General features: G+C 47.1%; 2 protein-coding genes and 1 pseudogene across 2 annotated transcripts; 1 reads left to right on the top strand and 2 right to left on the bottom strand.

Moving 5' to 3' along the window:
• Positions 1–49,050: 49,050 nt before the first annotated feature.
• Positions 49,051–49,380, bottom strand: LOC119921230 (gastrula zinc finger protein XlCGF8.2DB-like). Its single transcript, XM_038741564.1, has one exon. The coding sequence runs from the start codon at positions 49,378–49,380 to the stop codon at positions 49,051–49,053; it is 330 nt and encodes a 109-aa protein (XP_038597492.1).
• Positions 49,381–65,795: 16,415 nt separating this feature from the next.
• Positions 65,796–86,761, top strand: LOC119921229 (olfactory receptor 14A16-like). Its single transcript, XM_038741563.1, has 8 exons — positions 65,796–66,081; positions 66,172–66,312; positions 67,131–67,166; positions 74,267–74,340; positions 74,470–74,595; positions 81,216–81,397; positions 81,505–81,595; positions 86,663–86,761. The coding sequence occupies exons 1-8, from the start codon at positions 65,796–65,798 to the stop codon at positions 86,759–86,761; spliced, it is 1,035 nt and encodes a 344-aa protein (XP_038597491.1).
• Positions 86,762–109,996: 23,235 nt separating this feature from the next.
• On the bottom strand, positions 109,997–132,844 carry LOC119921228 (annotated as a pseudogene).
• Between the last annotated feature and the right edge of the window lie 11,335 nt (positions 132,845–144,179).

Genomic DNA, 144,179 nt, shown 5'->3' with positions numbered 1-144,179 from the left:
TATCATTGGGATTCTGGGATGCGGGTGCCGCTGTTTCCATAGGAATCCCGAGGGCAGGCCCCATCGCTGACGTGGCAGGGACCAGTCCCTTGTCTTCCAGGAGCCTCAGGAACCACGTGACGAGAAGGTGCGTGGATTGTCCAGGCCACTAGGTCCCTCGGCAGGGCCCCGAGCCATTCTCCAGGGATACCCCTCGGAGCAGCTCCTGCTTTATCCACAGGGACGGGGCCCTCTCTGGAGAGATTTTCAGGGTCTGAAGGAGAGCAGGGACGGATCGAGGGCTTCTCTTTGTTCCTTCCTGGCTGACTGATCCTAGGAGTCTGAGGGGAAAGAGGGGACTAGCCCCGCCCTGCAGAACTCAGCGACGCCCAGCCCTGGTTAGAGTGACCGGGGGTAAATGAGATGGAGGGGCAGGGAGGGGACTAGAATGAGGATAGAAGAGATGGAGTCACCCTGAGGCCTAAGTTGGGGTTTGGAACAACGCCGCAGCCACTAGCAGGAGAGGTGGACTTGTAGGAGGAGAGGTGTTTTCCAGTTCAATAACCACTAACCATCACACACATTTCCTTCTTCCTCCTCAAACCTCACTACCATGCCAACAACCCACCAGGCCACGGTGCTCCAGCAGTGTCACGGACAGTCACTTCGGCCTTAAGTGGGTCCCAGAATCCCTTGCAGAGGATAAATGATTAGTAGGGCTGAGAGAGTGTGACCAGCTTTGGACTGCCACCAGCACTATCAGAAATTCCTCCTTGTAAGAGCTTTCCCCAAATGTTGGAAGGAGACAAATAGTGGGAAAGGTTGTAATCCCTTCCCTCAAGAACTTTCCAGTCTACCGGGCTAGGTTGACACAATATAATTTATTATCAGTTAATCAATCTTGAATCATATTTATTGAGTGCTTAATGCATGCACTAAGCCCTTACGAGAGTAACAATAATAATAATAGCAGGACTTCTTAAGCTCTTATTCTGTCCCAAACACTGTCATAAGCGCTGGGGTAGATACAACTTAAGCAGGTTGTATGCAGGATGCAGCTCCACATGGGGCTCATGGTCCTAACACCCATTTTACAGATGAGGCGACTGAGGCTCAGAGAAGTTAAATGACTTGCGCATGGTCGTACAGCAAACATAACGCAGAGCCGGAATTAGAACCCAGGTCCTTCTTACTCCTTCTGACTCCCAGGCCTGTACTCTATCCACTTTAGAGCACCAAAACACACATTCCCTGCCTCTTCTAGAAGGAAAGAAAGAATGGAAATATGAATGAGCAATTATTGCATCCCATTTTACAGATGAGGAAACTGAGGCCCAGAGATGTTAAGAGACTTGACCAAGGTCTTACAGCAGCAAAGGAACATAGGAAGGATTAGCACCTAACAGTACTCTGATTCCCTCTAAGCTATACTATAGAACAGAGCTGGTAGATGTGTATGCTGCCCTCAAGGAGTTCAGAGTAAAGAGGAGAACTCTGGGGCTCATGCTTTTTCCCCTAAATGAGGATGGAAATGAGATGATTTACGCTTCAGGTAGGTGACGTAGCTTTAGAGAGCTGTAAAATGAATCAGGAAAACTGATTGGAGGACGGGGAGATCTTAGCAGTGCTCAGAATTCAGAAAGAACTGTGCTCTCTGATTTTGAGTGGATAATGGAGGGAGTTCTTGGCTAGGATGGAAAGGGAGAGTCGATCATGAGTAACAACTAGAAAGTTCCTGACAGAGCTGAGAAGACGAGTTGATCGATGGAAAAGGGGGTGAAGTGCAGTCATAGGGTGGAGAGCCTTCAAGCCGATTGTGAGTTTTTGTTGCTTGTGAAAGGACAAAACTTGTCGTGAGAGAAGGTTGAGGAGAGGAGCGATGTAGGCTGAGCGATCCTTTAGGAAAGGACTAGATAAATGATGAGGTATGCTTGTACTTGTCTGACTACACATGTGAATGCGGATATATGAAGAAATGGAATCAGTTTGGTGTATACGTGGGTTTCATTTTTTGTTGTTTGTTCTATGGTATCGCTAAGGGCTTATTATATGACAGGTAGTGTACTAAACACTGGGATGGATACAAGCTAATTAGGTTGGATATAGTCGATGACCCATAGGGTGCTCAATGTTGTAATCCCCAATTTAAAGATGAGTTAACTGAGACACAGAGAAGGTAAGTGACTGGGACCAGGTCACACAGCAAACAAGAAGAGAAGATAGGATTAAAACCCAGGTCCTTCTGTCTACCAGGTTCATTCTCTCTCCAGTAAATGGATGAATTTATGTATAAAGCAACTTCTCGTTTAACTGTAAAACCACCGAAAAAAATTCACAATAGTCATGTATGTATCTTTATGTTCCCTGAACTCTCCTATCCACTATTCATTTTAATTTCAGTCTCCTTAATCAAAAATAATACTCTGGACATTTATTAAGTGCTTACTACGTTCCAAGAAAAGTATTGTGTTGGGGGAAATTCAGGACAATCTAGTAGAACACAGTCTGTGTTCTGCAGGGGATTCACAGACTAAGTAGGAGGGAAAAGAGGTATCGAATCCTTATTTTACTATTGAGAAAACTGAGGTGTAGAGAAATTACGTCAGGTTCCCATGGCTATGCAGCCGACAATTGGTAAAGTTGGGATTAGAACCCAGGTCCTCTGACTCCTAGGCCTGGTTTCTTCCCAAAAGCAGCCTGTTTCTACACAATTCAAAGCTTGGTGCTTCCAATAGAATGGAAGGTCTTTGGGGGCCATGATCATATGTACTGGTACCGTGACTCTATAGGTACTCATTAATAGAATTGATTTGCTTAGTCTTATTCCTGCACCTCCAACACCAGTGTCTCTAAATTGAAGTCTTCCCTCTTCCTGTGCAGGGAGTCCACATTATTCCCCAGAAATATTCAATATCTCCAGGGTGAACTCAAAGATTTTAAATTCAATAACTGTCTACTCTCCATAAAGAATCACCAGCAAGTGTCCTGTCAATTCCTTCACTCAAGCCATCAAATGACTCTAACTTTGGCTGTTCTTTGATCCGTTGCAGAAATTCAATGTTGCCTCCCAAGAATGTCCATTGTCTCTACGGTGAGGGAATTCCTCCTGCTGGGATTCTCGGAGGTCCGGGAGCTGCAGCTGGTCTATGGCACGCTATTCCTCCTGGACTACCTGGAGGCCCTGACGTGGAATCTTTTCATTGTTGCCGTCACCGCCCTCGACCTACGCCTCCACACCATCATGTACTCCTTCCTCAGGCACCTGTCCGTCCTCGACATCTGCTACATCTCCGTCACCGTCCCCAAGTCTGTCGACATCTCCCTGAGCGATCGTAGATCCATCTCCCTCTTGGGCTGTGCCGCCCAAGTCTTTTTGGTAATTCTGTTTGTTGTTTCAGAGGTGGTCGTCCTCATGGAGATGTCCTACGACCGCTACGCCGCCATCTGCCCACCAAATGGTGGGAAGATGGGGAAAGCTGTGCTCTGATGGACTGCAAGGGGGGAGGAAGAAATGTGCAATGACTGATTATTTCTCCATTTTCCATCACTGAGGTATTTTGAAAGGGTATAGGGCCATTCAGAGGAGAGAATGCAATGACCTCCTCATCTCCAGTTTGGTACAGTGCTTCTGCTCTGAGATAGAAGAGGACGAACCCTAGGCTATAACCTGTTCCTTCTGAAACCAGGAATTTTCCGTTCGGTTCCACCCAGCCAGTATCAGTGATTTCTTCCCATCACCCCATTTTCAGAACCCCCCAGCCCTTCCCAAACTGAAAATATTAACAATAATAATAATAGCATTTGCTAAGTACTCACTATGTTTCAAGCCCAGCGTTTAGTACTGTGGTTGACACGAAGTAAGTATTTACCGAATACCGTACCAAAAATAGAATATATCCTCATAGCCTCATTGGGTGAGTATGAGTGTTTGCTCAGAGTAACCAGTGGAGAATCAGAGCCCTCAACAGAGAGGTAGGGAGTGACAGATTGTAAAGCTCAGACAGTGTCTCGAGACTAGAAGCAGTTTGGCCTACTGGAAAGAGCGCGCTCCTGGAAGCCAGAGAACCTAAGTTCTAATCGTGACTTCACCGTTCATCTGTTCTGTGACCTTGGGCAAGTCTCTTCAGTTCCCAGTGACTTAGTTACCCGCTCTGAGGGACTGAGAGTCCTATGTAGGATAGGGACTGTATCCAACGTGATTATCTTGTAACTACCCCCAGCATTTAGTCACATGTTAGCTTGGTGACCTTGGTCAAATCACTTTACTTCTCCTATGCCTCAGCCTCCTTATCTGTAAAATGGGGATTAAATTTTATGCCCTCCTTACTTAGACTGTGAGCCCCATGTGGACAAGGACTACACCCACCCTGATTATTCCTTCATTCATTCATTATATCGTATTTATTGAACGCTTACTATGTGAAGAACACTGTACTAAGCACTTGGAAAGTAGAATTCAGCCACAAAGAGAGACAATCCCCGCCCACAGCGGGCTTACAATCTAGAAGAGGGGAGACAGGCATTAAAACAAGTTAACAGGCATCAGTAGCATCAATATACATAAATCGAATTATAGATATATTCAAATCATCAATATAAATGAATAGAATTATAATCAGGTACAAATATACACAAGTGCTTCAGCGGGGGAGATGGGGGTCGGACAAAGGGAGATGAGTCGGGGGGATGAGGAGGGGAGGGGGAGAAGAGGAAATGGGGGACTTAGTCTGGGATTAGCGTGTATCCACCACAGCACAAAGCTCAGTAGTTGGCACAAAGTAAGCTCATTACCAGTACCTTAAAAAAAGTCCTCACTGGCCTCTGGAAGGACTCAATCCTCTCTTATCTTGGTCCATAAAAAATGCAGAACAGCAGAGGTGGTGAAAAAGTGCTGGGAGAGGTAATTTAATAAATCATTCAATCTGTAGCATTTATTGAACTCCTAAGGGGTACAGAGTCCTATGCTAAGATCTTAAAGAGACTATTGTAGACTTTCAAAACATAAACCCTCGCCTAAATCTAGATGGGGGGGGGTGGGGGGGGACAGACACTGCCTTTGACTCTTTCCTATCCCGCTGCTGCCCAGCACAGGTAAATCAACTGTGTCTGTCTCTTCTGAGAGTATCTCTCAATCGCATAACTATAAGTTTCATTGGCATACGCCAACTCTCCTGCCATGGTAAGGTATTGATTCATAGGAGAACTTCCGTTCAGAAGAATTGTTGATGGTGCCGGGGTTTTTCCCAGAATCAGTTATGCTCTCTCTATCCCTGACAATCACGGTCCTGCTGAAAACGTTTTTGACATACAGGAACAACTGACAGCCAAATTGACTGTAGCATCGTACCGATGTTCAGTTGAAGCATCGGAGCTTGGCGGGCGGTTGCCATGGTTGCCAGGGTGGGGATGCTGGAGCGAGGAGAGCTGTGTCGGTGATTGGGCCACTGGTGTATCTACCACGGGTCTGGGAGTCAGAAGGTTATGAATTATAATCCCTGCTCCCTCACAAGTCTATTGTGTGATCTTGGGCAAGTCACTTCACATCTCTCTGCCTCGGTTACCTCCTCTGTAAAATGGGGATAAGAGTGTGAGCCCCATGATGGACAAGGACTGTGTCCAACCTGATTAACTTGTATCTAACCCAGTACTAGGAACAGTGCTTGGCACACAGTAAACTCTTAATATGTACCAAAATCATTTATGATTTATTGTTGCTGGCATGTCATTCCCCTCCTACAAGCCGGCCCATTTTGGGGTACCGTCTTGGTCTGAACTGCTCACTCCTACCCTTGTAGACTGTGAGCCCGTTGTGGGCAGGGATTGTCTCTGTTGCTGAACTGTACTTTCAAGTAGTTTAGTACAGTGCTCTGCACACAGTAAACGCTCAATAAATACGACTGAATGAATTAATGAACTCTAACCTGTTCCCCGAGTGAGAGAATCTCCCCACAATGACCCCATCTCTGGCTTCATCCTTCTGGTTCCATCCTTCCTCTCTCCACCTCCGCTCACTCTCACCAGGGCAGATGGGGCTGGCGGGGGGCACTGCCCTCCTCTGCACTGGGCTGGTCTCCTCTTTCTCCTCGGATTCCTGGTTTCGGTCAGCCATAAAGGGACGGCCAGGAGCACTCAGCCACTCTCCGTTCTCCCATGGATGCTGACGTACTCTCCAGGCGGGCCCCGTCCCAGTAGATAAGCAGTTGCTGTTCCGAGAGGGATACTTGGAGGACCGGCTGGGCTGCTGTGGAGGGACCTCCGTGGGCCAGGCGACGCGAGAACCCTCTGGAGATAAGAGCCTGGCACTCACAACTGCAACAACTGTCCTGGCCAGTGATGTTCCCAATGCAACATGAGCATCTTCTTCTACATAAGTATACCAGTATGCAGAGAGACAGAGAGACAAGGAGAAAGTGATAAGCTTTTGACTAGGAGAAGCAGCATGATTTAATGGAAAGAAACCTGGGCATGAGAATCGCAGCTCTCCCGAATGCTTTCTGGGTCACCTTGTGTAAGTTACTTCACTTTTCTGGGCCTCATTTTCCTCAGCTGCAAAATGAAGATGCAATATCAGGACTCCCCCCTACATTAACAGTTCATGTGGGGCAGGACTGTGTGCAGCCTGAATGATTTGTATTTATCCCAGTACTTAGAACAGTGCTTGACACGTAGTAAATGCTTAACAAATACCAGATTCAAAATAGAATAGATCATTATATCCTCACTGGTGGAGTACGATTAGTTACTCAGAGTAACCAATGGAGAATCAGAGCCCTCAACACAGAGGTAGGGAGTGACAGATTGCCAAGCTAGTTAGTGTCTGGAGACTAGAAGCAGCCTTGGCCTAATGGAAAGAACCCAGGCCTAGAAGTAAAAGAACCTGCGTTCTAAGCCTGACTTCACTGCTCATCAGCTGTGTGAAGTTGGGCAAGTCACTTCATTTCCCAGTGCCTCAGTTACCCATTCTGAGGGACTGAGAGTCCCTTGTAGGATAGTGACTGTATCCAACGTGATTATCTTGTAGCTACCCCAGCATTTAGCCACATGTTAACTAGGTGACCTTTAATAAGTCACTTTACTTCCCTTATGCATCAGTCTCCTTATCTGTAAAATGGGTATTTAATCTTTTGCCCTCCTTATTTAGACTGTGAGCCTCATGTGGACAAGGGCTATACCCAACCGGATTATTCCTTCATTCATTCATTCAAACATATTTATTGAACTCTTACTATGTGCAGAGCACTGTACTAAACACTTAGAATGTACAATTCAGCAACGGAGACAGACAATCCCTTCCCACAACTAGCTCAGAGTCTAGAAGCGGGGTGAAGGGCATCAAAAAAAGTAAACAGGCATCAATAGCATCAATATAAATAAATCGATTTATAGATATATGCACATCATCAATGTAAATACATAGAATGATAAATATGTACAAATATACAGAAGTGCTGTAGCAGGGGGGTACGTAGAGCAAACGGAGTAAGTCAGGTGATGGTGGGGAAGGAGGAGTGTTTTGCCAAGGGAAGCGGAGAAGACTTTGGGACGTGGAGACAGCCGGAGCCTTTTATTAAGATTAAAAGATTTATTATAATCAATAAGCAAAGCACTAAATAATCAATAGCACATTATAAACAATAAGCAAAGCACTAAATTATAATCCAGAATAAATTATAAAGAACAAGAACAAAAAAGTGGTTCATGCATCACCGATCCTAATTCATCTGCTACATCCAGGTCAACAACAGGTCACCCGGAGTTTCTAGAATTGGGAAAGTCAAAGGGGTTCATATATCACCGATCCTAATTCATCTGCTACATCCAGGTCAACACTTCAGCTGGGAAGCCCCGGGACAGCTCACCCGGAGTCTCTAGAATCGGGAAAATCCCTGGGCAGTGCATCCACTCCCAGGTGAGGCTTAGAGTGAGTTCCGGGACTTTGCCAGTTTTATAGTCCGAGACAAACAACTTATCTAACTTAGTTTATACAAGCTCTGGTTATTTTTGTATCTATGTTGACATAAGGGCCGTAGTTCCCAAGGGTCCGCCCCGCCCCAAGGAGCTGGCCAGGCTCCCGGTGCGGGGTGAGCCTCAAGTGCAAGGACATCCTTTTTATACACTACTTTCACCTACGTGAATAATCAACTGTCCTTTAACCCCTAAAAAGAAATAGGTGTACAAGTTATAATCATCCTATGCAGGAGTTGTAAACAACCCTACCATTACAGGGAGCAGAGGAAAAGAGGGGCTTAGTTTGGAATTAGCTTGTTTCCACCCCATCACGTAGCTCAGTAGCTGGTAAAAAGAAAGTGTGTAACCAGTACCTTCAAAAAATGTCCTCACTGGCCTCTGGAAAGATTCAACCTCCTCATAGCTGGGTTTACAGAAACATGCATAACCACAAAGGTAGTCCAAAAGTGATAAAGAAGTAATTCAATGAACCATTTAATCTGTAGCATTTATTGTGCTCCTAAGGTGTGTCCAGTCCTATAGTAAGATCTGTAAGAGAGTATGATAGACTATCAAGACATAAACCCAATCCTCACTCTAGAGGGGGGAAACAGACCCTAATGTTGTAGACAGAAGGAAGAAGGAAAAGTAAGTGCTTAAGTACAAGGGCATGTAAAAAATCAATGAGTCGTATGAATTGATTGCTTATTATTTGCAAAGCAGTGTACTAAAGGCTTGAGTAGGGAGTACAATAAAACAGAATTAGCAGACACATTCCCTGATAATGACAAGCTTAAGAAATATTTAGGAAAGCAAAGGGAATTAATGGGTGTGATCTGGAGAAAAGAGCAATGAATATGGAAACATTCTGGATGATTCATTTATTCATTCAATCGCATTTATTGAGCACTTACTGTATGCAGAGCACTTTACTAAGCGCTTGGGAAGTACAAGTTGGCAACATACAGAGACGGTCCTTACCCAACAACGGGCTCACAGTCTAGAAGGGGGAGACAGACAACAAAACAAACCATGCGGACAGGTGTCAAGTACCCAGACTAAATAAAAATAAAGCTAGACTGGGCTGGTCCCTTCTTTCCCCTCAGACTCATGGGTTCCGTCAGCCAGGAAGGAGCAGCGAGGGGCCCTCTATCCCTCTCTGCTCTGCTTCAGACCTTGACAAGCTGTAGAGACGGGCCCTCGTCGCTGTAGATAAAGCAGGAACTGCTCTGAGGGGCATCCCTGGAGGATGGCTCGGGGCCCTGCCGAGGGAAACTCGTGACGTGAACGATCCAAACACTCTTTGGTCGCATGGTTCCAGAGGCTTCTGGGAGATGGCCCGGTTCCTGTAGCATCAGCGATGGTGCCGGCCCCCAGGGTTCCTAAGGAAAAAGCGGTACCTGCATCCCAGCGTCCCAGAACTTCCTGTTTTCACCAACAGTCTTTAGCCACTGTGAATGGTTTTACCTTTGTCTAATTCCCAATCTGAAACACTCGATCTGTCAGTCAATCAGCTCAATGTAACTTTTTCTTCTGGCCTTTCGTAAGCGTTTATTATATATCAGGCACGATATTGAGTGCTGGAGTACATACAAGCTAATTCATTCATTCATTCAATCGTGTTTACTGAGCATTTATTGAGGATGTCCCCGGGGGACATCCTTATCACCTTGAAATAATAATAACGATGGCATTTAATAAGTGCTTACTATGTGCAAAGCACTGTTCTAAGCGCTGGGGAGGCTACAGAGTGATGAGGTTGTCCCACGGAGGACTCACAGTCTTAATACCCATTTTACAGATGAGGTAACTGAGGCACAGAGAAGTTAAGTGACTTGCCCAAAGTCACACAGCTGGCAATTGGCAGAGCCGGAATTTGAACCCCTGACCTCGGACTCCAAAGCCCGTGCTCTTTCCACTGAGGCACGTGCTGCTTGTAACCTGCCCAGCGCTTATAACAGTGCTCTGCACATAGTAAGCGCTTAATGAATGTCACCATTACTATTATTGTTATTAATCCCCATTTTACAGATGAGGTAACTGAGGCAGAGTGAATTTAAGTGGCTTGCCCAAGGTCACACAGTAGGTAAGTAGCAGAGGCGGGATTAGAATTTATGTCCTCTGACTGCCAGGCCCATGCTCTTTCCCATAAACCATGCCACTTCTCAGCGTGGGATGGATGAGATTTCAGAAGGATTTTGAAAATGGGGACAGCAGAGGCCAGTGGGCTTGTCAATCAATCAATCAATAAATCGTACTTATTGAGTGTTGGCTGAGTTAAGAGCACTGAAGTACACACTTGGAAGAGTAAATATAACAGAGATGGTAGGCCTGATCTCTGCCCATGATGAGCTTACAGTCTGTAGTGGAGGCAGACATGAATATAAATAAATAAATGACAGACAAAGACGTAAGTGCTGTGGGACCGATGAAGGGTGAATAAAAGGAGCAAATTCAAGCGCAAGAGTGAGACAGAAGGGAGTGGATTGAACGGGGAGGAAGTTCCTCACAGGACCAATGGCAAGAGCTGGATGGCTGATCAGTCTCTGTGATCCGGGGCTCCCCTCCATACTCAGGGATCAGAAATGGTATTTGTTAAGCGATTACGGTGCGTCAAACACTATTCTAAGTGCTGGGATAGATACAAATAAATTAGGTTTGACACAGTCCTTGTCCCTCATGGGGCTCACCGTCTACGTAGGAGGGAGAACAGAAGAACCGAGGCACAGAAAAGTGAAGTGAATTGCCCAAGGTCACACAGCACCGTGGAGGAGCTGAAATTAGAACCCAGGTCCTCTGACTCCCAGGCTCATGATACATCCATGAGACCACGCTGCTTCTCATTCCTCAACTTTACAGACTTCATCCTTCACCCCACGTTCTCACCAACTTGGATGCAAGCTTGATTTGTCAATTCTAATCACTGTACATGTTTCCTATTACTGGCTTCCATCCACACGGAATCGGGGTTGCTACATTCCTGGTAGCAGTAAGAAATTATAAGTGTAATCAATCAATTAGTCAGTCATTCAACGGTGTTTATTGAGTGCTTTTTATGTACAAAGCACTATATTAAATGTTTGGAAGAGTCAATACAACAATTCACTGAGGTGGGGGTGAGCTCTTAAAGTCACAGAAGCAACATCGCCTTGCACGTAGATCACGGGCCTGGAAGTCAGAGGACTTGGGTTCTATTCCCGTCTCTGCCACTCATCAGCTGGGTGACTTTGGGCAAGTCACTTAATTTCTCTGGGCCTCAGTTACCTCATCTGTAAAATGAGGATTAAGACTGTAAGCGCCACGTGGGACAACCTGATTACCTTGTATTTACTCTATTGCTTAAAATGGTCCTTGACACATAGTAAGCATTTAACAAATGCCATTATTATTATTGTTATTATTATTAATTTCATCATCTCCATTTATCTGCTATATGAGTGTAACCTTGGACAATTCACTTCACTTATCTGTGCCTCTGTTCTACAACTACACCCCAGCTCACACTCTTTAGTCCCTTGTAATAATAATAGTTGTAGCATTTCTTAAACATTTATTATGTACCAGGCACTGTATTAACTGCTGGGGTGGGTACAAGCAAAGTGGGTTATACACAATTCCAGTGCCACATGGGGTTTATAGTCTTAATCCCGATTGTACAGATGAGGTAACTGAGGCACAGAGAAGTGAACTGACTTGCCCAAGGTCTCGCAGAAGACAAGCAGCAGAATAAGGTTTAGAAACTAGGTCCTTCTGACATCTAAGATCGTGCTCTATCCATTAGGCAGTGCTGTCCTTCAGGCCAACCTGTTTAATCTCCTTTGCCTTCCTATTTTCCACTGCTGGTATCTCGCTCACAGTTTCTAGTCCCTTCTCTAATCCCTTCCCACCAAGACCACTCCCCCTCAGCCCCTACCAAGGATTCCTCTGTACCAGCGCAGGTCCTCCGCTTCTCCCTCCCGGCCCCCTCCCTCCCCTTCTCCCCGCCCCCACCCCATCCCAGTTCTCCTTTCCCATCGCCTCCCCCCTTCCCACTCTCCCCGCCCAGGCCCCCGCCAACTCATCCCAATCCAAACCCTCCCCACCCCTCGCACCCTTCCCCCTCCCTCCCCACCCTCGACAGCTGCTGCCAAGTGTGGCCTCTGGTACCCCCGCTCCGTTTTAAGTAAGACCCCTTTCATCCTGGACCTTTTCTTTCCAGTTCTCTAATCCTCCTCGCCCTAACTGAAACATGGCTGTCGCCGGACGACACAGGCTCTTCTGCTGCTCTCTGCAGTGCAGGCCTCTTCTTCTCCCACTCCCCCAGACTCACCGGAAAAGGAGGAGGTGTCGGTTTCCTTCTCGCCCCCCAATGTCGCTTTCACACTATCCCTCCTCCCCCTTCCCTTTCCTTCCCTTCCTTTGAAGCCCACATCATTTGCCTCTACCACCCCCTCCAGATTCTTGTAGCCGTCATCTACCGCCCTCCCGGCCCCACTTCCAACTTCTTTAACGACTTTGACCCCTTCCTCACCTTCCTTCTCTCCTTCTCCATGCCCACTCTGATCCTCGGAGACTTCAATATCCACATGGATATCCCTAACGACTCCTCTGCCGCCCGCCTTCTATCTCTCCTTGACGCTGCCAACCTCTTCCTCCACCCCACCTCGCCCACTCACCAACTTGGTCATACCCTCGACCTCATCATCTCCTATCGCTGCACTGTGTCCACCCTCACCAACTCTGTAATCCCTCTCTCTGATCATAATCTTCTCACCTGCCTCCTCACTCACACTCCTTTCCCCTGTAAATCCGTATTACTCCCTCACAGAGATCTCCGCTCTCTGGACCCCACCCATCTTTCGGAGCGCCTCACACCCCACCTCGCCGCCCTCTCCTCTCTACCCAGTCTTGATGATCAGATTACTGCTCTCAACTCTACCCTCTCTACTCAGCTAGACTCACTCGCTCCCCTTTCCCTTCGCCGCTCTCGCACCACTAACCCACAGCCCTGGATCACTGCCACTGTCCGCCTCCTTCGCTCTTATGCTCGAGCTGTCGAACGCTGCTGGCGAAAGTCTAAACACCATGTCAACCTCGTTCACTTCAAGTTTATCCTTTCCTGCCTTAACTCAGCCCTCTCTTCTGCCAGACAAAACTATTTCTCCTCCCTTATTGACACCCATGCCCATCACCCCCGCCAGCTCTTCCGTACATTCAACTCCCTTCTCAGGCCCCCGGTTCCTCCCCCTCCTCCTTCCCTCACCCCCAACGATCTGGCCTCCTACTTCATTAACAAAATTAAATCCATCAGGTCCGACCTCCCCAAAGTCACTTCCCCACCTTCTCCAACCCCCCGGCTCTCAAAACTCTCTGCTACTCTCCCATCCTTCCCAGCGGTATCCTCAGAGGAGCTCTCCTCCCTCCTCTCAAGTGCTACTCCGGCCACCTGTGCTTCTGACCCCATTCCCTCTCATCTTATGAAATCTCTCGCTCCATCCCTTCTCCCCTCCTTAACTTCCATCTTCAACCGCTCACTCTCCACTGGTTCCTTCCCCTCTGCCTTCAAACATGCCCATGTCTCTCCCATCCTAAAAAAACCCCTCTCTTGACCCCACCTCACCTTCTAGTTATCGTCCCATATCCCTCCTACCATTCCTTTCCAAACTCCTTGAACGAGTTGTCTACACGCGCTGCCTAGAATTCCTCAACAACAACTCTCTCCTCGACCCCCTCCAGTCTGGCTTCCGTCCCCTTCATTCCACGGAAACTGCCCTCTCAAAGGTCACCAATGACCTCCTGCTTGCCAAATCCAACGGCTCATATTCTGTCCTAATCCTCATCGACCTCTCAGCTGCCTTTGACACTGTGGACCACCCCCTTCTCCTCAACACGCTATCTGACCTTGGCTTCACAGACTCCGTCCTCTCCTGGTTCTCCTCTTATCTCTCCGGTCGTTCTTTCTCAGTCTCTTTTGCAGGCTCCTCCTCCCCCTCCCATCCTCTTACTGTGGGGGTTCCCCAAGGTTCAGTGCTTGGTCCCCTTCTGTTCTCAATCTACACTCACTCCCTTGGTGACCTCATTCGCTCCCACGGCTTCAACTATCATCTCTACGCTGATGACACCCAGATCTACATCTCTGCCCCTGCTCTCTCCCCCTCCCTCCAGGCTCGCATCTCCTCCTGCCTTCAGGACATCTCCATCTGGATGTCCGCCCGCCACCTAAAGCTCAACATGTCGAAGACTGAGCTCCTTGTCTTCCCTCCCAAACCTTGTCCTCTCCCTGACTTTCCCATCTCTGTTGACGGCACTACCATCCTTCCCGTTTCACAAGCCCGCAACCTTGGTGTCATCCTCGACTCCGCTCTCTCATTCACCCCTCACATCCAAGCCGTCACCAAAACCTGCCGATCTCAGCTCCGCAACATTGCCAAGATCGGCCCTTTCCTCTCCATCCAAACTGCTACCCTGCTCATTCAAGCTCTCATCCTATCCCGTCTGGACTACTGCACCAGCCTTCTCTCTGATCTCCCATCCTCGTGTCTCTCTCCACTTCAATCCATACTTCATGCTGCTGTCCGGATTATCTTTGTCCAGAAACGCTCTGGGCATATTACTCCCCTCCTCAAAAATCTCCAGTGGCTACCAATCAATCTGCGCATCAGGCAGAAACTCCTCACCCTGGGCTTCAAGGCTCTCCATCACCTCGCCCCCTCCTACCTCACCTCCCTTCTCTCCTTCTACTGCCCAGCCCGCAACCTCTGCTCCTCCACCGCTAATCTCCTCACTGTACCTCGTTCTCGCCTGTCCCGCCGTCGACCCCCGGCCCACGTCATCCCCCGGGCCTGGAATGCCCTCCCTCTGCCGCTCCGCCAAGCTAGCTCTCTTCCTCCCTTCAAGGCCCTGCTGAGAGCTCACCTCCTCCAGGAGGCCTTCCCAGACTGAGCCCCTTCCTTCCTCTCCCCCTCGTCCCCCTCTCCATCCCCCCATCTTACCTCCTTCCCTTCCCCACAGCACCTGTATATATGTATATATGGTTGTACATATTTATTACTGTATTTATTTATTTATTTATTTATTTATTTTACTTGTACATTTCTATCCTATTTATTTTATTTTGTTGGTATGTTTGGTTCTGTTCTCTGTCTCCCCCTTTTAGACTGTGAGCCCACTGTTGGGTAGGGACTGTCTCTATGTGTTGCCAATTTGTACTTCCCAAGCGCTTAGTACAGTGCTCTGCACATAGTAAGCGCTCAATAAATACGATTGATTGATTGATTGATTCTCTACCATGTGCCTGCTGTGTGACCTTGGACAAACCACTTAACTTCTCTTTGCATTTGATTCCTAATCTCGCTCCCACTATGAGATTTATGTGGGATCTGATTATCTTGTATCCATCCCAGTGCTTATTGCAATGTTTAGCACATAGTAAGGACTTATCAAATACCACAATTATTATTACAAGCCCCCATTTTCCGTCCATATTAAGCCCCCCTTTTCCTCAGCTCCCCCTCTTCTCCGCATCATCCTATCTCCCTTTGCTCTTCTACCCGGCCCCACAGTACTTATGTATATATGTACATATGATGATGATATCTATAATTTTATATGTTTATATTAATACCTATTCATTTGTTTTGTCCTGAATATATCTGTAATTCTATTTATTTCTATTAATGCCTGTTTACTTGGTTTTCTGTCTGTCTCCCCTCTTCTAGACTGTGAGCCCATTGAGGATCGGGATTGTCCTCAATGCTGAATTGTTGCTGAATTGCTGAATTGTTGCTGAATTGTACTTTCCAGGCGTGTAGTACGGTGCCCTGCACACAGTAAGCGCTCAATAAATATGATTGAATTAATTAATTAATTTCCTGTTCAGATATTGTACTACCTATGAACTTGAGTACTCACAAACCCCCTTAACATTTGTGTAGATACTGTGTATACCTATTATTTACAGAGTAAAATATCCCCTTTTTTTGTTCTCCTGTCTGCAGTTTATTCTTGTGGCTTTTCCCCCTGTTAGATTGTCAGTTTGTTGAAGGCAGGGATTGTGTCTTCTAACTCTTTGTATTCTCTCAAGTGCTTAGAAAAGTGCTCTGCACATAGTCAGAGTCAAATAAATGCAATTGATTGACTGAATGATCATGCCTACGACTTCCATTGCTCTCTTCAAAGCACCTACTACAGTGCTCAGGCACAGTTGATTCACAATAAGTGCTCCTGAGTGGTAGACAGCGAACGTGTCTATCACCTCTGTTATACTGTCCTCTCCCAAGCGCTTAGTACAATGTTCTGCACTTAGAAAGCACTCAGTGAATATGATTAATTAATGGATGAACTGATTCCTTTGGGAAAATTTGGGTACCTTCCGCTTGGGTACAAAGATCAGGTCTGTGACCAATACTGGGATCATTCAAGTCAGAAGATGAGGATTTTCTCCCCGAAATGGAAGTCATTCCCTCCAGGGATCCTCCCCAGGGCTGTCATCATGTCCCGGTTCCTCAGGATGTAGATCAATCAGTCGTATTTATTGAGCGCTTATTGTGTGCCGTGCACTGTACTAAGCGCTTGGGAAGTACAAGCTTGCAACATAGAGACAGTTCCTACCCAACAATGGGCTCACAGTCTAGAAGGGGGAGACAGAGAACAAAACCAAACATACTAACAAAATAAAATAAATAGAACAGAGAGGTACAAGTAAAATAAATAAATAGAGTAATAAATATGTACAAACATATATACATATATACAGGTGCTGTGGGGAAGGGAAGGAGGTAAGATGCGGGGGATGGAGAGGGGGACGAGGGGAAGAGGAAGGAAGGGGCTCAGTCTGGGAAGGCCTCCTGGAGGATATGAGCTCTCAGTATGGCCTTGAAGGGAGGAAGAGAGCTGGCTTGGCGGATGGGCAGAGGGAGGGCATTCCGGAACCGGGGGAGGAGGTGGGCCGGGGGTCGATGGCGGGACAGGAAGGCTGAGTAGGTGAGAATGAGGTTGTCGTTAATGTAACTTGGAGATAACGAGGGTCTTTTTCCCGGGTTGGGGGGGGGGGAGAGTCAGTTAGGACCGGACCGGGAAGGGCTATTGGGAGGCACTATAAGGAAGGTCACTTAAGTGGGTGGGGGTGGAAGCAGGGGGCGTCTATGGCGGCGCTCGGAGGAGAGGAGCCTTCCGGGAGCAGCGGGGGGCACGCGGTGTGATGGCGGGCGGGTGGGCCTCTCGGGAACGGAGTCCCGTGCGTCTATGGTGGGCCTCTCTGGCGCTCTGAGGAGAGGATCCTTCCGGGAGCAGCGGGGTCCATGCGGTGTGATGGCGGGCGGCCCTCTCGGGAACGGAGTCCCGGGCGTCTATGGGGGCACTCTGAGGAGAGGATCATTCCTGGACCAGCGGGGGCCACGCGGTGTGATGGCGGGTGGAAGGGCCTCTCAGGAACGGAGTCCCGGGCGTCTACGGCGGCGCGCTCTGAGGAGAGGATCCTTCCAGGAGCAGCAAGGCCGCGCAGTGTGATGGTGGGCAGGCCTCTCGGGAACGGAGTCCCGGGCGTCTGTGGCGGCGCTCTGAGGAGAGGATCCTTCCGGGAGCGGCGGGGGTGAGGGGGTTGAGGACGGGGGGGGGGCGCACCACGGTTTAGAACACGGACACCAGAAGGTCAAGTGTCGGGGTCGTGTCTGATGGTGGCTGGAGGTGATCGAAGGTAGACGTCATGAGAAATATGGTGCCCACCAGAAAGTGAGGCAGGCAGATGGAGAAGGCTTTCAACCGACTATCGGCTGATGGGATCCTCAGCACAGTGGAGAAAATGGAGGCATACGATGTTATGATGGAGACCGAGCACACAAAACCCAAACAGGATCCAATAGAAACACTCACATTGATGGCGACGTGGTTCTCGGATCAGTTGATCTTTAGCAGCGAGGGCATGTCGCAGAAGAACTGGGGGGTCGATGTGGGAACCGCAGCAGAACAGGGAAGAGGTCGAAGCTGAAACCAAGACTCCAAACAGACACCCGGTGTGCCAGGAAACGTCCGTCATCTTTCCACAGGTCCCTTGGTTCATGACGCCCTCATAGCAAAGGGGACAGCAGATCGCGACGTAGCAGTTGTAGGACATTTCCGTGAGGATGATCATCTCTGAACTGACAGACAGAACCACCGATAAGACACGGGTGGCACAGCCTCGGAAGGAAATGGATCTACGATCACTCAGGGAGTTGTGGATGGCCTAGGGGCTGTGACCGACATGAGGCAGAAGTCGATGAAGGACAGATGCCTAAGGAAGACGTCAGAGGTCGATGATGGACAGGTGTCTAAGAAAGACATACATGAGGATGTGGAGGTGCCAGTCCAGGGCGGTGATGGCGACAATGAGGAGATTCACCGTCAGGGACGCCATGTAGAGCAGGAGGAACAGTGCAGCCTGACCAGCTGCAGCTTCCGGACCTCTGAGTATACCAGTAGGAGGAATTCTGTCTTCACGGTGACATTGGCAATATTTCGGGAATTGATGCTGACTGCCTAATGACATTTAGAAAAGATAGGGATGAGAATTAATATTGCAGAAAATAGTGCAGAGGAGAGGAGAAGATCTTTAGGTTAGAGGGAATCTCGTGGTGGGGGGAGGGGTTTAATGGTAATTTTTCACGCTCACTATGTACCAGACACTGTCCTGAGCACTGGAGTAGATAGAAGCTTATCAGGTTGTACATCTCCTCCAATTAACCTGCCTTAGTTCAGGACAGCACTGAAACCATTCCTGACTCCTAGAAGTCTATTCCATTTGCAAACTTCTGCAAGGATTGTGGTCAAATAATTCTACATAATTGGAGAAGCGGCACCGCCTAGTGGAACAAGGATGGTCCTGGGAGTCTAGGGGACCTTGGTCTTAATCCCACCTCTGCCAATTACCTGCTAGGTGACGTCGAGCAAGTCACTTAACTTTTGTGTTCCTCGGTTTCCTCATTTGTAAAATAGAGTTCAAAATGATGAGTGCCATGTGGGACAAGGACAGTGTCCAATCTGATTATATCATATCTACTCCAGCACCGAATATGGTGCTTGGCACATGGTAAGCACTTAACAAATACCGCAATCATTATAATTAAAAAAGAACAAGAAAATTCCGATTATATCTTGGATTTATATTGAAATTTCCCTTCCCTGCCCCTCACCCTTCCCCTGCTCCTCTCCGCAGTCACCGGGCCTGTCCTGAGTTGGGGATCATTTCCTGGGTGATTCCCCTGGGAGGACGGGCTCGGGGCTCAGCTGGGACAGCTGACCATCTGGGAATCGCGGAAGGCCGCGATCGTGGGCTCCATGTAGTCCTAGCCCTCGCAATCTAAATAATTTTCCAGTCCGACTTGGTTCCCACTTTGGGACTCCTTCCTAGAACCACGTCAACGGACTAATCATCATTCGTTTTCCAGAATTACTAAAAACCCTGGAGATATGAACCTCATTTCATGCCAGGAATTAGGACCATCTGAATATCTCAGCCGAATCAGCGTGGCCTAATGGAAAGAGTCCGGGCACTGGAGTCAGTGGACCTGGGTTGTAATTCCAGCTCCACCGCTGGTCTGCTGTGTGACCTTTGGCAAGTCACTTCACTTCCCTGTTCCTCCGTTCCCTCCTCTGAAAAAATGGGAATTCAGTACATGTTTTCCCTTTTACTGTGTGCCCCATGTGGGATCTGATTTTTTTGTATTTACTCCAGCGCTTAACCTAGAGCTTGGCACATAGTAAACACTTAACATACATCATTAGAAAAAAATAGGGGGAAGGTAGAGGAGGGAAGGAGAGAAATGTTGGAGGAATGAAATCTAAGTGGGCCTCACTGCTCATGGGCCTTGTTCTAAGGAACAGCAGTAGGGCAGGGGATGGGCACTGTATGACCTCCCAGAACTTTACTGCAGACTCTGGTGGCAATCAGAACCAGAAGCCATTTTAGAAAGATCTGGTACAGGACCCATTTTAGGATGCAACCAGAAGTGGCCATTTTGGGATTGGTAGCAATCAATCAATCATATTTATTAAGGGCTTACTATGTGCAAGGCAATGTACTAAGCATTTTGAGACTACAATATAACAGAGCTGGTAGACATGTTCCCTGTCCACAGCGAGCTTACAGTCTAAAGAGAGAGACAGACATTAATATCAATAAATAAATGGCAGCTATGGACATAACTGCTGTGGGGCAGAGGGTGGAGTGAATAAAGGGTGAACATCCAACTGCAAGGGTGACGCAGAGGGGAGTGGGAAAAGAGGGCTTAATCAGGGAAGGCCTCTAGGAGGAGATGCGCCTTCAATATGGCTTTGAAGGTGAGGAGGGTCATTGTCTGTTGGACGCGAAGAGGGAGGGTGTTCCAGGCCAGAGAGAGAACGTAGACGAGGGGTCGACGAGGGGTGGAGGTACAGTGAGTAGCATTGGAAGAGCAGTTGTTTGCAGTTGGTTGCTGTGTTTTCGTAGGAAAACAAGGGTAAGGTGATTTAGAAAGGATTATTTGACTCTTGAGTTATGGGTCTTAGCTCAAAACCATCCTCGGGGTGACCTTCATGTTGCTGTTTCTCAGGACCATCCTCTGAGATCCAGCAGCCTCCCCAAGGCAGCCTTCATGTCCCTGTTCCTTAAACGGTAGATGAGTGGGTTCAGGGCTGGGGGCGCGACAGATAAGAACGCGGACACCAGCAGATCCAGGGTCGAGGGGGAGTCTGATACGGGCTTGAAGTAAGCAAAGGCTCTGGTCGAGAGTACAAAGGTGACGACGGCGAGGTGGGGCAGGCAGGTGGAGAAGGCTTTGGCCCGAATCTCAGTGGATGGGAACCTCAGAACGGCCAAGAAGATGCGGACGTAAGAGACGACAATAGAGATGGAGACGAAACCAAATCCGATACCCATAGCCAAGCTGCGTGCAACAACATGCGTTTCCGAACAGGAGATTTTCACTAAGGAGAGGACATCACAGAAGAGATGCTGGATCACGTTGGACTCACAGAAGCTTAATGTGAATGTCCGGCCGAATACATCGTCCCGAAAAGCCCTCCGTTGAGCCAGGAGACGGCGGCCATGTTTCCGAAGGCCCCTAGTTCCATGATGACGTCGTAGCGCAGGGGGTGACAGATGGTGGCGTAGCAGTCGTGGACATCGCCATGAGGACAGACAGTTCTGAAGCAGCAAACGGAACCACCACAAAGATCTGGGCCACACAACCTTTGAAATAGATGGATCTGTGGCTGATCAGGAAGTTGTGGATGAATTTGGAAGCAGTGACGGGGATGTGGCGGATGTCGAGGACGGACAGTTTCCAGAGGAAGAAATACATTGAGGTGTGGAGGCGCCGGCGTCGATAAGGAGATTCCCCATCAGGGCCGCCAGGTACACCAGGAGGAACAGCGCGGCATGGACATGCTGCAGCTTCCGGAACGCTGAGAATCCCACCCGGAGGAAGTCCCTCGCTGCCGTGTCGTTGACCACGTGGTCTGAGGACTGACTGAGCGTACCAAGAAAGCAATTGAGTATCACTCTGAGAAAAACATAAACAAGTGAAATTGTTAGGTTGCATCGGACCTCTCAGATTCCTTTTTCCCCTTCCTCTGGCTTGGAATGAAGACAAGCACTCAAATCGATTTATTCTTCTCAGAACATTCCCTGTTCTTGAACGTTGTGAGGATTGAGATAATGCAACTCCTCTTATTTATCTATTCACACTGGACTATCTGCCTGGAACGCCCCCTCCGTTCATGTCTGGCAGATCACCACTCTCAGAAGAAAAGTCACCTAACTTCTCTTTTTTAAAAAAAAATGGTACTCGTTAAGTACTTACTATATGCCAAGCACTGTTCGAAGCACTGGGGTAGATTCATTCATTCATTCATTCATTCAATCATATTTCTTGATCACTTACTGTGTGCAGAGCACTGTGCTAAGGAAGTACAAGTGGACAACATATAGAGAGGGTCCCTACCCAACAACGGGCTCACAGTCCAGAAGGGAGAGACAGACAACAAAACAAAACATGTAGACAGGGGTCAAAATCGTCAAAACAAATAGAATTAAAGCTTTATGCACATCATCAACAAAATAAATAGAATAGTAAATATGTACAAGTAAAATAGAGTAATAAATCAGTACTGATATAATATTCATAGAAGTGCTGTAGGGAAGGGAAGGAGGTAGGGCCGGGGGTGGGGAGGAGGAGAGGGAAAAGGGGGCTCAGTCTGGGAAGGCCTCCTGGAGGAGGTGAGGTCTCAGTAGGGCTTTGAAGGGAGGAAGACCGCTAGCTTGGCAGATGTGTGGAGGGAGGGCATTCCAGGCCAGGGGAAGAACGTGGGCCAGAGGTCGACGGTGAGGAGGTTAGTGGCAGAGGAGCTGAGGGTGCGGGCTGGGCTGTAGAAGGAGAGAAGGGAGGTGTGGTAGGAGGGGGCGAGGTGATGGAGAGCCTTGAAACCTTGAAGCCGAGAGTGAGGAATTTTTGCTTGATTCATAGGTTGACAGGCAGCCACTGGAGATTTTTGAGAAGGGGAGTAACATTCCCAGAGCGTTTCTGTACAAAGATAATCCGTGCAACAGAGTGAAGTATAGACTGAAGTGGGGAGAGACAGGAGGATGGGAAATTAGAGAGGAGACTGATGTAGTAATCCAGTTGGTATAGGATGAGAGATTGAACCAAGGTAACGGTTTGGATGAAAGGAAAGGGCGGATCTTGGAGATATTGCGGAGGTGAGCCGGACAGGTTTTAGTGACGGATTGAGTGTGTAGGGTGAACAAGAGAGCAGGGTGGAAGATGACACCACGGTTGTGGTTTTGTGAGATGGGAAGGGTGGTAGTGCTGTCTACAGTGATGGGAAAGTCAAGGAGAGGGCAGGGGCTTGGGAGGGAAGATACGGAGGTCAGTCTTGGACATACTGAGTTTTAGATGGCGGGCAGACATCCAGATGGAGATGTCCTGAAGGCAGGAGGAGATACGACCCTGGAGGGAGGGAGAGAGAGCAGGGGGCACAGGTGCAGATTTGGGTGTCATCAGTGTAGAGATGATAGCTGAAGCCATGGGAGCGAATGAGTTCACCAAGGGAGTGAGTGTAGATAAAGAACAGAAGGGGACCAAGTAATTACCCTTGAGAAGCCTCTACAGTAAGGGGATGGGAGCGGGAGAAGGAGTCCGCAAAGGAGAGCTAAACAGGTTGAACACAGTCCCTTTCCCACTTGGAGATCACAGTCTTAATCCCCATTTTACAGGTGAGGTTACTGACGCACAGAGAAGGAGAAGCCTCTCTCTTTTGGCTTCGGCTGCTCTCGGCTGGGTCCGACACACCTCCCATCTGTCTCCAGAACGGTCCTGGCTGATCCCAGAATGCTCTAGTGTAAATACCAAGTATTTCTGCTTACTCTGCCCTCCTTCATAGAGTCTGAAATACTCTGTTATCGAGCCTGGCTCTATTGAGAGAAGGTGGGGGTCCCTCTGGGAGGACACGCTTGGAGTTCGTCTCGGGAGTTGCTCCACAGGAATCCAGCCAGTGTGCGGAGAAGCAGCATGACCTGGTGCATAGAGCATGGGACGGGCAGTCAGGAGATGTGGGTTCTAATACCAACCCAGCAAGCTGTCTACTCAGGGACCTGGGAGAAGTCACTTCACTTCTCTGCGCCTCAATTCCCTCATCTGTAAAATGGGGATTAAGACTTTGAGGCCCAATTGGGACGATTTGCTTGTATCTATCTTAGCACGTAAAAAGTGTCTGGCATATAGTAAGCACTTAACAAATACTATAAATATTTCACAATCATTATCATCCCAGACTAAGCCCCCCTTTTCCTCAACTCCCCATCCCTGTCGCCTCGACTGGCTCCCTTTGCTCTATCCCTCCGACACAGCCCCACAGTACTTGAGTGTATATCTACAAGTCTATAATTCTATTTATTTATATTACATGATTGTTTACTTGTTTTGATGTCTGTCTCTCCCCTTCTAGCCTGTAAGCCTTGAGTGGGCAGGGATTGCCTTTCTTCAGTGCTGAATTGTACTTTCCAAGTGCTTAGTACAGTGCTATGCACAGAGTAAGCGCTCAATAAAGATGATTGAAACAATGAATGAATGAATATCATTATTGTTATTAATCTCATCTCTACCACCTATCTGCTCAGTGACTCGATATATATCTACCATGATTATGTTTTTAATGGTATTTGTTTAACATTAACTATGTGCCAGACACTGTACTAAACTCTGGGTTAGGCACGAGGTAATCAGGATGGACACAGTTCCTTTCCCATATGGGGCCCAGAGTCTTAATCCCCATTTTAGAGATGAGGCAATTGAGGCACAGACAGATGAAGCAACTTTCCCAAGGTCGCACAACCGACAAGTGGCAGATCAGCTTCCTATGTGCCAAGCACTGTTCTGAGCGCTGAGAGATACAAGGTAATCAATTTGTCCCACATGGGGCTCACAGTCTTAATCCCCAATTTACTGATTTGGTAACTGAGGCATAGAGAAGTTAATTGACTTGCCCAAAGTCACACAGCTGATAAATCGCGAAGCTGGGATTAGAACCCATGACCTCTGACTCCAAAACCCTGAGCCAAGCTGTTTCTCCAGATCTGTTCTATCTGGTCCTCTAATGGCCTCTGATTGTGGCCCATTTCCTGTAGCAATGATTTCTGTGCAATCCTCCTCCTCTACATCCCTACCTCCTTGGTCCTGGCTGCCCTGTCTTTGTGAGACCACCACCAGCCCCACAGCAGCCTCTCAGAATTCTATGACCACTCCACCCTTGGTTTCCGGGATCTGCCCAATTTATCTCTGCCCATCGTCCTTCTTAGCCTTTTTTGAGTCTCCCATCGTCTCCTCTGAGCTTTGTGGCTTCCTGTCTCCAAACATTATTGGCAATCAATCAATCAATCAATGAGTTTTTATTGAACACTTACTGTTTGCAGAGCACTGTACTAAGCATTTGAGAGAATATAAGGCAAAGGAGTTGGTAGAAATGATACCTGCCCTACAGGAGGAGACAGACATTAAAGTATATCAGAGTTAGGGGAAATAGTAGATCATGAGAGTATTTATACTAATATCGTGGGGCTGGGTTGTGTATCAATGTGCTTGAAGGGTACACAGCCAATTTCAGAGTCTAAGCAGAGGGGAGAGAAGACACGAGAAATGGGTTTCAGCCACGAACATTCCTCAAGGCGGCCTTCATGTCCCTGTTTTACAGGCTGTAGTTGAGGGGGTTCAGGTTGTGGAGCACCATGGTGTAGAACACAGACACCAACAGGTCCAGCGTTAAGGGGGAATCTGACACGGGTTTGAGGTAAGTGAAGATTCCGTTCGAGATAAAAAGGGTGACAACGGCGAGGTGGGGCAGCCAGGTGGAGAAGGCTTTGGTCCGACTCTGGGTGGACGGTAACCTCAGCACAGCCAAGAAGATGCTGACGTAGGAGATGACGATGGAAACGAAGGAGAAGAAACCAAAGCCGATACCCATAGCCACGCTGACGTCAACGACAATGTGCGTTTCTGAACAAGAGATTTTCAGTAAGGAGGGTAAGTCACAGAAGAGCTAATGGATCACGCCAGACTCACAGAAGCTAAATGTGAACACCTCGGCTGTGTACATCGCCCCGAAAATCCCCGCTCTGAGCCAGAAGACGACAGATCTCTTTCACAGGCCTCTCTATTCATGACTATGTCATAGAGCAGCAGGCGGCAGGTGGTGGCGTAGCGGTCGTAGGACATAGCCGTGAGGACGGACAGCTCTGAACCACCAAACAGAACCAGCAAAAAGACCTGGGCTATACATCTGAAATAGATGGATCTGTTGATGATCAGGGAGTTAAGGATCGATTTTTGAATCGTGACGGAGATGTAGCAGATGTCGAGGACGGACAGGTTCCTGAGGAAGAAGTACGTGGGGGTGTGGAGGAACCGGCCAAAGACCATGTCGGCGACAATGAGGAGATTCCCCGGCAGAACCACCAGGTAGAACAGGAGGAACAGCGCTGCATGGACCAGCTGCAGCTTTCAGACCTCTGCGAAACCCAACACGAGAAATTCTGTCACAACTGTGTGATTGGCCATCACACAGTTGGGGTGGATACAAGCAAATTGGTTTGGACGCAGTCCCTGCCCCACATGGGATTCACATTCTCGATCCCCATTTTACAGAGGAGGTAACTGAGGCATAGAGAAGTGAAGTGACCTGCCCAAGGTTGCACAGAAGACAGGTGGCATAGTTGGGATTAGAACCCATGACCCCAGTCCTGTGCTCTATTCAATATGCCATGCTGGCATACTGTACTCTCTCAAGGGATCAGTACAATGCTCAGAATACAGTAAGCACTCAATAAACGCCATTGATGCTGATTAATGATTATTGAGGACCTTAGGTGGAGGAGGCTGGTATGATTTCTTTTTACCAGTACCATCTCCTCATAGATTCTAAGCTATTTTCTCAGAGGCTACTTTTCTGTTATCTGAAATGATTTTTGTGATCAAGGGTCTCTTTTTGATTCACTCCTTATGATCCAGGATCGCCTCTTAAGTAACTCTTTCCTCTCTCTGCCTGTGTTTTTGTCCTCTTATTCACGGAAGATAATAATAATTATAAAAATAATTGTGGCATTTGTTAAGCACTTACTATGGGCCCCGCATTCTCTAAGCACTAAAACCCACGACCCCAGGCCTATGCTCTATAAGCACTGGGGGTAGATACAAGCCAATCAGATTGGACACAGTCTCCATCTCACATGAGGCTCACAGTCCTCATCCTTATTTTACAGATGAGGAAACTGAACGACAGAGAAGTGATTTGACCGAGATCACGGGGCAGATAAGTGGGAGAAAGGGGATTAGAAGCCAGGTCCTCTGACTTCCATCTGTAAAACAGTGTTTAAGACTGTGAGCCCCACGTGGGACAACTTAATTACCTTGTATCTACGCCGGCGCTAAGAATAGTGCTTGGCACATAGAAGCCGCTTAAGAAATACTGTATTTATTATTAATCCACGCCTCCTAACTCAGAGACTTTTCTTCTTAGGGCGGTCAGTAACTTTTCCATAGGGACTGGTTTGCCACCCACATCCCACGTTTGGCCTCTCCTCTCACACTTAGCCTTCCCGTTCCATCGTCTCTGCCTTCCTGGCTTTTGATCTGGCCCTTCTTTACAACCTGGATTTGTATTCTATATCTTCCATTCCGTGATTTTTGATTGGAAAGCAGCATAACCTAACTGGAAGGCGTATGAGCATGGGAGTCAGAGGACCTGCGTTCTACTCCCAGCTCCACCACCTACGCTTTTTTCGGTGGCATTTATAGTGGTTATTATGTGCCAGGCACTATCCTAAGTGCTGGAGTAGATACAAGCTAATCAGTTTGGACACAGTCCATGTTCCACTTGAGGGTCACAGTCTTAATCCCCATTTTACAGGTGTGGTCACTGAGGTAGAGAAGCGAAATGACTTGCTCAAAGTCACAAATAAAATAGGTGGTGGAGCTGGGATTAGAACCCATTTCCTCTGTCTTTCAGGCCTGTGTTCTTTCCCCTAAGCCATGTTACGTTTCAGCTGCTTCTCGCAAATGAACATATTCTTATACTCCGATGCTTCCCTTAACTGTAATTCATTTTAATATCTATTTCTCACACTGGACTGTAAGCTTCTTGAGGGCTGACATTGTGTCTACCCGCTCTGTTGTACTGGACTCTCCCAAGAACTTAGTACAGCTCTCTGCACACCGTCAGTTGTAAGTTCCGTGTGGGCACAGATCCTATCACTTCAATTGTATTGTGCTCTCCCAAGTGCTTAGTACAGTGCTATGCACCCAATAAGTGCTCAGTAACAACGATGGATGGATTGAGCGATTGGCTTTGACTCACCGGGGCGGTCCAGGGTTGGGGGTGCTGAGTTCCTCCTCTTCGCCTCCTCATGCAGGTTTGTGGCCGTGATGGGAAAGAGTCTGGCATAAAACCAGTGTTCCGGGCTCCTCGGAGACAGCAGTCGCTGTGCTGGGCGGGACGGGGGAGGGTGTTCCCCCGGGAGGACCAGCCCTGGGCTTTCCCTGAGAGACTCGTTACCTGGAAGACTCAGGAGTCCAGAGGTGACATTATCACCGACGTTCAGCAAGGCTCAGTATGCCTCAATAATGTTCTTTCCCTCATTCACGAGAATGTTCATTGTCAAAAATACACTCAATCGTCTTTGGCGCGTGTGAAGCACTGTAGTAAGCGCTTGGGGAGTAGAATACAACAATATTTAGACATAGTCACCGCTCCCAATGAATTTATAGTGTAGAAACCTTCTGATAGAGAACGAGACTCTGGCTAGCTGCCTAGTTATACAACCCTCCTTTGAGCTCTCACTCTCTACAGCTTTAGAGATTTATTAACAGCACCTCTCCTCAGGACCCTATCTCCGATTAAGCCCCCATTTCCTCTTCTTATACTCCTTCCTACGTTGCCCTTACACTTGGGTTTTCAACCTTTATTCACCCCGCTCACGCAAATTCGTATCTGTAAATTGTTTATAGTAACTTCTGCCTCCCCTTCTAAATGGTAAACTTGTTGTGCCCAGGGAACCTTTGCTTGTGGTTGTACTGTACTCTCCCAAGCGCTTAGTACAGTGCTCTGCACGCAGTAAGTGCTCAATAAATGTGATTGATTGGTAACAAGCGCTTTAGAAACAAGTTTATTACAGTGTTCAGCACACAGTAAGTGCTTAATAAATGTGATTGATTGATTGGTAACAAGCGCTTTACAAATACTACAGACAAATAGCCAATCTCCACAGCCACCACTCTTTGTAGACGGCTGGCGTTGGAATCAGTTCAGGAATGGAGGACCTTGATCCTGAAGTCTCAGTAACCAGGCCGGCCATCTTTCTCCACTGGATACTTCCTCATCACCGGTTACTCCCGGGGGACTGATGCAAAGGCCTGGGGATCCAGCGTTATTTGGGCTAGAAGGGTCCATGACCTCATGGAGAAGTATCTTCTACTGGGCCATTTTAGATGCATTTCCCCTCTATCATTCTCCTCTGGGCGGCCTTCATGATCCGGTTCCTTAGGCTGTAGAAGAGGGTGTTTAGAGCCGGGTACACCATGGTGTAGAACACGGACACCAGCAGGTCCTGGGTCGAGGGGCACTCAAACACGGGCTTGAGGTAAGCGAAGGTGCCATTTGCTACGGATAATGTCAGAACGCCGAGGTGGTGCAGGCAGGTGGATAAGGCTTTGTCTCAGCCCTCGGTGGCCGGCATCCTCAACACGGTTTGGAAAATGCACACATAGGAGACAACGATTGCGAGGAAATAACCTAAGCTGTGGCCGACTGAAAGGGCTTTTCACACAACTTTCTGGAGATTTCCACTGGGCCACGCGGGACTAATGAGCTGAGGGATGTCACAGAAGAACAGGGAGGAGGACGTTGGACTTCGAAACGGGGACGGAGAAGGTGGCAATGGAGTGCATCATGGCGCTCAGTGAGCCAAACAGTCACGATGCAGCCGCCATTTTCCCTTAGGCTCCATCATCCATGATGAGCCAGTAGAGCAGGGAGAGGTAGATGGCCGCGTAGCGGTCGAAGGACATAGCCGTGAGCAGGGGAGTCTCTGCACAGACACAGAGTATGAACGCAAACACTTGGAAAGTGCAGCCCAGGGAGGAGATTTCTCTACTGTATTTCGAGGAGTTGTGGATAGACTGGGGGATGGTGACAGAGATGAGGCACAGGTCCAGGATATATAGGTGCCTGAGGAAGATGTACATGGGGGTATGGAGGCGCCATTCGAGGGTGGTGATGGCAACAATGAGAAGATTCCCCGTCAGGGTCCCCAGGTAGACGAGGAGGAACAGTGCAGCATGGACCAGCTGCAGGTCCCTGACCTCCGAGAAACCCAGCAGGAAGAATTCCGAAACCTCCGTGAGATTGGCCATTTCCTTCTGGAAATGACATGTAAAGTGTGAGTCTTTTCCAAATAATAGCCAGGTCTTCGCATTCACTAACACGCTATTTATTCTTCCCTTCTCGTTCTAATCCCAGCTCCGCCACTTACCAGCTGTGTGACTTTGGGCAAGTCACTTATTCACTCATTCAGTCGCATTTATTGAGCGCTTACTGCGTGCAGAATACTGTGCTAAGCACTGTACTTAACTTCAATGAGCCTCAGGTACCTCATCTGTAAAATGGGAATTAGGATTGTGAGCTCCACATGGGATATCCTGATTACCTTGTATTTACCTCAGTGCTTAGACCTGTGCTTGATAGTAAGCGCCTAACAAATGCCATGATTGTTATCATTATTATAATAATTATTATTATTATTACAGGCCAACCTTCCCACTCCACTCTTCTGACATCAACTTATTCACTGTGCCCCGATCTCGTCTGTCTCGTCTCCAACCCCTTTTCCAAGACCTCTCCCTAGCTTGGAACTCCCTTCCCCTCCATAAACACCAGACCACCACTCTCCCCACCTTCAAAACATTAATAAAGTCACATCTCCTCCTAGAGGCCTTCCCCAAATAAACCTTCTTTTCCTGACTTTCTCTCCCTTTTCTGTGTCACCTATGCACTTGTATTTGTATCACCTCAACTTCAGCTCCACAGCACTTATGTACATACACGAAATTTATTTTGACTGTCTCCGCACTCTAGCCTTTGAGGTTCTTGTGGACAGGGAATGTGTCTACCAACTCGGTTGTACTGGACTCTCCCAAGCACTTAGTACAGTGCTGTGCAAAAGGCAAGCGCTCAATAAATACCACTGATTACTTTGATTGTGTCTACCAACTCTGTTGTATTGAACTCTCAAAAGCTTAGTAAGCGCTTAATAACAATAATGATAATAATTATAATAATGGTATTTTTAAGCGCTAAGGGCTGTGGGACACACAGGTGTAATCCCCATTTTACAGATGAGGTAACTGAGGCACAAAAAAGTTAAGTGGCTCGCCCAAGGTCTCACAGCAGACATGTGGTTGGGCAGGGATTAGAATCTATGTCCTCTGACTCCCAAGCCCATGCTCGTTCCACTAAACCACGCTTGACTATGTCTTAACTGACCACCCTGTCTTTGTGTGTCCACTAGATCACACCTGTTATCTACCATGATGTGACATAAGTGTATCATGAGGATACATGAGGAAAAGTTCTATTTAGTTGTTGTGAGTATCACCAGATGTTCTAGAGTGACGTCTCAGACCGTATGGTCTGGTTTTTCTATATGTGTCCCAGATTTATAATTTCAGTACTAATGCTGAAAACCTAGGCTGGTACATTTCCAAGGACATATCTCCCTCAGTCTGGAGGGAGAGAGTTTTCCATCTTCGTCTTCAATGCTCTCAGCTGCCTGAACTTGTTCGCTGCTTCCAATACCCAGTATTTTGCTTGCACACAAACGCACACACACACACACACACTGCTTCTAGCACAGGGAAGCTGATTGCAGCATCTCCTGTAATGTGGAAAATGAATTCGTTCAGTAATATCTATTAAGTGCTTAATGTGTGCAGAGTACCAAATGCTGGGGAGAGTACAATAGAATAATAAACAGACACAGTCCCTGCCCACAAAGAGCGTAGAGTCTTGTTTTTACTCACGATTGACTTCCCCTTTTCCATCCTAGCCTGGAACTCCTTCTCTTAGCAGCTCAAAATCAGAGACAGCACAGTTAAATCTGAATTCTTACTGCTAAAATCCCCCCTCCTCCAACTAGCTACCCCGATTCATTTCCCAGCCCTCTAAACCCACTTCATTTAACTCAAGCGTGAATCAACTCAAGTCCGTCCTCAATTAGTGGAAAAAGAATGGGCCCATGAGTTCTCTTCTTGACTGTGATCTCCTTGAGGGGAGCATACACATCTACCAGCTCTGTTCAATTGTACTCTCACAAGCAAAGCTTAATGGAAGTCAGAGGACTTGGGTCCTAATCCTGCTTGTGTCCCTTTTCCTGCTGTGGGATCTTGGACAAGTCGCTTGACTTCTCTGGGCCTCAGTTTCCTCATCTGTAAAATGGCATACAATAATTGCATATTCATCTTTCCATTAATTTTTCTTCTAGAAGGGGCAGGGAATGTGTCTGTTATCGTGTGATAAAGTGAATAGAGCTCTTCCCCTCTGCCTTCAAACATTCCCACGTCACCCCCATCCAGAAGGATCACCTCTTGACCCCTCTGCCCCTTCCAGTTAACGTCCTATCTCCCTCCTACCCTTCCTTTCCAAACTCCTCATTCGAGTCATCTACACTTGCTGCCTCGAATTCCTCAACTCCAACTCTCTCCAGTACCTCCTCCAATCGGGATTCTGTCCCCTACAATCCACCAAAACTGCCTTTTCAAATGTCACCAATGACCACCGTCTTGCCAGATCCCATGGGTCCTACTCTATCCTAATCCTTCTCCAAATCTCAGCTGTCTTTGACACTGTGAATCATCCCCTTCTCCTCAACACGCTATCCAACCTTGCCTTCACAGATTCTGCCCTCTCCTGGTTCTCCTCTTATCTCTCTGGTCGTTCATTCTCGGTCTCCTTCTCGGGCTCTTCCTCCCCGTCCCATCCCCTAAATGTAGGAGTTCCTCAAGGGGCAGTTCTCGGTCCCCTTCTGTTCTCCATCTATACTCACTCCCTTGGTGAACTCATTCGCTCCCATGGCTTCCCATACCATCTGTATGCAGATGACACCCAATTCTACATCTCTTCCTCTGTTCTCTCTCCCTCCCTCCAGGCTCGTATCTCCTCCTGCCTTCAGGACATCTCCACCTAGATGTCCGTCCGCCACCTAAAACGCAACGTGTCCAAGACTGAGCTCCTTATCGTATTTCCCAAACCCTCTCCTCTCCCTGACTTTCCTTTCACTGTGGACGGCATTAGCATCCTTCCGGTCTCACAAGCCCGTAGTCTTGGTGTCCTCCTTGACTCCACTCTCTCATTCACCCCACACATCCAATCTGTGGATGTGTCACCACAACTTGCCGGTCTCACACCCGCAACATCGCCAAGATCCGCTCTTTCCTCTCCATCCAAACTACTACCTTATTGGTTCAAACTCTCATCCTATCCCGACAGGATTACTGCATCGGTCTCCTTTCTGATCTCCCACCCTCTTGTCTCTCCCAGCTTCAGTCTATACTTGACTCTGCTGCCTGGATTATCTTTCTACAGAACGCTCTGCGTATGTCACTCCCTTCCTCACAAATCTCCAGTGGTTGCCTATCAACCTTCGAAGGAAGCAAAATCTCTTCACTAGTGGCTTCAAAGCTCTCCATCCCCTTGTCCCTTCCAACCTCATCTCCCTTCTTTCCTTCTCCAGCCAAGCCCACACACTCCACTCCTCTGCTGTTAATTTCCTCACTGGCCCTCTTTCTCGGCGGTCCCGCCATCTACCCCTGGCCCACGTCCTACCTCTGGCCTGGAACGCCCTCCCTTCTCACATCCGCCAAACTAGTTCTTCCCCTGTTCAAAGCCCTACTGAGAGCTCACCTCTTCCAGTAGGCCTTCCCAGCTGAGCCCTCCGTTTTCCTCTGCTCCTCCTCCCCTCCCTGTGCTCTACCCCCTTCCTTTCCCCATAGCACTTGTGTATATTTGAACATATTTTTTACTCGATTTATTTTATTAATGTAAAATATGTATATTACATATATATACATTATATATATTACATATATTATATTTTTATTGTATGTATATATAATTCTATTCATCTACTTCGATGCTATTGATGCCTGTCTATTTATTTTGTTTTGTGGTCTCTCTCCCCCTTATAGACTCTGAGCCCGTTTTTGAGTAGGGATTGTCTGTGTTTCCTAATTGTACTTTCCAAGCGCTTCGTACAGTGCTCTGCACACAGTAAGTGCTCAATAAATACGACTGAATGAATGAATTATAACCCAGGTCCTCTTGCCTCCCGGGCCCGTGCTCTTTCCAGTATGTGTCAATGCTTCTAATTTAGAGAAATTGTGACTCTGACCCTGGTCATCCCACTTCCCTGATAGAGATGCTCACTCCATCTCTTCGTCCTGGACGCCGGTGACAGTGACAGGAAGGTCTGGGCGAGGGGTGCGAGCTATCAGGATACTCCCTCCACCTCTGGTTCTCCGGCTGGCTGCGCCACCTACTCAGACGGCGGCCAGGTTATTTCCTGGGGGATTCCCTGTGGGAGAACGGGCCCGGGGCTCTGCTGAGACGGCCGCCCGTCCGGGAAACTCGGAAGGATGAAATCGTGGGCTCCCTGTGGTCCCGGCCCCCACAACCTAAAAAGCTGCCCATTCCTACGTGCTTTCCCCTCTGGTACTCCTTCCTAGGACAACATCAACAGACTAATCATCATTCCCTTTCTGTGATTTATAATATCGTTCTGCTTAACCTCTGAGGTTTGGATCGTCATGCCATGCCAGGGCTTGAGACCATCTGAAATCTGCAGCAATCCAATTTGGACATTCCGCTCTTGCCTGAAAGCTAATCATGGGCAGGGAATTTGGCTACCATCCCTGTTATATTGTTATATCGTAGTCCCCGAAGCCCTTTACTACCAGGGTCTGCACATAGTAAGCGCTCAATAAATATGATCTATTGATTGATGGGCATTATCTTCCCCTACTGAATTTCTTTCTGCATTCTCCATTCCTTCCAAGCTCACCCTTTCACTGTGTCTCATTCCCAACTACCCCGACTCATATCCCTATCTCACCACCTTTCCCCTGCTTGCAAATCCCTCTCCCTTCATATCCACCAGACCACAGGGCTTCCCATCTTCCAAACCCCTTCCTGAAACTCTATGAAATACACAGGACCATCCGTGATTATTTTCTTCATAATGGTATGTGGTAAGTGTTTACTATTTTCCAGGGACTGCTCTAAGCACTGAAGTACCCACAAGCTAGTCAGGTTGGACCCAGTCCCTGTGCCGCATAGGACTTCCAGTCTTAATCCCCATTTTACAGGTGAGGTAGTTGAGGCAAGAAGTGAAATGACTTGCTCAAGGTCACATATCTGACAAGCAGTGAAGGCAGCATTAGAAGCCAAGTCTTCTGAATCCCAGGTCCATGCTCTACCAACTGGGCTATGTTTCATCCCTGTGCTTCCCTGTCACAGGGTGTTTAATTTTCTCGGTCTGGGCCTATGTAAAAAGCCCCCCTCCCCATCCTTAATGATAATGATAACAATAATAATAATCGTGGTATGTGATAAAAGTTTATTATGTGCCAGGCACTGTTCTAAGCGTTGGAGTGTATAAAACAAAATTGTGTCAGACAAGTCCTTGTCCCAAATGAGCTCACAGTCTCAACCCTCATTTTACAGCTGACGGAACTGAGACCCAGAGAAGTGAAGAGACTTGCCCAAGGTCACAATGCAGACAAGAAGCAGAATTAGGATTAGAACCTGAGACTTCTGACTCCCAGGCCCGTGCTCTGGATGGGTGGATAGATGAATGGTTGGAAGAATGAATGGATGGATGGTAGGATGGAGAGATGGATTGATGAAAGAGGATGGATTTAACAAGACAGATGGAGCTGCAGTCATTCTTTCTTCCCTTCTCCCATACCACCTCCTTTTTTCGAATTTTCATTCCCATTCCAGAATCATGCTAAAGAGCGTATTGTTACATTTTCATAGTCAGTACTAATAATGATATAATTATCATATTTATTAAGAATTTGTGTGCCTAAACTATTCCACTTGCTGGAGAAGAAACAAAAGAATCAGTTGAGACAGGGGCTCAGAGTGTAAGAGGAAGAGAGATCCTTGAGAAGCAGAGTGGTTCAGTGGTAAGAACCAGGGCTTTGAAGTCAGAGGTCATGGGTTCAAATCCCGGCTCCACCAGAGGTAAGCTGTATGACTTTAGACAAGTCACTTAACTTCTTTGTACCTCAGTCACCTCATCTGTAAAATGGGGATAAAGGCTATTAGCCCCCCGTGGGACAACATGATCACCTTATAACTGCCCCAGCGCTTAGAACAATCAATCAATCAATCAATCAATCGTATTTATTGAGCGCTTACTATGTGCAGAGCACTGTACTAAGCGCTTGGGAAGTACAAATTGGCATCACATAGAGACAGTCCCTACCCAACAGTGGGCTCACAGTCTGAAAGGGGGAGACAGAGAACAGAACCAAACATACCAACAAAATAAAATAAGTAGGATAGAAATGTACAAGTAAAATAAATAAATAAATAAATAGAGAAATAAATATGTACAACCATATATACATATATACAGGTGCTGTGGGGAAGGGAAGGAGGTAAGACGGGGGGATGGAGAGGGGGACGAGGGGGAGAGGAAAGAGGGGGCTCAGTCTGGGAAGGCCTCCTGGAGGAGGTGAGCTCTAAGCAGGGCCTTGAAGGGAGGAAGAGAGCTAGTTTGGCAGATGGGCAGAGGGAGGGAATTCCAGGCCCGGGGGATGACGTGGGCCGGGGGTCGATGGCGGGACAGGTGAGAACGAGGTACGGTGAGGAGATCGGCGGTGGAGGAGCGGAGGGTGCGGGCTGGGCAGTAGAAGGAGAGAAGGGAGGTGAGGTAGGAGGGGGCGAGGTGATGGACAGCCTTGAAGCCCAGGGTGAGGAGTTTCTGCCTGATGCGCAGATTGATCGGTAGCCATTGGAGGTTTTTGAGGAGGGGAGTAATATGTCCAGAGCGTTTCTGGACAAAGATAATCCGGGCAGCAGCATGAAGTATGGATTGAAGTGGAGAGAGACACGAGGATGGGAGATCAGAGAGAAGGCTAGTGCAGTAGTCCAGACGGGATAGGATGAGAGCTTGAATGAGCAGGGTGGCGGTTTGGATGGAGAGGAAAGGGCGGATCTTGGCAATGTTGCGGAACTGAGATCGGCAGGTTTTGGTGACGGCTTGGTTGTGAGGGGTGAATGAGAGAGCAGAGTCGAGGATGACACCAAGGTTGCGGGCTTGTGAGACGGGAAGGATGGTAGTGCCGTCAACAGAGATGGGAAAGTCAGGGAGAGGACAAGGTTGGGGAGGGAAGACAAGGAGCTCAGTCTTCGACATGTTGAGCTTTAGGTGGCGGGCGGACATCCGGATGGAGATGTCCTGAAGGCAGGAGGAGATGCGAGCCTGGAGGGAGGGGGAGACAGCAGGGGCAGAGATGTAGATCTGGGTGTCATCAGCGTAGAGATGATAGTTGAAGCCGTGGGAGCGAATGAGGTCACCAAGGGAGTGAGTGTAGATTGAGAACAGAAGGGGACCAAGCACTGAACCTTGGGGAACCCCCACAGTAAGAGGATGGGAGGAGGAGGAGGAGCCTGCAAAAGAGACTGAGAAAGAACGACCGGAGAGATAAGAGGAGAGCCAGGAGAGGACGGAGTCTGTGAAGCCGAGGTCAGATAGCGTGTTGAGGAGAAGGGGGTGGTCCACAGTATCGAAGGCAGTTGAGAGGTCGAGGAGGATTAGGACAGAACAGCGCTTTACACATAGTAAGCACTTCGTAAATACTATTATTATTATCATCATTATCCTAGAGATGTTAAGTCCATGCCCCTAGGTCACAAAGCAGGCCAGTAACAAAACTGGCATCAGGACTCAGGTCTCAATCAATAAATCATATTTATTGAGCACTTACTCTGGGCCCAGCACTGTAAAAAGCACTTGGATTAGTTCAAAATAACAGAGTTGGTAGACTCGTTCCCTGCCCACGATGATCTTACTGTCTAGAGCGAGTCCCATTCCTTTAGGCCGTGATAAAACTTTAAAAATATAGTATTTTTAAGCACTTGCTATGTGCCAATCGCTGTTCTAAGGACAGAGGGGTAGATGCGAGGCCATCGGGTTGTCCCACATGGGGTTCACAGTCTTAATCCCCATTTTACAGATGAGGTCATTAAGGCACGGAGAAGTTAAGTGGCTCACCCAAGGTCACACAGACGACAAGTGGCAGAACAGGACTTAGAACCGCCCCCAAACAGGATTGATTCTTTGAAAAAGTACTAGGCACTTGGGAGAATTCAGTTTACCAGAGTTGTTAAACGCATTCCCTGCCCACAGTGAGCTAACAGTCTACAGGGCCACCCCTTCCGTTAGGCCATAATGCCTCCCCAAAACCGGATTGTCAGTCCTACTTCCGTTTTAGCCGCCTCCCTCCCAGACTTTGACAATTCATCGATGTCCAGTGTTTTCTGTGAAACCTTTTGAACAGCTAATTATCTGGCTAGGTCCAAGGACAATTCCTTGGTTAAGTGGTGGGGTGAAATGATTTTCACAAGGAAGGAGACATTTTGCCCCAGATCGAAGGCCAGGCGAGTGACCCTTTTAGGATCCTACCCATGGCAGCCTTCATGTCCCAGTTCTTCAGGCTGTAGAAGAGGGGGTTCAGGGCGAGGGGCACCAAAGAGTAGAACCCAGACACCGGCAGATCCACGATCGAGGAAGAGTCCAAGGGCGGCTTGATCTAGGCAAATGCCACCGTCGAGATGAAAACAGTGACGACGGCGATGTGAGACAGGCAGGTGGAGAAGGCTTTGGCCCGGCCATCGGCGGCCGGCATCCTTAGGAGGGCCCGAAAGATGCGCACGTATGGGACGATGAGGAGAATGAAGCAGGTGACGCCTAACACTGCCCCAGAGGTGACGCTCACGTCGACGGAGACGTGGTCCTTGGAGCAGGAGGTCTTCGGCAGGGAGGGGACGATGTTGGACTCACAGAAGGACAGAGAGAATGTCTCGGCTGAGCACATTACTGAAAACAGGCCCCCAGTGAGCCACGAGGCGTCCGCCATCTTCCCACAGGCCACTCTGTTCATGACGACCTCATAGTTCAGGGGGAGGCAGATAGTGACGTAGCAGTCGTTGGACATCGCCGTGAGGACAAAATATTCTGCACCTGCAAAGAAAATCACCAGACAGACCTGTACTCCACAATACAAGAAGTATATTTCTCTACGGTCCATCAGGGAGTTGTGAATGGATTGGCGGACAGTGACGGAGATGTAGCAGAGATCGGCCACTGACAGGTGCCTGAGGAAAAAGTACATGGGGGTGTGGAGGCGCCGGTCGAAAGTGGTGGCGGCGACGATGAGGAGATTCACCGTCAAGGTCGCCAGGTAGACGAAGAGGAACAAACCGGCATGGACCAGCTGCAGCTCCCGGACCTCCGAGAATCCCTGTGTGAGTAATCCCATCACTGTGGAGATGTTGGGCATTTTGCGAAAACAGCATTGACTTTCTGCAAAGTTAGAGTCCATTGATGGGAAGACTGAAGAAACTGACAAGACATTTGTTAGTGAATCTCTATGGAAAGGAGACAGTTACTGAATTCAAAATAATCTTTGAGTTTCATATCCAGCAGGAATAAGGAAAGTTCCAGATTTTAACATTATTTTGGTCTATTTAAAGGGAATCCCTGAGATTGTCCCCCCTCAGCCACCCCAACAGAGTTGGAAGACACGTTTCCTACCCACATGGAGTTTACAGTCTGGAGGGAGATCATTTTCTATCTTTGTCTTCAACCCTCCCTGCTGCCTGAACTTGTTCACTGCTTCCAGGACCCAGTACATTGCACACACACACACACACACACACACACACACACACACACACACACACACACACACACACACACACCCCTTCTAACACAGGGAACCTGATTGCAGCAGGTCCTATAAAGTGGAAAATGAACTCATTCAGTAATATTTATTAAGTGCTTAGTGTGTGCAGAGCACTGTACTAAATGCTGGGGAGAGTACAATAGAATAATAAACAGTCACAATCCCTGCCCACAACAAGTGTACAATCTAGTGGAATAACGGATTGTAGTTGGATTGATTTCCCTGGCTTCAGTGCCATCCACCTGTTCTAACTCTTCTCATTATCTGCTGTCTTCAACCAACCCTCCAAAATGAACCTTCTTACCGTGACTCATTTTCAATGCGTCCTCTTCCTACCTCTGGCTTCCACCCTTCCTTTGGCTTGGAAAATCACCCTTTTCAATTCCCCAGCCCAAAAGTATCCCACCCTCCAAAACCCTCTGGAATCCCACCTTCTCGAGGAGGATTTAGCCATTTCACTTCTTTCCACCATCTGTCATTGACCATCTCCAGACTTAATGCATCCCCAGACCCTCAGAATATTGATGCTGAAGGTAAGGTTCATTACTCTAGATTGTAAGCTCCTTGAGGAAACATTTCTGCCAACTCTTTTACATTGTATTCCTCCAAGCATTTAGTACAGTGCTCTGCACACAGTAAGTGGTCAATAAATATCTCCGATCGGTTGACTGACTAATGTCTGCTTCCCCCCTAGACGGTGAGGTCCTTGTAGGCAGGGAACATGTCTACCAACTCTTTCATAGGTTGCTCTCCTCAGCACTCAGTTTATGCTCTGCACATATTAAGCACACAAAAATATTGTCATCAACACTAATAATAATAACGACAGCATTTGTTAAGCACTTACCATGTGCCAAGCACTACTTTAAGCGTTGGGGGGATAGAAGGTAATAGGATTGTCCCACGTGGGGCTCACAGTCTTAATCCCTATTTTACAGATGAGGTAACGGAGGCACAGAGAAGTTAAATGACTTGCCCGAAGTCACACAGCTGACAAGTGGTGGAGCCGGGATTAGAAACCACAACCTCAGACCCCCACGTCTGCACTGTTTCCACTAGGCCACACTGCTTGTCATCCACATAGCCACTGTTCCATTCTTTTCACCTCCTAGTTATAAATGAAAATTTGCCTATCTAGCATATTAGATTGGGAAGTTTTGAAGGAAAGGATCAGGCCTTATACCTCTCTTTTTATAGTATTTCTTATGCTCACATTATGTGCCAGGCACTGTACTAAGATCTGGTGTGAATAGAAGAAAATTGCGTGATTCACAGTCGCCGTCCCACACTGGGCTCACAGTCTCAGTCCCCGTCTTAGAGATGAGGGAACTGAGGTACAGACAAGCGAATCAACTTTCCCCAAATCACCCAGAAGAGAAGCAGCCCGGCCCAGTGGAAAAAGCACGGGACTGGGTTCTAATTCCAGCTCTACCAATTGATTTCTGTGTGACCTTGGGCAAGTCACTTACCTTCTCTGTTTCTCACTTCTGGTCTTCCTCCTGGTCGGTCTGTGAGCCCCATGAGATTCAGAGATTGGGTCCAACCTGATTAACTTGCCCACTGCTTAGAACAATGTTTGACACATAGTAAGCACATAACAAATGCCATTAAAAATGAAAAAGACGGAGAGCCACTATTAGAACCCAAGGACTCTGACTTCCAGCTCACGCTCTATCCACTTCTCTCTTGCATCCGCCCAAGATTTGTCGGGGAAGACCTGTGAGGAGTAATTGCTGATGGAACATCAGGCTGGTGCAGTATCAGTCATACCTTATTGTCTCTGCCCGGATGGTTGAAGTCACCACGGCCTGGGGCTGACGCCACGCCGTTACTTCATTCATTCAATTGTGTTTATTGAGAGTTTACTGTGTGCAGAGCACTGTACTAAGCGCTTGACCTCCCTGGCCCGGCAGCCACAGTAGCAGGGTTTTGGGCGGTGGATGGAGGGGGGCAGGGGGCTACCTTAGGGGCAAATGTTTTCTCTCTGCTTGTGTACGCAGTCCTGGTTCCAACTCCACCCTGGACCCCAGGTACGAACGTCTTCCCTGAGTGACTCTCACACCCACATCAGTTAGCCTGACGGCCCCTCCCGACCCCTCCCCGTCCCTCCCCACCCTCAGTCACTCTCATCGGGACAGCGTGGGGATGGGGGACCCCTGACCCGCTGTGCACTGGTCCGGTCCCCCCTCTCTCCTCGGACTCCTGGATGCCGCTGCCCCGGAGTGACAGCGAGGAGCCGTCAACCTCTCTGCTTTCCCGCGGACACTGAGATGCGCTTTCCAAACAGGGTCCCCGTCCACTTAGATACCGCTGCCCCGAGGGGGATCCCTGGAGGACCAGATCGTGGCGACTCGTCCCCGCAGTCCTTAAATCCCCACAGAGATGAGCGTCCTGTGATGGCATGGCGTTCCCATGGCAATGACATCCTCACGGTTCCCTCTGTTAGTGACCATCTGGGTCAACGGGTGGGCGCTTCAGCTTCTTTTTCTTCTTCAGTGGTACTTGTTAAGGGCTTCTTCTGTGCCAGGCACTGGACTAAGCAAAGGGATGCAATACAAGCTAATCAGGTTGGACACAGTCTCTGTCCCACATGGAGCTCAAAGTCTCAATCCCCATTTTCCAGACGAGGGAAATAAAGCCCAGAGAAGTGAAGAGACTCGCCCAAGGTCCAACGGCAGAAGGATAGCAGGGCCAAGATGAGAACCCAGGTTATTCTGACTCCCAGGTACACGCTCTATCAACTAGGCCATGCTGCTTCTCTGAGTTTCAACTTGTTCATGACCTCAGACAATCAATCTGTCACTTAATCAGTTGTATTTTCTGACATCTTCTAATTGAGAATCAAGAGAGAATGATAAATGACGCTAAATCCATCCTAAGCCCCGGGCTGGCAAATCTCTCTAAGCCCCGGGCTGGCATGGGGAAATCAACCCAGAGAACTAGCATGAGAAACAGTATACCTCAGTGGCAAGAGCCCGGGCTCGAGAGTCAGAGAATGTAGGTTCTAATCTCTCCTTCTGCAAAGAGGACCACCAAGAAGATCTGAGCCGCACAGCCCAAGAAGGAGATGGAGTTGCAGTTGGTCAAGGAGTTGAGGACGGAGTTGGGGACGATCATGGTGATGAGACAGAGGTCGAGGACGGACAGGTTCCTGAGGACGAAGTACATGGGGGTGTGGAGGTGTAGGTCGAGGACCGTGATGGCGATGACGAGGATGTTCCCCGTCAGGGCCGCTAGGTAGATCAGGAGGAACAGCGTGGCCTGGACCAGCTGCAGCTCCTGGACCTCTGAGAATCCCAGCAGGAGGAATCCCGACACCGTGGAGACGTTGGGCATTTGGGGAGAACAGCATTGACTTTCTGCAATGGATGAGGGAAGAGCCAGTCAATTAATGGGATGGGTGAAGAAACTGACGGGACCTTTAATGGTGATTCTCTGTGGAGAGGAGACAGTTATTGAATTCAAAATGATCTCTGAGTTTACCGTGGAGACACTAACAATTCTGGGGAATGATGTCGACTCCCTGCACAGGAAGGGGGAGGGAAGACTTCAATTTAGAGACGTTGAGGTTGGGGGTGAAGGAATTGGATTAAATCAATCAATTCTACTTATTGAGTACCTACAGAGGACACGGTAGTAGTACATATGATCACTGCCCCCAGGTAGCTTCCGTTCTATTGGAAGCACCAACCTTCGAACTGTGTAGAAGCAGGGTGCTATTGGGATGAACACAGTCCTGGGAGTCAGAGAGCCTGGGTTCTAATCCCACCTCTATCAGTTCTCTGCTACAAAGCCATGGGACGGTTACAATTTCTCAAAGCCTCAGTTTTCCCATTAGTAAAATGAGGATTCGATACCCGTTTCCCTCCTACTTAGTCTGGGAATCCCTCGTGGGACCCAGACTTGTGTATACCAGGTTGCCCTGAATCTCCCCCAGCACTTAATAGTTGGCTTGGCACATAGTAAGCACTTAATCAATATCAAGAGAATTATTTTGGGTTGAGGAGGCCGAACTTAAAATGAATAGCAGGGTCAGAGAACATAAAGATACGTTCATTACTGTTGTGAAAATTTTTTGCTGATTCTAGAGTCGAATAAGAAGTGTCTTTACATTCATTCTTTCATTCATTCAATCGTATTTGTTGAGCGCTTACTGTGTGCAGAGCATTTTACTAAGCGTTTGGGAAGTGCACATAAATTCATCCATATAGTGGAGAAAGAACAGGCCTGGTAGACAGAAGGACCTGGAATCTAATCCTGTCTCCACCCTTCGTCCGCTGTATGGCCGGGGGCCAGACACCTACCTTCTCTGTGCCTCAGTTACCTAATCTGTAAATTGGGGGTTATGACTGAAAGCACTATGAGGGGCATGGACTATGTAGAACCTGATTAGCTTGTATCGAACCCAGTACCTGGCATGTAACAAACAGTTAACGATACCATTAAAAAACCAGCAAAAATAAAACCCACGTATACTTCAAACTGATTTCATTTGCTTAATATCTGCATTCCCACTTGAACTCACAAAAACACAAGCATGCTTCATCATTCATCTAGTTCTTTCCTAAAGCAACGCCCAGCCTACATCTCTCCTATCTTCAGCCTAGTCTCGTGACAATTTGTGTCTTTTCACAAGGAACAAAAACTCACAATCGGCTTGAAGTCTCTCTGCCCTATGACTGCATTTTATCCCCTTTCCATCGTTCAACTTGTCTTCTCAGCTCTCAAAGCAACTTTCTAGTTGTTACTCATCATCGACTCTCCTGTTTCCATCCTAGCCTGGAACTCCCTCTCTTATCAGCTCAAAATCAGAGAGAGCACAGTTCCTTCCGAATTCTGAGCACTGCTAAAATCCCCCCTCCTCCAACTAGCTTCCCCGATTCATTTCCCAGCCCTCTAAACCCACTTAACCTACGTCAAGCGCGAATCAACTCATTTCCATCCTCATTTAGTGGATAAAGCATGGGCCCAGGAATTCTTTTCTTGACTGTGAGCTCCTTGAGGGGAGCATACACATGCCCCAGCTCTGTTCTATTGTACTCTCCCAAGCATAACTTAGTGGGAGTCAGAGGACTTGGGTTCTAATCCTGCCTCTGTCCCTTTGCTCTCGAGGCCTCAGTTTCCTCATCTGTAAAATGGCACCCAGTAATTGCATATTCATCTTTCCATTCTTTCATTCCTTCTAGAAGGAGCAGGGAATGTGGCTGTAATAGTGTTCTAAAGAGGGTAGAGTATGGGCTTGGGAATCAGAAGGAGTCAGAAGGACCTGGGCTCTAATTCCAGCTCCGCCTCATGTCTGCTCTGAGACCATGGGCAAGTCCTTCAACTTCTCTGAGCCACAGTTACCTCATCTGTAAAATAGGGGTTAGGACTGTAAGCCCCATATGGAACAAGGACTGTCCCCACCCTGTTTAACGTGTATCTACCCGAGCGCTTAGGACAGTGCATGGGACAGAGTAAGAGCTAAACAAGTACTACCCTCATTATTATTACTTTCCAAGTGCTTAATGCACACAATAAGCCCTCAATCATTATGATTCAAGATTAATCTATCGACAATAAATTAGGCCGGTCAACCTAGGCCATTAGGCTGGAAAGTTCTTGAAGGCAGAGATTCCAGCCTTTCCCACTATTTGTCTTCTCCCAACATTTGGGAAGAACTCTTACAGGGAGGAATTGCTGATAGTGTAGTGACAGTCCAAAGCTGGTCACGCTCTCTCAGCCCTGCCTGTCATTGACCCTTGCACGGGATTCTGGGACCCACTGAAGGCCAAAGTGACTGTCCACCGTACTGACGCTGTCCTGGAGCACTGTAGCCTGGCTCGTATTTGGCATGGTAGCGAGGTGTGAGGAGGAAGGAGGAGAGGGGTGTGACGGTTGGGGGTTACTGAACTTGAAAATCCCTCCCCTCCTGCTAGCACCCGTGCCCCGCTGGGCGCCGCGGCCGTGGTCATAACCTCAACTTCGGCCCCAGACTGACTCCATCTCTTCCACCCTCATCCTCGCCCTCCTCCGCGCCTCCATCCCACTAAGCCCCAGTCACTGTCACTGGGGCAGCGTGGGGCTGGGGGCCCCTGCCCTCTGTAGGGCTGGGCTGTTCCCTTCTGTTCCCTCAGAGTCATGGGTTCGGTCAGCCGGGAAGGAGCAGAGAGGAACCCTCTATCCCTCTCTGCTCTACTTCAGACCCCGAGAAGCTCCCCAGATGGGCCCTCGTCGCAGTAGATAAAGCAGGAGCTTTATCAGTGGAGGTTGGCTCGGGGCCCTGCCGAGGGAACCTCGTGACATGCATGAGCCAAACACCCTCTGTTCACATGGTTCCCGAGGCCTCTGGGAGAGGAGAGCCCGGTTCCTGTAGCATCAGTGCTGGTGCCGGCCCCCGGGGTTCCCATGGGAACAGCGGAATCTGCATCCCAGCGTCCCAACGGTTCCTGTTTTCACCAACAGTCTTTAGCCACTTTGAATGGTTTCACTTTTGTCTAATTCACAACCTGAGACACTCGATTTGTCAGTCCACTGTAATTTTTTCTTCTGGCCTTTGGGAAGCACCTATGATATGTCAGGCACGATACTAAATGCTGGATAGATAAAAGCTCATTCATTCATTTATTCAATCGTATTGATTGAGCACTTACTGTGTGCAGAGCACTGTACTAAGCGCTTGGGAAGTACAAGCTAATCAGATTAGATCGGGCCCATGTGCCCCATATGGCTCAAATCACAATCCCCATTTTACAGATGAGGGAACTGAGGCTCAGAGAAGTGAAGTGACTTGTCCAAGGTCACACAGCAGACGAGCGGGGAAGCCGGGATTGGAACCCAGGTTCTTCCGTAATCAATCAATCAATCAATCGTATTTATTGAGCGCTTACTGTGTGCAGAGCACTGTACTAAACGCTTGGGAAGTACAAGCTGGCAACATATAGAGACAGTCCCTACCCAACAGTGGGCTCACAGTCTAGAAGGGGGAGACAGAGAACAAAAGCAAACATACTAACAAAATAAAATAGAATAGATAGGTACAAGTAAACTAAATAAATAGAGTAATAAATATGTACAAACGTATATAAATATATACACGTGCTGTGGGGAAGGGAAGGAGGTAAGATGCGGGGCATGGAGAGGGGGACAAGGAAGGAAGGGGCTCAGTCTGGGAAGGCCTCCTGGAGGAGATGAGCTCTCAGTAGGGCCTTGAAGGGAGGAAGAGAGCTAGCTTGGCGGATGGGCAGAGGGAGGGCTTTCCAGGCCCGGGGGAGGACGTGGGCCGGGGGTCAATGGCGGGACAGGAAGGCTGAGTACGTGCGAATGAGGTTGTCGTTAATGTAACTTGGAGATAAGAAGGGCCTTTTTCTCGGGGTGGGGGTGGGGGGGGGGAGTCTATGGCGTCTATGGCGGACCGGACCGGGAAGGAGGGTTGGGGGGCACTATAAGGAAGGTCGCTTAAGTGGGTCGGGGTGGAAGCAGGGTGTGTCTATGGCGGCGCTCTGAGGAGAGGATCATTCCTGGAGCAGCGTGGGCCACGCGGTGTGATGGCGGGGGGCGGGTGGGCCTCTCGCGAACGGAGTCCCGGGCGTCTATGGCGGCGCGCTCTGAGGAGAAGATCCTTCCAGGAGCAGCAAGTCCCCGCAGTTAGATGGCAGGCTGGCGGGCCTCTCGGGAACGGAGTCCCGGGAGTCTATGGCGGCGCTCTGAGGAGAGGATCCTTCCGGGAGTAGCGGGGGCCACGCGGTGTGATGGCGGGCGGGCGGACCTCTCGGGAACGGAGTCCCGGGAGTCTATGGCGGCGCTCTGAGGAGAGGATCCTTCCGGGAGCGGCGGGGGCCACGCTATCCATACTCTACCCACTAGACCTCACTGCTTCTCTTGACTTTCTTGGATCAAGACACCCGTTCCCTTTACCCGAGGGGGACTTAATTGGAGTGGAGGCCAGGCCGCTTCCCTGGGAATCTATGGAAAATCTATGTTGGTACCAAGTGATTCTTTTTCCAGTTGCACCTTTCCTCCGGTCGCCCTGAATCATCAAAAATGGGCATACGACCGGAAAGGTGAACACTAACACCCTTTGCCAGTTCACCAGTAGAGGAGAATTTTCTTTCACGTTGAATATAACACTCAGCATAATGGACGGTCGCACATAAAAAGGGTCATAGAGGGCCACCAGGGCTACCACCCTCTTGGCCGACCTGATCTCGGGCATTATCCCGGGGTTGCATCCGGGTCATGGAGGTGGCGGTCCCACCCGTGGTTGTCTGCACAGGATAAACACCAAGTAGCGGCTGGGGTTAGAAAAAAGGTCCTTCTGAGCCCCAGGCCCAGGTTCTAATCTGCTGTTTGACCTTGGGCAAGTCTCTTCACTTCTCTGGGCCTCATTTATCTCATCTGGAAAATGGGGATGAAGACTGGGAGCCCCATGTGGGACAACCTGCTTAACTTGTATCTACCCAGCGTTTAGAACAGTGCTTGGCACATAGTAAGCGCTTAACAAGTACCAAAAGTATTGAATTATTATTCTTATTATTCATCTGCATCTTTTTGCTGGACCCCCATATTTCTGAGCCATGCTGCTTCTCACGGTACATAGGTACTACAATAGAGAAGCAGCGTGGCTCACTGGAAAAAGCCCGGGCTTTGGAGTCAGAGGTCATGGGTTCAAATCCCGGCTCCTCCAACTATCAGCTGTGTGACTTTGGGCAAGTCACTTCACTTCTCGGGGCCTCAGTTCCCTCATCTGTAAAATGGGGATTAAGACTGTGAGCCCCCCGTGGAACAACCTGATCTCCTTGTAACCCCCAGCGCTTAGAACAGTGCTTTGCACATAGTAAGCGCTTAATAAATGCCATTATTGTTATTATTATTGTTACTATGTACATCTCATAGGTACATAGTAGAAGTCGTAATTGCATTCATTAAGTGCTTACTGTGTGCCAAGCACTGTACTAAGCGCTTAGTGGAGTGCTCTGCACATGGTAAGATCTGACCTAATATGACTGAATGAAGACTTGTACTTCCCAAGCGCTTAGTACAGTGCTCTTCACACAGTAAGCGCTCAATAAATGCGATTGAATGAATGAATGAATAAGAGAAGTAGTGTGGTTCATTAGAAAGAGCCCGGGATTGGGAGTCAGAGGTCGTAAGTCCTAATCCTCGCTCCACCACCTGTCAGCTGTGTGACTTTGGGCTAGTCAGTTCACTTCTCTGGGTCTCAGTTAACTCATCTGGAAAGTGGGGAATATTCATTCATTCATTCATTCATTCAATCGTATTTATTGAGCGGTTACTGTGTGCAGAGCACTGTACTAAGCGCTTGGGAAGTACCAGTTGGCAACATATAGAGCCGGTCCGTACCCAACAGTGGGCTCACAGTCTAGATGGGGGACACAGAGGACAAAACAAAACATATCAACAAAATAAAATAAATAGAATATATATGTATAAAATAAATGAATAAATAAATAAATAGAGTAATAAATACTTACGAACATATATACATATATACAGGTGGTGTGGGGAGGGGAAGGAGGTAAGGCGGGGAAGTTGGAGGGGGAGGGGGAGAGGAAGGAAGGGGCTCAGTATGGGATTCTAAGGACTTCTCTCCTGTGTTCACTCGCTTATGCCGTCAAAGATTTTCTCTGCTCTTGAAGTTCTTCTGGCACTCCAGGCTTTGGAAGGGTGTTTCATAATTGTGGACTCTCATATGGCCAGCGACAGCTTTCTTATCTCTGAATCTTCTCCCACATTGGAGATATACACAGGGTTTGATGCCTTTGTGAATCCTCTCATGCATCATCACAGTGTACTTCTCACAGAAGGCCTTCCCGCACTCGAGACATTCAAAGGGCTTCTCTCCCGTGTGCACTGGCATATGTGCTCGAAGATTTCCTTTGGTCTTAAAGTTCTTCTGGCACTCCAGACAGTGGAAGGGTCCCTCTCCACTGTGCACCCTCATGTGGCCGGAGAGGTGTCTGTTCTTTCTGAAGCGCTTGGCACACACATTACACTTGAAGCACTCCTCTCCAGTGTGTGCGACGCCATTTTCTTGACTCCCACACTGAAGGCGTTCAAAGGGCTCCTCTCCCGTGGGCACTAGTTTCTGTTCCCCCCTCCTCTCTAGCGGTGGGTCTTGCTTTCTCCAAGATCTCCTCTGATTTTCCAGGGATCTTCCCTTCTGAGGATGGTGGGAATCATTTACACGGGATCTTGTCAACGCTGTTCTGGGTGTTTGCTCTTCCCTGATTTCTTCTGTCCAGGCCTCTTTGGGGAAAGTCCTCTTGTGGTGAGACAGAGTTTCGGGGATCTACGGACCTTCCCCCTTCTGCAGATTGCAGATACACTGAGGCTTGGGACTCCTGGTTCCCAGTGACCGTAGATGACTGTAGATCTCCAACATGACGGTCGTATAGAGCTTCCTCTGAGCGCTTCTCAAGCTCTCCCATTCTTTCCGGTTCAGGAAGATGGCCACGTCCTCGAACGCTACCTCCATTCTTCGTCCCTGCTCTTCTTCCTACAAGGAATGAAGAACCAAACACCTGGGAGAAAAGAAAAAGTGTGTGAGCCCCATGTGAGACAACCTGATCACCTTGTATCCCCCCCCAGCGCTTAGAACAGTGCTTTGCACATAGTAAGCGCTTAACAAATGCCATTATTATTATTATTGTTATTATTATTATTATTATCATAAATGATAAGAGAAAGTACACGGGTTGGGAATTAAGCGCAGTCCCTGTCCCTCATGCAGAATGCAATCTAAAAGTAGACAGAAATCACATCTACCAACTCTGTTGTATCGAATGCTCCCTAGCGCTTAGTACAGTGCTCTGCATCACCATCATCATCATCATCAATGCTATTTGTTGAGTGTCGGCCATGTGCAGAGCACTGTACTAAGCACTTAATTCCTTAGTAGATACCATTTATTGAGTGATAGTTGTCCTTCATCCTCGAAGAAGATTCCACAAAAATAAGAAGAATATAAGAACAAGAATAATAAGAAAATAGTAAGTGCTTAACAAATGCCATAATAATGGCATAGTGAGTGCTTAACAAATGCCATAATAACAATAATAATTGCTTAACAATTGCCATAACAATAATAATATAGTGAGTGCTTAACAAATACCATAATAATAATATAGTAAGTGCTTAACATAATGTGTGCTTAACAAATGCCATTATAATGATATAGTAAATGCTTAACAATTGTCACAATAATAATATAGTGAGTGCTTAATAAATGCCATAATAATATAATGATAATTATAATGATAATGGCATTCGTTAAGCGCTTACCGTGTGCAAAACACTGTTCTAAGCATTGGGGAGGATACAAGGTGATCAGGTTGTCCCACATGGGGCTCGCAGTCTTCATCCCCATTGGACAGATGAGGGAACTGAGGCCCAGAGAAGTGAAGTGACTTGCCCAAGGTCACACAGCTGACAAGTGGCGGTGCCGGGATTAGAACCCATGACCTGTGACTCCCAAGCCCGGGCTCTTTCCACTGAGCCACGCTGCTTCTCAATATAGTGAGTGGTTAACAAATGCAGTAATAAAAAATAGCGCTTAATAAATGCTGTAATAATAATATAGTGAGTTCTTAAAAAATACCATAAGAATTATATAGTAAGTGCTTAACAAATACTGAAATAATAATATAGTGAGTGCTTAACAAATCCCATAATAATAATATGGTAAGTGTTTAACAAATCCCTTATAATAGTGAGCGATTAAAACCACAATAATAATATAGTGAGTTCTTAACAAATACCACAGTAATAATAATAATATAGTAAGTGCTTAACATATGCCATAATAATAATATAATGCATGTTTAACAAATGCCGTAATAATAATATAGTAAATGCTTAACAAATGCCACAATAATGATATGGTGAGTGCTTAATAAATGCCATAATAATAATGTAGTAAGTGTTTAACGAATACCATAATAATAATAATATAATTGCTTAACAAATCCCATAATAACAATAATGTAGTGAGGGTTTAACAAATCCCATAGGATAGTGAGTGCTTAACAAATACCATAATAATAATAATGTAGTAAGTGCTTACCAAATGCCATAATAATAATATAATGAGTGCCTAAATACCACAATAATATCAATATAATAAGTGTTTAATGTATGCCATAATAATAATATAGTGCACACTTAATAAATGCCATAAGAATCATATAGTAAGGGCTTAACGAATACCATAATAATAATATAGCAAGTGCTTAACAAATACTGAAATAATAATACAGCGAGTGCTTAACAAATCCCATAAAAATATTATAGTGAGTGTTTAACAAACCCCATAAGATAGTGAACGCTTACCAAATACCATAATAATTAAGTGCTTAGAAGCAGCATGACTCAGTGGAAAGAGCCCGGGCTTGGGAGCCAGAGTTCGTGGGTTCTAAATCGGGCTCCACCACATGTCAGCTGTGTGACTTTGGACAATCATTTCACTTCTCTGGGCCTCAGTTACCTCATCTGGAAAATGGGGATTAATAATAATAACAATAATGTTGGTATTTGTTAAGCACTTACTATGTACTAAGCACTGTTCTAAGCGCTGGGGGAGATGCAAGGGGATCAGGTCATGTCATGCGGGGCTCACAGTTTTAATTTCTGTGCCTCAGTTCCCTCATTTGTAAAATAGGGATTAAGGCTGCGAACCCCACATGGGACAACCTTGACATATAGTAAGTGCTTAACAAACGCCACCATCATCATTATTATTATTATTATTATTATTATTATTATTAATATCATTAACAAATGCCATAATGATAATATAGTTAGTGTTTAACAAATACCATAATAAGGATAGAGTAAATGCTTAACAAATGCCATAATAATAATATAGTGAGTGCTTAATTTATACCATAATAATAGCAGAGTGCTAAGAAAATATCATAATAATCTAGCGAGCACTCACAAATACAACAGCAATGATGATAATATTAATAATTATTGTAAATCTAGGAGGATAAATCTAGGTGGACCAATGTTTCCCTTCAGTTTTGCAATTTTTCTGCTTCTAGAGGTTGACCGTAAGGGCCCACTGGGAATCCTAACTTCTGCGAGCAGGAGGGATCCCCGGGGGATGGGAGAAGATGACAGTCGTACGTTTTTCAGGAGTTCATAAAACCGGCACCTCTATTTCTGCAGCACATTGTTCTGAGAGTATTGGCCACCGGTTCTGGGCTCAGATGGGAAGACCATCAGAGATCTAGAGCACTTTCTGGCGATCGTGAGTGCGGTGGCTGAGACCCGGGTTATTGTGAGACCTAAGGAGGGAATCCATCAATCAATCGGGGCTTACTGGGTGTAGAGCACTGCATTAAGCGCTTGAGAGAGCACACTAGTACAGAGTGAGAAGACACGTTCAATGCCCACTGCCTAGCTACTTGTTTTGTTTTTGCCTGTCTCCTTGTTTTGTTTTGTTGTCTGTCTCCTCCTAGACTGTGAGCCCGTTGTTGAATAGGGATTGTCTTTATCTGTGGCCGAACTGGATTTCCCAAGCACTTAGTCCAGTGCCCTGCACACGGTAAGCGCTGAATAAATACGATTGAATGAAGGAATGAACGAGCTAACGGTCCAGAATTAGAGGCAGACGTTAGTCAAAGAATCAGTGGTATTATCCAGCGCTCATGTGTGCAGAGCACTGAATGAGCATTTGGAGTAGTCCAATGTAATAGAGTTGGTGGACATGATCTCTGCCCCAGGGAGCTTACACTGTACATGGAGAGGCAGGCATTAGTCAATCAATCAGTGCTATCTATTGAGCGCTTGAGTGAAGAACACCGAATTGAGGAACTGGAAGAATATGATATAACAGAGTCGGTAATAATAATAATAATGATGACGGTATTTTTCAAGCGCTTACTACATGCCAAGCACTGTTGATGATGACGATGATGATGATGGCATTTGTTAAGCTCTTACTATGTGCAAAGCACTGTTCTAAGCGCTGGGGGGGGTGCAAGGAGATCAGGTTATCCCTCGTGGGGCTCACAGTCCCAATTCCCATTTTACAGATGAGGTCACTGAGGCCCAGAGAAGTGAGGTGACTTGCCCAGAGTCACACAGTTGACAAGTGGTGGAGCTGGAATTAGAACCCACGACATCTGGCTCCCAAGCCTGGGCTCTTTCCACTGAGCCACACTGCTTCTCTAGACACATTCCCTATCCACAACTAACTGACCGTCTAGAGGGAGCGAGCAAAGCTCTCTCAATTCATTCTTGACCTGATTGTAAAAAGACCCCTGAGGAAGGTGAACTTGATTTTCCTGATTTTAAAAATAAGCTGATGAAATTGAGAGAAGCGAAGTAGTGTGCCCAGGATCACGCAGCAGGCAAGGGCCAGAGCCGGGATTGTGCTTTTTCATTCACTCATTCATTCATCCAATCATATTTATTGAGCGCTTACTGTGTGCAGATCACTGTACTAAGTGCTTGGGATATACAAGGTGGCAACATATAGATACGGTCCCTACCCAACAAGGGGCTCACTGTCTAGAAGGGGGAGACAGACAACAGAAGAAAACGTGTGGAAAGGTGTCAAGTCATCAGAATAAATAGAAATAAAGCTAGATGCACATCATTAACAAAATAAATAGAATAGTAAATATGTACAAGTAAATAAGAGTAATAAATCTGTACAAACATATATACAGGTGCTGTGGGGAGGGGAAGGAGGTAGGGCGTGGGGGATGGGGAGGAGGAGAGGAAAAATGAGGATCAGTCTGGGAAACCCTCCTGGAGGAGGTGAGTTTTCAGTAGGGCACTGAAGGGAGGAAGAGAGCTAGCTTGGTGGATGTGCGGAGGGAGGGCATTCCAGGCCAGGGGAAGGACGTGGGCTGGGGCTCGACGGCGGGACAGGCGATAATGAGGTATAGTGAGGAGGTTAGCAGTAGAGGAGAGGAGGGTGCAGGCAGGGCAGTAGAAGCTCTTTCTATCAGACCACACTCAGGGTATTGTTTTCAGGACATGGGATGACTAAGATGAGGAGAGTCGTTCTGGTCTGAAGCAAAGACCAAGAATGGAGAGGTTTTTTTACGATGATGATGGAATTTGTTAAGTGCTTACTTTGTGCCAAGCATTGTTCTAAGCGCTGGGGTAGGCACAAGGTGATCAGGTTGTCCCTCTTGGGGCTCACAGTCTTCATCCTCATTTTAGAGATGAGGGAGCTGAGACATAGAGAAGTGAAGTGATTTGCCCAAAGTCACACAACTGACAAGTGGTGGAGCGAGGATTAGAATCCACGACCTCTGGCACCCAAGCTCGAGCTCTTTCCACTGAGCCACGCTGCTTCTATTTGTTACGGTATCATTATCAACATTACTATATTATTAGTCAGTGCTTAGAACAGTGCTTGGCACATAGTAAGCATGTCTCACTGTAAAGAGCCCGGGCTTGAGAGCCAGTGGTTATGAGTTCTAATCCCGGTTTTGCCACTTGTCAGCTGTGTGACTTTGGGCAAGTGATTTTACTTCTCTGTGCCTCAGTTCCCTCATCTGTAAAATGGGGATTAAGACTGTGAGCCCCATCTGGGACAATCTGATTACCTTGTATCTACCTCAGTGTTTAGAACAGTGCTTGGCACATAGTGAGGGCTTAACAAATACCATCATTATTATTATCAAATTAAGCACTTAAATATCATCATCATCATCATTAGTATGGTATAATATTACTATTATCATTCTAATTACTGTTCTATTCTACTAATCTACGTTCTGGACTGTTCCACTATCCTATCATTAATCTTCTAAGAGCTGGAGTAGATTACAAGTTCATTAGGTAAGTGTTTCATCCAAGTTCACACAGAAAGCAGTTGGCACAACCAGGATTAGAACCCAGCTCCTTTGAATTTCAGGCCCAGGCTCTTTCCATTAGGGCATGCTGCTTCTCCCAGGCTTGTTAGTTTGAGGGGTCCTTGGAGGCTGCAGAGACACTGCCCTGAGAAGCTCTCCAGCAGCTTGGCTTCAAGGCTCTCCATCACCTCTCCCCCTCCTTCCTCACCTCCCTTCTGTCCTTCTCCAGCCCCATCTGCACCCGCCTCTCCTCTGCCGCTAACCTCCTCACCGGGCCACGTTCTCGACCGTCCCGCCGTCGATCCCTGGCCCACGTCCTTCCCCTGGCCCGGAATGCCCTCCCTCCACACATCCGTCAAATTAGCTCTCTTTCTCCCTTCAAAGCCCTTCTGAGAGCTCGCCTCCTCCAGGAGGCCTTCCCAGACTGAACCCCGCCTTTCCCCGGCTCTTCCTCCCCTCCCCTTAGACCCAACTCCCTCTCTCTGCTCTACCCCCTTGCTAAATAAATATGACTGTCTGAATGAATGAAGTCTTAACCTGCCCTCCATCCTGCCGTGGCCTGTGATATGGTGCCTTGTACCACATTTCTTTATTCATATTAATGTCTGTCTCCCCCTCTAGACTGCAAGCTCTTTGCGGACAGGGAGCATGTCTGCTAATTCTGTTGAATTGTAATCTCCCCATCATTTAGTACAGTGCTCTGCAAATAGCCAATAAATACCATTGCTTGATTGACTGGTTGATTGATTGAGTGGGAGAAGCAGCGTGGCTCAGTGGAAAGAGGCCGGGCTTGGGAGTCAGAGGTCATGGGTTCAAATCCCGGCTCTGCCATTTGTCAGCTGTGTGACTTTGGGCAAGTCACTTAACTTGAGAAGCAGTGTGGCTCAGTGGAGAAAGCACGGGCTTTGAAGTCAGAGCTCATGGGTTCAAATCCCGGCTCCACCAATTGTCAGTTGTGTGACTTTGGGCAAGTCCCTTAACTTCACTTTGCCTCAGTTACCTCATCTGTAAAATGGGGATTAAGACTGTGAGCCCCCCGTGGGACAGCCTAATCACCTTGTAACTTCCCCAGCGCTTAGAACAGTGCTTTGCACATAGTAAGGGCTTAATAAATGTTATTATTATTATTATTATTATTATTATTATTATTATTATTATTATTGTTATCATTATTCTCTGAGCCTCGGTTACCTTATCTGTAAAATGAGGATTAAGACTGTGAGTCCCACGAGGGACACCTTGATCACTTTGTACCCTCCCCAGCGCTTAGAACAGTGTTTTTTGCACCTAGTAAGTGCTTAATAAATGCCATTATTATTATTATTATTATTATTATTATTATTATTCTATGGATTCCAGTTATCTCAGCTGTTAAATGAGGATTAAATGCCACTCTTTCCTCCTTTGCGTTTTCTCCTCTGCTCCCCTCTACCCAGAGGGTAACGTCTACAGATGAAAGCCATTCAATCAATACTGTTTCTTGATCGATGGATTGACTATTGGGAAATGCTGCCCAGGAAGGTAAATATTTGAGAAAAATCCCAGCAGCTTTAATTTTTCTCCAAAACGATGAAAGCTGCAACTACAGCTGAACCCTAGCTCCTCCAGTTTTCACGATAAAAATGATAATAATAATGATCGTAATTGAAGTGACTTGCGCAAAGTCACACAGCAGACGAATAGCCGAACCGAAATTAAATCTCAGGTCCTCTGACTCCCAGGCCCGTGCTCTAGTCACTAATAATGATAATAATAATGATGGCATTTGCTAAGCGCTTACAATGTGGCAAGAACTGTTCTAACACTAGACCACACTACTTGGATAATTTAATATTTTCACCTCCATCCATCCTACAGGACCCTATTTCCTATTTCCCCACAAGGAAGAAATGGTCAACCACACGGAGCTGAGAGAATTCCTGCTCCTGGGATTCTCGGAGATCCGGGAGCTGCAGCTGTTCCAGGCCGCGCTGTTCCTCCTGGTCTACCTGGCGGCTCTGACGGGGAATCTCCTCATTATCGCCGCCACCGCCCTCGACCGGCGCCTCCACACCCCCATGTACTTCTTCCTCAGGAAGCTGTCCGTTCTCGACCTCTGCTACATCTCCGTCACCGTCCCCAAATCCATCCACAACTCCCTGACAGAACGTAGATCTATTTCCTTCCTGGGCTGTGCCACCCAGGTCCTCTCGGTGGTCCTGTTTGACGTCTCAGAGGTTTTCCTCCTCACAGCGATGCCCTATGACCGGTACGCCGCCATCTGCCTCCCCCTGAGCTACGAGGTCGTCATGAACACAGTGGCCTGTGGGAAGATGGCGGCCGTTTCGTGGCTCACTGGGGGCCTGGTTGCAGTTATGTGTTCAGCTGGCACGTTCTCCCTGTCCTTCTGTGGGTCCAATATCGTCCAGCAGCTTTTCTGTGACGTCCCCTCCTTGCTGAAGATCTCGTGCTCCAAGGACCACGTCGCCGTCGATGTGAGCGTCACCGCTGGGGTAGTGTTAGGCGTGGCCGGCTTCATTCTCATCATCTTCTCGTACATGCACATCTTCCAGGCTGTACTGAGGATGCCGGCCGCCGAGAGCCGGGCCAAAGCCTTCTCCACCTGCCTGCCCCACCTTGCCGTCGTCACTGTTTTCGTCTCGGCGGCGCTATTTGCCTACCTCAAGCCACCCAAGGACTCCTCCTCCATCGTGGATCTGCTGGTGTCCGTATTCTACTCTGTGGTGGCCCCCGCCCTTAACCCTCTCATCTACAGCCTGAGGAACCGGGACATGAAGGCTGCCATGGGGAGGATCCTAAAAGGGTCACTCGCTCGGCCTCCACTCTGGGACAAAATGTCTCCTTCCTTGTGCAAATCCTTTCACCCCACCACTTGACCAAGGAATTGCCCTTGTACCTAGCCAGATACTTAGCTGTTCAATAGGTTTCACAGAAAACACTGGACGTCAATGAATTGTCAACGTCTGGGAGGGAGGCGGCTAAAACGGAAATAGGATTGACAATCGGGTTTTGGGGAGGCCCTAAAGGAAGGGGAGGCCCTGTAGACTGTTAGCTCACTGTGGGCAGGGAATGCGTTTAACAACTCTGGTAAACAGAACTCTCCCAAGTGCTTAGTACTTCTTCAAACAGTCAATCCTGTTTGGGGGCGGTTCTAAGCCATGCTCTGCCACTTGTCTTCTGGGTAACCTTGGATGATCCACTTAACATCTCCGTGACTCAATGACCTCATCTGTAAAATGGGGATTAAGACTGTGAATCCCACGTAGGACAACCGATGACCTCGCATATACCCCACTGTCCTAAGAACAGTGATTGGCACATAGCAAGTACTTAACAAATACCATTTTCTTTTTAATTTCATCATGGCCTAAAGGAATGGGAATCGCTCTAGACTGTAAGATCATCGTGGGTAGGGAACCTGTCTACCAACTCTGTTATATTGAACGAATCCAAGTGCTTTGCTCTGAGCTGGGCCCAGAGTAAGTGCACAATAAATATGGTTGATTGATTGATTGAGACCTGAGTCCTGATGCCACCTCTTCTACTTGCCTGCTTTGTGACCTAGGGGCAGTGGCTTAACATCCCTAGGATGATAATAATAATAATAATAATAATAATAACATTTACTAAGCGCTCACTCTGTGGAAAGCACTGTTCTAAGCGCCGGGGAGGTTACAAGCTGATCATGCTGTCCCGTGGGGGCTCACAGTCTTTATCCCCATTTCACAGATGAGGTGACTGAGGCACAGAGAAGTTGAGTGACCAGTCCAAAGTCACACAGATGACCTCTGGCGGAGCCAAGATTTGAACCCATGACCTCTGACTCCAAAGCCCGGGCTCTTACCACTGAGCCACGCTGCTTCTCAAAGATCTTTCTTCCTCTTTTGCTCTGAGCCCCTTTGTGACAGAAATTGTGTCTGAACTGTTTCTTTTGTTTCTAGTCCAGCAAGTGGAACAATGTAGGCACACGGCTTCTTAATAAATAAAAATAATGATAACATTATTAGTAATGACTATGAAAATGTAACGATAAGCTCTTTAGCATGATTCTGGGGATGGGAAAGAAAGTTGGAAAACGGGAGGTGGTATGGGAGAAGGGAAGAAAGGATGACTGCAGCTCCATCTGTCTTGGTAAATCCATCTGTCTTGTCCCATCCCCTCTCATCAATCCAACTTTCCTACCTTCCATCTGTCCAACAATCCTTCCAACCATTCATCTATGCATCCGTCCATCCATCTATCCAGAGCGTGGACCTGGGGTTCAGAGGTCGCGGGTTCTAATACCAGTTCTGCTACTTATCTGCCATTTGACCTTGGGCATGTCTATTCACTTCTCTGGGCCTCAGTTCCCTGAGCTGTGAAATGAGGGTTGAGACTGTGAGCCAATATGGGACAGGGACTTGTCTCACCCAATTTGCTTGTATCCACTCCAGCGATAGTACAGTGCCCAGCACATAATAAACGCTTATCAAACACCACTATTATTGTTATTGTTATCATTATTATTCAGAATGGGGATGGAACCTATTTACACAGGCTCAGGCCGAGACAATTAAGTACCTGAGACAGGGTAGCACAGGGAAGCAGCATAGCCCAGTTGATAGAGCATGGACCTGGGATTCAGAGGACCTGACTTCTAATTCGGCTTGTCTGCCATGTGACCTTGGGCAAGTCATTTCACTTCTTGCCTCAACTACCTCATCTGTAAAATGGGGATTAAGACTGGAAATCCTATGCGTGACAGGAACTGTGTCCAACCTGACTAGCTTGTGGGTACCTCAGTGTTTAGAACGGTCCTCGGAAAGTAGTAAACATTTACCACATACCATTATGAAAAAAATACTCAGGGAAGGTTCCCTGGATTTCATAGAGTTTCAGGAAGGAGTTTGGAAGATGGGAAGCCCTGTGGTCTGGTTGATATGAAGGGAGAGGGAATTGGAAGCAGGGGAAAGGTGCTGAGGTAGGAGTCTGAATCGGGGGATTTGGGAACGAGGCACAGTGAAAGGGTGAGCTTGGGAGGAATGGAGACTTCCGATAGGAATTCAGTAGGGGAAAATAATGCACATTAATCAATCAATCATTTTTATTGAGCGCTTACTATGTGCAGACCTTGGTAGGAAAACTCTTGGGAGACTATGATATAATTATATAACAGGATTGGTAGCCAAATTCCCTACTCATGATGAGTTTACAGGTTAGAGGGGAATGTCTAAGTTGGATTGCTGCAGATTTCAGATGGTCCCAAGCCCTGGCATGGCATGGAGTTCCAAACCTCAGAGCTTAACTAGAACGCTATTATTAATCACAGAAAGGGAATGATGATTAGTCTGTTGATGTTGATCTAAGAAGGCATCCCAGAGGTGGAACCACATAGGAATGGGCAGTTATTTACATTGTTGGCGCCGGGACCGCAGGGAGTCAACGATCCCGGCCTTCCGAGATTCCTGGACGGTCGGCCGTCTCAGCGGAGCCCTGGGCCCGTCCTCCAACGGGGAATCCCCCAGGAAACTACCCGGACGCCGTCTGAGGGGACGGCACAGACAGCCGGAGAGCTTAGAGGTGGAGGGAGCATCCTGACAGCTCTCGCCCCTCGCCCAGACATTCCTGTCACCGCCGCCAGTGTGCAGGACCGCCGAGATGGAGTGAGCATCTCTCTCAGTAGAGTTCGAGGCTCCCCAGCCGAGGATGGGTCCAGTGAGTCCAGAGAGGAGCAAGGGAAAGGTGAGGGAAATTTCAATAGGGAACTGGGATGACCAGGAACAGAGTCGCAATTTATATTAGAAGCAGTGTTGCTTACTGGAAAGAGTACGGGCCAGGGAGGTAAGAGGACCTGGGTTTTAATTCATTCATTCAATCATATTTATTGAGCGCTTACTGTGTTTACAGCACTGTACTAAGCGATTGGAAACTACAATTCGACAACAGGTAGAGATAATCCCTAACCAGCAACGGGCTCACAGTCTAGAAGGGGGAAACAGACCACAAAACAAAGCAAGTAGACAAGCATAACTAGCATCAAAATAGATAATCAATCAATCAATCAATCAATCGTATTTATTGAGCGCTTACTATGTGCAGAGCACTGTACTAAGCGCTTGGGAAGTACAAATTGGCATCACATAGAGACAGTCCCTACCCAACAGTGGGCTCACAGTCTAAAAGGGGGAATTATAGATAAATAGAATTATAGATATATACACACCATTAATAAAATAAATCAAGTAATAAATACGTAGAAATATACACACGAGCTATGGGGAAGGGAAGGGGGTAGAGCAGAGGGAGGGGAGGAGGACCAGAGGAAAACAGGGGCTCAGTATGGGAAGGCCTCCTTAAGAGGAGATACTGAGCCATTCAGAACGCTGCTGAGCCAAGAGGTGGCCAGCGTGGAGGCTGTGCATAATGGTGTCATAGTGCAGGGGGCGACAGATGGCCACGAAGCGGTCGTAGAACATGATTATCAGCAGGGCCATCCACGTTCCCGCCAATCAAATCACGAGAAAGACCTGGGCAGTGCAAGCAGGCAGGGGGATGGACTTAACGTTCGTTCCCCCTTCTTCATATCCCCCTTTTCCCCCTACCCATCACTCCGCCTTACCTCCTTCCCCTCCCCACAGTACCTGCATACATGTATATGTGTTTGTACGTATTTATTACTCAATTTATTTATTTTATTTATACATATTTATTCTATTCATTTTATTTTGTTAATATATTTTATTTTGCTGTCTGTTTCCCCCTTCTAGACTGTGAGCCTGCTGTTGGGTGGGGTCCGTCTCTATATGCTGCCAACTTGTACTTCCCAAGCGCTTAGTATAGTGCTCTGCACACAGTAACCGCTCAATAAATACTATTGAATGAATGAATGAATGAAAAAGGAAGTTGAGGATGAATTTGGGGATGGTGATGGAGACGTAGCAGAGGTCAATGAGGGCCAGGTTTCTGAAGAAGAAGTACATGGGGGTGTGGAGGCGCCGGTTTAGGGCAGTGACAGCGATGATGAGGAAATTCCTCGTCAGGGCCGCAAGTTAGATCAAGCAGAACAGCGTGGTGTGGACCAGCTACAGCTCCCGGACTTCTTAGAAGCGCAGCAGCAGGAATCCCAACTGCACCGTGCCGTTGGCCATGTCGTCTGACATCTGCCTGGAAGTCCACACTGAGAACCCGAGCTTCACCCCAAGGATGGCACTGTTAGAAAGGTGATATTGTTGGGTTGGATGTAACGCCACAGATTCCTTCTCCCTCTACCTCTGGCCCTTAGTGGGATTCGGTGACCGCGGAGACGTGGCCCATGTCTGGGAGAGGCAGGGAGCTTCCTGTGGACAGATGGAGAATTTTCAGGACAAAGGGTCCACAGCCCAAGCCAAGCTCCTTGCGAGCAGGGAGCCCATCTACCGACTCTGCTACGTCGCACTTTCCCAAGCTCTCAATACAGTGTTTTGTATCCAGTAAGCATTCAATAATAAAAGTTGATTGACCCATCATTTCTATATGCCTACTATTAATGATAGTAATTTAAAGTACTTAATATACTTACTTGAAGAGCAGCGTGGCTTGTTTCTCTCCCTAGACTATAAGTTCTTTGTGGTCAGGGACTGCGTCTGCTATACTGTTGTATTGTAACAATAATAATGATGGTATTTGTTAGGCACTATGTGCCAAGCACTATTCTAAGCGCTGGGGTGGATACAAGGTAATCAAGTTGCTCCACGTAGGGCTCAAATCTTAATCCCCATTTTACAGATGAGGTAACCAAGGCCTAGAGAAGTTAAATGGCTTGCCCAAGGTCACATAGCAGACAAATGGTGGAGCCGGAATTAGAACCCACGTCCTCTGATTCCCAAGCCCGTGCTTTTGCTACTAAGCTATGCTGCTTCTCATGCTGCTTCTCTGGGTTGATCCCCCAAGCCAGCCCGGGGTAGGGTTTTAGGATAGATTGAGAGTCATTTCTCGTTCTCTCTAGTTTGCAAATCAGAAGACGTTAGAAAATACAACTGATTAAATGACCGATTGTTTAAGGTCATGAACAAGATGAAACTCAGAGAAGCAGTGTGGCGTAGTCGATAGAGCATGGACCTGGGAGTCCGAAAGACCTGGGTTCTAATCTCGGCTCTGTGACTTTCTTCTGTGTGACCTTGGCCATGTCTCTTCACTTCTCTGCACTTCAGTTCCCTCATCTGTAAAACGGGGATTGAGACCGTGAGCCCCATGTGGGAAACATGTCTCTTCACTTCTCTGCACTTCAGTTCCCTCATCTGTAAAACGGGGATTGAGATCGTGAGCCCCATGTGGGACAGGGATTATGTCCAACCTGATTATTTTGTATCGAATCCCAGTACTTAGTACAGTTTCTGGCACAAACTAAGCGCTTAACAGGTACCATTGAAGGAAAAAAAGAAGCTGAAGCGCCCACCTGTTGATCCAGATGGTCACTAGCAGCGGGAACCATTAGGAAGCTGTTGCCATGGGAAACCTGCAGATTCATTCATTCATTCAATCATATTTATTGAGCGCTTACTGTGTGCAGAGCACCGTACTAAGCGCTTGGGAAGTACAAGTCGGCAACATATATGAGAAGCAGCGTGGCTCAGTGGAAAGAGCGCGGGCTTGGGAGTCAGAGGTCGTGGGTTCCAATCCCGCCTCCACCACCAGTCAGCTATGTGACTTTGGGCAAGTCACTTAACTTCTCTGTGCCTCCGTTGCATCACCTGTTCAATGGGGATTAAGACTGTGAGCCCCAGGTGGGACAACCTAATTACCTTATGTCTACCCCAGCGCTTAGAACGTGCTTGGGTAGACAGTAAGCGCTTAACAAATACCCAAACTATTATTATTATTATATAGAGATGGTCCCTACCCAACAGCAGACTCATAGTGTAGCAGGTAAGTGCCATTGCCTGATCCTCGTCTCAATGGGGACTCAAAGACTGTGAGAACGAGTGGCCGTGATCTGGTTGTCCGGGTAAGCTCCTCAGAGCAGCGGTGGCTTTATATAAGGGGACAGGTCCCTGTCTGGAATGCACGTCTCAGTGTCCTCGGGAGAGCAGAGAGGGGTTGATGGCTTCTCACCATCCCTCCGTGGCCGCTGCATCCAAGAGTCCGAGGAGAGATGGGGAACAAGCCCAGCCCAGAGAGGGTCAGGCGACCCCCACCCCACGTTGATTTGGTGAGAGTGACGGGGGTGGGGCGGTACAGAGAAAGACAATCAGGCTCATCTATCTAAGTGTAAGGTCCACTCTGGGAAGACATTCATACCCGGCTTTAGGAAAGGACTAGATGAATAAAGGGGCATGCTTGGGTTTGCATGTGTACAACTGTTTATACAGATATGTACGTAAATGGAATCAGTTTGAAGAATGTGGGCTTTTTGTTGCTTTTTGTGTGTTTTATGGTATTGTTACGTGCTTATTATATGCGAGGTACTGTACTAAGCACTGGGATGGTTACAAGCTAATCAGGTTGGGCACAGTCTATGCCCCACATGGTGTTTTCAGTCATAATCCCCAATTTACAGGTGACATAACTGAGAAACAGAGAAGGTAAGTTACTGGCTCTGTCATACAGTGGACAAGGGGCCAAGACAGGATTAGAATGAGGTCCTTCTGTCTACCAGGCTCCAATAAATGGATGAATTTATATATAAATGCACTTCTTGTTTGCCTCTAAAACCATCAAAAAAATTTCACAGCAGTTATGTTCATATCTTGATGTTCTCTGACCTCTCCTATCGGCTATTCATTTCAGTTTCAGTCTCCTGAACCAAAAATACTACTCTAGAGATTTATGATATGAGATTTTATTTATGATATGTTCCAAGCAAAGTATTAAGTGCTGGAGGAGATTGAGGACAATCTGATAGAATATAGTCCGTGTCTCACGAAGGATTCACAAACTATGTAGGAGGGAAAGCTGGTTTCGAATCCTCACTTCACAATTGAGAAAACTGAGGTGTAGAGAAATTAAGTCTCTTTTCCATGACTATGCAGCCGACAGGTGGTAGAGTTGGGATTAGAAACCAGGTCCTCTGCCTTCCAGGACTGAGTTCTTCCCAATAGCACCTTGCCTCTACACAGTTCAAAACTTGATGCTGCCAATAGAATGTACGCTCCTTAGGGGCAGTGATCACTTGTACTATTACTGTGTCCTCCTTAGGTCCTCAATAAACAGAATTGATTGACTTATTCTTATTTCTCCACCTGCAACATCAGTGTCTCTAAATTGAGGTCTTCCTTCCCTCTTCCTGTACAGGGACTCGACATCATTTCCCAGGAATGTTCAATGTCTCCAAGGTGAACTCAAACATCATTTTGAATTCAAAAACTGTCTCCTCTCCATAGAGAACTAGTAAGTGTTCTGTCAATTCCTTCAGTCATCCCATCAATCAATCCTAATATTGGATCTTTGCTAATCACATAAAGAAAGTCAATGTTGCCTCCCAAAAATGCCGAACGTTTCCACGGTGAGGGAATTCCTCCTGCTGGGTTTCTCGGAGATTAGGCAGCTGCAGCTGGTCCATGCTGCGCTGTTCCTCCTGGTCTACATGGTGGCCCTGACGGTAAATCTCCTCGTCGTCACCATCACTGCCCTCGACGAGGGCCTCCACACCCTCATGTACTTCTTCCTCAGGAAACTGTCCAACCTCGAACTCTGCTACATCTCTATCACCATCCCCAAATCTGTCGGTATCTCACTGACTGGTCGTAAATACATCTCCCTCCTGGGCTGTGTGTCCCAGTTCTTTTTGGTGGCTCTGTTTGCTGCTTCAGAGTTGTCGGTCCTCACGGCGTTGTCCTACGATCGCTACGCCACCATCCTCTACACTCCGCGCTATGAGCTCATCATGAACAACAGGGCCTGTGGAAAGATGGTGGCCGCCCCCTGGCTCAGCGGGGTGCTGTTTGGCGTCCTGTATTCAGCTTCGACTTTCTGCCTGAGATTCTGTGGGTCTACCATCGTCCAGCATATCTTCTGTGACGTTCCCAGCCTCCTGCCGAAGATCTCCTGCTACAAGAAACACGTCGTCATCGATATGAGCGTTACCGGCGGGGTAGCTTTAGGTTCGTCTGCCTCGTCTCCATCGTCGTCTTCTACGTGCACATCTTCCAGGCCGTGCTGAAGATGCCGGCCTCCGAGAGCAGGGCCAAAGCCATCTCCACCTGCTTGACCAATTTCGCCATCTTCACTGTCTTCCTCTCGACTGGAGTGGTTGACTATCTCAAGCACGTGTCAGACTCCCCCTCGACCCTCGACCTGTGTCTGTGTTCTACAGTGTGGTGTCACCCACCCTGAACCCCCTCATCTACAGCCCGAGGAACCAGGACATGAAGGCCGCCCTGGGGAGAGTCCTAAAGGGGAGATTTCTCCTCGCTCCTCTAAGTAACAAAATGTCTGCTACCGTTTGCTGACTTTTCCATTCCTCATCAGGGTTCTGACCGTGGCGGTATCCATGTAAAGAGCTGTCCAAAGAGAAAGTACAGCGTCTGAGAATTTGTCAATGCCCGGGATAGAGGCTGAAGAGACGTGTGTAACTGTATGCGCGGTTTATGCAGGGATTGACTCTCTTTATTCTGAATGGTACTTTCCAAGCGCTTAGTACAGTGCTCTGCACACACAAAGCACTCAAAAATATGTTGAATGAATGAATAAATGGCAATTGATTGTTTGGATGACCTCATGGCTTAGTGGAATTAGCATGTGGCTGGGAGTCATGAGATTTGAAAAGTCTGCACTCTTCTGCCACCGGCCAGCTGTATGACTTTGGTCCAACCATATAACCTCTTTGGGTCTCTCTGTAAAATGGGGATTCAATAAGTGCTCTCTCTTTCTTTTACAATCTGACCCCCTGTGGATCAGGTAACGTGTCTGATCTAATTAGTTTGTGTCTACTCCAGCACCTGGAAGTCCTTTACAGGTAAATTTTTAATAAATTCAATAACTATAATGTTGACAGTACTATTGATAATAACAGTAATTCTTTGAATTTTAAGATCACTATTGTTGGTTATGAAAATCACAAGGTGAAAAGGGGAAGGGATGCAATCATGGAAACTGTCTCCCACATTAGACTGCCTGTTTACTTGTTTTGAGATCTTTCTCCCCCTTTTATGCTATATGCCCATAGTTGGCAGGGAGTATCTCCATTTGTTGTTGATTGGTACTTTCCAAGCGCTTAGTACAGTGATGATGATGATCATCATCAATCGTATTTATTGAGCGCTTACTGTGTGAAGAGCACTGTACTAAGCGCTTGGGAAGTACTAATTGGCATCATATAGAGGCAGTCCCTACCCAACAGTGGGCTCACAGTCTAAAAGGGGGAGACAGAGAACAAAACCAAACATACTAACAAAATACAATAAATAGAATAGATATGTACAAGTAAATTAATTAAATAAATGAATAGAGCAATAAATATGTACAAACATATATAAATATATACAGGTGCTGTAGGGAAGGGAAGGAGGTAAGATGGGGGGATGGAGAGGGGGACGAGGGGGAGAGAAAGGAAGGGGCTCAGTCTGGGAAGGCCTCCTGGAGGAGGTGAGCTCTCAGCAGGGCCTTGAAGGGAGGAAGAGAGCTAGCTTGGCGGATGGGCAGAGGGAGGGCATTCCAGGCCAGGGGGATGACGTGGGCCGGGGGTCGACGGCGGGATAGGCGAGAACGAGGCACGGTGTGGAGATTAGCGGCAGAGGAGCGGAGGGTGCGGGCTGGGCTGTAGAAGGGGAGAAAGGAGGTGAGGTAGGAAGGTGCGAGGTGATGAAGAGCCTTGAGGACGAGGGTGAGGAGTTTCTGCCTGATGCGCAGATTGATTGGTAGCCACTGGAGATTTTTGAGGAGGGGAGTAACATGCACAGAGCGTTTTTGGACAAAGACAATCCGGGCAGCAGCATGAAGTATGGATTGAAGTGGGGAGAGACACGAGGATGGGCGATCAGAGAGAAGGCTGATGCAGTAGTCCAGACGGGATAGGATGAGAGCTTGAATGAGCAGGGTAGCGGTATGGATGGAGAGGAAAGGGCGGATCTTGGCAATGTTGAGAAGCTGAGACAGGCAGGTTTTGGTGACGGCTTGGGTGTGAGGGGTGAATGAGAGAGCGGAGTCGAGGATGACACCAAGGTTGCAGACTTGTGAGACGGAAAGGATGGTAGTGCCGTCAACAGAGATGGGAAAGTCACGGAGAGGGCAAGGTTTGGGAGGGAAGACAATGAGTTCAGTCTTCGACATGTTGAGCTTTAGGTGGCGGGCAGACATCCAGATGGAGATGTCCTGAAGCCAGGAGGAGATGCAAGCCTAGAGAGAGGGGGAGAGAGCAGGGGCAGAGATGCAGATCTGGGTGTCATCAGCGTAGAGATGATAGTTGAAGCCGTGGGAGCGAATGAGGTCACCAAGGGAGTGCGTCTAGATCGAGAACAGAAGGGGACCAAGCACTGAACTTTGGGGAACCCCCACAGTAAGAGGATGGGAGGGGGAGGAGGAGCCTGCAAAAGAGACTGAGAATGAATGACCGGAGAGTTAAGAGGAGAACCAGGAGAGGACGGAGTCTGTGAAGCCAAGGTCAGATAGCGTGTTGATGAGACGGGGGTAGTCTACAGTGTCGACGGCAGCTGAGAGGTCGAGGAGGATTAGGTCAGAGTACGAGCCGCTGGATTCGGCAAGCAGGAGGTCATTGGTGACCTTTGAGAGGGCAGTTTCCGTGGAACGTAGGGGACGGAAGCCAGAGTGGAGGGGGTCGAGGAGAGAGTTGTTTTTGAGGAATTCTAAGCAGCGCGTGCAGACAACTCGTTCAAGGAGTTTGGAAAGAAATGGCAGGAGGGATATGGGGCGATAACTAGGAGGTGAGGTGGGGTCAAGAGAGGGTTTTTTTTAGGATGGGAGATACATGGGCATGTTTGCGGGCAGAGGTGAAGGAACCAGTGGAGAGTGAGCGGTTGAAGATGGAAGTTAAGGAGGGTAGAAGGGATGGAGCGAGAGATTTCATGAGATGAGAGGGAATGGGGTCAGAAGCACAGGTGGCCGGAGTAGCACTTGAGAGGAGGGAGGAGAGCTCCTCTGAGGATACTTCTGGGAAGGATGGAAGAGTAGCAGAGAGTGTTGAGAGCCGGGGGGTTGCAGAAGGTGGGGAAGTGACTTTGGGGAGGTCGGACCTGATGGATGTAATGTTGTTAATGAAGTAGGAGGCCAGATCTTTGGGGGTGAGGGAAGGAGGAGGGGGAGGAACCGGGGGCCTGAGAAGGAAGTTGAATGTATGGAAGAGCTGGCGGGGGTGATGGGCATGGGTGTCAATAAGGGAGGAGAAATAGTTTTGTCTGGCAGAAGAGAGGACTGAGGCAGGAAAGGATAAACTTGAAGTGAACGAGGTTGGCATGGTGTTTAGACTTTCGCCAGCAGCGTTCGGCAGCTCGAACATAAGAGCGAAGGAGGCGGACAGTGGCAGTGATCCAGGGCTGTGGGTTAGTGGTACGAGAGCGGCGAAGGAAAAGGGGAGCGAGTGAGTCTAGCTGAGTAGAAAGGGTAGTGTTGAGAGCATTAATCTGATTATCAAGATTGGGTAGAGAGGAGAGGGCGGCGAGGTGGGGTGTGAGGCGCTCCGAAAGATGGGTGGGGTCCAGAGAGCGGAGATCTCTGTGAGGGAGTAATACGGATTTACAGGGGAAAGGAGTGTGAGTGAGGAGGCAGGTGAGAAGATTATGATCAGAGAGAGGGATTTCAGAATTGGTGAGGGTGGACACAGTGCAGCGATAGTTGATGATGAGGTCGAGGGTATGACCAAGTTGGTGAGTGGGTGAGGTGGGGTGGAGGAAGAGGTTGGCAGCGTCAAGGAGAGATAGAAGGCGGGCGGCAGAGGAGTCGTCAGGGATATCCATGTGGATATTGAAGTCTCCGAGGATCAGAGTGGGCAAGGAGAAGGAGAGAAGGAAAGTGAGTAAGAGGTCAAAGTCGTTAAAGAAGTTGGAGGTGGGGCCGGGAGGGCGGTAGATGACGGCTACAAGAATCTTAAGGGGGTGGTAGAGGTGAATAATGTGGGCTTCAAAGGAAGGGAAGGAAAGGGAAGGGGGAGGAGGGATAGTGCGAAAGCGACATTGGGGGGCGAGAAGGAAACAGACACCTCCTCCTTTTCCCGTGAGTCTGGGGGAGTGGGAGAAGAAGAGACCTCCACTGGAGAGAGCAGCAGAAGAGACCGTGTCGTCTGGAGACAGCCATGTTTCAGTTAGGGCGAGGAGGAGTAGAGAGCTGGAAAGGAATAGGTCCAGGATGAAAGGGATCTTACTTAAAACGGAGCGGGGGTTCCAGAGGCCACACTTGGGAGCAGCTGTCGAGGGAGGGGAGGGAGGGGAAAGGGTGCGAGGGGTGGAGAGGATTAGTACCCACGTCCTCTAACTCCCTAGCCCGAGCTTTCGCCACTTAGCTATGCTACTTCTCATCCTGCTTCTCTGGGTTGATCCCCCAAGCCAGCCCGGGGAAAGATCTTAGGATGGATTTAATATAATTTCTCGTACTTTCTAGATTTGCAATCAGAAGACGTCAGAAAAAGAAACTGATTAAATTACCGATTGATTGTTTGAGGTCTTGAACAAGATGAAACTCAGAGAAGCAGTGTGGCCTAGTTAATAGGACAAATCACTTCACTTCTCTGGGCTTCATTCCCTCATCTGTAAAATGGGGATTGAGAATGTGAGCCTCATGTGGGTCAGGCCTGTTGAGCTTGTATCGAATCCCAGCACTTAGTACAGTGCCTGTCACATAGTAGGCGCTTAGCAGTTTCCACTGAAGAAAAAAAATTAAGAAGTTTAAAATCCTACCCGTTGACCCAGATGGTCACTAACAGAGCGAACCTTTAGGATGCTGTTGCCGTGGGAACCCTGCAGATAAGTGCCATCACCGGATCCTCATCTCTGTGGGAAAAGACCGTGGGGATGAGCCGCCGTGATTCGGTCCTCCGGGGACTCCCCTCAGAGCAGAGGTGGCTTTATCTAAGGGGAAAGGGGCCCAGTATGGAAAGCACGTCTCAGTGTCCACAGGAGAGCAGAGGGGGGCTCACGGCTCCTAGGTGTCCCTCCGTGGCTGCTGCATCCAGGATTCCGAGGAGAGATGGAGGACCAGCCCAACCCCGCCCCACGCTGGCCCAGTGAGAATAACCGGCGGTGGAGAGGGACAGGGAAGGGACAGAAGTCTCATCTATGTGAGGGCCACTCTGGGAAGACGTTCATTCCCGGAGTCCAAGGTGGAGATGGAACTAGGGTTGTGTACACAGTCAGAAAGACTCCCACAGTAGCCCCCGGTTCCCTCCATCCACCGCCCAATCCCCGGTTCCCATGGCTGCTGTGCTAGGGCATTATGGCATGGCTTCAGCCCTATGCCATGGTGACATCAAATATCATCTCAACCTTCCTTGCAGGGACAAGAGGGTATGACTGAGATGGCACCAGCCAGATGCTACATCACCAATTCCTCCGCACAAGACTTTCCCTGCCAAATCTTGGGCGGGTTGCAAGACAGAAGCAGCGTGGCCGAGCAGATAGAGCGTGGGCTGGGAGTCAGTGGACTTTGGTTGCCAACTTGTACTTCCCAAGGGCTTAGTACAGTGCTCTGCACACAGTAAGCGCTCAATAAATATGATTGAATGAATGGTTCTAAAATCGCTACCCCTCTTTTTCATTTTTTAATGGTATTTGTTATGTATTTACTATGTGTTAAACATAGTTCAAAGCACTGGGCAAGTTAATCAGGTTGGACACAACCAGTACCTCATGGGCCTCACAGTCTGAACAGGAGGGAGAACAGGAGAACTGAGACACAGAGAAGAGAAGTGACTTGCCCAAGTTCACACAACAAGCAATTGGCAGAGCAGGAATTAGAACCCAGGCCCATGGTCTTTCCACTGGGCTAGATAGCGTCTCTTCTGGGGGATTTGGGGCGATTCACGTCTCTTCTCTGTGCCTCAGTTCTCCTGTTCTCCCTCCTGTTCATACTGTTCTGTAAGATGGACACTGAGACTGTGAGCCCTGTGTGGAACGGGTACTGGGATGCACCCAATTTTCTTGTATTCACCCCAGAGCTTAGTAGAGTGCCTGAAACATAGTACAGCTTAAGTAATACCGTAAAAAGAGAGGTAAAAAGCATGGTCCCTGCCCTCAAAGACTTCTTAATTTAATAGGCAAAATGTCATTTACATCCGGGAGGACAAATGAATGGATCAATGGATATGTGGATGAGAAGCAGCCTGGTTTACTGGAAAGAACATGGGGGTGGGAGTGAAAGGTCGTGGGTTCAAATCCCAACTCCATCACTTGCCAGCCCTGTGACATCAGGGACGTCACTTCATATCTCTGGGCCTCTGTTACCTCATCTGTAAAATGGGGATTAAAATTGTGAATTCCACGTGGGACACCCTGATTACCTTCTATCTCCCCCAGCTCTTAGAACAGTGCTTGGGACACAGTTAGTTCTTAACAAATACTATCACTATTATCATTAATATTATTAGTGCTTGATAGTCATATTTTTGAGTGCTTAATGTGTGCAGCGCGCTATTCTAAGTGCTGAGGAGAGTACCCTGTGAAAGTGTTGGTTGACATGTTCCCTGCCCACAAGGAGCTCACTGTCTACGGGGGAAGCAGGCATTAATCAGTCAACCAATCGTAGACATTTATTGAGTGCTTACTGTGTGCAGAACACTGTACTAAATACTTGGAGGAATACAGTATAATGGAGTCGGTAGAAATGTTTCTTCAAAGAATTTACAGTCTGGATTAAATAGCCTTCCTTTAAGTAGCCATATCCTGAGAGTCTGCGGATGCATTAAGTCTAGAGATGGTCACTGAGAAATGGTGGGAAGAAGTGAATTAGCTAAACTATCCTTGAGAATGAAATTCGAGAGGGCTTTTGAGGGTGTGATATCTTCGGGCTGGGAATTGAAAAGGGTGGATTTCCAGGCCAAAGGAAGGGTGAGACCCAGAGGTGGGAGGAGGAAGCGTCGAAAGCGAGTCACGGTAAGAAAGTTATTTTTCTGGAGGGTTGGTTGAAGAAAGAAGATAATGAGGGGGAAAATTAGAACAGGTGGATAGCACTGAAGACCGTGATCAGACATTCACTGAAATCAAGCCAACTACAATCCGTTATTCCTCTAGACTGTAAACTCGTTGTGGGCAGGAGCTGTGTCTGTTCATTATTCTGTTGTACTCTCCCCAGCATTAAATACAGTGCTCTGCACACAGTAAGCAGTTAATAGTACTGAAAGAATTCATTTTCCATTTTACAGGGGCTGCTGCAATTAGGTTCCCTGTGCTACAAGCTGTGTATTTTTGTGTATGTATGTGGGTGCATGCAATGTATTGGGTAGTGAAAGCATGCAACAAGTTCAGGCAGTGGGTAGGGTTGAAGACGAAGATAGAAAAGGATCTTTCTTCAGACAGTAACCTCGACGTGGGCAGGGAATGTGTCTACCAACTCTGTTGAGGTGGCGGAGGGGAGACAATCTCAGGAATTCCCTTTAAATCGACAAAAATAATGTGAAAATCTGGATCTCTCCTCATCCCTGCTGGATAAGGAACTGAAAGATTATTTTGAATACAGTAACTGTTTCCTTTCCATAGAGAATCACGAGCAAATATCCTATCAGTTTCTTCACTCATCCGATCAATACTTTGGATTTTCCCACATCCATTGCAGAAAGTCAATGCTGCCTCCCCAAAATGCCTAATGTCTACACGGTGACGGGATTCCTCCTGCTGTGTTTCTCGGAGATCCGGGAGCTGCAGCTGGTCCACGCTGCGCTGTTCCTCCTGCTCTACCTGGCGGCCCTGACGGGGAATCTTCTAATCGTCGCCGTCACCGACCTCGACCGGAGCCTCCACACCCCCATGAACTTCTTCCTCAGGCACCTGTTCGTCATCGACCTCTGATACCTCTCCAACACCGTCCCCAAATCCATCCACAACTCCATGGCCGACTGTAGAGAAATCTCCTTCCTAAGTTGTGCAGCACAGGTCTGTCTGGTGATTTTCTTTGCAGGCGCAGAATATTTTATCCACACGGTGATATCCTACGACCGCTATGCTGCCATATGCGTTCACCTGCGCTACGAGGTCATCATGAACCGAGTGGCCTGTGGGAAGATGGCGGCCACCTAATGGGTCAATGCGGGCTTGTTTGGAGTCTTATTTTCAGCTCCGATCTTCTCCGTGTCCTTCCGCGGGTCTAAAGACGTCCAGTAGTTTTTCTGCGATGTCCTCTCCCTGATAAGGATCACCTGCTCCGACGGCCACGTCGCCCTAGACATGAGTGTCATCACCGGGGTAGTGTTAGGCTTCGTCTGCTTCATTCTCATCACCATCTCATACGTGCTAATTGGCTTCACAGACTCCGTCCTCTCCTGGTTCTCCTATTATCTCTCTGGTCATTCACTCTCAGTCTCTTTTGCAGGCTCCTCCTCCCCCTCCCATCCCCTTACTGTGGGGTTCTCCAAGGTTCAGTTCTTGGTCCCTTCTGTTCTCGATTTACACTCACTCCCTTGGTGACCTCATTCGCTCCCACGGCTTCAACTATAATCTCTACCCTGATGACACCCAGATCTACGTCTCTGCCCCTGCTCTCTCCCCCTCTCTCCAGGCTCGCATCTCCTCCTGCCTTCAGGACATCTCCATCTGGATGCCTGCCCGCCACCTAAAACTCAACATTTCTAAGACTGAACTCCTTATCTTCCCTCCCAAACCCTGCCCTCTCCTTGATTTTCCCATCACTGTTGACGGCACTACCATCCTCCCCGTCTCACAAGCCCGCAACCTTGGTGTCATCCTCGAATCCGCTCTCTCATTCACCCCTCACAACCAAGCCGTCACCAAAACCTGCCTGTCTCAGCTCCGCAACATTGCCAAGATCTGCCCTTTCCTCCCCATCCAAACCACTACTCTGCTCGTTCAAGCTCTCACACTATTCGGTCTGAACTACTGCATCAGTTTTCTCTCTGATCGCCCATCCTCGTGTCTCTCCCCACTTCAATCCATGCTTCATGCTGCTGCCCGGATTGTCTTTGTCCAAAAACGCTCTGGGCATGTTACTCCCCTCCTCAAAAATCTCCAGTGGCTATCAATCAATCTGCGCATCAGGCAGAAACTCCTCACCCTCGGCCTCAAGGCTCTTCATCACCTCGCACCTTCCTACCTCACCTCCTTTCTCCCCTTCTACAGCCCAGCCCGCACCCTCCGCTCCTCTGCCACTAATCTCCACACCGTGCCTCGTTCTCGCCTATCCCGCCGTCGACCCCCGGCCCACGTCATCCCCCTGGCCTGGAATACCCTCCCTCTGCCCATACGCCAAGCTAGCTTTCTTCCTACCTTCAAGGCCCTACTGAGAGCTCACCTCCTCCAGGAGGCCTTCCCAGACTGAGCCCCCTCCTTCCTCTCTTCCTCGTCCCCCTCTCCATCCCCCCGTCTTACCTCCTTCCCTTCCCCACAGCACCTGTATATATGTATATATGTTTGTACATATTTATTACTCTATTTATTTATTCATTTATTTTGCTTGTACATATCTATTCTACTTATTTTATTTTGTTAATATGTTTGGTTTACTTCTCTGTCTCCCCCTTTTAGACTGTGAGCCCACTGTTGGGTAGGAACAGTCTCTATATGTTGCCAACTTTTACTTCCCAAGCGCTTAGTAAGTAAGCGCTCAATAAATACGATTGATTGATTGATTGGTTCGGGGCTGTACTGAGGATACCGGCCGCCGAGGGCCGGGCCAAAGTCTTCTCTACCTGCCTGTCTCACCTCGTTGTCATCACTCTCTTTGTAATGATTTCTTTCTGTGCTTACGTGAAGCCACCTTCACATTCCCCCTCAGTAATAGACCTGCTGGTATCTGTGTTCTACACGGTGGTGCCCCCCCGCCATGAACCCCCTCATCTACAGTCTGAGGAACCGGGACATGAAGGCCGCCATGGGCAGGATCTTAAAAGGTTCACCCACCCAGCCTCTACTCTGGGACAAAATGCCTCCTTCCTTGTGCAAATAATCTCACACCACCACTTAACCAAGGAATTGCCCTTGAACCTAGCCAGATACGCAGCTGTCCTACAGGGTTCAGAGAAAACGCTGGACGTTGATGAATTGTCAACGTCTGGGAGGGAGGCAGCAAGGAATAGAGTAGGATGGACTATCCAGTTTTCGGGAGGCATCATGGCCTGAAGGAAGGGGAGTCCCTTCAGGCAGTAAACCCATTGTGGGCGGGAAATGTGTTTAACAACTCTGTTAAACTGAGCACTGCGAAGTGCGTAGTACTGGTAAATTCTGTTTTGGGGCCCTTCTAATCCCTCCTCTACCACTTGTCTTTTGTGTGACCTTGGGCAAACCACTTTAATTCTTCATGCCTCAGTTACCTAATCTGTAAAATGGGCATTAAGACTACGAACCCCACTTGGGACAACCCGATTGCCTTGTATCTACCCCAGTGCTTAGAACAGTGCTTGGTATATCGCAAGTGCTTAACAAATACCATAATTTGTTTTTAAAATTAATCTTGGCCTAAAGGAATCACTCAAGACTGTAAGCGCACTGTGGCAGGGATTGTGTCTACCAACTCTGGTATATTGATCTTATCCAGGTGTTTAGTACATTGCTGGGTCCAGTGTAAGTGCTCAATAAATGTGATTGATTGAAACGAGTTCTGATGCCAGCCCTTCTGCTGGCTTTCTTTGTGACCTAGGGACAGTGACTTAAAATCCCTAGGATCTCCCTAACTCTTACACTCTGAGCCTCTGTGGGACAGTAATTGTGTCTGAACAGATTCGTTTGTTTCTACTCCAGCACGTGGAACAATTTAGGCACACGACCTTTTAATAAATGCAATAATGATAACATTACTAGGAATGACTATGAAAATATAATGATATGCTCTTTAACATGAATCTGGGGGTGGGAATGAAAGTTGGAAAATGGGAGGTGGTATGGAAGAAGGGAAGAAAGAATGACTGCAGCTCCATCTATCTTGTCAATTCCATCCTCTCTAATCAATTCATCTTTCCTTTATTCCATCCATCCATCCTTCCAACCATTCATCTATCCATCCATCTGTCCATCCATCCACCCATTCATCCATCCATCCATCCATCCAGAGCCCAGGCTTGGTAGTCATAGGTCGCAAGTTGTAATCTCCGTTCCGCTACTTGTCTGCCATGTGACCTTGGGCAAGTCACTTCACATCTCTGCCTCAGTTACCTCATCTGTAAAATGTGGATTGATATTGTGAGCCCCACGCGGGACAGGGACTGTGTCCAACTTGATTACCTTGCAACTACCTGAGTACATAGAAGGGTGCTTGGCACATAGTAAGTTCTTAGAAAGATCATAAGTATTACTCTTTTCATTTTCAATGACATTTTTTGACCACATACTAGGTGGAAAGCACTGTAGTAAGCTCTCAGGAGAGTTGAAAAGATATATAATTGCATTGTTTCTTCTTTCCAGGAGATTATGGTCTAATGGGGAAAGAGACACAGAATAAATTGTCTAGAGGAAGAAGGAAAGAAGGTAAAGATGAGAAAGTGGATGAACTCTTGATTTAAGTGTACAGTTTATATAGTCAGTATGAACAGAGCTTCAAGGGATTTGCAATTAGGACAAATCAGAAGCAGCGTTACCTAGCAGGTAGAGTGAGGGCCTGAGATTCGAATGAATATGGGCTCTGATCTCGGTTCCACCACATGTCTGCTGTGTGATCTTGGGCAGAGTCCCTTCAGCTCTCCGTGCCTTAGTTTTCTCATCTGTGAAATGGGGATTGTTATGTGAGACTCACAGGGGATATGGAATCTGTCTAATCTAATAATCTTGTATGTGCTCCAGCACTAAGTATAGTGCTTGATATATAGTAAGTGCTTCACAAAGGCCATATGAAAAAAATAAATTTGGCAGATTGACTGACAGATTAAGTGTCTTAGGTTGTGAATTAGACAAAGGTGAAACCATTCACAGTGGCTAAATACGTTCTTTGACAACAGGAGCCGCTGGGAAGCTGGGATGCAGATGCAGCTGTTTCCACGCTGAAGCTCCCAGGAGCCTCAGGAACCACATGGCCAGAGGGTGTGTGGCTTGTCCAGGCCACGCGGTCCCTTGGTGGGGCCCTGAGCCATCCTCCAGGGATTCCCCTCAGAGCAGCTTCTGCCTGATATACCGGGACAGGGGACCACCTGTGAACCACCACTGGCACTATCAACAATTCCTTCCTGTAGGAGTTCTTCCCAAATGTTGGGATAAGACAAGTAGTGGGAAAGGTTGAAATCCCTGTCCTCATGGCTTTCCAGCCAATTGTGCTAGGTTGACACAGTCTAATTTACTATCAATCAATTAATCCTGAATCATATTGATTGAGCACTGATTGTGTGCACTAAGCACTTCGAGAGTAATAATAATATTAGTAGTATTTGTTAAGCTCTTACTCTGTCCCAAGCACTGTCTTAAGTGCTGGGGTAGATACAAGTAAAACAAGTTGGATACAGTCCTTGTTCCACATGGGGCTCACAGTCTTAACCCCTATTCTAGAGATGCAGTAACTGAGGCTCAGTGAAGTTGACTTAACCATGGTCACACAACAGAAATGAGGGGGCGATGGAATTAGAACCCAGCTCCCTCTGACTCCTTCTGAATCCCAAGCCCGTGCTCTATCCACTTTATAACACCATAAGAGACACATTCCGTGCCTCTACTAGAAGGAAAAAAGAATGGAAAGATGAATATGCAGTGATTGCATGCCATTTTACAGATGACGAAACTGGAGCCCAGAGAGGTGAAGAGATTTGCTCAAGGTCCCACAGCGGCAAAGAGATAGAGGCAGGATGCGAACCAAAGTCTTCTGGCTCCCACTGTGCTATGCTTGGGGGAGTACAATATTACAGAGCTGCTAGATGTGTATGGTGCCCTCACGGAGCTCACATTCAGGAAGAGAATTCCTGTGCGCATGCTTTTTCCACTAAATGAGGATGGAAATGAGTTGATTTGCACTTGTGCTAGGTAAAGTGGGTTTAGAGGGCTGGGAAATGAATTGGGGTAGCTGGTTGGAGAGGGTGGATAGCAGCACTCAGAATTCGGAGAGAACTGTGCTCTCTGTGATTTTGAGAGGGTAAGAGAGGGCTTTCCAGGCTAGGATGGAAATGGGAGAGTCGATAGTAAGTAACAACTAGAAAGTTGCTGTGAGAACTGAGAAGACAAGTTGAACGATGGGAAGGAGGTGAAATGCAGTCATAGGCTGGAGAGACTTCAAGCCGATTGTGACTTTCTGTTTCTTGTGAAAAGATACAACTTGTCCTGACAGGAGGTTGAGGAGAGTAGAGACGTAGGCTGAGCGATGCTAAGGACTAGATGAGTGATGAGGTATGCTTGGATTTGTGTGTGTACAAGTGTGAATGCAGATATGTGAGCAAATGGAATCAATTTGACTTGGCTTTTTCGTTTTTGTTGTTTGTTTGTTTTATGGTATTGTTACATACTTAATATGTGCCAGAAAGTGTACTAAGCACTGGGGTGGATACAAGCTAATCAGGGTGGACACAGTCTATGCCCCACATGGTGACTTCAGTCTTAATCCCCAATTTACAGATGAGGTAACTGAGGCACAGAGAAGGTAAGTACTGGCCCCAGGTCATACAGCGGACAAAGGGAGGAGACGGGATTAGAATCCAGGCCCTTCTGTCGACCAGGCCCATTATCTCTACTAAATGGATGAACGTACGTACACAGGCACTTCTTGTTTGACTACAAAACCACCGAAAAAAATTTCACAACAGTCATGTTCACATCTTCATGTTCTCTGACCTCTCCTACCTGCTATTCAGTACTTATCAATAATACTCTTGATAAGCATTAAGTGTATACTACGTTCTAAGCAAAGTATTAAGTGTTGGGGGAGATTCTAGACAATCTGGTAGAACCAAGTTAATCGTGTCCCTCATGGACCTCAGTTTAAATAGGAGGGAGAACTATTACTGAATCCTCATTTTGCAAATGTGGGAACTGAGGCCCATATAAGTGAAGTGACTTGCCCAAGTTCACACAGCAGGCAAATGACAGTGTGGGGATTAAAAGCCAGGTCTTCTGATTCCCAGGCCCGAGCTCTTTTCACTGTTCTGCGCTGCTTCTCAAATGATGTAGAATTAAGTGACTACAATCCTTGCAGCTATTTGCAAATGGACTAGACACCAAGGAGTTAGGAATAGTTTCTGTACTGGCCTGAACAGAGGCAGGTAAACTGAGAGAGACGAACACCGTGATTAGCTTGTAGTTATCCTAGCACTTAATACAGTGCTTGGTACGTAGTAAGAACTTACCAAATGTTATAACCCCCCCCAAAATTTGAGATTTCCCTCCAACCCAAAGAGTTTCTCCTCTTTTGTGAACTTTTCCCTGGATTGTTATTCTCGTCCCTATTTGAATCTACTTCCCTTTTCTAAATGTCAATTTCCATAACATGACCACTGTCACTGTGAAGACAGAATTCCTGCTGCTGGGATTCTTGGAAGTTCGGGAGCTGTAGCTGGTCCACACTGCGCTGTTTCTCCTAGCGGCCCTGACGGGGAATCTTCTCATCGCCTCCATCACCGCCCTCGACCGGTCCCTCCACAAACCCATGTTCTTCTTCCTAATCTGGCCTCGACCTCTGCCTCAACTCTGTCATCCTCCCCAAGTCCATCCACAACTCCCTAAGCAATAATAACTCCATCTCCTTCCTAGACTGCATCGCTTAGTTCTTTCTGTGGATCTTATTTCTGGGTTCTGAGTATTTCATCCTCACGGAGATGTCCTACGACCGCTATGTCGCCATCTGCCTCTCCCTGCGCCACAACGTCATCATGGACCGAGAGGTCTCTGGGAAGATGGCCCCCGCTTCATGGCTCAGTGGAGGACTGATTGGGGTCTTGCTTTCAGCGTCGACCTTCTCCATGTCCTTCTGCAGGTCCAACTTTGTCCCCTAGATCTACTGTGACGTCCCTGCTCTGCTGATGATCTCCTGCTCTGAGGACCAGGTTGCCACGGAGTTGAGCATGATCACAGTGGTGGCATTAGCCGTCGTCTGCTTCTTGCCCATCGTCACCTCATACATCTGCATTTTTTGGGCCGTGCTGAGGATGACGGCCACTGAGGGCCGGACCAAAGCGTACTCCAACTGCTTACCTCACCTCACTGTCCTCATTGATTTTTTTCTCTACCGGGATTTTCGTTAACCTCAAACCACCCTCGGACTCCCCCTCGACACGGCACCAGCTGGCGTTCGCGTTCTACCTGCGTCTTGCTGCCCCCCGCCCTCAAACTCCTCATCTACAGACTGAAGAATAAAGATGTGAAATCTGCCCTGGTGAGGCTCCTAAAGTCTACCAGATCCCTCTCTGGGATAAAATGTGTGTTTCCGTTGCTCCCCGTGGTTTCGGGGGCAACTCTCGGGTCTTACCCTTTCCGGGTCTTCGGACGTCTCCGGACGCGGCCCGCGCGTTAATACCAGGAAGAGTCAGCCAGAGGTTCAAAGCTTGGTTGCCGTTTATTTGCTATCAGCGGTTACATGGTTGAAAGAGAGAGAGAGAGCGAGAGATAGCGAGAGAGAGCGAGGGAGAGAGGGCGCCCCCCCGTCTCGTTCGTCTCTTATACCCTCCGTTGCCCGGGGGTGGGGTTTTCTCGGGGAATGGCGTATCGAGGCTTTGCCATGTAGCACACGCCGCCCTCCAGCCACTAGCCTAGCAACAGCTCTGTCCAGTCATGAAGCGTTTGCTCTGGCTCGCCCCCAGCCACCCGTTGCCAACCATCGCTGGCTGCGGATATGGCCTTGAGGTTGCCTCCGAGCCTTGCAGGTGCAAGCTTGTTTTTCTTGCCCTGGTCTCTTTATCTCCTGTTGTTGAGTCTGTTTGGCCTTGAGCCGTTGGGTACGGTTTGTGTGCACATACTGCCTGTTCCGTGTTTGTTCCTTGCTCAGCCCCTTCCCCCGCTCCCTACGTGTTTCTACATGCCAATGACCTCAGCCGTTGTCAGAGGGATTGTCCAAGGATTTGTCCAGATTTACAGCCATCCTTCGGGTCTAAAGACAGAGTCCCGACAGGGAAGGTTTTCCTAGGTGTGCTGCTGTGGCTGAGAAGGCCCTTCCTCATCTTCAGGAGTTAGAGATCTTTCCTTGATCTTGAATGGGAGAAATGTAAGGTAGCCCTGTAGATTGTAAGCTTCCTGTGGACAGGGAACATGTCTACCACCTTTGTTGAATTGTATTCTCCCAAGCACCTAGTACATACTAAGCCCTCAATAAATGCCACTGCTTGATCTATTGCTTTAGACAGTGCTCCACGCAAAGTGCTCAATAAATACCATTGACTGATTGATTGATTAATATCTCTGTCCTTCTTTAGACTTTTAAGCATACTTCTCTAATAATATAATAATAACTTTGGTATGTGTTAAGCTCTTACCATGTGCAAAGCACTGTTCTAAGCGCTGGGGAGGATATAAGGTGATCAGATTGTCCCATGTGGGGTTCAAAATATTAATCCCCGTTTTGTAGATGAGGTAATTGAGGCACAGAGAAGTTAAGTGACTTCCTCAAAGTCACACAGCTGACAAGCAGAGGAGCCAGGATTTGAATTGATGACCTCTCACTCCTAAGCCCGTGCTTTCCACTGAACCACACTGCTTCTCTGGACTTGTAAGCTCATTGTGGGCAGGTAATGTCTACCAACTCAGTTATATTATACTCTCCCAAGTGCTTACTACAGTGCTCTGTACATAGCAAGCACTCAATAAATACCACTGATTGATCGATTGCTTTGGGCAGTGCTCCACACAGACTAAGTGCTCAATAAACACCACTGGTAAATTATCTGATTGATTAATATCTGTATCCTCCTCTAGGCTGTAAGCTTATTGTGGGCAGGGAATGTGTCTGACAACTCAGTATATTATATTCTCCCAAGCGCCTAGTACAGTGCTCTGTACATGGAAAGTGTTCATTAAATACCACTGATTGACTGAGTGATTGATTGATTAATGTATCTATCCCCCTCTAGCCTTTAAGCTCACTGTGGACAGAAAACCTAAACCTGTCTACAAGCTCTATATTACTATACAATCCCAGGTACTTAGTACAGTGCTCTGCACACAATAATCGCACAGCAAAGACCATGGATTGACTGATTATTTGATGAGGTGGGGTGAGCGTGGACAGAGACAGGGGGTATAGAAGAGGGTACCAAGACCCAAGAGACATAGTTGCCATTTCCCCAATTCCGGGAAGTGTACCCCAAGCAACTCACAACAGTTCAACCGTGTCAGATCAACAGTTACCCTTCATCGGAATGTATACTTTTATACTCCCAATTCTTACCTATAAATAGATTCCCAATTGTATATTCAGTTAGTAATGGATCTACTTCATTCTGGCTTTGGTATCCCTCCCTGTAAAATCCTTACGTTCTCTGATCAGAATCACTGGTGTCTATTCCCTTCACTAAATTGTGAAACTCCTAAGGCCAGAATGTGCATGTCTTCCTATTTTTGGAATTTGTTAAATGCTTAGTGTGTGCCAGGCATTGTACTAAGTGCTAGAGTAGATACAAGATAATCAGTCAGACAATTGTATTTATTGAGTGCTTATTGTGTGCAGAGCACTGTACTAGGTGCTTAGGAGAGTACAATAATACAATATAAAAGATGCATTCCCTGTCCACAGCGAGATTACAGGCTAGGGGGGAGACAGACGTTAATGTTATTAAATACTGGATATGGGTGCTATGGGGCTGGATGAAAGAAGGGAGCAAATCAGGATGGCAAAGAAGGGAGTGGGAGAATAGGAAATCAGGGCTTATTCCGGGAAGGTATTTTGGAGGAGCTGTACCTTCAATTAGGCTTTGAAAGTGGGGAGAGTGATCATCTATTGGATATGAAGACGAAGGGCACTCTAGTTCAGATACAGGATGTGGGTGACGGATAGGCAGTGTGATAGACTAACTCGTGGTACAGTAAGTAAGTTAGAACGGGAGGAGTGAGGTGTGAAGGCTGGGTTACGACAGTGAGGGGAAGTAGGAGGGGGCAAGCTGATTGAGTGCTTTAAAACTAATGATAAGGAGTTTCTGCTTGATGTGCAGATGGATCGAAAACCACTGGAGGTTCCTGAGGAGTGGGGAAACATGGCCTGAATCTTTTTGTAGTAAAATGATCCGGGCAGCAGAGTGAAGTATGGACTGGAATGGAGAAAGAAAGGAGATAGGGAGGTCAGTAAGGAGGCTGGTGCAGTAATCAAGGTGGGGCAAGATAAGTGATTGGATTAATGTGGTAACTTTTGGAAGGAAAGGAAAGGACATTGTTTTACGTACATCAATATTTAAGTATTAATTCAACCAAATTGAAGTACAACAGAAGGGCAAGATATATTATTTCCCAATAAAGAGCTTACACTTTACTAAAGTTTTACAGGTGCTTGTGAATGCCCGAGTTCTAAAATGACAAATGGGAAAATGAAATTTCATTGGAAAATCCTCCTGGATGGGTTGGGCGTCCAAGGGGGATTTGAAAATGGGGAGAAATGTGGCTTGGCAGGGTTGAAGGAGGGAGGCCACACCAGGAAGGCAGAAGGGTACAATCCAAGGGATGTAGGCAGGGAGGTTAAGAACGAGACACAGTGAGAAAGTCTGGGGGAATTGGAGAGTGTGAGCTGGGTTGTAGTGGGAGAAGAGAATGGATAGGTAAGAGAGAGAGAGCTGATTGAAGGATGGTCCACGGTCTTGGCATGATACATCTCCAATCTTCAGAGTTGAAACAGAGACCAATTATTAATCATAAACACGGAATGATGATGAGTCCATTATTATTGTTCTAAGAAGGAGTCCCAGAGTGGGAACCACGTGGGACTGGGCAGTTACTTAGGTTTTAAGGGCTGAGACCACAGGGTGCCCAGTATCCCAGACTTCTGGATTATCGGACAGTGAACTGCCTCAGCCAAGCTCCGGGCCCGTCCTTTCATGGGGACTCCCCCAGGATACAACTTGGCCGTTGTCTGAGGGGATGGCGCAGCCATCCAGAGAGCCGAAAAAGGGAGGGAGGATCCTGACAGCCCCCTCCCCTCACCCAGACCTTTCTGTCACCCCCACAATCGTCCAGGTTCGACGAGATGGAGTGAGGCTATCTCTCAACAGTGGTAGATATTCCCCAGCCCAGGACAGGCCCAGTGATTCTGGAGAGGAGCAAGGGAAGCTGAAGCGCAGGGAAGGGAAATTTCAATATAAGCCCAGGATTTAACAGGAATTTTCCTGTTCTTTCTTAATAATTTTTCTTGTGGTATTTCTTAAGTACTTACCACGTGCCAACACCATACTCAGTGCTGAAATAGATGTGAAATAATCATACTGGACATTGTCCCTGTCCCGCATGGGACTCATCGTCTTAAACCCCATTTTACAGATAAGGAAACCGAGGAACAGAAATGCTAAGTGACTTTCCCGAGGTCGAACTGTAGGTACGTGGCAGAGTCGTGGTTAAGACCAAGGTTCCCTAGACTCCCAGGACCATCCCATTTCCACTAGGCTGTGCTGCTACTCCAATTATATAGAATTATGTGACCACAATCCTTGCAGATGCTTGTATATGGAATGGACTTCTAGGAGTCAGGAATGGTTTCAGTGCCGTCCTGAACCAAGACAGGTTGATTGGAGGAGATGAACAACCTGACTAGTGTTTAGTACAGAGTCTGGAACATAGTGAGCGTGCAAAGTTCCCCCCAAAACCCCAGAGATTCCCTCCAACAAAAAGATTTTCTCCTCTCCTGTGCACCTTTCTCTGGAATATTATTCTCATCCGTATCTTTTCTAAATGTCCTTAGTCAGTCAACGTCAATTCCTGGAAATTGACCGATGTCACCGTGAAGACAGAATTCCTCCTGCTGAGATTCTCGGAGGTCCGGGAGCTGCAGCTTTGTCAGGCCGCATTGTTCCTTCCTGTTCTACCTTGTGGCCCTGACAGAGAATCTTCTCATCGTCGCGATCACCACCCTCGACTGGCGCCTTCACATCCCCATGTACGTCTTCCTCAGAAACCTGTCCGTCCTCGACCTCTGCTACATCTACCTCACCATCCCCAAATCCATCCACAAATCCCTGACAAACAAGGGTGCATTTGTCTACATCAAGCCGCCCTCAGGCTCCTCCATGATTGTGGACCTGCTGGTTTCCTTTTCCTACGCAGCGATACCACTTGCTCTGAACCCCCTTATCTACAGCTTCAGGAACCGGGACATGAAGCCCCCCATGGGCAGAATCCTAAAAGAGTCACTCACCCAGCCTCTGCTGTGGGACAAAATGTCTCCTTCCTTGTGCAAATAATCGGACATAACCACTTAGCCAAGAAATTGTTCTTGGACCAAGCCAGATACTTAGCTGTGCTACTGGGTTCATAGAAAGCGCCGAATGTTGATGAACTGTCGAAGTCTGGGAGGAAGGCGGCCAAGATTAAAGTAGGATGGACAATCCAGTTTCGGGGAGGAATACTGGCCTAAAGGAAGGGGAGTCCCTGTAGACTGTAAACTCATTGTGGGCAGGGAATGGGTTTAACAACTCTGGTAAACTGAACTCTCCCAAGTGCTTAGTACAGTAAATCCAGTTTGGGGGCGGTTCTAATCCCTGATCAGCCACTTGTCTTTTGTGTGACCTTGAGCAAGACACTTATCTGTGCCTCAGTTACGTCAACTGTAAAATGGTGATTATGACTGTGAACCCCACATGGGATAACCTGATTACCTTGTATCTAATCCACTCTGATTAGAACAGTGCTTGGTACATAGCAAATGCTTAACAAATGTCATAATTTAAAAAATTATCGTGGCCTAAAGGAATAGGAATCACTCTAGACTTTAAGCTCATTGTGGGCAGGGAACATGTCTACCAACTCTGTTATATTGAAATTATCCAAGTGCTTAGTACAGTGCTGGGCCCAGAGTAAGTGCTCAATAAATATAAATGATTGATTGAGACGAGTTCTGATGCCAGCTCTGCTACTGGCCTGCTATGTGAACTTGGGGCAGTGACTTAATATTCCTAAACTCTCTCTTCCTCTTACACTTTGAGCACTTTTGGCACAGGAATTGTGTCTGTACCGATTAATTTGTTTCTACTCCACCAAGCGGAACAATGTAGGCACAAAACCTCTTAATAAAAACAATAATGTTATGATTATTAGCAGTGCTTATGAAAATACAGTGCTACCTATGTTCCCTACCATGACTCTGGGTGTGGGTATGAAAGTTGGAAAATGTGCAGAGATATGGGAGAAGGGAAGACAGGATGACTGCAGCTCCATCTGTCTTGTCAAATCCATCCTCGCTCATCAATCCATTTTTTCTTCTTTCCATCCATACATTCTTCCAACCATTCATCTATCCATCCATCCATCCGTCCATCCATCCAGAGCACAGGCTTGGGAGTCAGAGGTCTCGGGTTCCAGTCTCAGTTCAGCTAATTGTCTGCCTTGTGACCTGGGACAAGTCACTTCACTTCTCTGTGCCTTGGTTCCCTCATCTGTAAAATGGGGATTGACACTGTGAGGGCTCATATGGCACAGGGACTATGTCCAACCTGATTACCCTGTATCTACTCCAGCACTTAGTGCAGTTATTGGCAGAGTTAAGCGCTTAACGAAGATCATCATTATTACTATGATTATCATCAATGGTATTTATTGACCCTATCTTGAATGCAAAGAAGCTCTCAGGAGATGTGAAAAAGAGATAAAATTGCATTGTTCCTGCTCTCCAGGAGATTATTATCTAATGGGGGAGATAGACACAGAGTAAATTACGTAGTGGAGGAAGGAGAGAAGGGAAAGATGAAAAAGAGGAAGAACGCTTGATTCAAGAGTACAGTTTATATAGTCAGTATGAACAGCACTTAAACGGATTTGCAATAAGGACAAATCAGAAGAAGCAGCGTTGCCTAGTGGGTAGAGCGCGGGCTTGGAATTCAAATGGACATTGGTTATGATCCCGGTTCCACCACATATCTGCTGTTTGGCGTTGGGCAGGGTCGACTAAATTCTCCATGTCACGGTTCCCTTATCTGTAAAACGGGGTGTGAGATGTGAGCCCAACGGGGAACGTGGACTCTATCCAATCTGATAGGATATTATCTACTCCAGTACTTAGTATAGTGCCTGATGCGGATGCCGCTGTTTCCATGGGAACTCCGAGGGCCGTCACCATCAGTGATGCTGCAGCGACCGGGCCCTTGTCTCCCAGGAGCCTCAAAATCCACGTGATCAGAGCGTGCCTAGCTTGTCCAGGCCACGAGGTCCCTGGGCAGGGCCCCGAGCCATCCTCTAGGGTTCCCCCTCGGAGCAGCTCCTGCTTTATCCACAGGGACGGAGCCTTGTCTGCAGAGTTTTTCAGGGTCTCTGACCCCTTCCTGGCTGACTAAACACAGGAGTCTGAGGGGAAAGAGGGGACCAGCCCAGACCTGCAGAATGATTGGGATGGAGGGGTGGGGTGGACGAGGATGAGGATGGAAGAGATGGAACCAGTCTGGGGCCGAAGTTGGGGTCCGGAAAAAGACCACAGTCACTAGCAAGGGAGGTAGGAGGAGTGGTGTTTTCCAGTTCAGTAACCACCTGCCATCAACCATATCTCCTCCTTCCTCCTCAAATCTCGCTGCCATGCCAACCACCCACCGGGCTACGATGTTCCAGCACAATGTCACGGACAGTCACTTCGGCCTTCAGTGGATCCCAGAATCCCTTGCAGAGGGTAACTGATAAGTAGGGCTGAGAGAGTGTGACCAGCTTTGGACCGCCACCATTACTATCAGAAATTCCTCCTTGTAAGAGTTATTCCCAAATGTTGGAAGGAGTCAAATAATGGGAAAAGTTGTAATCCCTGCCCTTAAGAACTTTCCAGTCTACCGGGCTAGGTTGAAACAATATAATTTACTATCAGTCAATCAATCTTGATTCATATTTATCGAGTGCTTAGTGTGTGCACTAAGCCCTTGGGAGAGCAATAATAATAATAAAAGCAGTACATGTTAAGCTCTTACTCTGTCCCAAACACTGTCCTAAGCGTTGGGGTAGATACAAGTTAAGCAGGTTGGATGCAGGATGCAGTTCCACATGGGGCTCACAGACGTATCCCTCATTTTACAGATAAGGAAGCTGAGGCTAAGTGAAGTTAAATGACTTACCCATGGTAACACAGAAGACATGAGGCAGAGCCGGAATTAGAACCTAGGTCCTTCTGACTCCTTCTGACTCCCAAGACCGTGCTCTATCCACTTTAGAACACCATAACATACACACTCCCTGCCCCTTCTAGAAGGAAAGGAAGAATGGAAGATGAATATGCAATTATTGCATGCCATTTTACAGATGAGGAAACTGAGGCCCAGAGAAGTTAAGCGACTTGACCAAGGTCCCCAAGCAGCAAACAGAGGAAGGATTAGCACCAAAGTCCTCTGACTCCCTTCAAGCCCTGCTTGAGTACAGTAGAATAGATCTGGTAGATGTATACGCTGCCCTCAAGGAGTTCACAGTCAAGAAGAAAACTCCTGGGCCCGCGCTTTTTCCACTGATTGAGGATGGGAATGAGTTGATTCGCGGTTGAGTTAGGTAAAGTAGGTTTAGAGAGCCGGAAAATGAATTGGGGAAGCTGGTTGTAGGTGGGGGGATCTTAGCATTGCTCAGAATTCGGAAAGAACTGTGCTGTCTCTGATTTTGAGTGGATAAGGGACAGAGGTAAAGGCTTGGATGGAAAGGGAGAGTCGATCATGAGTAACTAGAAAGTTGCTTTGAGAGCTGAGAAGACGAGTTGAACGATGGAAAGGGGGTGAATTGCAGTTATAGAGTTGAGAGCTTTCAAACCGATTGTGAGTTTCTGTTGCTTGTGAAAAGACCAAACTTGTCATTAGAGGAGGTTGAAGAGAGGAGCGATGTAGGCTGATCGTTGCTTTAGGAATGTTCTAGATGAATTCATTCATTCATTCAATCGTATTTATTTAGCACTTACTGTGTGCAGAAGGACAAGTAGGCAAAATATAGAGACGGTCCCAACCCCACAACAGTCTAGAAGAGGGAGACAGACAACAAAACAAAACATGTAGACTGGTGGCATGCATGTGATTGTGTGACTACAAGTGTGAATGCAGATATGTGAGCAAATGGAATCAGTTTGGTGTATATGTAGGTTTCATTTTTGTTGTTTGCTTTGTGGTATAGCTAAGGGCCTATTATATTCCAGGTAGTATACAAGCACTGGGGAGGATACAAGCTAATGAGTTTGGGTATAGTATGTGCCCCATAGGATGCTCAGTGTTGTAATCCCCAATTTAAAGACGAGGTAATTGAGGCATAGAGAAGATAAATGATTGGCCCCAGGTCATGCAGGAGACAAGAAGAAGAGACAAGATTAAAATCCAGGTCCTTCTGTCTACCAGGCCCGTTCTCTCTCCACTAAATGGATGATTTTATATATAAAGGCACTTCTCGTTTAACCACTGAAAAAGTTTCACAATAGTCATGTACATATCTTTATGTTTTCTGACCTCTCCTATCCACTATTCATTTTAGTTTCAGTCTCCCTAATCAAAAATAATACTCTTGGTATTTATTAAACGCTTATTACGTTCCAAGCAAAGTATTAAGTGCTGGGGGAGATTCAGGACAATGTAGTAGAACACAGTCTGTGTCCCACAAGGGATTCACAGACTGAGTAGGAGGGAAAACGGGTATCAAATCCTAATTTTACTTTTGAGAAACCTGGGGTGTAGAGAAATTGTCACATTCCCATGGCTATGCAGCCAACAAGTGGTAAAGTTGGGATTAGAACCCAGGTCCTCTGACTTTGAGGACTGGGTTCTTCCCCATAGCAGCCTGTTTATACACAGTTCAAAGCTTGGTGCTTCTAATAGAATGGAAGTTCTCTGGGGGCAGTGATCATATGTACTAATACCGTGACTCTGTAGGTAATCAGTAAATAGAATTTATTGACTTAGTCTTATTCCTTCACCCATAACATCAGTGGCTCTAAATTGAAGTCTTTCCTCTTCCTGTGCAGGGAGTCGACATCATTCCCCAGAAATGTTCAATAATTCCACGGTGAGCTCAAAGATCATTTTGAATTCAATAACTGTCTCCTCTCCATAGAGGATCACCAGGAGGTGTTCTGTCAATTCCTTCACCTATGCCATAAAATGACTCTAATGATCCACTGCAGAAGTTAGTGTTGCCTCCCAAGAATGTCCAACGTCTCCACAGCGAGGGAATTCCTCCTGCTGGGATTCACGGAGGTCCAGAAGCTGCAGCTTGTCTACGCCACGCTATTCCTCCTGGTCTATCTGGAGGCCCTGATGGGGAATCTCCTAATCGTCGCCGTCACCGCCCTCGATCGGTGCCTCCATACCTCCATGTACTTCTTCCTTAGGCACCTGTCCGTCATCGACCTCTGCTACATGCGTGTCACCGTTCCCAAGTCTGTAGTCATCTCCCTGACTGATTGTAGGTCCATCTCCCTCCTGAGCTGTGCCGCCCCGATCTTTTTGGTGTTTCTCTTTGCTGCTTCAGTGCTGGTCATCCTCACGACGATGTCCTACGATCGCTACGCCGCCATCTGCCGCCCCCTGCGCCATGAGCTCATCATGAACAACGCGGCCTGTGGAAAGATGATGGCTGCCTCCTGGCTCAGCTAGGTGTTGTATGCGGGCTCGATTGCAGCTTTTTCTTTTTCCCCGAGCTTCTGTGGGTCTAACATTGTCCAGGGGTTCTTCTGTGACGTCTCCTCCCTGCTGAAGTTCTCCTGCTCCAAGGACCATGTCGCCATCCATGTGAGCGTCACCAGTGGGGTAGCTTTAGGTGTTGTCTGCTTCGTCTTTATCATTATCTCCTATGTGCGCATTTTCTATGCCGTGCTGAAGATGCCGGCCTCTGAGAGCCGGGTCAAAGCCTTCTTCACCTGCCTGCCTCACCTCGCCGTCATCACTGTCTTCCTCTCGATTGGCATGGTTGACCATCTCAAGCCCGTGTCAGACTCCCCCTGCGCTCTGGACCTGCTGGTGTCCGTGTTCTACACCGTGGTTCCCGCCGATCTGAATCCCCTCATCTACAGCCTGATGAACAGGGACATGAAGGCCGCCCTGGGGAGAGTCCTAAAGGGGAGATTCCTCCTCCCTCCTCTACGGGACAAAATATGTTTCCCTTTGCTGACTATCAAGGTTTTGGCCGTGGGGGTATCCATATATAGAGCTGTCCAAAGAAAAAGTCTAGCATCTGAGGATTTGTCAATGTCTGGGACAGATGTTGATAAGCCGTGTGTGACTGTAAGCCAAGTGTGGGCAGGGATTGTCTCTATTTTGAATTGTACTTTCCAAGCGCTTAATACAGTTCTGTGTACACAGTAAACACTCAACAACTATTATTGAATGATTGAATGACTAAATGACAAGTGATTGTTTGGGCGGCACCATGGCTTAGTGGAATGAGCATGTGGCTGGGAGTCATAAGAGTTGAAATGTCTGCCCGGGTCTGCCACCGTCCAGCTGAATGGCCATGGTCCATCCATGTAACCTCTTTGGGTCTCTCTGTATAATCGGGATTCAATATATGCTCTCTTTTTCTCTTACAATCTGATCCCCTGTGGGTCAGGAAACCTGTCCCATCTGATTAGTTTGTTTCAATTCCAGAACTTGACAGTCTTTTGCAAATAAATTATTAATAAATTCAATAATTATAATGTTGATACTACTACTGATAATAACAGTAATTGTATGAATTTTAAGATCACTCTTGGTGGTTATGAAAATCAGAAAATTGGAGGGTGACAAGGGCGCCGTCGTGGAACTGTTCCCCACATCTGAATGCCTGTTTACTTGTTTTGATGCATGTCTTTCATTCATCATTCATGCAATCGTATTTATTGAATGCTTACTTTGTGCAGAGAACTGTATGAAGCGCTTGGGAAGTACAAGTCGGCAACATATAGAGATGGTCCCTACGCAACAACGGGCTTACAGTCTCCCACTTCGAGATTGTGAGCCCGCTGTGGGCAAGGATTATCTTTATAAGAATTGTACTTTCCAAGCGTTTAGTTCAGTGCAATGCACACAGTAAGCGCTCAATAAATATGAATGTATGAATGAATTTGATCAAATATTTGCTTTGAATCCATTCGTTCATCCATCCATCTATCCATCCATCCGACCATCCATCCGTCCATCTGTCTATCTGTTCACCCATCTGTTTATCCATCCATCTGTCCATGCATCCATCCTTCAATCCATGCACTCTTACATCCATCCATAATGATAATAATAATAATAGTGGTTTTGTTAAGCTCTTATTCTGTGCCAGGCAGAGTACTAAGTGCTTGGGCAGATACAAGCTAATCAGCTTTCACACAGTCCCTATACCACATGGTGCTCACAGTCTCAGTTCCCATTTTACAGATGAGATAACTGAGGCACAGAGAGGTGAAGTGCTTTTCCTAAGGTTACACAGCATACATTCCACCCATCCATCCATCCGTCTATCCATCCACCTACCCACCCACCCTTCCATCCATCCATCCATCCAACCATCCATCCATGCATCCATCTACTAATCCATCCATCAATTAATGATATCTGTTGAATGCATCCTGTTTGTAAAGTACTGTAGTGAACGCTTCAGAGAGATCAAAATAAATTAAACACCATCCCTGCTTTCCAAGAGCTTACAATCTACAAGGGGAGATAGACACAGAATTAAGTCATGGGAGTACAGAGAAGAGAATGGAAATAACGTTAAATAGATGAGTATGTGCTTAAAGAGTGCATTTTATAAAAGTCACTATATACAAAACTACAATGGTGGGTGTGAGTGCGAAAATGGAGAGGTGGCCTAAGATGCTGATAGGTACTTGGGAGAAGATGACTTAGGGAGAAGAAAAGTGAATCGTGGGAGGCATCCTGGAAGTGGTGGGAAGACATAGGGGCTTTGAAGACTGGAAAAGCTGTGCTCTGATGGACTGGAGGCGGGGAGGAGGAAATGTGGGCTGACATTATTTCTCCATTTTCTATCACTGAGATATTTTGAAAGGGGACAGGGCCATTCAGAGGAGAGAATGCAATGACCTCCTCATCTCCAGTTTGGTACAGTCTTTCAGCTCTGAGATAGAAGAGGATGAACGTTAGGCTATAACCTGTTTCTCCTGAAACCAGGGATTTTTCCATCGTGTCCACCCAGCCAGTATCAGTGATTCCTTCCCATCACCCCATTCTCAGAACCTCTCAGCCCTTTAGAAACTAATAATAGAAATAACAATAATAATCACATTTATTAAGCACTCACTATGTGTCAAGCATTGTTCTAAGCGCTCGGGTAGATACAGCATAATCAGGCTGTTCCAATTGGGATTCACAGTCTTACTGGTGGTGCCAAACGAGAAATTTCCTTCACGTAAAGAATCTCCAATTTATTTTCCATAGCTAAGATGGTCTTCAGGGCCACAAAGGAGAACATTTGAGATGTAAAAGAGGAAATTTGCTTTAAGACGAAAATCTCCTGCTAGAGATTCTATACCTAATGTTTTCAAGGCCCGGAAAGACAATATTTGGATTTGAAAAGGAGAATTTTGTTTCAAGCAAAAGCTCTCCCCCTTTTTTTTCCATCCAAGGTCTTCAAGACCTCAAAAGAGAGTACATGTTGTGCCAAAGAAGAAATATGTTTCCCTGCACACGCATCCTCTGGTACTTTCTCCACCTCAGGCCTTCAAGGTCTTTTAATTGAGAATGAAAAGAGAATATTTGAGGCAGAAAGGGAGAAGCCTCCTGCATGTAAACAATCTAGACTTTGCTTTCTCTGCCTGAGGATTTCGAGGCCTACGAAAGAGGGTATTTGAAGTGAAAAAAGAGAAGCTTTGTTTCATGAAAACAATCTTCAACTTACGCTTTTCTAAGGTCTTCACAGGCTCAAAAGAGAATCTCTCCAGGGAGAAAGGAGAAATTTGCTTTACACAAATCATTTCCTGCTTTCATTTTTCTCACTAAGTTCTTAAAGGCCTGAAAAAATGTGACATGGCATTTAAAGAAAAGGGGAATTTTACTTCACGCAAAAACTGTCCTGCTTATATGTCCACTTCAAGGCCTACGAAGGAAATGTTACAGGTGAAATATGACCCATTTGCTTCATGCGAACAATCTCGAGCTTTAATTCCTTTAAAGCCTTCAGGGTCTTACAAGAGAATGATTTAGATGAAAAGGGAGAAATGTGCTTCATGTGGTAGATACGTCTCCTGTTCATTACTCCACTTCAGGCCTTCCAGGCTTTTTCACTGAGAACAAATAGAGACTATTTGACTTTCAAAAGGAGACGTTTGCTTCATGCAAACCATCTCCAGTTTTTATTTCTCCATCTGAAGTCTTCAAGGCCTCCAAAGATAATAGTAGCAATGAAACGGGAGAAATTGGTTTCATGCAAATCCATCTCCTGCTTTCATTTATCTAAGTCTTCAAGACCTGAAAAGAGGATATTTGGGATAAAAAAGGAGAAATGTGCTTTATGCAAAGACTTGCAGTTTAGATTTCTCTTCTGAAGGTCTTCAAGGCTAACAGAGAGAATATATGAGTAGCATAAGGAGAGATCTGCTTCATGCACACCATCTCCAGCTCTTACCTCTCTACTGAAGGTCTTCAAGGCCCTAAAAGAGAATATTTGAGGTGTGGAAGGGGGAATTTGCTTCATGCAAATCATTCCCAGCTTTTATTCCTCTCTTAAAGTCTTCAAGGCCTTAAAAGGAAACTTATTTGTGTTGAAAAAGGAGACATTTGCTTCCTGCAAAGGCCTCCATTTTTGATTTCTCTACTGAAAGGCTTTCAGGACCGAAAGGAAAATATCTGAGGTGTAGAAGGAGAAATTTGCTTCATGCAAACCCTCTCCAGCTTTTATTTCTCTACTTAAGGTCCTCAAGGTCTTAAAAAAGAGAATATATGAGGTGACAAGGGAGAGATTTGCTTCCTGCAAAGACCTCCAGCGTTGATTCCTCTACCTAATGCCTTCTAGATCAAAAGAGAGAGTATTTGAGTTGCATAAGGGGAAATCTGCTTCATGCAAATCGACTCCAACTCTTACGTCTCTATTGAAGGTCCTCAAAGCCCTTAAAGAGAATATTTGAGGTGGGGAAGGGGGAATTTGCTTCATGCAAATCATTCCCAGCTTTTATTCCTCTCTTAAGGTCTTCAGGGTCTTAAAAGAAAACTTATTTGAGTTGAAAAAGGAGACATTTGCTTCCTGCAAAGACCTCTATCTTTGATTTCTCTACCGAAAGGCTTCCAGGCCCGAAAAGAAAATATCTGAGGTGTAGAAGGGGAAATTTGCTTCATGCAAACGCTCTCCAGCTTTTATTTCTCTATTTGAGGTCTTCAAGGCCTTAAAAAAGAGAATATATGAGGTGACAAGGGAGAGATTTGCTTTCGGCAAAGACCTCCAGCGTTGATTTCTCTACCCAATGCCTTCTAGATCAAAAGAAAGAGTATTTGAGGTGCATAAGGAGAAATCCGCTACATGCAAACCGACTCCAGCTTTTACTTCTGTCTCTGTCTGTCTCTGTTTGTCTCTGTCTTTGTCCACCTCACCACGCCTCCCGTTCCTCTGTACCCAATCCTGATGATCAGGTTATTGCTCTCAACTCTACCCTCTCTACTCACCTCAATTCGCTCGCCTCCCTTTTTCTTCGCCGCTCTCATACCACTAACCCGCAGTCCTGGATCATTGCCACTGTCCACCTTCTTGGCTTTTATGATCGAGCTGCTGAACGCTGCTGGCAAAGTCTAAACACCAAGCCAACCTTATTCATTTCAAGTTTATCCTTTCATTCCTTAACTCTGCCCTCTACTCTGCCAGGCAAAACTATTTCTCCTCCCTTATTGACACCCATGCCCATCATCCATGTCAGCTCTTCCGTACATTTATCTCCCTTCTCAGGCCCCCTGTTTTTTCCCCTCCTCCATCCCTCAACCCCAACGATCTGGCCTCCTAAGTCATTAGTAAAGTTGACTCCATCAGGTCTGAGCTCCCCAAAGTCACTTCTCCCCCTTCTCCAACCCCCCAGCTCTCAACCCTCTCCACTACTCTCCCATCCTTCAAAGCAGTATCTTCAGATAAGAACTCCTCCCTCCTCTCAAGTGCTACTCCAACCACCTGTGCTTCTGACCCTCCTGAACTTCCATCTTCAATCGCCCAGTCTCCACTGGTTCCTTCCCTTTTGTCTTCAAACACGCCTAGGTCTCCCCCATCCTAAAAAGCCCACCTTCCCTTCTGGTTATCGCCCTATCTTCCTCCTACCATTCCTTTTCAAACTCCTTGAACGAGTCGTCTACATCCACAACCTCGAATTTCTCAATGCCATCTCTGTCCTTGACCCCCTTCAATCTGGCTTCCGTCCCCTACATTCCACTGAAACTGCCTTCTCAAAGGTCACCAATGACCTACTTCTTGCTAAATCCAATTTGGCCTTCTGTGGGTCCCAGAATCCCTTGCAGAGGCTAAATGACAGGCAGGGCTGAGAGGGTGTGACCAGCTTTGGACTGCAACTGGAACTCTCAGCAATTCCTCCCTGTAAGAGTTCTTCCCAAATGTTGGGAGAAGACAAATAGTGAGAAAGGTTGTAATCCCTGCCCTCAATAATTTTTCTGCCTACTGGGCTAGGTTGACACAGTATAATTTACTATCAATTAATTCATCTTGATTCATATTTATTGAGAGCTTATTGTGTGCAATACGTAGCCGCGGTAGTCCACCACCACGTTGCCCAGCGTGTTCAGGCCCTCCACGTCCACGGCGTTGTAAGTGCTCATGATATTCAGGTCGTGGCTGGGGGCGGCATAGGGGGCCGAGTCGTCCCCTTAGTCTTTGTACTGGTCGCGCACATCGAAGTCCAGGCCGAAGAAGATGTTGTTCCTGATGAACATCTTCATCTTGGTCTCCTCGCTGGGGTTGATGAACCCTCGGGTGTCTGACGCCGTGAGGTCACTGTGTACCTGGAGGAGGCAGGGGCTCGGCTCAGGGAGGGAGTCCCCGGGGAGGATGCTGCTGTTCAGTCAGTGGGCTCAGGTGCCTAGAGGTGGTGTGAGGGGAGACCGGAGCCAGCTCTCCACCCCCAACCCCCCCCACCCACACAGAACCAGCCCCTAGACCCCCGTACCCTGAAGATGGCTTGTTGTTTCAGCAGCCGCTCGGGCAGGTTCTTCCTGGCAAGCTCTCGCGTTGCCTGCACCCTCTCGTTACTATCCCGCGTCTGATGGGTGGGGAGGGGAGGTGGGAGGGCGAGGGTCAAGGGACCAGCACTCTGCAGGGTGCGGCCTGCAGCCCGCCTTGTCCTCTCTGGGTTTTCAGAGGGGCGATGTCAAGACCCTGCCAGGGCTCCACTCCAGGGAGATGGGGAGGGCAGACACTGCTCCAGCCAAACCCCCACAGCCACTCCCTCAGACAGCGATAGGCCCGGGCCCAGCCCCCTGTAACCTGGAGCCGCAGTGACAGGCGAGTGACATGCCCGAGTGCTGACCCCGCGGGGTAGGGAGCGTGGCAGACAGGGAGCGAGGAGGGTGGGCAGGCAGGCACCTGTCCAGGGATGTGCTCTTCATAGCCTAGCCAGACACCGTATAGGTGTTCTCAGCCCACATGCAGTCCATGGCGTACTGGGCCTGGGGTGCCGTCCAGTTGTACAGTTGGAATGGGGTGGCGATCTTCTCGAAGAGGTGGCGCTGTACCCTGCAGTCAGAGCTGTGGGGGGAGGAGGCACAGCCATCAGCCCCAGGGCACGAGGACCCTCCTCATCGCCCCGGCCCATCACCAAGCCCGGGGGCTGTCAGCATCCCCAAGACCAGCCAAGGTCTTAAGGCTCATTTTCTCTAGCTGGTCGGGGACCCCAGCTCCCACCGCCTTCCCAACCGGTGCGGAGAGAAGGAAAGGAGTGCCGATTCATTCAATCGTATTTCTTGAGCGCTTACTGTGTGCCGAACACAGCACTAAGCGCTTGGGAGTACAAGTAGGCAACATATAGAGATGGTCGCTACCCAACAACGGGCTCACAGTCTAGAAGGGAGAGACAGACAACAAAACAAAAAATGTAGACAGGTGTCAAAATCGTCAGATCAAATAGAATAAAGCTATATGCACATCCTCCCCCTCCTCCTTCCCTTACCGCCTACGATCTGGCCTCCTACGTCATTAGTAAAATTAACTCCATTAGGTCTGAGCTCCCCAAAGTCACTCCTATCCCTTCTACAACCCTCCTCCTCTCCGCTACTCTCCCATCCTTCCCAGCAGTATCCTCAGATGAGATCTCCTCCCTCCTCTCAAGTGCTACTCCGGCCACCTGTGCTTCTGACCCAATTCCCTCTCATCTTATGAAATCTCTTGCTCCGTCCCTCCTCCCCTCCTTAACTTGCATCTTCAACCACTCACTCTCCACTGGTTCCCCTCTGCCTTCAAACATGCCCACGTGTCCCCCATCCTAAAAAAACCCTCTCTTGACCCCACCTCCCCTTCTAGTTATCGCCCGATCTCCCTCCTCCCATTCCTTTCCAAACTCATTGAACGAGTCATCTACACACGCTAACTCGAATTCCTCTATGCCAACTGTCTCCTCAACCCCCTCCAATCTGGATTCCATCCCCTACATTCCACCGAAACTGCCCTCTCATTCAGTCGTATTTATTGAGCGCTTACTTTGTGCAGAGCACTGTACTAAGCACTTGGGAAGTACAAGTTGGCAACATATAGAGACGGTCCCTATCCAACAGCAGGCTCACAGTCTAGAAGGGGGAGACAAACAACAAAACAAAACATACTAACAAAATAAAAAGAGGCACAGTGAGGGGGTTAGTGGCAGAGAAGTAGAAGGTGCGGACTGGGCTGTAGAAGAAGAGATGGGAGGTGCGGTAGGAGGGGGTGAGGTGATGGAGAGTCTTGAAGCCGAGAGTGAGGAGTTTTTGCTTGATTTGTAGGTTGACAGGCAACCACTGGAGATTTTTGAGGAAGGGAGTAACATGCCCAAAGCGTTTCTGTACAAAGATAATCCGGGCAGCAGAGTGAAGTATTGACTGAAGTGGGGAGAGACAGGAGGATGGGAGATCAGAGAGGAGGCTAATGCAGTAATCCAGTCGGGATAGGATGAGAGATTGAACCAACAAGGTAGTAGTTTGGATGTAGAGGAAAGGACAGATATTTGCGATGTTGTGAAGGTGAGACCTGCAGGTTTTGGGGACGGATTCGATGTGTGGGGTGAGCGAGAGAGCAGAGTCGAGGATGACACCAAGGTTGCGGGCTTGTGAGACGGAGAGGATGGTAGTGCCGTAAACAGTGATGGGAAAATCAGGGAGAGGGCAGGGTTTGGGAGGGAAGATAAGGAGTGCAGTCCTGAACCTAGTGAGTTTTAGATGGCGGGTACACATCCAGATGGAGATGTCCTGAAGGCAGTAGGAGATACGAGCCTAGAGGGAGGAAGAGAGAGCAGGGGCAGAGATGTAGATTTGGGTATCATCAGCGAAGAGATGATAGTTGAAGCCTTGGGAGCGAATGAGTTCACCAAGGGAGTGAGTGTAGATAGAGAACAGAAGGGACCAAGAACTGACCCTTGAGGAACCCCTACAGTAAGGGGATGGGAGGGGGAGGAGGAGCCCGCAAGGAGACTGAGAATGAACGGCCTGAGAGAAAACCTCCAGCTTTGATTTCCCTACCCACGTTCTTCTAGGCCAAAAGAGAGATTATTTGAGGTGCATAAAGAGAAATTTGCTTCATGCAAACCGATTCCAACTTCTACTTCTCTGCATAAAGTCTTCAAGGCCTCAAATGTATTTGAGATGACAAAGGAGATCATTTACTTCTTGAAAACCACCTCCAGCTTTGATTTCTCTACCGAGAATCTTCTAGGCAAGAAATGAGAATATTTGAGGTGGAAAAGGAGATATTTGCTACATGCAAAGTGTCTGCCGCTTTGATGTCTCTACCAAGGGTGTTCAATGACCCGAAAGAGGATGGTTGAGGTGAAAAAGGAGAAATTTTCATGCAATCTCCCAGTTTGCATTTCTCCAACGTCTTCAAGTCCTCCAAAGATAATGCATCTCGTGCAAAAGGAGAAATATGCTTTATGCAAACAATTTCCTGCGCTGATTTTTCTTAATCTGATCTTCAAGGCCTGAAAAAAAAAAACATATACGGGGTTAACAAAGGAGAATATTGCTTCATGAAAAAATGCTGTCCCGCTCATTTGTTCTCCTTAAGTCTTCAAGATCTTTGAAAGAGAATATATGAGTGCGAAATGATCAGCTTTCGTCCTGCAAACACTCTCCAGCTGTTATTATTGTACGGTATTAGGTCTACAAGGCCTCCAAAGAGAATATTTGAGGTGGGAAAGGATAAATGCGCTTCATGCAAAAAAACTCTTTTATTTCTCTAAGGTCTTCAAGGCCTGAAGTGATAGTATTTGGCATTTAAAAAGGAGAATTTAGCTTCATGCAAAAAGTGTCCTGCTTATTTGTCAACCTAAGGGCTTTGGGGCCGTCGAAGAAATTATATCTGGTGAAAAACTATGAATTTGCTTCATACAAACAATCTTCAGCTGTTATTTCTCTATATAAGTTCTTCAAGGCAGAGCTTGCAGGGCAGATACACTTCCTATGCACTACTCCACAGCAGTCCTTTAAGGCCCTGTAATTGAGAGTATTTCAGTTGTGAAAGGAGATATTTACTTCATGCAAAACATTTCCAGCTTTTACTTCTCTGTCTAAGGTCTTCAAGGCCTTAAAAGATAACATTTGAGGAAGGAAAGGAAAAACTTTGCTTCATACAAACATCCTCCAGCTTTTATTTCTCTACCTAAGGTATTCAAGGCCAGAGAAGAGAATATTGGAGGTGAAAATGGAGAAATTTGGTTCTTGCAATCCAACTTGAGTTTTGATTAATAAAGACTTCAAGACCTCCAAAGAGAATATTTGAGGTGGGAAAGGAGAAATTTGTTTCATGCAAACGAACTCTAACTATTATTTCTCTAAGTTCTTCAAGGCCTGAAGAGATATTAGATGACATTAAAAAAGGAGAATTTTGCTTCATGAAAAATATGTCCTGCTTATCTGTCAACCTAAAGGCTTCGGGGCCATCAAAGAAAATATATCCTGTGAAAAAGGATGAATTTGCTTCATGTGAGCAATCTCCAGCTGTTATTTCTCTGTATAAAGTCTTCAAGGCAGAACCTCAAGTACAGATACACTTTCTGTGCACTACTCCAACTCAAGCCTTCAAGACCTTATAATTGAGAGTATCTGAGGTGCAAAAGCAGAACTTCGCTTCACACAAACCTTCTCCAGCTTTTACTGGAAAACGGAGAAAGTTTCATGCAAACAATCTTCAGTTTGTATGTCTCTAAGGCCTTCAGGGCCTCAGAGGAGAAGATTTCAAGTGAAAAGGGGGAAATTTGCTTTAGGCAAAACAATTTCCTGCACTCACTTTTCTAAATCAGATCTTCAAGGAATTAAAAAAAATATGTGAGTTTAAAGAAAGAGAATTTTACTTCATGAAAAGAAAAACTGCCTGCTCATTTGTCCACCTTAGGTCTTAAAGGCCTTTTCAAGAGAATATATGAGGTGAAAAAATGCTTAGTTTACTTCACGTAAAAAATCTCCAGGTGCTATTTCTGTAAGGGCTTAGGTCTTCAAGGCCTCCAAAGATCATATTTGAGGTGAAAAGGGCTAGGTTTGCTTCCTGCAGTCCAAGTCTAGTTTTTATTTCTCTACAGTCTTCAAGGTGTGTCACTTGTCCACCTTAGGTCTACAAGGCCTTTCCAAGAGAATATATGAGGTGAAAAATGCTTAGTTTACTTCACGTAAAAAATCTCCACGTGCTATTTCTGTAAGGGCGTCGGTCTTCAAGGCCTCCAAAGATCATATTTGAGGTGAAAAGGGCTACGTTTGCTTCCTGCAGTCCAACTCTAGTTTGTATTTCTCTAAGGTCTTCAAGGCTTGAAGAGATAGTGTATTTGCATTAAAAAAGGAGACTTTTGCTTCATGTAAAAATGTCCTGCTTACTTGACAACCTAAGGTCTTCAAGGCCATCAAAGAGAATATTTGTGTTTGAAAAGGAAGAATTTGTTTCATGCAAACCATCCCCAGCTTTGATTTCTCTATACAAGGTCTTCAAGGCAGCGCTTCAAGCACAGATATACTACTAGTGCATTCCTCCACCTCAGGCCTTCAAGGCCTTTTATTTGAGAATGAATAGAAATTATGTGGAGGTGTAAAAAGGAGAATCTCCAGTATTTTCTTTCTCTAAGGTCTTCAAGACCTCAGAAGCAATTACCGGAAGGAAAATATAGAAAATGGGTTTCATGCAAACCATCTCCGGATTTTATTACTCTTTCCTAAGGTCTTTAAGACCAGAAAAGAGAAGAATTGAGATGCGAAAGGAGAAATTTGCTTCATGGAAAAATCGTCTCCTGCTTTTACTTCTCTAAGGTATTCAAGGCCACAAATGAGAATATTTAAAGTGGGAAAGGAGAAAGTTTGCTTCATGCAAACAACCTCCAGCCCTTATTTCGCTACCTAAGGTCTTCAAGGCCAGAAAAGAGAATATTTGAGGTGAAAATGGAGAAATTCGCATCACGCAAACCATCTCCTCCTTTGATTTCTCATAATGAATGTCCTCAAGACCTGGAATGAGAATATATTTGTTGAGAAAGGACAAGTTTTCTTCGTGCAAAAAATCTCCTGCTTTTGTTTCTCTGCCTAAGGGCTGGAGAAAGTAATACATGGAGTTCACAAAGGAGAAATTTCCTTGATACAAAAACTCATCTCATATTTTTCCACCTAGGGTCTTCAAGACCTGAAGGGAAAGTGTATGAACATGAAAAGGAGAAATTGGTTTCCTACAGAAACTCCTCTCATGTGGTAGTTCACTTCAGGCTCTCAAGGCCTCTGAAATGAGAATGAATAGAGTATATTGGTGGTGAAAGGGAGAAATTTGTTTCATGCAAAAGAACCCCACCATCTGCTTTGAATTCTCTCCATATCAGTTAATCATTCAATCAATCGATCGTATTTATTGAGCGCTTACTGTGTGCAGAGCACTGTACTACGCGTTTGGGGGAAGTACAAGTTGGCAACATCTAGAGACAGTCCCTACCCAACAGTGGGCTGACAGTTTAGAAGGGGGAGACAGAGAACAAAACCTAATATATTAACAAAATAAAATAAATAGAAAAGATATATACAAGTAAACTAACTAAATAAATAGAGTAATAAATATGTACAAACATATATACATATATACAGGTGCTGTGGGGAAGGGAAGGAGGTAAAGTGGGTTGATGGAGAGGGGGAAGAGGGGGAGAGGAAGGAGGGGGCTCAGTCTGGGAAGGCCTCCTGGAGGAGGTGAGCTCTCAGTAGGGCATTGAAGGGAGGAATAGAGCTAGCTTGGCGGATGTTGAGAGGTAGGGCATTCCAGGCCAGGGGGATTACGTGGGCCGGGAGTCGACGGCGGGACAGGCGAGAACGAGTCACGGTGAGGAGATTAGCGGCAGAGGAGCAGAGGGTGCAAGCTGGGCTGTAGAAGGAGCGAAGGGAGGTGAGGTAGGAGGGGGCGAGGTGATGGAGAGCCTTGAAGCCGAGGGTAAGGAGTTTCTGCCTGATGCGTAGGTTGATTGGTAGCCATTGGAGATTTTTGAGGAGGGGAGTAACATGTCCAGAGCGTTTCTGAACAAAGACAATCCGGGCAGCGGCGTGAAGTATGGATTGAAGTGTTGAGAGACAAGAGGATGGGAGATCAGAGAGGAAGGTGATACAGTAGTCCAGACGGGATAGGATGAGCGCTTGAACGAGAAGGGTAGCGGTTTGAATGGAGAGGAAAGGGCGGATCTTGGCAATGTTGCGGAGCTGAGACCGGCAGATTTTGGTGACGGCTTGGATGTGAGGGGTGAACGCGAGAGCGGAGTCGAGGATGACACCAAGGTTGCGGGCCTGTGAGAAGGGAAGGATGGTAGTGTCCTCAACAGTGATGGGAAAGTCAGGGAGAGGGGAGGGTTTGGGAGGGAAGACAAGGAGTTCAGTCTTGGACATGTTGAGTTTTAGGTGGCAGGCAGACATCCAGATGGAGATGTCCTGAACGCAAGAACAGATGCGAGCCTGAAGTGAGGGGGAGAGAGCAGGGGCAGACATGTGAATTTGGGTGTCATCAGCGTAGAGATGATAGTTGAAGCCATGGGAGCGAATGAGGTCACCCAGGGAGTGAGTGTAGACCGAGAACTGAAGGGGAACAAGAACTGAACCTTGAGGAACTCCCACAGTAAGGGGATAGGAGGGGGAGGAGGAGCCTGCAAAAGAGACTGAGAATGAACGACCGGAGAGATAAGAGGAGAACCAGGAGAAGATGGAGTCTGCGAAGCCAAGGTTGGATAGCGTCTTGAGGGGAAGGGTTGTGGTCCACATTGTCGAAGGCAGCTGAGAGGTCGAGGAGGATTGGGATAGAGTAGGAGCCGTTGGAATTGGCAAGCAGGAGGTCATTGGTGACCTTTGAGAGGGCGGTTTCCGTGGAATGTAGGGGACGGAAACCAGACTGGAGGGGGTCGAGGAGAGAGTTGGTGTTGAGGAATTCGAGGCAGCGCGTGTAGACAACTCGTTCAAGGAGTTTGGAAAGGAATGGTAGGAGGGAGATGGGGCGATAACTAGAAGGTGAGGTGGGGTCAAGAGAGGGTTTTTTTTAGGATGGGAGAGAAATGGGCATGTTTGAAGGCAGAGGGAAAGGAACCAGCGGAGAGTGAGCAGTTGAAGATGGAAGTTAAGGAGGGGAGAAGGGAAGGAGCGAGAGATTTCATGAGATGAGAGAGAATGGGGTCAGAAGGCCAGGTGGCCGGAGTAGCACTTGACAGGAGGGAGGAGAGCTCCTCTGAGGATACTGCTGGGAAGGATGGGAGAGTACCAGAGAGTGTTGAGAGCCGGGGGGTTGAAGGAGCCGTGGGAGTGACTTTGGGGAGGTCAGACCTGATGGATTGAATTTTATTAATGAAGTAGGAGGCCAGATCTTTGGATGTGAGGGAAGGAGGAGGGGGAGGAACCGAGAGCCTGAGAAGCGAGTTAAATGTACGGAAGAGCTGACGGGGATGATGGGCATGGGTGTCAATTAGGGAGGAAAAATAGTTTTGTCTGGCAGAGGAGATGGCTGGGTTAAGTCAGGAAAGGATAAACCTGAAGTGAACGAGGTTGGCATGGTGTTTAGACCTTCGCCAGCAGCGTTCGGCAGGTCAAGCATAAGTGCGAAGGAGGCGGGCAGTGGCAGTGATCCAGGGCTGTGGGTTAATGGTACGAGAGCGGTGAAGGGAAAGGGGAGAGAGTGATTCTAGCTGAGTAGAAAGGGTAGAGTTGAGAGCAGCAATCTGATCATCAAGATTGGGTACAGAGGAGAGGGAGGAGAGGTGGGGAGTGAGGCACTCAGAAAGATGGATGGGGTCAAGAGAGTGGAGCTCTCTGTGAGGGAGTAATATGGGTTTAAAAAGGAAAGGAGTGTGAATGAGGAGGCAGGTGAGAAGATTATGATCAGAGAGAGGGATTTCAGAGTTGGTAAGTGTGGACACATTGCAGCGTTAGGAGATGATGAGGTCGAGGATATGACCACGTTGGTGAGTGGGCGAGGTGGGGTGGAGCAAGAGATTGGCAGCGTCAAGGAGAGATAGAAGGCGGGTGGCAGAGGAGTCATCAGGGTTATCCATGTGGATTTTGAAGTCTCCGAGGATCAGAGTGGGCATGGAAAAGGAGAGAAGGAAGGTGAGGAAGGGGTCAAAATAGTTGAAGAAGTTGGAGGTGGAGCCGAGGGGGGGGGGGCGGTAGATGACGGCTACGATAATCTGGAAGGGGTGGTAGAGGCGAATAATGTGGGCTTCAAAGGAAGCGAAAGAAAGTGAAGGGGAGGAGGAATAGTGCGAAAGCGACATTGGGGGGCGAGAGTCTAGGAGAGTGGTAGAAGAAGAGGTCTCCACTGGAGAGAACAGCAGAAGAGACCGTGTCATCCGGAGACAGCCATCTTTCAGTTAGGGGAAGGAGTAGAGAGCTGGAAAGGAATAGGTCCAGGATGAAAGGGATCTTATTTCTAACGGAGCGGGGGTTCCAGAGGCCAAACATGGCAGTAGCTGTCGAGGGAGGGGAGGGAGGGGGAAGGGTGCGAGGAGTGGGGAGTGTTTGGATTGGGATGAGTTGGCGGGGACCTGGGTGGGGAGAGTGGGAAGATGGTTGGCGATGGGAAAGGAGAATTGGGATGAGGTGGGGGCGGGGAGGAGAGGAGGGAGGGGTCTGTGAGGGAGTAGTGGAGGATTGGCGCTGTTACAGAGGGATCCTTGGTAAGGGGTGAAGGGGAGTGGTCTTGGTAGGGGAGAGGGAGGGAAAAACCTGGGTGGGAGAGGGGAAGGGGAAAGTGGGGAACTGGAATGGCAGTTGGGAGCAAGGTAATTGAAAGTTCATGGTGAGGTCAGCAGGGCAAGTGACAGTACAGCGGGAGGTTAACAACTGAGCTGCAGAAGTGATAAAAAAAGTAGCAATGATATGGTCTTCAGGCCTAAAAGGAAAATATTTGAGATGAGAAAGGAGAGGTTTGCTTCATGCAGATGTTCATTACACCACTTGAGGCCTTCAAGGCATTTTAATGGAGATTATTTGACTTGTTGTGTCACTAGGGCCCCGACCACCTCTGTTGCTCACCCACTTACTATCTGGCCAAGAGGTTTCTGTGAGGGGTGAGCAGATCGTCCAGCTTGAGGTAAGAGCTCAAGGTAAGAACACAGAACACAGGGGAGGAGAAGGGGAATGAGGCCTGGACACGAAAGGGAGTCGAAGGAAAGGAATCCATTCAAATAATATCTAAACAAAACAATTACTGTAGAGAAACCCGAAAATACTAGCCCGATCGTTGTACCTCCACTCCTTGGGTAATTTGATGGGATTCGTGTGGCTTAGTGGAAAGAACATGCAGAGGTTGTGGGTTAAAATTCGTACTTCCAGCACTTGGCTGCTGTGTGACCTTGGCCAGCCACATAACGTTTCCAGTTACCTCATCTGGAAAATGGGCATTAAGACTGAAAGCCCCACGTGGGATAACCTGACCATGTTTTATCTACCCTAGAGCTTAGAACAGTGCTTGACACATAGTAAGTGTTTAAGAAATACCACTATTTTTATTATCATCATCATTAGTATTAATCCCCATTTTCCAGATGAGGTAACTGAGGCCCAGAGAAGTTAAGTGGTTTGACCAAGGTCAGGGACCAGGCAAGTGGCAGAGCCAGGATTAGAATCCAGGTCCTCTGACTCCCAAGCCCAGAATCTTCCTTGCAGGCTATGCTGCTTCTTAGGCTGCTTCTCTGGATTGAGCCCCCAAGCCAGTCCGGGGGAGGGTTTTAGGATGGATTTAGAGTAATTTCTCATTTTCTCTAGATTTGCAATCAAAGGACGTCAGAAAATACACTGATTAAATGACCGATTACTGTTTTAGGTCGTGAACAAGATGTAACTCAGAAAAGCGGTGCGGCCAAGTATGAAAAAGTAGACATTTACTTCATGCAAATAGCCTCCAACTTTGACTTCTCTGTCTAAGGTCTTCAAGGCCAGGAAAGAGAATGTTAGAGGTGAAAAAGGAGAACTGTGCTTCATACAATCAAGCTGCAGGTTTTATGTCTCTTTCTAGGGTCTTCAAGGACAGAAAAGAGAATATTGGAGGTGAAAAAGGAAGAATATGCTTAATGCATAGAGCCCCCAGCTTCTTTTCTGTACCCAAGTCTTCAAGGCCAGAAAAGAGAGTATTTGAGCTAAAACAGGAGACATTTGCTTCATGCAAACCATCTCCAGCTTTGCCTTCTCTGTCTACGGCCTTCAAGGTCAGGAAAGAGAATGTTGAGGTGAAAAAGGAGGAATATGCTTCATGCAATCAAACTGCATCTTTTATTTCTCTGCTTAAGGTCTTCAAGGCCAGAAAAGAGAATACTTCAGGTGTAAAAGGAGCAACTGGCTTCATGCAAAGAGCCTCCAGCATTTGCTTCTCTGTCAAAAGTCTTCAAGGCCAGAAAGAGAATATTGGAGATCAAGAAAGGAACAAGAATCTCCAGCTTTGACCTCTCTGTCTAAGGTCTTCAAGGATGGGAAAGAGAATGTTTGAGGTGTTAAAGGAGAACTATGCTTCATGCAATCTAGCTGCAGCTTTTATTTCTCTTTCTAGGGTCTTCAAGGCCAGAAAAGAGAATATTGGAGGTCAAAAAGGAGGCATTTTCTTAATGCATAGAACCCCCAGCTTCTTTTCTCTACCCAAGGTCTTCAAGGCCAGAAAAGAGAGTATTTGAGTTAAAACAGGAGAAATGTTCTTCATGAAAACCATCTCCAGCTTTGACTACTCTGTCGCAGGTCTTCTGGGCCTCACAAGAGAATGATTTACGTTGAAAAAGGAGTTTTCTGAATGCAGTCTCCTACTATTGCATCTCTACCTAAGGTCCTCAAAGCCAGAAAAGATAATCTTTGAGGTGGAAAAGGAGAAATTTGCTTCATGCAAACAACCTCCTGCTTTTATTCCTCTCCTTAAGTTCTTCAAGGCTTAAAGAGAGAATACATGAAGAGAAAAAGGAGAATTTTGATTCACAAAAAGTCTCAGATCATCCTTTTCTACCTAAGGTCTTCAGGATGTGAAGGGAAATTATATGCACTGGAAAAGGAGAAATATGCTTCATGCATAAACACCTCCTAGATAAGAGTTCACCTCAGGCCTACAAGACGTCTTCAACGAGAATGAATAGAGTATATTGGGGGTGAAAAGGAGAAGTGTGTTTCATGCCCCCAAATCTGCTTTCATTTCTCCTACCTAAAGTCTTCATGGCCTGAAAAGAGAATACGTGAGGGGAGGAAAGAGCGGTTTGCTTCATGCAGAAACATCTCCTGTTGATTACTCCACTAGAGGGATGCAAGGCCTTGCCATAGAGAATATTTGAGGAGAAAAAAAGGAGAAAATGACATCAGGCAAACAATCTTCTCTTTTGGTCTCTCTACCTAAGGTCATCAAGGCCTTACAAGCGAATTGGTTATGTTGAAAAAGGAGTTTTCTGGATGCAGTTTCCTACTATTGTTTCTCTATCTAAGGTCTTCAAGGTCTGAAAAAAGGATATATGGGGTTACAAATGGAGACAGTGGCTTCATGGCAAACATTGTGCTCATCTTCTATCTTAGGAGTTCAGGGCCTGCAGAGAGGATGTAGGAGCTGGAGGAGACATGTGCTCGATTTCTATACACCTCCTGTGCATTAGTCCTCTTCAGGTCTTCGAAACCTTTTTATTAGAGTAGGACCGGAGACTATTGAAAAGGGAGAAATTTGCTTCATGTAAACTATCCCCTGCTTTTGTTACTTTACCTTATGGTTTCCAAGGTTTTGGGTTGATAAAGAGAAATTTACTTCATTTGGACAAATTTCCTTTTCATTTTGCCACCTCTCAGTTTTAAGGCCTTTTCACTGAGAGAAAATACAGAATATTGAATTGTTTGCACCATGAAAAGATAAAATGATCTGCCGAACTTCTCTTTCGTGTGGTGTCCAAGGCCTGCAAAGGGAATATGTAGACACTGACTGTGAGCCTATTGTTGGGTAGGGACCATCTATATGTTGCCAACTTGTACTTCCTAAGCGTTTAGTACAGTGCTCGTCACAAAGTAAGCACTCACTAAGTGCGATTGAATGAATGAATGAATGACAGAGCATAGACCTGAGAGACAGAATGACCCAAGTTCTCATCTCGGCTCTGCTACCTTCCTGCTATGTGACCATGGGCAAATCTCTTCACTTCTCTCGACCCCAGTTCTCTCATACGTGAAATGGGTGTTGAGACCATGAGCCCATGACTTGTTTGACCCAATTTGCCTGTATCCACTCCAGTGCTTAGTACAGTGCCTGGCCCATAATAAACGCTTATAAAATACCACAATTATTATTATTGTTATTATTATTATTAAGGGGGGGGCAGACCGAGATAATTAAGCACCCTGAGATACTAAAGCACAGGGAAGCCGCATAGCCCAGTTGATAGAGCATGGACATGGACCTGGGAGTCAGATCAGAGAACATGAGTTCTAATTCTGCCTCCACCACTTGCCTGCCATGTAACCATTTAACTTCTTGCCTCAACTGCCTCATCTGTAAAATGGGATTAAGACTGGAAGTACTCTGAGGGACACGGGCTATGTCCAACCTGACTAGCCTGTATGTTCTTCAGTGCTTAGAACTGTCCCTAGAAAATAGTAAACACTTATCACGTACCACTACGAAAAAATATTCAGGTAAGGTTCCATGGATTTAATAGACTTTTAGGAAGGCGGTCTGAATATGTGAAGTCCTGTGGTAGGGAGGAAATGAAAGGAGAGGTAATTCCAAGCCGGGGAAATGTGGTGCGGTATGTGTCTGAGTGGGGGGGTTGGATACATGTATGTTTACCCCTAATTTTGTGTGTGAGAATGAATTTGTGTCCATCAGGTTGCCTTTTAGGTTTGGTATATCCTTGCCTTTTGTGTCCGCCAAGGGCTTGGTAAACACCGTTATTACTATGACCAATCAATCAGCATAGTACAGTGCTGTGCACATAGTAAGCACTCAATAAGCACGATTGAATAAATGAATATTTATTGATCTCAGAGCAGAGCTCTGAGTGTAGAGCACTGTAATAATACTTGGGAAAGTGCAATATAAGAAGAGAAGCAGCATAGCTCAGTGAAAAGAGCACGGGCTTTGGAGTCAGAGGTCATGGGTTCAAATCCAGGCTCTGCCAATTGTCAGCTGTGTGGATAGAGGAAATGAGGGCTTAGTCAGGGAAGGCCTCTTGGAGGAGATGGCATTTTAGGAGGGATTTACAAGTGGAGCGGTAAATTGAACAGAGGTGGTCTGTTCAATGCACCCTGTTTTGTTGAGGAAGAGCCACGTCTCCCAAGGCTCTGGGTCAGTGATGAATCTAAAATGAAAGACAGAAAAATAAGAATTAGAGAAGCAGCGTGGCTCAGTGGAAAGAGCACGGGCTTTGGAGTCAGAGGTCCTGGGTTCAAATTCCACCTAAACCAATTACCGGCTGTATGACTTTGGGCACTTCACTTCTCTGTGCCTCGGTTCCCTCATCGGTAAAGTGGGGATTAAGGCTGTAAGCCCCCCCATGGGACAGCCCGATTGCCTTGAAACCTCTGCAGCGCTTAGAACAGTGCTTTGCACATAGTAAGTACTTAATCAATGCTATTATAATAGATGGAATTATTATTCCGATAGAACTAGTGCAGCCATACCGTAACTGAGGTAGGTGGGACATCCTGCCCTCTGGGCCAAAACCCGAGATGGACCCCTCCGCACAGAGACGCTACCCCTACTAGCATCTGCCCACACCCCGACTCAGGCTCAACAACACAAACTCCGAAAGAGCCGAAGCCCCTAGCCCCAGAGAGCAGTGAAAAAGTCAAAATAAGTACCCGACCCTCACTCACCATGACCCGGGAACACAGAGATGAGGGCATGTACTGGGAAGGTACTGAAGAGGCAGCAGCTGAGAGAAGGTCCACCCTCCGGGAGACTTTTATTGAGTAGGGAAGGGGCGGGGTTCAACAGCCTGGCAATCCCTTGACTGGGAGCATCTGAGCAGTGGTCCACCATTGGAGGGGACTGTGCCCGGGAGCCGCTCATCCTTTGCAGAACAAACACCATGCCTGCTTGGCAGAATGCATGGGAGGCGGAGGGGGGCTTCCTCGGCAGCCGGTGGCATGGAGAAGCCAGTGCGGAAGGACCGAAAAGGAATCTAGGGAGCTCCAAGGATCCCAGGGGATATGAGAGCTAGGGTGCGCCTAGGTGATTATTTCAAAGGAAGGAAAAAAGAAACATACTAAAATTTTCCCGATCCAGCACTCTGTCCCCAAGAGGCGAGAATCAATTCAAATTTCTTTCAGTTTGGACAGTGAGAACCCAAGGGGGCTGGAACTTGGACCCTGCCGATCTTCCACTGTCCACCCCAAGAGGTGGACCCCGGGAAACGTGCCCTAAAACCCACAGGGAAATAAAATCGAAAAAAATCAACGATGGCCCCCAAAAGTATAGAGGGGTTTAAAACATGCCTTAGAAACCCCAGAACCACAACAGGAACCGAAATGGAAAAGTAATTGGCGTTTTGATTTCCTCTTAATTTAATTAATTTAAGAGGAAATCAAAAAGTCAATGCATCATCTGACTATTAATATCCATGTTGTCCCGGGAAAGTAGGTGGTTCCTTTAGACGATGGACAAAGGGAATTGCCGGCCCGAAAATTTTTTCGTGTTTTGGGGATTTTTTTAATGCTCCATCCACCTTCCTTCCAGCCTTGTGGTGGAGACATGGCTAGTCGAGCAGCCCAACCGAGTCTCTTCCATTTTCCAGAGTGATCTCAGTCGATTTTCAAGGAAATCAAAGTGCCTCTGGACAGCCAGAATATTGATATCCTTTATCGTCCCGTCAATAAAACCAAATTACCAGTCAAAAATCAATTTGGGCACCACTAGGGACCGAAAACCAGTTTAGGCACCCCCACGGTTATGTGAGGTTTACCTGTGACCCTGTGGCCCCCGAACGTACTTTTAGGCAAGTGTGGGCATCGACAATACACTCTACCGACGCCCCCTCATCACGTGGTGCCCAGAGCATTCATTAGGGTATCCACGGGCACCAGAAATCCGTTTGGACCCTGTGCCCACCAGAAAATCGGTAGTGCCATCCTGGGCACAAAAAAAAAAAACAGATTTGGTCTGCCAGGAGCACCAACAAACCGTTTGCTCTTGCAGGGTTGATTTGTGGAGAGTGACTTTCGTTTTTAATAATAGGGAGGTTGTTGGGTTTTTGTTTAATAGCCTTGTACAGTTGTTCCTTTTTATGAGGAGGACTAGATGCTGGAAAGGGGAGAGGAAGCACCAGGGAAAAAAGTCTGTATGATACTCACTGGCAGGGGTTTTGTGGCGTAACAGCCAAGTCTCCCAAGGCTCTGAGTCAGTGATGAATCTAAAAAGAAAGACAGAAAAATAAGAATTAGAGGAGCAGCGTGGCTCAGTGGAAAGAGCACTGGCTTTGGAGTCAGAGGTCCTGGATTCAAATCCCGCCTCCACCAATTACCGGCTGTGTGACTTTGGGCACGTCACTTCACTTCTCTGTGCCTCGGTTCCCTCATCGGTAAAGTGGGGCTTCAGGCTGTTAGCCCTCTGTGGGACGAACCGATTACCTTGTAACCTCTGCAGCGCTTAGAACAGTGCTTAGCACGTAGTAAGTGCTTAATAAATGCTACTATAATAGATGGAATTATTATTCCAGTGGAACTCCTGCAGCCATACTATAACTGAGGCAGGTGGGTCATCCTGTTCTCTGGGCCCAAACCCGAGACGGCCCCCTCCGCACAGAGACGCTATCCCTACAAGCGTCTGCCCACGACCCAACTCAGGCTCAACAACACAAACTCCGACAGAGCCGAAGCCCCTAACCCCAGAGAGCAGTGAAAAAGTCAAAATAAGCCCCCTCCCCTCACTCACCATGACCCGGGAACACAGAGAGAAGGGCAGGCACTGGGAAGGTACTGAAGAGGCAGCAGCTGAGAGAAGGTCCACCCTCCTTGGGCCTTATATAGAGTAGGGAAGGGGTGGGGCTCAACCGCCTGGCAATCCCTTGAATGGAAGCAGCTGAGCAGTGGGCCACCATTGGAGGGCACTGTGCCCGGAAGCCGCTCATCCTTTGCAGAACAAACACCATGCCTGCTTGGCAGAGTGCATGGGAGTCGGAGGGGGGCTTCCACGGCAGCCGGTGGCATGGACAACCCAGTGGGGAAGGACCGAAAAGGAATCTAGTGTGCTCCAAGGGACCCAGGGGATGGGAGAGCTAGGGTACGGCCTAGCTGATTATTTCAAAGGAAGGAAAAGAAAACCAAACTAAAAGTTGCCCGAACTAGAATTCTGTCCACAAGAGGCGGGAATCACTTCAAATTTCTTTCGATTTCGACAGTGAGGACCCAACCGGACTGGAACCCTCCCGATCTTCAACTGTCCACACCAAGAGGTGGACCCCGGGAAGAGTGCCCTAAATACCACAGGGAAATAAAATTGAAAGAACTCCACGATGGCCCCCAAAAGCATACACCCCCGCAAAGTATAGAGGGGTTTAAAACATGCCTTAGAAAACCCAGAACCACAACAGGAACCGAAATGAAAAAGTAACTAGCTATTTGATTTCCTCTTAAATTTAATTAATTTAAGAAGAAATGAAAAAGCCAATGCATAATCTGACTATTAATATCCATGGTGTCCCGGGAAGGCAGGTGGTTCCTTTAGAGGACTGACAAAGGGAATTGCCAGCCCGAAAATTTTTTCGTGTTTGGGGATTTTTGTTGAAGCCCCAACCACCTTGCTTCCAGCTTTGGAGTGGACACATGGCTAGTCGGGGAGCTCAACCGAGTCTCTTCCATTATCCTGAGTGATCTCGATTGATTTTTAAGGAAATCAAAGTGCATCTGGACAGCCAGAGTATTGATATCCTTTATCGTCCCGTCAAGAAAACCAAAGTACCAGCCAAAAATCAATTTGGGCACCGCTGGGGACCGAAAATCAGTTTAGGCACCCTCACGGTTATGTGAGGTTTACCTCTGACCCCGTGACCCCCGAACGTACTTTCAGGCAAGTGTGGGCATCGACAATACCCTCTACCGACGCCCCCTCCTTCACGTGGTGCCCAAAGCACTCATTAGGGTATCCACGGGCACCAGAAATCCGGCTGGACTCCAAATATTTGGCTCCAAAAATTCGGTTGTGCGATCTTGGGTATAAAAAACAAATTTGGTCTGCCGGGAGCACCAAACCGTTTGCTCTTGCAGGGTTAAATTGGGGAGAGATATTTTCGTTTTTAAAATAGGGAGGTTGTTTGGTTTTTGCTTAAAAGCCTTTTAGCAGTTGTTTCCTTTGTTTTTATGAGGAGGACTAGATGCGGGAAAAGGGAGAGGAAGCACCAGGAATAAAAACGTCTGTAAGCTATTCGCTTGTAGGGGTTTTGTTGAGGAGCAGCCACGTCTCCCAAGGCTCTGGGTCAGTGATGAATCTAAAAAGAAAGACAGAAAAATAGGAATTAGAGAAGCAGCGTGGCTCAGTGGAAAGAGCACGGGCTTTGGAGTCAGAGGTCCTGGGTTCAAATCCCACCTCCATCAATTACCGGCTGTGGGACTTTTGGTACGTCACTTCACTTCTCTGTGCCTCGGTTCCCTCATCGGTAAAGTGGGGATTAAGGCTGTGAGCCTCCCGTGGGACAACCCGATTACCTTGTAACCTCTGCGGCACTTAGAACAGTGTTTTGCACATAGTAAGTGCTTAATCAATGCTGTTATAATAGATGGAATTATCTTTCCCATGGAACTGGTCCAGCCATACCGTAACTGAGGCAGATCTGTCATCCTGTCCTCTGGACCCAAACCTGAGACGGCCCCCTCCGCACAGAGATGCTATCCCTACAAGCATCTACCCACGACCCGACTCAGGCTCAACAACACAAACTCCGACAGAGCCGAAACTCCTACCCCTAGAGAGCAGTGAATAAGTGAAAATAAGCCCCCTACCCTCACTCACCATGACCCGGGAACACAGAGACGAGAGCAGTCCCTGGGAAGGTACTGAAGAGGCAGAAGCTGAGGGAAGGCCCACCCTCCGGGCACCTTATATAGAGTAGGGAAGGGGCGGGGCTCAACCGACTGGCAATCCCTTGATTGGGAGCAGCTGAGCAGTGCGCCACGATTGGAGGGGACTGTGCCCGTGAGCGGCTCATCCTTTGCAGAAAAAACACCGTACCTGCTTAGCAGATTGTGTGGGATGCGGAGGGGGGCTTCCTCGGCAGCCGGTGGCATGGAAAACCCAGTGGGGAAGGACCGAAAAGGAATCTCGGGTGCTTCAAGGGACCCAGGGGATGGGAGAGCTAGGGTACGGCCTAGCTGATTAGTTCAAAGGAAGGAAAAAAAAACAAACTAAAAGTTTCCCGATCCAACATTCTGACCCTAAGAGGCGGGAATGAAATCAAATTTCTTTCGATTTCGACTGTGAGGACCCAACCGGCCTGGAACTGGGACCCTGCCGATCTTCAACTGTCCACCCCAAGAGGTGGACACCGGGAAGAGTGCCCTAAATCCCACAGGGAAATAAAATTGAAAACAATCCACGATGGCCCCCAAAAGTATAGACCCCCAAAAGTATAGAGGGGTATATAACATGCCTTAGGAACCCCAGAACCACAACAGAAACTGAAATGAAAAAATAATTGGCTTTTTGATTTCATCTTAAACTTAATGGTTTAATTTTAATTAAATTTAATTAATTAATAAGAGGAACTCAAACAGCCAATGCATCACTTGACTATTAATATCCATGGTGTCCCGGAAAGGCAGGTGGTTCCTTTAAGAGGATGGACAAAGGGAATTGCTAACCTGAAAATATTTTTGTGTTTTGGGGGTTTTTTTATGCCTCACCAACCTTGCTTCCAGCCTTAGGGTGGACACATGGCTAGTCGGGCAGCCCAACCGAGTGTCTTCCATTTTCCAGAGTGATCTTGATCGATTTTCAAGGAAATCAATGTGCTTCTGGACAGCCAGAATATTGATATCCTTTATCGTCACATCAAGAAAACTAAATTACCAGCCAAAAATCAATTTGGGGAAAGCTGGGGAATCGCGCGATAGACTCGACCAATCATTTATTGAGCATTTACTGTGTACAGAGCTCTGTACTAAGCACTAGAAGAGTACAATATTAAAGGAATGATAGATGCATTCCCTGCTTATAAGGAGGTCTCTCCTACTTAGACTGCAAGTCCATGTGGGACAGGAACTTTTTCCATTGTGGGGCAAGGAGCATTGCTACCATTCCCACTGAGGCGTTAGTGTAGAGAAAACAGAGATGATACCTCGATCCAACAAGGCACCTTTAATTCCATTCCCTTCTGGAAGGGCTCAGCAGAAAATTGCAGGCCAAACTACAGAGAACTGACCGCTTACCCAGTCCAGGTTTCAACACATCCTTTCCATTTCATAATCCGGCCCCCTGCTGATCCGGTCAACTCTCTTTAGCTCTCCCAGAGATGCTCCCATGGGAGCAAAGCCTCATTAGTCTCTGGGCTAATTAGTATAGTTCCATGACTTCTCTGTGGTTCAGCAGGAAAGTGGCTTCCCTCATTCTCCAGTGGGACCTGCTCATTGCTCTTAGTCCCTCCTCCAACGGTCTATTCGGTTCCACCTCATGACCTGATCCGCCATCTTTGAGCCATGTAGCCTGTGGGGAGGGGCAGGGGGCACCCCTAAATCCCAAGGCACTGGGGAACACAGTGCTAGGATCAATCCCAAACTGTCATAGGGTCAGAGATGTCCCTGGCTGGGGCTGAGGGAAGCGCCATGACACCTCAGTGTTGGGGTATGTGTCTGGGAGAAAAACGTTGGGCCTGAGCTACCAGAGCCAGTGAGACAGCGGAGCCAGGACCCAGGATTGGTAAAGAGTGATTAGCCAAACATACCGGCACCTGCCGAACCCCACAGAGATATCCCAAAGCAGCGGCAGCCTCAGGCTCTTGGCAGATGTCAAAGGTGAGAGAGGATGAAGAGGACGGGGCACTGTCAGCTGGTCAGACTCCCCTCTGTGTGCTGCAGGGCCACCTTCGACCACACAGTCATAAACGTGGCTTGAATCCCCCTTCCCACACCTCTGAGCTCAACAGAAAATGTGTTTTGGAGTCAAGTCTTCTAGACTGTGAGCCCACTGTTGGGTAGGGACTGTCTCTACATGTTGCCAACTTGTACTTCCCAAGCGCTTAGTACAGTGCTGTGCACACAGTAAGCGCTCAATAAATACGATTGATTGATTGATTGATTGATTGATGGGAAGGATCAGGAGGGGAAAACAGCCCTGTCAGAAGAGGCACCTTGTGCAGGTCTCCATGTTAGGAAAAGCCCAGGTCAACGTTTGAGGGGAAGGGAGAGCAGACATTTCATCCCCATTTTATAGAGGAGGAAACTGAGGCCCGGAGACGTTAAGTACCTTCTCCAAGGCCGCAGAGCAAAAAAGCAGCTGACCAAGATTAGAACCCAGATCCTCTGACTCCGAGAAGCAGCATGGCACAGTGGATAGAGCACAGGCCTGGGAGTCAGAAGGTCATGGTTCTAATCCCAGCTCTGCTGTCTATCTTGTGTTGTCTGCTGTACGGCCTTGGGCAACTCACTTCACTTTTCCGGGCCTCAGTCACCTCATCTGCAAAATGGGGATTGAGACTGTGAGTGCTATGTGGGACAGGGACTGTGTCCAACGCAATATGCTTGTATCCATCCCAGTGCTTAGTACAGTGTCTGGCACAGTAATGGTAAGAGCCTAACAAACACCACAATTTTTATTATCATTATTATTATTATTATTATTATTATTATTATTATTATTATTATTATTATTATTATTATTATTATTTCCAATAGGTCAACCCTGCTTCTCAGTTGAACTAAGGTAATTCAGAATAGTGCTAGCTGCTTAAAGAGCTGAGCAAAATGACTTCAGGTCCATTCCGAAGGTTAAAAACAAATGGTTACCACAAAAACAATGGAATCCCTTTATCATCAGAATGATAAGTTGTGCTCCAGTCTGGGTAGAATTTACACAGGGGCAGAGTGCATCCACCAACATGGCCTAGTAGAAAGAGCACAGGCCTTGGAGTCAGAGGATCTCGGTTCCAACCCGGACTCCACCACTTGTCTGCTGTGTGACCTTGGGCTAATCACTTAACTTCTCTGTGCTTGTTACCTCATCTGTAAAATGGGGATGAAGACTGTGAGTCCTATGTGGGACAAGTCTATGTCTGACCTGATTATCTTGCATCTATTACAGCACTTAGTACAGTGTCTGGCACATAGTAAGTGCTTAACAAATGCCATAATCATAATTATCACCTGACTTCTGGGGGCCCAACCAAACAGTAGAGAGGCTATCCCCAAACCCTCTGTGCTTACCGTCCCTTTGCCCATTACTACAACCTACACTGCCAATCAAGCAATGGTATTATTGAGTGCTTACTTTGTGCAGAGCACTATATTAAGCACTTGGGAAAGTATGATCAAACAAAGTTGCAATTACCAAACGATGGTGAAACTGCTTAGGTGAGATTGGCCTCTGAAGCTTCCTAACCTCAATTTAGCATAATAAGTATGGAATATATTAGCAATATAAAATGGGTTCCTGATGACCTGGAGGTGTCTGATGTGGGCACGGAAATACCAGTTGGGGTACACTGTGCATAGAGCTAGGAAATTTTAACTCCTAATAATGCATCCTTTTTGGATTTCTCCAGCCATGGTAATGGCTATTGTCTTTCTGCAATATTGTCCTTTTATGCTTCATATTTACCGTTTCCAGACTCATTCATTTGTAGTTAATGATTATGAATAGAAGAAAAGCACCCCGTTTTGTACAATAACTATTGAGCTAAAGGGGTGATTAATGTAACATTTCCCCTGCGTTGCTCAGTTCACAATATGTCCATTCATCATGATAATAAATAGGAGGGAATATTCAGGTAATAGAGTGAGAAGAATTATAGAGGCTGGTATAAACACCTTTCTCCTTTATTGAACCAAGAAACCGACTGAGCTATTTTTTCAATTACAGGATTAAGTTAATAGGCACGGAAGGATTTTGAAAAGGAAAAATCTCTAGGGGATGAGAACTCTACTAAATGCCACAGTTCAAAGCCTTACTGCTCTTTTCTCGTTCCAGATTTTTTTTCCATCTCACAGTACCCTGAGCCAAAGATATTCAATCATTCAAGTTCCCCTGCTGTAATTGTGGACCAAAAAACTACACATCAATCCTTCCTGACAATAAATTATAATTATTTTCCTCTCCACCATAAGTCGGATTTTGGTTTAAACAGTAGAAGCCTTATTTTACAGCTTTTAGATAGAATATAAACTTACCTGTAGAATCTTTTAATCGCTGGGGAGACTGGGATGTTTTGTAACTGAGGACCCACCTGGAGGAGTGAGATTCTCACCTTCAAGATTCAGTAATTCAAGTGTCTTGACATTGCTGCCCTGGATAATTGATACTGTTGGTTGTTTTTGTTATTGTTCATTATTTTCATTCACGGAATGTGTCTACCGACCATTGTATAGTTATATTGTACTCTCCCAAACGTTTAGTATTCACTCATTCAGTCATATTTATTGAGTGCTTACTGTGTGCCGCTGGGCAGCAGCGGCATGGGAGAGAGTCGAGGGCGGAGACTCAAGTTTACTGAGTGGAAGCAGGCAATGGTAAACAGCTTCTGGATTTTTACCAAGAAAACTCTATGGATCCACTACCGGAATGATTGCAGTTGGAGAGTGGGGCGTTCTGAGAGATGTGTCCATGGGGTCGCTATGAGTTGGAGACAAATCGACAGCATAAGACAAGACAAATGGATAGAGCAGGGGTCTGGGAGTCAGAGGAATCTGTATTCTAACCCTGGCTCCACCACTTGTCTTGGGCAAGTCACTTCACTTCTCTGGGCCTCAATTCCATCATCTGTAAAATGGGGATTAAGACTGTGAGCCCCCTGTGAGACAGGGACTGTATCCAACCTAATTAGCTTGCATTTACCCCAGCGTTTAGAACAGTGTTCAATACTTAGTAAGCACCTGACACATATCATTATTATTATTATTATGAAATAAGAACATAACTAATACCAAAATTAATATTAGTGGTAATAGTTGTAAAGGAATTTATTAAGGACCAGTGAATCCACTGGACACTCAGGACCATATTAACTGAAGCTGGGCCCTGGAGTGAGATAATAATGATAATAATCGTGGTATTTGTGAAGTGCTTACTATGCACTCAGCACTGTTCTAAACACTGGGGTAGATACAATGTAATCAGGTTGCCCCATGTGAGGCTCACAGTCTTAATCCCCATTTTACAGATGAGGTAACTGAGGCACAGAGAAGTTAAGTGGCTTGCCCAAGGTAACACAGCAGACAAGTGGCATAGCTAGGATTAGAATCCACATCTTATGATCGCCAAGCCCATGCTCTTTCTATCAAGTCGACAGCACCATCACCAGCCATGGCGCCCTCAACCTGTACAATATAACAGAATTGGTAGAAGTGTTCCCTGCCCAGAGAGAGCTTACAGTCCCCTCTCCCCAAATCAGTTGGTAATATTTATTGAGAGTTTAACATTCTCCACATTCTATGCCCTCCTCAAATCCCACTTCTTCCCCCAAAGTCTTCTCCCTGTTATTCACAGCAACCCAGTATTCCAAACCTACCAGGAATCTGTAGACATGTTTATTCTCATCCCCAGCACTATTATATCTCCATCATTCTATTGTCAATTTAGTGACTTTCTCTAATTACTCTCTTTCTAAGTAGGGTCATGTCTGTCTCCCTGATCACAGAGCAATGTGGCCTAATGGAACGAGCACAGGTCTGGGAATCACAGGTTGTGGGTTCTACTCCAGGCTCCACCACTTGTCTGCTGTGTGACCTTGGGCAAGTCACTTAACCTATGTGTTTCTCAGTTTCCTCATCTATAAAATTGGGATGAAACCCTACTCCCTCCTACTTAGTCTGTGAGTCCCGGGTGTCCAATCTGATCATCTTGAATCTAGAACTGTACTTGGCATGTAGTAAGTGCTTAATAAATATCATAATCACTATCATTATTATACTCTCCTCCCATAAAGAGGGAAGTATTTCCCTTCTCCGTTTTGTGCTTCCCAAGTGCTTAGTACAGTGCACTGCACCCATGTAGCATAGACCTGGGAGTCAGAAGGTAATGGGTTCTAATATTGGCTCCACCACCTGTCCGCTTTGTGGCCTTGAGCATATCAACTCACTTTTCTGTGCCTCCCCTCCCTCATCTGTAAAAGGGGGATTAAGACTGGGAGCGCTATGTGGGAGAGGGCGTGCGTCCAATCCGATTTGCTTGTATCCACCCCAGTGCTTAGTACACTGCCCAGCACCCAGTAAACACTCAACAAATGATATAGTTATAATTACTGATACTGCTACCATTTAATCCCAGCACATTAACGAGTTAACATTCAGAAATCAAAAAAGAAAGCCAGTCCCATGGCTGCAAATGTAAATTGACAGACAGAATTCCTAAGCCACTTTATGACAGTCCAAAATCTGGTTGAATTTCTCCAATTCAGCCTCAACAAGGAATTCCGCGGTTGGTTACCCCAAAATCTAATCGTGCAGATCAGTGGCCTGCATCCACACCTCATGATCATCATCATCATCATCAATCGTATTTATTGAGCGCTTACTATGTGCAGAGCACTGTACTAAGCGCTTGGGAAGTACAAATTGGCAACATATAGAGACAGTCCCTACCCAACAGTGGGCTCACAGTCTAAAAGGGGGAGACAGAGAACAAAACCAAACATACTAACAAAATAAAATAAATAGAATAGATATGTACAAATGTATATGTACAAATAGATATGTACAAACATGTATACATATATACAGGTGTTGTGGGGAAGGGAAGGAGGTAAGATGGGGGGATGGAGAGGGGGACGAGGGGGAGAGGAAGGAAGGGGCTCAGTCTGGGAAGGCCTCCTGGAGGAGGTGAGCTCTCAGCAGGGCATTGAAGGGAGGAAGAGAGCTAGCTTGGCGGATGGGCAGAGGGAGGGCATTCCAGGCCCGGGGGATGACGTGGGCCGGGGGTCGATGGCGGGACAGGCGAGAGCGAGGTACGGTGAGGAGATCAGCGGTGGAGGAGCAGAGGGTGCGGACTGGGCTGTAGAAGGAGAGAAGGGAGGTGAGGTAGGAGGGGGCGAGGTGATGAAGAGCCTTGAAGCCCAGGGTGAGGAGTTTCTGCCTGATGCGCAGATTGATTGGTAGCCACTGGAGATTTTTGAGGAGGGGAGTGATATGCCCAGAGCGTTTCTGGACACAGATAATCCGGGCAGCAGCATGAAGTATGGATTGAAGTGGAGAGAGACAGGAGGATGGGAGATCAGAGAGAAGGCTGATGCAGTAGTCTAGACGAGATAGGATGAGAGCTTGAATGAGCAGGGTAGCGGTAGGGATGGAGAGGAAAGGGCGGATCTTGGCAATGTTGTGGAGCTGAGACCGGCAGGTTTTGGTCACGGCTTGGATGTGAAGATCAGACCGCTTTGGCTCTGGGGGAAGTTGCTGCTGGTGAATGCATCCGAAGGCAACAGTCAGAGAAAGAACATTCCCTGTTTGATTTTTAAATAGCTCGATGGATACTTAGCAATACCAGGTATTACAAGACAAATGATTATTGAGTGCCTATAGTTTACTATATTTTATGGAGAATCATTGTAATCCATTGTACTTGAGATTGAAATTTTATCCCCCGTTATAATTAATATTAAGTTTTTGTAGCATTATTAATCTGACTACCAGTGCTTAGTTGGATTCGTTTTCTAAATCCTCTGGCCAAAGACAATGAATCCGTTCATGAAACCCATTTTGTAGGTTGTTGTAACTGGGCTACTGGGCATTCTGTCGTTGCTCTTTGGTTACCATTTCCCAAAGAGTTCCTGAGCTTATTTTACTAGCACTGTCCTGCCTCCAACAGTTTATTCAGAAACAGAAAGCACTTCACATTGTGCCTGCTAGCTGAATCCAACAGCTTACTGGGCATGTTACTCCCCTCCTCAAAAATGTCCAGTGGCTACCAGTCAACCTATGAATCAAGCAGACTCCTCACTCTTGGCTTCAAGGCTCTCCATCACCTCGCCCTCTCCTACCTCACCTCCCTTCTCTCCTTCTATATCCCAGTCCGCAACATCCACTCCTCTGCTGCCAACCTCCTCATTGTGCCTCGTTCTCTCCTGTCCCACCTTCGAACCCCGGCCCACATCTTCCCCTTGGCCTGGAATGCCCTCCCTCCGCACATCTGCAACCCTAGCTCTCTTCCTCCCTTCAAAGCCCTACTGAGAGCTCATCTCCTCCAGGAGGCCTTCCCAGACTGAACCCCCTTCTTCTTCTCCCTCTCCCCATCCCCCCCCACCTCCTTCCCCACACAACATCTGTATATATGGTTGTACATATTTGTTACTCTATTTATTTACTTGTACATATTTACTATTCTATTTATTTTGTCAGTGATGTGCATCTAGCTTTACTTTTATTTTTTCTGATGACTTGACACCTGACCACATGTTTTGTTTTGTTGTCTGTCTCCACCTTCTAGGCAGTGAGCCCGTTGTTGGGTAGGTACCATCTCTATATGTTGTCAACTGGTACTTCCCAAGAGCTTAGTACAGTGCTCTGCATGCAGTAAGCGTTCAATAAATACGATTGAATGAATGAATGAATGTTCTGATTTTCGTTCATTTTTATGGTATTTGTTAAGTGTTTACTATATGCCAAGCACTGTGCTAAGCTCTAAGGTAGATAAAAGCTGATCAGATTGGACACAATCCCTGTCCTACATGGGGTTCACAGACAATTTCCATTTTAAAGATGAGGTAACTGAGGATATAGAGAAGTGAAGTGACTTGCCCAAGGTCACACAGCTGGGAAGTGGTGGGGCCAGAATTGGAACTCATGACCTTCTGATTCCCAGGCTACAGTGTTGGAATAGGGTAATGGAGTAGGTGTCCCCAGCAGACTGCCCTTTGGATGGTGGCCATGACGACCATAAGCTATGAGCGATCATGTCATTAGTTCTCCCAGCCCTGCATTCTCTGTATGACAGTCTGTCTAGACTCTAAGCCCGTTGTGGGCAGGGATTGTCTCTCTTTATGGCTGGATTGCACTTTTCAAGTGCTTAGTACAGTGCTGTCCACCCAGTCAGTGCTCAATGAATATGATTAAATGAATGAATAACAGGGAAAAAAGAGTGAGAACAGAGAAAGATGAAGATGGCATCTTCCTGGGCTTCCTGGTGGCGGAGCAGTGGCCTAAAGGTAAGGAGGGTGTGGAGCAGTCCACCAGGGAAATCACTGTCCAAACTGCCCTGCGAGGAGGAAGCAAGCTAGGTCCCTGCTTTGGGGCTGAGTTGTGGACTAGGATGAGAGAGATGCATCCGGTTAGATCCCGGCTCTATCAATGCCACCAACACTACAAATTTTCTAACCAGAGGAAGAGAAGCAGCATAGCCTAGTGGAAAGAGCATGGACAGTGCTTGGCACATAGTAAGTGCTTAATAAATGCTATTATTATTATTATTATTATTGTTATTATTTATTATGGGCCTGGGAGTCAAAAGGACATGGGTTCTAATCCCAGCTCTGCCCCTTGCCTGCTGTATGATCGTACGGAAGTCACTTCACTCCACTGTGCAGGTACCTCATCTGTAAAATGGGGATCCAGACCATTAGCCCAAAATGGGACAGGACATGAACTGTGTCCAACCTAGCTTGTGTCTACCCCAGTGCTTAGTACAGTGCCTGGCACATACTAAGTGTGGACAAATACCATGAAAATGCATTTTCTATCAACAACAACATGGCAATGAATCTACGTAGTTGTTCTTTGCATTAGAAGCAGTCACCAGTGATGTAAAACCTACCTACGTAACCACCAGCCCCTTCCCTCGTCTCTTCACCAAACTATTTGTGCCACATCCAATAAAGTGGATCCAGGTCAGTCGATCATATTTATTGAGTGCTTAATGTGTGCAGAGCCCTGTACTAAGACCTTGGTAGAGGACAATATAACACTGTAAGAGTCACATTCCCTGCCAACAACGAGGTTACAAGCAATGTGTGGTTGCTCCTTCCTGCAAAATTTAGAAGCTGGGGAATTCTGTGGTCTGAGCTGGGAGATTTGAAGGGATCTGGAGCCTGATATCTCCTCTGCCAGTCTTCCAAAGGATGTGCCAGCTCCTTGATTTGGTTTTCTAGTTTCGTTCTTTTCACTGTGTCATTGATGAGTGTGCTGTGTCAAAAGAAGAATCCTTTGGCGTAATGTGGCTCTGTGTTGCCAATATGAATTCTGGGTTATGTGTATGGCTTCACTGGCTTCACTGGAGCAGGCCTTTGAAGCAGTGTTGCTTAGTGGAAAGAGCACGGGCTTGGGAGTCAGAGGTCCTGGGTTCTAATCCCGGCTCTGCCCCTTGTCAGTTGCGTGACTTTGGGCAAATCACGTAACTTCTCTGTGTCTCAATTACCTCATCTGTAAAATGGGGATTAGGACTGTGAGCCCCGCAAGGGATAACGTGATTACCCTGTATCTACCACAGCACTTAGAATAGTGCTTGGCACACAGTAAGTGCTTAACAAATACCATCATCATCATCATCACCTTAATTTTCTTGACACTCATCATCAGCCTGCAATGCCCCTCTGATTTGATGAAGTGGTTTGTATGCTTTTTAGAGTGTTGCTTGACCCTTGAGAAGTCATCCAAAGTTGGGTAGTTTGGAAACTTCCAGAGCTCATCTCTGGTGATGACAGTCATGCTGCGATGGGGAAGGAAGCCTTAAGCAGAATGAAGTGAAGGGAAAAAAATGTTCAGGTTAAGGCACTTAGCTCAAGTTGACTGCCTTAGGTAAGACTTCACTAATTAAATTTAGTAACAGTTCAAGCCCTGTACAGATTACTTCAGTGTTTCATAGGTCACTCTGTAACGTCATTGACATGACTGTCAGTGCTTTTCATGGGAGAATGTGGGATTTGACTTTTCATTCAAATATATTTCCAAGATGCGCCAATAAAATGTATATGAATATTGGTCACTGAACTGTAGAAATCTTGTTGTTCGGGAGGGCTCTCAGGAAAAAAATTCAACTTATCAAATTGCATTTTTATTTTAGATCTGGTATTCTTAAAACCCAGGGGCTGCTATGTTACAAAACCCTGGGTTAAAGAAAAACTTGCCATGGGGTCACCATGGAGTCCATTGATTATCCCCAGGGAGTACAAGGTATTTCTTCTGATGCCACCATATCCTGTATGCAGACAAGCTCATATTCCCTAATTCGTTCGTTCATTCATTCATTCATTCATTTATTCATTCATTCAATCATATTTTTTGAGTGCTTGCGTATGTAGAGCACTGTACCAAGCGCTTGGAAAGTACAATTCAGCAATAAAGAGAGACAATCCCTGCCACAGAGGGGTTACAGTCTAGAAGGAGGGCTACAGACATCAAAACAAGTAAACAGGCATCAATATAAATAAATAGAATTATAGATATATACAAATATGCACAAGTGCTGTGGGGCGGGGAGCGGGGTAGAGCAAAGGGAACAAGTCAGGGAGATGCAGAGAAGGATCTAAGGAGGGGGTTTAGTCTGGGAAAGCCTCTTGGAGGAGGTGAGCCTTCAGTAATAATAATAATAATGGCATTTATTAAGCGCTTACTATGTGCAAAGCACTGTTCTAAGCGCTAGCGGGGTTACAGTTTTGAAGGGGGTAAGTGTGATGTTTTGGCGGATTTGAGGAGGGAAGGCATTCCAGGCCAGAGGTAGGATGTGGGCCAGGGGTCGACAACAAGGCAGGAGAGAAAGAGGCACAGTGAAAAGACTAGCAACAGAGGAGCTGAGTGTGCAGGTGCGATGTAGAAGGAGAGAAGGGAGGTGAGGTAAGAAGGGGCAAGATGATGGAGAGCTTTGAAGCCAATAGTAAGGAGTTTTTGTTTCCCTAATCAAATTCCAGCCAAAATACATAGTACAAAGATCTGATAGGTTGGAATTCCGTGAACACCTAGATTTGGCTAAAAAAATTTCCCTTATGGATTTACAGATGAGCATATAGCCATTCTATGTGTTGACTCTACTGATAGTGATAATCTAGCCACAATGAAGAAAGAGACCAGGCAGTTCATTTCTGAACCCCAAACCTCTTCTACTCTATGTAGATCCTTCCTCGGTGACTCTTAAATTTAATAATAATTTTGGTACTAGTTAGGTGCTTTTATGTGCTAAGCACTGTTCTTAACACTGAGGTAGATACAAATTAATTAGGTTGGACACAGTCCCGGTCCCACACTGGGATCACATTCCTAATCCCCGTTTTTTACAGATGTGTAAAATAATCCTTATTTTACAGATGAGATAATTGAGGCAAAGAGAAGTTAAATGATTTCCCAAGGTCACACAGCGATATGTACTGGAGCCGGAATTAGAACTCAGGACCTTATTTCTCCCAGGCCTGTTCTCTAACCACTACACCCTGCTGCTGGTTCATTCAGAATGCATATCTGTTTTCATGCCTGCCTCTTGGTATCCCATCAGGAAAACTCAGATGCTGAGATGGCCATGTAACTTAACTGGTGATTAAAATAGTTAATAAACTCAAAGGGAAATTATAAAGATAGGTGTACCTCTATAGTCGCATATAGTATATATAATATGTTTGTGCGTGTATGTGCATTACATGGACTGCAATTATGTTCATTTCTAAAATTTCTGTAGGTTTATATATGATACTGCTGATGATGAGGTGAATGTGAGCTAAAGAAATAAACATTGCAGTAGAGCAAGGGGAAAATTTTTCCTCCAGATGACACAGGAGCCAGAGACCTATCTTTCAGTCTTTCACCCTGGTCTTCTGTAGAACAGGGACTACATTCCCACAGAATCCCACAGAAGGTTAGGAAAACTCAGTTTGCATACTCACCTCACACACTGACAAAGCTCACACATCTTCTGTCATGGAATCATGCTGTGCCCTGTCAGAGGAATGTTCCCTACTGGACCACCCAAAACCCTTAATAAATATGAGAGCTATTAATAAATAACACGTTCCCTGCCCACAGCAGACTGTCCCCTAGTCTGCCCACGCCTGATTTCCACAACCTCTCACCCTCCCATACCTGTTCGTCTCCCCAAAATCACAGTGAGACCAACGGCCTCAATAATGGTACTTACTAAGCACTTAGTATGTGCCAAGCACTGTTGGAACCACTGGGTTAGATACAAGAAAATCAGGTTGGACACAATCCCTGTCCCACACGGGGCTCAAACTCTTAATCCCCTTTTACAGATGAGGTAGCTGAGACCCAGAGAAGTGAAGCGACTTGCTCAAGGTCACCCAGCAGATGTGGCGATGTTGGGGTTGGAACCCAGGTCTCCTGACTCCCTTGCCCATGGTTTATCCACTAAGCCATACTGCATCCCCCCAGCAGGAGGGAGCACCCGTGCATGACACGTGCGGGGCCCAGCTTCCAATGTTTAGCCAGGATCCAACCCAGGCCCGGCGGGACAGAAGGAAGACACATTTTCCCAAATAAAGCCTCCAGCAGACCTTCGCAGACTGAGCTCCCCACTTTTCCTCTCTTCCCTCTCCCCTCCTCATCGCCCCCCCTACTCATTTCCCCTTCCCACAACACTTGTGTATATTCATACGTATTCATTACTCTACTAATTTTATTAACGATGTGTATGTAGCTATAATTCTATTTATTCTGATGGTTTTGACACCTTTCCACTTGTTTTGTTTTGTTGTCTCCCCCTTCTAGACTGTGAACCAGTTGTTTGGTAGGGACCATCCCTATACGTTACCGATTTGTACTTCCCAACAGTTAGTACAGTGCTCTGCACACAGTAAGTGCTAAATAAATATGATTGAATGAATGAATGAATTAATTAATGAATGAATGAATGACCCAGCTTTCCTCAAGGAAGAACCATTTATTTTCAACAAGCCCAGGATGGAGAATGAAGTTGGACGCTGTGCTCCGGAGAGAGCTGGCTGATTCCCCCGGAGTACAGGAAGGCCTCTGGTTGAATGGTCATCTTCGTGCAGTGTTTAGGGGGGCCTGGGCCTAGTCGACCCGGGGCCCAGGAAGACGTCTCGAGGACGATGTGTGAGGTGAGGATCTTGGGGGTGAGCCCTACGGATTATTATGTTAGAGAAGGGAGCGAGACTCTCAGGAAAGGGCGGTTTGTTGTTCCTGGATGCTGAGCTCCACTTGCATGGCTGCTTTGAGCCTGTTGTCACCCAAGCCTTGGGGCTGATGTTGGACTGCTGGCCTTTGGCGAGAGAACTGAGCCACAACTTCAACTTGGCTGAAAACGAAGCCTGTGGTGACGACTGGTTGCTCTTGCTGATCCTTGCTGGGCCCACGGTGGAAGAAACGGGGCCCTAGTATTTGGCTGGTCCTGGGACCTTTGCTGCCAGGGTAGAGACAGCGATCCTGCTGTGGTCTTTAGCGTCCTTCGTTCCTCTCTGTATAGGTGTGATGGCTCCCAAGTGGCCTGCAGACCTGGGAGGGCAGAGGGATGAGTTGATGGGGAGGGAGCATGGCCCATCATTCTTCGGTCCCGGAGCCCGAAAGATCTGGCCCCGTTCTATGCTTCCTGGGTGCTCTCTGCTGCCCATTGGAGCCTGGTGGCGTTCAGCAGCGGGTAAGACATGGGCCTTCTCTGATGTCTCCCCATTCACCCAGTCAGCCACACCGCAGTCAGGATGGTCTCCAGTAGAGGTACGCTTGTGGCCTAGTCTCGCTGCCATCCGGATCAGCCCTACAGGGGACACTGTAAAGGTCCAGTTAGGCAATGTATGAGAGAAAGCCCAGAAAGAAAAGCCACCTGCTTTTTCTTCAAGACGGTTTCCAGGGCCTTAACTGATTTTTCGGATAGGTTCCCAGACTTGATTGTTCCCTGGTGTTCCCATGGCCCCGACTTCAAACTGAGCTTCAGGAAGGACTCCACCCCCGTGTCACACCATGTAACCAAATTCCGTGGCTTCTGGTGTCTTTGTTCCAGGGACCATGGAGTGGAGGAAGATGGGATAACTGTGGCCGGATGTCTGGGGCTGGAGAGAGCTGGGGGACCCATTGAGAAAGGAGGGGCGGTGGGGGTGAGGTTTTGGTATCTTTCCTCCTGCTGTGCCCCAAGGAGGGGATTTCCCCAGCTTTAGACTGATGGCGCTTTGCATCCGTGTGGTGCGTTAGTGCCCACTTTTCACTTTCCAGCCTGGGGGAGTAATCGAGTCTCAGAACCTTAGATACACCAACCGTGGCTTCCAGCACGCTGTGGCCCGGGTCCTTGATGTGGCCCATGTCCTCGATCAGGGGGATTCTGTGGGGCTGGACACTTCCTGGCTGAAGCCTCTCCTCTCAGGCGAGTCGTGCTGGACGTCTTCTTGGTGAGCATCCTGCCCTCCCACCTGGAGCATGCAGCTCTCTGGGTATCCCTGCGCCCAGGATGATGCCATCAATCCTTCGGCTTCACTCGGCAGGAGAGCAGGGCCGGTGGAAGCGGTTGTAATTTCCAGACCCAGGGGGCCGTGGCTGTTGGGGCTGCGGAGAGGGGGCTGGCAGGAGGTCATGGTCCCCCTAGTCTTAGTCTGCAACTTGGCAGATTTTGGCTCCGATTCCTCACGGGTTTCCTCTTCGGGACCCGCCATTCGTCCATGGCCAGAGCGCGTGAAGTTCGGCTCCCTCAGATGTTGATCCTTCTCTTCCAGCTGTCGAATTGGAGGCCCTTTGCCTCGAGGGGAAATTTTCATCAACGAGGACGTACGTGGCCATGATCTGCTCTTCCGGGCGGGTCTATTTCCTGACTCTGGGCCTCGGGAGAAATTGATCCCGGGCCAAAACATCTTCTCCCTGCCACTAAAGGGCAGTAAGGGTATGGAGCAGGAAGCTCTGTCCTCCGAAGACATGACTTGGACCTTCTCTTTGAGGTGCTGTCAGGCCGTACAATCTGATTTCTCAGAGCCCGTGTCCCCGTAGCACCTGTAAAAGAATATCTGCTCTTTCCGCTGAGGGGAAGCAGATTCCCATTACTGACAGACCCGGCCCTCACGCTCTGGAACTTCAGCAGCTGGCTCTCAGCCTGCTTCTCTTTTCTAGATGGAAACTCACCCCCATGACCGTCAGACCTAGATAGGGACCACTGCTGACAGAATACACACTGGGATTTGACCCCAGCTAGTGTGATGGACACCAGAAATATGTTCGGTTCTGAACAACAGGGGGGTGGAGGTGGTTGCCTGATGGAGAACAGAAGAAGGAGGGGATATGGCAGGGCCAGAAACAGGACCATCGCAGAGAGGAAATTTCCTTCTCCAGGCACCTTTCAGGACAACACAAATCAATCTTAGAGCGGAGGACAGGGGCTCCAGGATAAAGTTCCAGGCTGGGAGTCAACAGGCCTTCCTCTAAACCTGGCTCCTCCATTGGCATACTACGTGAACTCAGACAAGTCCCGTCATTTCTGTCTGCCTTAGTTTCCTCATCTTTAAAATGGGGATTAAATACATGTTCTCTCTCTTCATTATACTGTAAGTCCCATGTGGAACAGAGAATGTGTCTGATCTTGGTAACTTATATCTACCTCCGCACGATACTTGGTACATGGTTCAGGCTTATTATTATCATTATTTGTACTATTAATGCTAATTAATATTTTTCCTATCAAATCAGCGTCAATACATTTCACAAGGTGATCCCTTGATCCCTCTTGCCTAGCAATGCTATTGATCTTGAAAGCTCTTTCGGGATAATCTGCCAGCCATCCACAGTCCCAGTGTCAATGAACTGAGGGAACCTCCACATTGGTAATGAGAAAGGAGTCTGGTCCTGACATATGCAGACCTGGTTGGGGCGGGGGGAGACACAAACCCTTCCCCCCCGCCCCCACCGAGAGAGTCCTGAGCCCTGGGCAACTGTTGGCTCTCCAACTGTGCCCAACTGTCACAGCACATGTGCCCACCCACAGGGTCTGCCCCCTTCCCTCTTTCTGGTCATTCCTCCACAATATACCACCCATCACACCAACGCCCGCACTCCCCCAGACTCTGGACAACTCTTCCCTGGATTCTTCTCTTCCATCATGGGCCATCACAGAGTCTAGGCGGGGGGCCCAGAAAGGGGGAAAAGAAAACTACTAGGTCACCTTTTCAGGAGATACGGAACCTCTTCTAGCTCCCTGTTCAATTTTTGCCACAGCCTCTGAACTGGAAACCAAGAGAATGGGTTACTTGGGGTTCCTGGGAAGGGGTGGGTTTTGCCTTTTCCTGCTATTTGGGGCCAGACGGTGCCCGGGGGCTCTACACTTCAAGCCCTGCCAGGCCAACCATGAGCAAGGATTGGACGATAGCCTCTTGAGGGTAGTTGCCTCCTCGTGTATGTGTTGGGCAGGGACGGGGATTGGGAAGCCGCGTGGCATAGTGGAAAGATCACGGGATTGAGAGTCAGAGGTCGTGGATTCTAGTCTACGTTCCACCACTTGTCAGCCGGATGACATTAGGCAAGCCACTTAACTTCTCTGTGCCTCAGTTCTCTCATCTGTAAAATGGGGATTAAGACTGGGAGCCCCACATGGGACAACCCGATTACCTTATATCTACTCCAGTGCTTAGAACAATGTTTGGCACATAGTAAGTGCTTAACAAATGCCATTATTATTATTATTATCGGGGGTTGCGGAGGGGGCAGCTCAAGGAGTTGTATAACAAGGAGGAAAGGGAGGACAGTAACTTTACCTGATGGTTGGGCATTGATGTTAACAGGGCTTCGGGATGGAATCTGATCTCTCTATTAGGCAAAAAGGCAAAAATCCTTTATTCTCTCTTTTTCCCTTCTTCCCCTTCCCAGCCCCGGCTGGCCATGCCTATGGCAAAAAGGCAAAAATCCTTTATTCTCTCTTTTTCCCTTCTTCCCCCTCCCAGCCCCGGCTGGCCATGCCTGTGAATTTTTTTCCCTAGAAGGAGATCTTCCCTTCACTCAAAGGGGGTCTTGGCCCCTGGTTCTGTTCTAGGAGACTTGGGGGTGAGCCAGAGGGGAGACCGAGAGTGACAACAGAATGAGATTGGAGGAGGAAGAGCCCACCAGACGTGTGTCCAGATTGCCGGCTCAGCTCTGGCAACAACCAAGATCCCATGATCCATGAGGCCTCAGAGGCCTGGTCAGGGTTCGTTAAAATAGCCGGAGCAACCATCCTCACTTGGGGCTCTTGGTAGCACCTGCACAGTGAACGGAGGACAGGGAGGTAAAAGGGCAAGAAAAAAGGATTAGTAGGAAGTGGGAAGCAGCGGGGCCTAGAGAAATCCCAGGCCTGGAAGCCACAAGACCCGTCCTAGTATAGGTCTGCCACTCGCCCGCTGTGTGATCTTGGGCAAATCACTTAACTTCCTTCTACAGGCTGTGAGTCCCGTCCCTAGATGGTAAAGTTCTTGCAGGCGGGGCACGTGTTTAGCAGCTCTGTTGTACTGTACTCTCTCAAGTATTTAGTACAGCACTCTGCATAGAGTACACACTCCATAAATACCACTGATGATGATGGTTAGCTGTACCTCAGTTTCCTCAGCTTCTACGTGGGGATTCAATACCTGTTCTCCCTCCTACTTGACCCATGAGCCCCATATTGAACAAGAACCAGGACTGTGTCCAACCTGATTAACGTCTATCTACCTCAGTGTTTAGAACAGTGCTTGACACACAGTGAGTGCTTAACAAATATCATAAAACAAGTTAAAAACAACAACAGAAAAGAGTGGGCTGGGAGACCTGATGGTTTTCTAAACGCCTAAAACTCATGGGGTTCAGTCAATCCGGGGTGCCTACCAGGATGTTATTTTGTCCTCCTCCCTAAGCTTGAGGTGACCCCACCGCATCTGCCAGAGTAGCAGCTCGCAGAATACGAGGATGAATCCCTCATCGGGGGGGGGGGCCACTGAAGGCCCCAGAGGATGGAGAGGATTGGGAACAGGGGGGCTTCCAGGAAGACCCACATCCTCCTTCTTGGCCCTGCCCGATCCTCTGTCTGGGCCTGGGTGGAGCCACCCGCCTCACTGAGCTGGGGACCAAGGCTCCAGAGCAGGGCCCCAACGACAGCTGAGTCATAGAGGGAGGGGGAAGGGAGGGTGATTGGGGTGGATCATAAGTCTGGCGGAGGGTGGTGAGGAGGGAAAATGAGGTGGAGAAAGTGATTCTAGGTGGGATGGGGGAAGAAAGCCTAGGTGGGGAGGAGGTGGAGTGGCGCTTCAGTAGGAGAGGATGACTGATATGAGGGGCGTTGGTTCCTGGAGTGGGGGGAGCTAGTTCTATAGGGAGAACCCAAGTGGGGGTGACTCCTGTGGGCACGGAAGATAGTTCCGGTGTGGGAGGCTGGTGCTCGAGGGAATGGGTGCTGTTTCTCAGGGGGATGGATGGGTGGGTAGTGCTTCTCAGAGAGGGTGGTTCCTGAGGTGATTGGGTCAGATAAGGCTGATTCAGAGGAGTGTAATGGAGACTGTCCCTCTCTGAGGGAATGTGTAACCTGGTGAGCAGAAGAGAAAAAGCGTGGCCTAGTGGAAAGACCACCAGACCTGGACTCAGCGGATCCAGGATCAAATCCCAGTTCTGCCGGTTGTCTGTTACCTAACTGAAGGAAAGCATCCAAACTTCCCCGTACCAGTTTCCTCATCTGTAAAATGAGGATTAACTACCCGACCTCCCTCCTCCTTAGCCTGTGACCTCCCGTCTCCCACCACGTGGGACTGGAATTGTGTCCAACATGATCGTTTCATGTCTACACCAGCAGACACTATACTGATCGGCTCATACCCAGCCTGATCTGTCTGTCCCTCCCTCTAGACTAAATTTATTACGGGCAGCGAACATGTCTGCCAACTCTGTTGTGTTATACTCTGCCAAACACCTAGTATAGTGGTTTGCACATAGTAAGCTCTCAATAAATACAGTAGATGATAATGTTGACTTAATGCATTGATCTGACCATTGGTTGATTTTAGAAGAATCAAAAAAATTTAAAAGAAGAAAAAACAAACCTGACCCAAATTTTATCTCTAACCCAAACCCCACATCATGCAGGGTACCTCCCGCATTAATTCCTTCCCCACACGTCTTCCATTTAAACCACTGAAGTTCTAACAACAAATTATTCCCCTTACAATAGAGAAAATTAGTGTCCCTAATCTTAGTTAGATAATGAAAATTCGAAGTGAAATACTAAAATGTGGCATAGTTTTGGGATATGCTAGAACAAATAGAGAATCATTGAATAGGCATAAAACACTTTGATTTCACGGAGCAATGGATGCTGTTATAAAGACATAGTACTCTAAAAACAAGACTCAGCTGTTAATTGAGTAATATGGGATTTTACAGCAGAAAACAAGTACTCAATGGGAATAGAAAATGCAAATTCCGAGAGTGCCAGGCAGAGAAACACTCCCAGAATAAATACATTCTGCTGAACGTCTTACTCGTATTTGATAATTGAACCTCAGGGTTGACTCAGCCTTCATTTCAAGACATTATGAGGTTTCCCCTAGGCAGTATGAAAAACATGCTAATGGAGATGCTCTCACATATCAGAGAGGAAAACAACCCGCTGAAGGAAAATAAGAACAATAAGGAAATAAACCATAACCCTGAGAAAGGAACCTTAGATTCTGACATCCCCAAACTTGGGTAAGAAGAGTAAAGCAGGCAAAGCCTGGTGTTAACTAAGGGAATGCATTACCTCATTGATCTACCAAGTATCTTTGACCACCAATTCCACGGGCCTAATGCTTGGAAGAGGAAGGAGGAAGCCAGAAAGGTCACCGTATGGAGACCCTCCCTGAGGCATGTGTGGAGATTTAGAACAGTCTGTCTGAGAGAAGACTTGAGGAGGAAGTAGAGAGCGCCTGGGAGAAGCGTGACCTAGTAGAGCAGGTGCGTGGGAGTCAGGAGGACCCGGATTCTAAACCTGGCTCTGTGGTTTGACCTTAGGCAAGTCACTTAACTTCTGTGTGCCTCAGTTATTTCATCTGTAAAATGGGGAATAAGGCTGGTAGACCCATGAGGGCCATTGACCGTGTCCAACCTGATTAGATTTTGTCTACTCCAGAGCTTAGAACAGTGCCTGGGATGTAGAGCTTAACATATACCATTGAAAACAAAAATACATCTTTCCCTCTGAGGCTCAGGCTCCAGAATCTTTTTATAGCAGCAGGCGTTATGTTGTACTCCCCCAAGCACTTAGTACAATCTTCTGCAAACAGTATTCACTCATTAAATTCATTCATTCAATCATTTATATTTATGGAGCACTTACTGTGTGCAGAACACTGTACTAAGTGCTTGGAAAATACAATTCAGCAAAAAAGAGAGACAATCCCTGCCTCCAATGAGCTCACAGTCTAGAAAGGGGTAGATAAACATCAACACAAGTAAGCAGGCATAAACAGCATCAATATGAATATGATTAATTGGTTGATTGATTATTTGGTAGTTAGATAAGAAGATTCTTGTCCATCTGAATGAGAGAGGAGGAGAGCTGTGTACCTAGACTGTGCTCTTGTTGTGGGCAGGGAACATGTTTACCAACTGATGCTTTATGCTCTCCCGACCTCTTAGTCTGTGTCCAACTTGAGTAGGTTGTATATACCCTAGTGCTTAGTACAGAGCCAGACATATAGTAAGCACTTAACAAATACCATTAACAGTAACAACAATGGACCTGGGAAGTCGCAGAAAGGGGAGGGAGTATTTTTTCCATGAGCTTCTTGTAGCCAGCCTCCGAGGGGGATGGTAGGCTAGTTCCCATTAATCCCTTCATCATCGTGGAGATGGGCTTCAACCATAGAATTGTCAGAATAATAGGGATACGAGGTCTTGGAGAGCACTAAACAGAACATCCACAAACCTGCATTAGAAGAATGAAAAAACTGGAGGGCTTTATGACCCAGCAGAGGCTAACTGGGATCCAGGGGCTCCTAAAATAACTCTGGGGACTCTTTAAGTTGGCATGTAGGGCAGAGAACTCCCAACAACATCTCCACATCACTCTACAATTAATTCATCAAGAATATTTATTGGTACCTAGACTGTAGCTCTAGACTGTAAGCTCACTGTGGGCAGATAATGCGTCTGTAACATCATTGTCATAATTTCCCTAGCACTTTGTACAGTGCCCTGAATATAGTAAGCACTCAATAAATGTGATTGATTGACTGATACAATGTTCTGCACACAGTAAGCACTCAATAAATACGATTGAATGAATTAATTGGTATCTACTCTATTCAGAGTAACTGCACCAAAGAGCTTGGGAGGTGAATATCTGATGCCTGTCACAAGGATCTTGTAATCTAGAGGAGGACACAGACGAACAAATAATTACTTGCAAATAGGAGGAACCAGTGCTCAAATTGTATAGTATATCCATTCTTTCATTCAATTGTATTTATTGAGCACTTACTGCGTGCAGAGCACTGTACTAAGCGCTGTGGAAGTACAAGTTGGCAACATATAGAGAGGATCCCTACACAACAATGGGCTCACAGTCTAGAAGGGGGAGACAGACAACAAAACAAAATATATTAACAAAATAAAATACATAGAATAGTAAATATGTACAAGTAAAATAAATAGAGTAATAAATCTGTACAAACATATATACAGGTGCTGTGGGGAGGGGAAGAAGGTAGGGCAGGGGGGGAGGGTGAGGGGGAAAGGTAGGAAGGGGCTCAGTCTGGGAAGGCCTCTTGGACGAGGTGAGCTCTCAGTAGGTCTTTGAAGGGAGGAAGAGATCTAACTTGGCGGATGTGTGGAGGGAGGGCATTCCAGGCCATGGGGAGGACGTAGGCCGGGGGTCAATGGCACGACAGGTGAGAACGAGGTACAGTGTGGAGGTGAGTGGCAGAGGAGCAGAGGGTGTGGGCTGGGCTGTAGAAGGAAAGAAGGGAGGTGAGGTAGGAGGGGCGAGATGATGGAGAGCCTTGAAGCCGAGAGTGAGGAGTTTTTTCCTGATCCGTAGGTTGACTGGTAGCCACTGGGGATTTTTGGGGAGGGGAGTAACATGTCCAGAGTGTTTCTGCACAAAGATGATCCGGGCAGCTGCGTGAAGTATAGATTGAAGTGGGGAGAGACAGGAGCATGGGAGATTACAGAGGAGGCTGATGTAGTAATCCAGTAGGGATAGGATGAGAGATTGAACCAGCAGGGTAGCAGTTTGGATGGAGAGGAAATGGCAGATCTTGGGGATGTTGAGGAGGTGAGAACGGCAGGTTTTGGTGATGAATTGGATGTAAGTTGTGAACGAGAGAGCAGAGTCGAGGATGACACCAAGGTTGTGGACTTGTGAGATGGGAAGGATGGTAGTGCCATCTATAGTGAGGAGAACGTCAGGGAGAGGGCAGGGCTTGGGAGGGAATGTAAGGAGTTCAGTCTTGGACATACTGAGTTTTAGATAGCGTGCAGACATCCAGATGGAGATGTCTTGAAGTTAGGAGGAGACACGAGCCTAAAGGGAGGGAGAGAGAGAAGGGGCAAAGATGTAGATTTGGGTGTCAGCAGCGTAGAGATGATAATTGAAGCCGTGGGAGCGAATGAGTTCACCACGGGAGTGAGTGTAGATAGAGAACAGAAGGTATATGTACAAATATGTACAAAAATGCAATGAGAGGTTGCGAGTGAGCTCTAACGGGCTAAGATGTGACAAGCAGGTTAGGAGCGTAGGGGAACTGAGGTGAAGAAAATTTAAAAGGGGGAGGTTTCCTGGAGATTACAGGATGTCAGAAGGGCTTTGAAGATGGGAGCATTGTGATGTGATTGATTTGAGCGGGGAAGGTGTTTCTAGGCAAGATGAAAGACGTAAATCAGTTGTTGGAGATGGGAGAGAAGGGAACGATGTACAACGAGTAGTAAGTTAAATTGAAAAGAACAAAGAGTGTGAGCTGGGGTGTAATGGTTGAAGAGAGTGGATGAGTAAGAGGGAACAAGTCAAAGAAGTGTCATAAAGCTGATGGCAAAAGCTTTTGTGTCAAGTTTTTTTTGAAGGATGGAGAAAAGTGTTTCCAACAATGCTGAGAAAGAAGATCCAAACAACGAGGAATATTAAAGACAAGAAAGAACAGATACAGAGAACAGTAAGGAGACACATACAAAAGTCAAAGAGATGCAGTGGACAAGTTTCTTGGAGGAGAGGAAAGAGTGGATCTGGGAAATATTGTGGAGGAAAAAAAAGATAGAATTTAGCAACAGCCTGAATGTGATAGTTGAAAGAGGAATCAAAGATAATTCCAAGGGTGTGCATTTTAGAAACTGTGGAGATTATGTTGTCAACCATGATGGGAAAGTTGAGTGGCAGTGCAGATTTAGGAGGATGAATGAAGAGTTTGGTTTTGAATCAATCAATGGTATTTACTGAGCACTTACTGTGTTCAGTACACTGAACTAAGCGTTTGGGAGAGTACAATATAATAGTGCTTGTAAACAGGAGATCTGCCTACAAAGGGCTTATAGACTAAAGTGGGAGACAGACATTAAAATAAATTACCAGTAAAGGGAGTGTAGGGATATGTACGAATGTGCTGTGGGGTGAATATCAAGTTCTTAAGGGTACAGAGCCAAGTGTATTAGTGATGCAGAAGGGAGAGGGAATAAAAGTTCCAAGTGTATTAGTGATGCAGAAGGGAGAGGGAATAAGAGTTTAGTCAGGGAAGGCCTCTTGGGAGAGATGTCAAAGGGGAGGAATTCCATGCCAGAGGCATGGCATGGACAAGTAATTAGTGGCAAGACAGGTGGTGGTGAAGTGCAGAGACTAGGTTGAGCAGTCTGGGTTGTAGTAGGAGATCAACAAGTTAAAGTAGGACAGGGAGAGCGGATTGACTCCCTTTAAAGCTGATGGTGAGGAATTTGAGTTTGAGGCAGAGGTGGAGGGGCAACCACTGGAGGTTTTTGAGGAGTGGGGAGTAAAAGACAGATTATTTTCTTTTAGAAAGATGATCTGGGGAGTAAGAATAAAGTATGAACTGGAGTGGGGAGAGCACAGTGAGTTTGAGGTTCTGGTTGGGACATCCACATGGAGCTGTCCTGCGGGCAAAAGCAAAACTGCGGACAGGGAGGGTGGTCAGAGCCAGCCAGATGGATTTGGGATGGGAGTGGATGGGCTCCAAGTAGGAGTAAATATAAAGTCTGAAGAGTAGGAGACCCCAGAAGAGAGTCCTGATGGACACCCCCGTGTTAGAACAGAAGAGGGGAAGAAGAGGACCAATAAAAGAGATTGAGAAAGAGCAGCCAGAGAAGCAGAAGGAAAATCAGGAGAAAACCATGTTTCCAGGAGGAAAGTTTCATCCATCATGATAAAGGCAGCTTAGAAGACCAGGAGGATTAGGACAAGGAAAACATCACTGGCGACTGTAGAAAATCTGATCTCGAGTTAAGTGAAAGGGGAAGAAAACAGATGGTATATAGCAGAACAAAACAGGAGTGGGAGGCAGTATGGTCTAGTCTATTAATCACAGGTGAGGGGCATTGAAAAATTCAAGTCATTTTATCCCTCAGAAGACTCATAATTTCTTCAATTGAAAAGATTATTTTTTCTTGATTTTCACCTTGAAGAAAGTAATGGTAAATATACTTCATTGAACTAGTCCTTGAATAAGATGTGGGAGATGAAAAAATAATTGCTTCTTTAAGACAAATATTAAAAATAAAATCTCATCTGAAATGTAGCCCATGGTAGTGCCTGTCTTACCATTCAAATTCTAAGATTGACTACCAAAATATTTTGAAAAGAATTCATTCAAATTGGTAGATGGGTTGTCAACATCATCAGAAATGAACCACAAAAATATCAATTGAATTATTCTAACAGATTTTTCATTTGAGTAAAAAGCAAAATTCATTCCATGTACTAGAGATTACTGAGTAAACTGTGTTCCAATTTCAGAAATTGTCATCAGGTAGCCGCTAAAATAGTAAACTGCATATTTAGCCAGAGCATACTCCTGTGGATTTCTACATCCAATCAGTTCTGAAATTAAATTGAAAAAGCTTTTTTCAAGTAGCTAATTCCAGCACCTAAGAAGGAGCATCAATACTTAGTGACTGCCGGCTGTTATACATTTGGAATAAGTGTTTTATAATGCATGCATTTCCTCTTTTTCTGCCTAGAAATCACTTGCAGCTGCCCCTCAGGTAACCTAAAGTTTCTCCAGTTGATCAGAACTTAGATTCACTGAGTTTTCGGTCATGACAGTCTAGAAATGACACACCTGTCATTTGTAAATACGGAGTTTCAAATATCAGCACAGAGACATTAGCAAGGAGCCACCTCACTAAAATACCTTCAGCAAGACATTTTAAAAGTCTTTCACCAAACCAAGGTGTTCAAAATGAGTAAAAGAGATGTAGGATCTGAAAGGGAACTCCTTCGGAGAACCATGAAGCTATGATTTCTATGTCTGCTAACAAACATTATTTTTTATTGGAGATACACTTGAAAAGAATGTGAGAAAGTAAATTAAAATAATGGTTTAAAATCACAACGATGTACACTTGAAAAACTCTAAAATGGACTATTAAGTATCACTTCCCTGAACCTCCCTTCCCTCAGTTTGGGGATATGTACTTCCTATTCACATATACCCGCTCTGCACTAGAATATGAAAACCTGTTCCCTCTACCAATACCAGTAGTGAAGGAGCGAAAGAAATATTTTCCCTCCTCAAACAAAGGACTGGAGTGGAAAGAAACAGGAAGCAGGGAGGTCAGCAAGGAGGCTGATGTAGTAGTCAAGGTGGGATATGCTAAGTGCTTGGATCAGTGTTGTAGCAGTTTGGATGGAGAGGAAAGGATGGATTTTAGTGATGTGAAGACAGGATCAGCAGGATTAAGTAACAGGATGCAAGCAAATCGGGTTGGACGCAATCCCTGCCCTACATGGGGCTTACAAGTTTTAATCCTTATTTTACAGATAAGGTAACCGAGGCACTGAGAATTTAATTGAGTTGCCCAAGGTCACACAGAAGAAGAGTAGAGGAGCCAGGATCAGAACCCACGACCTTCTGACTCCCAGGCTTTGCTCTATCCCCTATGCCATACTGCTTCTATTCATTTTATGCTTCATGGCAAACCCATTTTTAACCTGTATGCTTATGAAAAAGATTTAGGTACTCCATGAAATTTGCTATTGTCCTAGTGTTTGAAGTAGCAAAGCAAAAAGCCTGAAATGGTACTTCACAGAAAAAGCAACTAACAGGAAATTGTTAATGGTATGAA

This window comes from Tachyglossus aculeatus, assembly GCF_015852505.1.
Source record: "Tachyglossus aculeatus isolate mTacAcu1 chromosome 12 unlocalized genomic scaffold, mTacAcu1.pri SUPER_6_unloc_2, whole genome shotgun sequence".
In the NCBI taxonomy this organism is placed as follows: Eukaryota; Metazoa; Chordata; class Mammalia; order Monotremata; family Tachyglossidae; genus Tachyglossus; species Tachyglossus aculeatus.
Note: the sequence above shows the minus strand (reverse complement) of the source record. Positions and strands in the feature narration are given on the sequence as shown.

Excerpts from the sequence above, each read along its gene's own strand:
- LOC119921230 (XM_038741564.1), bottom strand. The coding sequence starts at position 49,380 with ATGAGGGTGCACAGTGGAGAGGGACCCTTCCACTGTCTGGAGTGCCAG.
- LOC119921229 (XM_038741563.1), top strand. The coding sequence starts at position 65,796 with ATGGTGGCCCTGACGGTAAATCTCCTCGTCGTCACCATCACTGCCCTC. Across the intron at positions 66,082-66,171 it reads CACCATCCTCTACACTCCGC|CTTCGACTTTCTGCCTGAGA; the intron begins GCTATGAGCTCA and ends TCCTGTATTCAG. Across the intron at positions 81,596-86,662 it reads AAGATGTGAAATCTGCCCTG|AAAGCGCCGAATGTTGATGA; the intron begins GTGAGGCTCCTA and ends CTGGGTTCATAG.